The 144,179-nt window shown below is 46.1% G+C and overlaps 3 protein-coding genes across 16 annotated transcripts; 1 reads left to right on the forward strand and 2 right to left on the reverse strand.

Moving 5' to 3' along the window:
* Positions 1-7,356: 7,356 nt before the first annotated feature.
* LOC106835340 (ral guanine nucleotide dissociation stimulator-like) lies at positions 7,357-21,706 on the reverse strand. Of its 12 annotated transcripts, XM_070511532.1 has the most exons (16): positions 21,567-21,706; positions 20,218-20,367; positions 19,054-19,350; positions 16,666-16,776; positions 15,801-15,911; positions 14,592-14,773; positions 13,042-13,235; positions 12,532-12,899; positions 11,557-11,772; positions 11,102-11,205; positions 10,530-10,599; positions 9,398-9,466; positions 8,891-8,965; positions 8,309-8,341; positions 7,819-7,940; positions 7,357-7,646 (listed from the first exon to the last, which is right to left on the reverse strand). In XM_070511532.1, exons 6-16 carry the CDS (start codon positions 14,738-14,740, stop codon positions 7,610-7,612), a joined length of 1,437 nt encoding a protein of 478 aa, XP_070367633.1. In that variant the 5' UTR covers positions 14,741-14,773; positions 15,801-15,911; positions 16,666-16,776; positions 19,054-19,350; positions 20,218-20,367; positions 21,567-21,706; the 3' UTR covers positions 7,357-7,609. The 12 variants fall into 12 exon arrangements, 6 of the variants coding, with proteins under 6 accessions (XP_070367633.1, XP_070367634.1, XP_070367629.1 ...); XR_011503823.1 differs by lacking the exons at positions 19,054-19,350; positions 20,218-20,367 and adding an exon at positions 9,711-9,980; XM_070511533.1 differs by lacking the exon at positions 20,218-20,367.
* A 154-nt stretch (positions 21,707-21,860) lies between these two features.
* On the reverse strand, positions 21,861-67,607 carry LOC139045588 (collagen, type I, alpha 1b-like). Its single transcript, XM_070512777.1, has 6 exons — positions 67,394-67,607; positions 65,837-65,975; positions 53,733-54,276; positions 52,457-53,674; positions 23,700-23,821; positions 21,861-23,293 (listed from the first exon to the last, which is right to left on the reverse strand). The coding sequence occupies exons 1-6, from the start codon at positions 67,605-67,607 to the stop codon at positions 23,194-23,196; spliced, it is 2,337 nt and encodes a 778-aa protein (XP_070368878.1). The 3' UTR covers positions 21,861-23,193.
* A 41,950-nt stretch (positions 67,608-109,557) lies between these two features.
* On the forward strand, positions 109,558-121,533 carry LOC123286238 (ral guanine nucleotide dissociation stimulator-like). 3 transcript variants are annotated; one of them, XM_070511534.1, is made up of 14 exons: positions 109,558-109,692; positions 110,560-110,856; positions 113,114-113,224; positions 114,254-114,435; positions 115,787-115,980; positions 116,123-116,490; positions 117,250-117,465; positions 117,817-117,920; positions 118,423-118,492; positions 119,555-119,623; positions 120,057-120,131; positions 120,683-120,715; positions 121,084-121,205; positions 121,378-121,533. In XM_070511534.1, the coding sequence occupies exons 4-14, from the start codon at positions 114,287-114,289 to the stop codon at positions 121,412-121,414; spliced, it is 1,437 nt and encodes a 478-aa protein (XP_070367635.1). In that variant the 5' UTR covers positions 109,558-109,692; positions 110,560-110,856; positions 113,114-113,224; positions 114,254-114,286; the 3' UTR covers positions 121,415-121,533. The 3 variants fall into 3 exon arrangements, with proteins under 3 accessions (XP_070367635.1, XP_070367636.1, XP_070367637.1); XM_070511535.1 differs by lacking the exons at positions 117,817-117,920; positions 118,423-118,492; XM_070511536.1 differs by lacking the exons at positions 109,558-109,692; positions 110,560-110,856; positions 113,114-113,224; positions 114,254-114,435 and adding an exon at positions 115,341-115,492.
* The last annotated feature ends 22,646 nt before the right edge of the window (positions 121,534-144,179 follow it).

Genomic DNA, 144,179 nt, shown 5'->3' on the forward strand with positions numbered 1-144,179 from the left:
TTCAATCATATGCGGAAGATAAAAAAACCATTACAAAAACATGGATATGGAGAATACATCGGTGGTTACCAGAGGGCAGGGGGGTTGGGGAGTGCAAAAGAGATGAAGGGGGACATTTGTACAGTGACATTTGTAAGGTGACATTTGTGCGGAAACTAGATTTTTGGTGGTGAACATGATGTAGTCAATACAGAAGTTGAAATATGGTGATGTACACATGGAATTCATATAATGCTATAAACTGTTACCTCAATTAAAAAAGGTTAAAACATTTTCAAAAAGGAAATGCAGGTTACAGCTTTTAAAGTGGGGAGATTATTCTTTATTGTCTCTGTGGCCCAATCTAATCACGTAAACCCTTAAAAGTCGAGAACTTTCTCCAACTGGAGCAGAGAGATGCTGCCGAAGGGGAAGTCAGAGAGACACGAAGCGTGAGCAGCACTCCAGGCTTCTGCTGGTTAGAAGATGGGGGAGCCAGGCCACGAGGAAGCCAGGTGGCCTGGTGCTGAGAGCCTCGCGGCCTGAGGCCAGCGAGGAACGGGACCTCAGCTCCACTACTGCAAGGAACCGCACTCTGCCAAGCCTCAGAGTGAGCTTGGAAAAGGATTCTCCCCTGAACCTCTAAATAGGATCGCAGCCGGCTCACTCCTGACTCTGGCCCTCTGAGCCGTGCAGCAGAGGAGGCAGCAAAGCCCGCCTGGGCCCGTGATCCCCAGAACTGTGAGGCAGTGAATGTGTGTTGTTTGAAGCCTCCAGGTCCGTGATAATCTCTTACAGCAGCAACAGGAAGCTGTTACAAGCACCCACCATTTCTGACCCATCATGTACTTCCCAATACGGTGGGCACCTGAAATGAGTTGACAACCATGACTCCACTTTGTACCCTGGACTCCATCTTGCTAAAAATAGGAAACTGTGCTGACATTGCTGACTTACCAAAAGGGAGTTATTTGCTGAGAGACGACTGTCTGAAGAACTGTGCCAAAATATACTCTTTCTGGTCACAAGCAGATGCCCTTGAGCAAGCCCATGAGCCATGACGTGAATGGACCCTCCCTGACAAGCCGTGAGGTGGCTGCTCTGGGCTCTCCTTTGTGATGATAAAAACTCCTGACTTTTATGACTTGGGGGACCCTTTTCTGGCTGCTGCCAGAACCTGTGTTCCCCAAACTTCAATTCGAAGACCCCAAATAAAGCCTCTCCTTTTCTTTTAGGTGCCTCTTTTTCTAAGCACGGTCATCCCCGTCACTCAGGTGAGGAACCTGAGACTGTCGCACAGCAGGTGTCCAGGTCAAAGTTTCACAGGCGGAGCTCAAGACATCACAGGCTCTGTTCCCCAGCACCCCCAATAAAGCCACTGTCGCAATAAAGCGAGTCACACGAATCTTTTGGTTTTCAGTGCATATAAAAGTTACGTTTACACTACACTGTTGTCCATTAAGTTTACAGTGGCACTATATTTTTGAAACATGCACATACCTTGCTAAAAAAATAATTTATTGATAAAAACACTAACCCTCGTCTGAGCCTTCAGTGAGTTGTAATCTTTTTGCTGGTGGAGGGCGTTGGCTCAGCATTGATGGCTGCTCACTGATCAGGGTGGTGGTTGCTGAAGGTTGGGGTGGCTGTGCCAATTTCTTAGAATAAGACAACAATGAAGCTTAGCACATTGATCGACTCTTCCTCTCATGAATGTTTTCTCCGTAGCATGTGACGCTGTTTGATAGCGTTCTACCCACAGTAGAATTTCTTTCAAAATTGGATCAATTCTCTCAAACCCTGCCTCTGCTTTATCAACCAAGTTTATGTAACATTCTAAATCCTTTGCTGCCATCTCAACAGTCCTCATGCATTTTCACCAGGAGTAGTTGCTCTCTCAAGAAACCACTTTCTTTGCTCGTCCATAAGAAGCAACTGCGCATCCGTGAACAGTTTATCAGGAGATTGCAGGACTTCAGTCCCATCTTCAGGGTCCACTTCTAGTTTAGTTCTTCTCCTGTTTCCACCGCATCTGCACTTACTTCCTCCACTGGATTCTGGAAGCCCTGGAAGTCATCCGTGAGGGTTGGAGTCAACTTCTTCCAAACTCCTGTTAATGTTGCTATTTTGACCTCTTCCCATGAATCACGAATGGTCTTAATGGCATGGAGAATGGTGAATCCTCTCCAGAAAGTGTTCCATGCCCTTTGCCCAGATCCATCAGAGGAGTCACTGTGTACGACAGCTGTAGCCTTACAAAATGCAGTTCTTACACAATAAGACTTGGAAGCCAAAATTACTCCCTGATCCCTGGGCTGCAGAATGGATGTCATGTTAGCGGGCGTGAAGACAACATTAATCTCATTGCACCTTTCCATCCGAGCCCTTGATTGACCTGCTGCATCGTCAATGAGCAGTAATATTTTGAAAGGACTCTTTTTTCCTGAGAAGTTGATCTCAACAGCGGGCTTAAAATATTCATTAAACCATGATGTAAACAGATGTGCTGCCATCCAGGCTTTGTTGCGCCATTTATAGAGCACAGGTAGAGCAAATACAGCATAATTTTTAAGGGCCCTGGATTTTCAGAATGGTCCATGAGCATTGGCTCCAACTTAAAGTCACCAGCTGCATTAGCCCTAACAAGAGAGTCGGTCTGTCCTTTGAAGCTTTGAAGCCAGGCATTGCCTTCTCTCTGGCTGTGAAAGTCCCAGATGGCGTCTTCTTCCAGTAGAAGGCTGTTTCATCTACGTTGAAAGTCCGTTGTTGAGTGTAGCCGCCTTCGCTGATGATCGAGCCAGATCTTCTGGATGACGTGCTGCCCCTTCTACAGCAGCGCTTGCTGCTTCCCCCTGCGCTTCCACGTTATGGCGACGGCTTCTGTCCTTAAACCTCATGAGCCCACCTCTGCTGCCTTCACACTTTCTTGGGCAGCTTCCTCCCCTCTCTCGGCCTTCCCAGAACTGAAGAGAGTGAGGGCCTGGCTCTGGATCCGCTGCAGCCTCTTGGAGTGTTGTGGCTGGTTTGCTCTTCTGTCCAGGCCACTGAAACTTCCTCCATATCAGCAACGAGGCTGCTCTGCTTTCTTATCATTCGTGTGTTCACTGGAGCAGCACTTTTAATTTTCATTAAAGGAAAAGGAAAAGAAGTTTTCCTTTGCACTCACAACTTGGCTAATAGTTTGGTGCAAGAGGCCTGGTTTTTGCCTGTCTTGGCTCTTGAAACGCCTTCTGTATGAGCTTGAGCATTTCTAGCTTTTGATTTGAAGTGAGAGATGTACGACTCTTCCTTTCACTGGAACGCTTAGCGGCCACTGTAGGGTTCCTAATCGGCCTAATTTCAACATTGGTGTGTCTCCGGGAATAGGGAGGTCTGAGGGGAGGGAGAGACGGGGGAACAGCCGGTCGGTGGAGCAGTGGGGACACACACAACATTTATTGATTGTTTGCTGTCTTATATGGACGCAGTTCGTGGAGCCCCAGAACAATTACAATAGTAACATCAGCGATCACTGAGCACAGATCACCAAGACAAACAGAATAGTAAGGAAAAAGTTTGAAATACTGTGAGAGTTACCAAGATGTGACCCAGAGACACAAACTGAACACACGCTGTTGTAGAAACGGCACCAGTAGACTTGTTCAACACAAGCTTGCCACAAACCTTCAACTTGTAAAAGACGCAACATCTGGGAAGCACAATCAAATGAAATAGGCCTGTATCACCCTTTAAACCGTGGGGGCGTGTCAGTTACTCAGTTGAAACCCATAGGAGGGAAAATTAGGTGTCCTGGTGAAGAGGAAATTATGCCTCAGGTGGCAGCTTAAAATCTTGCTGAGTTTCTAGTCTGCTGACCTTCCCGTCGTTTCAAACTTGCCAGCTCCCACAGCCACAAGAGTAACTCCGTGAGATAAACCTCTCGCTGTGTGTCCGTGTGCACCTATGCATGCACATGCATGTACAGTCATGCGCTGCATATGACCGTTTGGTCAGTGACGGGCTGCAAATACGATGGTGGTCCCATAAGACTAGTACCACATAGCCTTGGTGTGCGGTAGGTCACACCATCTAGGGTTGTCTAAGTGCACTCTGTGCTGTTTGCACAAGGACGAAATTGCCTAACGATGCATTTCTCAGAACACATCCCCGTCGTTAAGGGAGGCGTGGCTCTATGTATGTTCATACATGTGTAAGTTCATGTTATACATATATGTTCCTGTTCTCTGGAGAGCTCTAATACAGATTGTGGTGCCAAGGATGGTTCTAGAGGAATAGAATATTAAAGATGTGTTTCTAAAATGGTTCTGGGTTTCTGTAATTGGCTAATTTGATGAAACATTCTAGCAGCCCTACTTCCAGTGTTCAGAGGAAACTAATGGTCCATGGCAATTTCTGGCAATAGAGATATACGAAGTATCACCATTGTGTAATCCTAATCAAATATTTATAAAAGGCAAGGTTCTGGGTGGCCGTGAATTTGATACTTTAGATCATTTCGGACTAACTAATGTAATGAAATTAACTAACTGCTCCTAACTGCACTGATTATGTGAGGAAAGAAAGAGATGAGTCCAGAGGTCCAATTCGCAGCTCCAGCACCATGTAATGGACCTGAAGCATCTCCTTCTTCCCTGAAATAAACACTTATTTCCTGTAGCTTCAGAGCTGAGATTTCGGAAAACCTAACCCAGAGTCTGCCTGCAAGTGGCTGAATCACAGCCCAAATGGAATTCCCGTCCACACAGCAGTGAAAGTGATGGCGTAGATTTAGAACGAGTGGGGTCCTGAAAGTGGAACGGGGACAACAGGCCATTTCTGGGTGAGCTGGACTTCAGGCTCCACAGATGTGCAGCGTCTCTTTGTCCATAGAAGCAGCGCCTCCTCCTCCTGTCTGAGGAGATCACTCTGCTCCTCCTGAGGATCCCTGAGGGCACTGCCTGGCAAGACACCGCTCCTCCTCAGGACTACGCCCACCAGCCTCCTTGGCTTGCAGACCAAGACTCCATCCAGGTGAACCTGACTCCCAGCTGGTCCCAAAGGGTGAGGCGCAAACTGGGCCCCCTGAGGAACTGCGCTACACTCCAGAAGAACTGCGCCCATTTCCTGGGGCACACAGACAGGAACCTGGCAACACTGTGAAGAACTGGAATAGGCAGGGTTTGGGAGAATGCTGGAAGGAACGTACAGTAGGATTAAGTGGAACGCAGTGGTAGGGCCCCACTCGGCAGAGGTTCTCTGTTCAGTGTGTGTCTCACGGGGGGACAGAGAGCTTAACAGTCTGCTCAGTTGACCGGCTCCAACGTGGAGCCATGTGGAGGACACACAATGAAAAGCAGCGTCCTGGGAATACTGTAGAAGAAGGGATCAAAAGAATCATTCTGAAGCAGCACAGAGAGCTAAAAGAGAACACAGCCAACCGCTTAGTGAAATGAGGAAAGCAAGAGCAGGACAAAATGAAAAGTTCAGAAACAAGAAACACGAAAAAACACAAAAAAGAACCAAACAGATATTTTGAAGCTGAGAATGAAAAAGAAAACAACAGCATGTTAGGGGTCCCTCACTGCAAACATGGGTCTCTCCGGGGGACTGTCAGCACTTTTGGCCAATGGATGCCCAAGGATGCAATGCGCTGTCCCCCGCTGCCACACGATAGGCATGGAACATGTTAAAGGTCGCTCCATGCAGGCTGGCCTCGCAGGAGCCCCACAGTCCTGCAGGAGAAACCCTTCGGACACCCGTGCCTTCATCCCGGCCCTGGACCAGCCCTGGCACCTGGCACTTCTGCTTCCCTTTGGAGCGGAAGGACAGCCATTCCTCCGTTGGCAACTCTCTTTCCTGGATGGCTGTGCCGTGTCAGGAAGGGTCTGGGCTGCTGGGAAGCAGCGTTTATCCTCAGCGGTTGGCTGTCCCGAGAAGGTGCCCTGGCAGAGTCCAGCCTGCAGGGAGCTGGGTCACACTTGCGGCCATCAGGCAGTGCCAAGCTCTTCCTCTGGCCCTTGTCTTACAAGATTTTTCAGGGCTAACGTTCAAAGCATCAGGTGGTAACCCTTTAGCTCCTGGTCAGCGGGTGGGTTCTTGGGCTGAACTCAGGGCGCTGTCTGTTTACGCCCACATGGGAAGCATTTCAGTATTTTAACTGGTAAGGCATTTTCACATGTCCACGCATGTCCAGAGGTCATCACGTTGGGGGCATCCCCGCTGCACCCCCACCCACGCTCCTCTCATGTCTCAGCTTTCAATGCTCCCAACAGGAAAGGCTCACAACCCCGGGACACAGTCACAGCTCAACTGTGGAAAAGAGCACAGGCGTCCAGGGGCTGCACGCCGTAGGGGCTGGGCCAGCTGCCCCTTAGGATGAGCTGGAAACAACACAGCTGAGTGTGTAAACAGGCACTTGTGTGAGACCATGGACCTCAGAACCATGTGGCCCAGAAGTCACTCTGGACAGCAAGGGAGAGTGTAAGTGCACTCACTAGCCAGGATTATGGCCTCTTAGCCTGCAAATGACAGCTCACCAGGATCCATCAGGCCCAGCCAGGGAGGAGTGGCCTTGAGGCACCTGAGGGATGGGGGGCCTTGAGGGGACTTCTGACTTGACAAGAGTAAAGAAGGAAGCGCAGGGGCTGGGGGTCCTGGGTCCCAGGGAGCAGGAGAGTGTCGGCAACGGGCCCCAGCTGCAGCCTGGCGGGCTGCACCACAAGTGTTCCCCTGGAGAGGAGACGAGCAGGGAGAGGACTCTGGAGCCAGGGACACGGTCCCAGCAGGAGTCCCGTCCAGGGAAAGGGTGAGCACGGACCCCAAGGGACACTGAGGAGGGCAAGTCCTGCCTGCCCGAAGTCCCTGCACAAATGACCTTCCCCTGGCCTTGTCCTCTCCACACGCACAGTTTGATCTCTGCCTGTTTTCCCCACTTAGAGCTGATGCGTTTCCAGAGGCTGAACTAGGAAACTCCAAGTTCCCAAACATGGTGTCCAGAGAGACCTCCACAAGAGACGCAGGAAATGTTTCCTCTCCCTCCGGAGTGTGGATGGGCAGCCCCTCTCCTGGGGCACAGAGTGGGCCTGGCAAGTGGTGGCTCTAGGAACCCCCACATTTCCGTGGTGGATGCTCGGCCTGAGAAAACACCTCGACCTCCCATCTCAGGGGTCTGAGGGGCTGTCTCTGCTCCTGGCCCAGCTTCACGATGCTGACACGGACCTGTCCTCTGAGAAGGGGCCCTTGGGGTCTCCTTCAGCAGCCAGGGAGGGGCTGCACCTTCCCCCCTCTCCCACACACAATAATGGGATGACTGAAATAGGTCTTAATCCAGTGAGGAATCTGAGAGTCTGGACAGCGTTTAAATTAGCACAGAATGTGAAAGAACCACCACTCCCAGGCTGTAAGAGAAACATGACTTTAATACAACAGTGTGCAAATCTGGCATGAACTATTTACAAGAAGTGATTCTCACCCCTACAGAGATGGAAACTGTCCTCGGGGAAGGGGTGGCAGGCGGTGGGGCCCGTGCACCCCGAGTGCCGCAGCTGGGTCCCCGCTGCCAAGGAAGAGTTCATACGGCCATGGGACACTCACTCCCTCCTCAGCTTCATGATGGCCGTGCTCTCTGGGCCTGGAGAGATTTGCTGGCCAACTAGGATCGGGGCTCCAGCTGGCAGGACAGGCTGAAGCTACAGGACAGAGTGGCACCTGTGAGCCTCCCACACTCCACAGCTCAGGTGTCCCTCCCGGCATCTGCCCAGCACCCCAACAGGGCTGACAAGGGAGCCATGGACGCAGGCTCTCCGGACTGGCCAGCAGGGAGAGTCCACCTGGCCCTCCCCATCTCCTGGCCGGCCTCACCTCTCTTCCTCACTGAGCTGCTGCATGTCCCAGAACCAGGCCCTGAATCGCTCCTGGGGCTCTAGGTTGTAATTCTCTGCAGCCTCCTGGAGCTGCACGATCTCCATCATCACTTTGTGCTCCTGGGACCAGAGGGAGGAGACGATGCAGACAGAGCCTGCTGGGGACGCTGCAGGGTCTTCAGGGGGTGAGGAGTGGGGCAGGGGCTGGTCCTGGGTCCTTGCTCACATGGGACCCTCCTTCCCTCCAATTCCATGCAGGTCCTACCTGTACTCAGAGATGGGTATAAGCCCCTCCTGCAGGAAGTTTCGCTTGATGCCCACCACTGCCCCCACCCCGCCCCCACTGGATGGGTCTCCTAATTCTCTGTCATCCAACTCTCTCCATAAATGTAAGATGCAGGGGGTGGAGCCCAGGAGAGTTCTGCCTAGGGGTGTCTCTGGTTTCCACTCCCCTCTCCTCCCTGACATGGAAGGTCACAGCTGCTCACCTTTTTCTTTTTCTCGTGGTTGATCTCATTGCCCTGGAAGGTAGACAGCAAAAGTCCATCAGAACGAGCCCCCTACCTATGACCAGCCCCCGTGCACCTCTTCTCATGGTGCCCTGCTCCAGGTCCAGGAGGGGGCTGGGCATGACACAAAACAGGACTTGGACCCAGGCCAGGCTCTGGGCTCCAGTGAAGGGAGGACATGGGGGCCGACACTCAGGGACCTTGTAGCCCAACCCTCTGATGACGGACAGGGAGGCTGAGTCCTCAGGCAGGAAGGGACAGCTCCCTCAGTGTGCTGCCTGACTTGGAGGCCGAGTTCTCTCTCGCTTCCAACAAAACCCCTGCAGCTCTGCAGGCAGGCAGCTCTGCTGCTTCGCCAGCCTGGGGACCCAGGACGGGCTCCACGTGGAGCCTTCGTTCCCTCATTGCTAAGAGGGGCACACTATCTCAGAACACAGGGAAGCCAGGGAGCCTGTCATGACAGGAAGTTACCACATTCTGACCACTCAGGTCTTGGTACTGGGACGGTGTCTTCCCAAGTCCCAACCTGGTCACCCCCTTCCGGCCCCCGGCCTCACTCACATTTCCGTAATCCTCCATGGCAGTGTCCAGCATGATCAGGTCAGTTAGCATGCTGCCCAGGAAGGGGACGATGCCCTGTGCCATTGGGATTAGATGGCATGAGCACCGGTCTCAGGTGTCCCCATGACCCTCCCCTGAAAACTCCTCCTCCTCAGCCTCCTGGCCCAGCCCAGGGTCCCCACATGGAGTAGCCTCAAACCCTTCATAGCTGGCCCTCAATCCCCACCCCTCACCCTCCAAGAACACCAGACTCCTCCTGGTCACCTCCCAGGGCCTGCTTTTGGCTTGTCACAGGGCCTTTGATCCTGGGCCCCTCCACTCTCCTGACCCATCCTGCTGCAGCTCCCCAGGCCCTCCTCCTGGTCACTTCTAGGGGCGGGTGTCAGGCTCTGTGGCAACAGGAGGAGGGCTGCAGGAGGAAGGCCCCCTCTCTGAGTTGGAGCCCCCAGCTGGGAGGGCAGAGACCCCTCCTCTGACCTTGGAGCCCCTCCCCAAAGGCGCACTCACCTTCTGCTGCTGCCTCTTCCGGCCTCTCTGGAGGGTCCTCAGCAGGGTGGCAAACTTGGAGGGCTGCTTCTGCCAGGATCAGGGACAGGGTCAAGGAGGCCATCCTCCCCTCACCCCACTTCTCTTCAGCCCCTCTGACCTCAGCCCTGGACGTCTGAATCAAGTCAGCTGGTACCAATGCTGCTCCATCCTCCAGCATGCTCTGATTCTAGAACAATCCCAGCTCCAACACTCTTGCTGTATGACCTTGGACCTGAGGCCTGTCCTCCTTGAGTCAGCCTCCTCATCTGGAATGTGTGACAACTCCACCTACCTCGCAGGGTCTCCTGAGGACTCAGCGTCAGTGACGGTCTGCATGGTTCTGGCTCTCACCCCACCCGGCGTGAAAGGGTGGGGTGGGGCTGACAGGACACTTTGGTTTTTCTTTCACGGGAAGACTACGAGGTCCACTCAGGAAAGATCCACTGAGCACCACCAGTTTCCTGGACACTTCTCAAAAGCCACCTGGGCACCAGTTACTGCTGACTAGGACCCAGGTGAGGTTCCTGACAGGGACAGACTAGCAGCGACTGTGGTAGGGCCACTGGGGAGTCAAAACATGCACACACATCTGTCATGCTCCAGTCATTCCGACTCAAGCCTGGACAGCCCATTTGACCACCTGGCCTGGGGGAATGCCTGGCAGTGCCCATCCCGAGGGCAGGCAGGGTGCCCTCCTCATGGAGAAATGGTGAAGACAGAAGGAGCAGTGGGGGCCTGGCTTCCTAAAGACACAGTGAGCTGGTTCAGGGAAGAAACATACCCCCGCCCACCCCATCCACGCAACAGCCTGGAAGAATCTAAGTGCTGAGAGCGTGGACCAAAATGGAAGCCAGCCCCTGCTCAACCAGCCAGCTCAGCATCCCCACCTGGATCAGCCCAGACACCCCCAATTCCTGCCATGACCAGGGCTTCCCAGCCCACAGACACCTCCCCCACCTGCCCATGGACCAAACAGACCCCATCTTCCTGTTCATCCAGGGAAGACTGGAATTGTCCACAGAAACTTCAAGGGAGAAATTACCGTCCACATCCTGCCTGTCCCCGTTTCCCCCACCCCGCCTCTCCCTCCACACTCCAGCCTCCACTCTACCTTGATGAGCAGCTCCCAGCTCAGGGAGTTGTCCTCATCACAGAGCTTTTTAAATTTTCGGCAGCTCTTCCTGAGAGGGGAAAGGAGGAAGGAGAAGCTCAGGAACAATGGGGCAGGGGGCATAAGAGCAAGTCCCTTCTCTATGAGAATCTAGAAAATCCAAACTGCCTGGATGAGGATTTTTGCGTGGTTCCTCTAAGCACTGACGTAGCCATGGGACTGCAGAGGGGGCTCTCATGTTGGTCACCTGGGGCCACCACTCCCTTTTCTATGGAGCAGCTGTATTTTGACCAGTTAGGGTTTCCACTGGGCATAGAGTTCTGTGGCTGTATGGCAAACACTTGAAAATCTCCACCTTGGTTCAACCCACTATGTGACATCTAAGCAACTTGAGTCCTGAAGCAGAACTGGTGGCCTAAGTTGCCAGTGAGGATCAGGGACACTGCACACCCACCCAGGCCCTGTGCCCAGGGCTTACTGCCACCCAGGAAGCCCCAGCCGACGAGAGGGCAATGGCAGACACGTGGGAGCTCCCTCCTCCCCCTGGTCCTCCTGTGGAGAGGCCTCCCCACCTGGACACTTTCCCCCAGGTCTTGTTCAGTCTGTATATGGGCATGCTCTGCAGAGCCGAGACGATGGCGTACAAGGACGAAAAGTTCCTCAAGGCTTGGCACTCCTGAGGAGGGAGAGGAGGAGCTGGGAGGGGAGCAGGAGCCCTGTCTGCTCTGGCTTCAGTCCTCCTCCCTTCCACTCACCCCTCCTGAGTGGGACAGATGCCCAGGGTGCCAGGGAGGGTACAGGTGGACCAGAGTAACACTTCCAGGAGGAGGAATTTTGCTCAAAACAGGAAGGAGCCAGAGAGGAAGTGACCATCCCACCACTGGGACATGCCAGTCAAGGTCAGCGGGCCCTTGGCAGGAAGGACCTAGCAACTGTGCCGGGGCTTAGAGTACAGCCTTCAGTCCTGAGAGCTGATCAAGGAGAAGGGGCAGTTCCATGGCTCTGGAGAGGGTCTCCCCCTGCATACCCTGGCCACCTCGATCCACCGCTCCAGGACCTTGGCCCTGACCTGGGCCGTCATGTTTGGGTCCCCAAGGCAGGACGTCATGACACAATTTGCTACTCTGTTGAACTGCACCACTGTGGCCCGGACGGTGGGTGCCACGTTCTCATGTCCAGGCTGGTTTCTTTTGCCCCAGGTGAAGCCCAGATACTCAGAGGGCACGACGTTCTGGAACAATTCCTGGTGAAGAGGGGGAGAGTCACTCAGCCCTGTCACAGCCCAGCTCAGTGTCCAGGCAGGAGTCACTGGTCTAAGCTGGGGCTCAGGAGGCTGAGCATGTGTTCTCAGCCTGGTGGGAGCCCCTGGCTTTCATTGTTCTTCCACTGAGAGCACCCAGCACAGGAGGACCAGGGACTCGAGACTGTTGGGGAAAAGGCAGGAGCATTTGCACCCAGCCCAGCCCCACGAACTGCAAGCTCCAGAGGGCTGCTCCACTTGGCACCTCCCAAGGGGGCATCTTCCTGCATCCTGAGCATCCGCTGGTCCCAGTCCCCATTCCGCTGCACATTCCCCTGTGCCAGCTACACCCACGGGCTTTGTCAGGTTGTCTCCCTTTTAGTTAAGTACACGTCAGGTGCATCACAAGTGCTGAGGCTGCTGAGCCTCCGGGGCAGATGGCTGGACCGCCCGAGTTCCTGGCTGCACACAGTGCGTTCTCCTCCCCCACCTCTCGGGCCAGGCCCCACCGGGCTTGCTCTGTGTTCTACTTCACTCAATGTGCTCAGCCACTCTGTGCAGCGGGTCCTCTTGGTCCCCATCTCTACAGCGTGAGGGTGGAACATGAAGGCTGGGGAGTTGCCCAGATCCCAAGGTTGGGAAGTGGTGGAGCTGGGATTTGGACCCAGGTCATAGGAGTCCCCAAAGGCAAAAGCAAGTCTGGGGCAGCTGATGGCAGAGGGATGGCCTGCCCCACCCCGACCTGAGAGCCCAGGTGCTCACTGCGTCAATGACCGTCAGCTGTTCTGCCACCTCCCTTGGGGAGAAGGCCATGAGGCTAGGCTTTCCATCGGGCTGCTCCTTCCTGGTCACTTGCCAGGGGTGGGAAGCCTCTGGAACTGGAGCCGATTCTGCGTCTGTTACTGGAGTCTGAGGTGGAAATCCCAGCAGACCCCTAGGTTCCGTTGAGTCCAGTTCAGGACCTGCCACTTGGGCTGGGGCTGCTGATGGCACTCGCTCCGGGTCTGGAGCAGCTGATGGCTCCAGCGCTAGGAGTGATGGCAGAAATAGAACTGGACTTCCGTCCAGCTCCAGAGGTGGCCCCTTTTCTGCCTCTGCCGCTGGCAGAAGTGCTGGAGCTGGGGCAGGAGCTGGAGAAAGACAAAGGGTCAGCTACATAAGTTGCTTTCCATGTGCCTTTCCCCAAACAGCAAAGATCCCACTGTCTTTAAATGAATCCCCAGTCATGACCCACCCACTGGGGTAGTCTTCCAAGCCTACGGTCTCCCTTACCCTCTGTCTCCAACTCAGTGGCCTGGAAAAGATCCACCTGGATGAGAAAAGGGGTGGCCTGGTGCTTCAGGACTGAGCCAGGCAAGAGGTCCTGTAGATACGCCAACGTCAGCTTGATCCTGGAGTGGTGCAGCATCTGCCACATATCCTGGGAGTTCTCCTGATGCCAGGGGCCGCAGGTAGGAGAGAGAGCACTGGGGAGAGCCATGTGTGAAGAGAGTCACAGGCCTGGCCTGCTGTTCCACACTGTGTTCCCACAGCACCTTCTCTGTGCCTGAGCCCCAGAGGATGGACCAGGCACTCCAATCCCTGGGTGGCTGTCCTTGCACTGGAAGGCCTGATCATCAGCCAATCTAACAGAGAGCCTGTGTGCGTCTGGCCTTCCATCTGACACTCTTTTCCCAAAGGGCCTGGACACAGCCTACCCCATCCTGCACACTCGAGCATCAGGACTGAGGTTTGAGGCAGATTTGTGACCAGGCTGCTCACCACCTACTGTTCTGGGCCCCAGTGGCGGTGCTTAGGAGAGGTGCATGTGCAGAGGGCAGGGAGAGGGAGAGGGAACTGTGGAAGCGATGGGTCTCTCAGTGGCCGACTCAGCCCAGCCTCTCCTCTGCTTCCCATGGCGGGACTGGCACCCCATCAACACGTCTCTTTGATTCATTTCCTCCTGTAGGGAAGACCGCAGACCTCAGGCCTCCCACAGAAACCCCAAGAGGTGTGAGATCCAGGGTCTGCCAGTCCATCGCTAGCGACAGTCCCCATGGTCTCCTAGCCCCTTCTGTGGACACAGGAGGCCCTCCCTCTGGACTCAACACCACTCATGGTCTTAGTTGGTCCTTGAAGTCTGTCATCGTGGTCTGACTATAAGAGGATGCGTCCATATCTAGAGGAGGCCAAGAGGGTGTCACATCTAAGGTCCTGTGGGCATGAATACTCATGACGCCCAGAAGTGAGCATCTAGCTCTCAGGCTAGAATTGAGCCCCCGGGATAGTGTCTGCTTCCTTCCTTGGGCATCCTTAGTGTGTAGGAAAGGGTATGAATGTACTAGGAGCTTAACATATAGTATTGAATGAATGAACCCCATCCAGAGCCTTCCCAGAATTCTGAGTGGGCCTGCGTCTCCTCTGCTGCCCCCAGAGACCACTACTCTGGCCGCAACAAAGACAAGGACCAGGATCAGCTAGATGGAATCGCTAAATTGTCTTGCCAATAGGAAAACAGTTTGCTTTCCATGTGCTTTTCCACACTCGGGAAGGCCACAGGCCAGCGAGGGGAGAGGCAGAGAGTCTCCTCACTGGGGACGGAAGCAATAAGCCTGAGGATGCGCAGCATGAGCAGCAGCCCCTTCTGTGGAGTCCGGCACCAGGCAAGTGCCTGCCATGGTTTCTCCCGTGTTTTCCTTCAGTGACCCTGTGAGGTTCATTCTTTTACCACCCCACTATTCAGATGAGCAAGGTGATGCTCAGAGAGGTGTGGGGACGTTCCCAAAGCACAAGTCTATTAGGTGGGAGACTCCCTGCTGTGCTGTGGAGGGGTGGGAACTCACCTCTGGAACAGCTTATCCAGGACCTGTGGGGTGGAGTAGAAGGCCTGGTACACACACGGGAAGGTGGTGACAGAGATGGATCTTCCGTGGAAGGATGGTTGCAGGGAGCCTACCACCTTCTGCACTGCACCTGCCTTGAGGGTCAGCATCGTGCGGGCCTCAGCTACGGACAGGGTGGGTTCCTTGGCATACCACGTGGACAAGGTGGGACACAGTGTTAGTGGCATCACCATGAACCACCAGGAGCATCAGGGTCTGGAGCTCAGACCAGAACCTCCCAGCACCTCAGGAAGTTGTATAAGACGGACGAGAGCCCACCTGGGAAATGGTTTTGGACTTCCAAGTACAATTTGATTTTTAGGGGAATGACACTCAGTACTTTCAAGGTATTCTGTGACCTGAGGAACAATCGCACCTCTGTGCATTAAGAGCCTGTGTTAAGAGCATTATCCCAGGGAGTCATCAATAAACATCCCCACCACAGACATGAGCAAAGAGACGATTAGTGACCTTCCGCCAATCTGCGGTTCTATGTCATGGCAGACCTAGAAAACTCTGAGTCTATTGGGACACATTTAAGATGTGCCCTGCAGCGTGTTGCTCAAATGGCAACAGAATTGGGTCATGTCCAGGTCCAACAGCATTGAAAGACTGAATCACTGAGGAAAATGTCCTCCTATGTGGAATTATGATGAAGTCAAAAAGGCCTCAGCTCCTGACCTGAGTGGCCTATGATGAGTTGATGTGTTTCGTGAGATGCGAAGTTGCAGAGGAATGTATAGGATCCTGTAATCCACCCCCATCCTCTTTGTGTGTAATCAGCCTAGCAAGTGTGATGATTTGTGAGGCCTGGAGAATGTCTGCAAGGACAGTGGCCTGAGTGCTACACAGCTTCCCAGCCGGGCAGCTACATCAATCAAAACAGGAGCAAAATGCTAAGGTCCTCATGGCCTCGTGAAAAGTGATAACAACGTTAAACATTTCCTCTATGATTCCAAGAAACATGTGAAGAGTGTCTTTCCACCTTACCCCACAGCTGGCTGGGGAGGAGAGGAGGCCCAGACTCCTTCAGGAGCAAGGCCGTAGGACACTCCATTCGGAAAGCCCTGTGAGGGCCCCAGGGGTGTGCTCAGATTCAGACCTGGGGTCCAGGCCCACCCTGAACATCTTGGGGTGGTGGGCAGGGAGACCCTGTGCTCCTGCTCTCACCTCAGACCGGCACAGGATGCTGCTGGTGGCCTGCTGCTCCTGCCCCTTGACTAGGGAGGGAGAGAAGTCGAACCCGTCACATAGCTTTTCAAAGATCTCCTGCGTGGAGTTCTGGAAAGACAGAGCCCGGCAGACGGGCCAGGAGGCATCAGGAGCCTGCTGGACATCGCCATAGGGGGACAACCCCATGAGAATTTCTGTTCCCTAGTTCAGGCACACAGGGACATCTGCACAGACATCTGACCAGGGAGGGAACTAGATGAAACTTCTAAGGTTCGGGAGTAACACAAGGGCAGAGGAGCTTGATCTCCAGCACCCACCTGCTCAGGCTGCCAGCCTGAGCTATGAATATCACAGACTCACCAGTTTTACAGCACGTAACAAACTGCTCTGATTTGAAGTGTTTTGTGAGATGACAAGGTGCAGAGAAATGTATAGAATCCTGTAATCCACCCCCATCCTCTTTGTGTGTAATCAGCCTAGCAAGTGTGATGATTTGTGAGGCTTGGAGAAGGTCTGCAAGGACAGTGGCGCTGAGTGCTACACAGCTTCCCAGCCGGGCAGCTACATCAATCAAAACAGGAGCAAAATGCTAAGGTCCTCATGGCCTCGTGAAAAGTGATAACAACGTTAAACATTTCCTCTATGATTCCAAGAAACATGTGAAGAGTGTCTTTCCACCTTACCCCACAGCTGGCTGGGGAGGAGAGGAGGCCCAGACTCCTTCAGGAGCAAGGCCGTAGGACACTCCGTTGGGAAAGCCCTGTGAGGGCAACAGGGGTGTGCTCAGATTTGTACCAGGGTTCCAGGCCCACCCTGAACATCTTGGGGGGTGGGGGTAAAGACCTTCTGCTCCTGCTCTCACCTCAGACCGGCACAGGATGCTGCTGGTGGCCTGCTGCTCCTGCCCCTTGACTAGGGAGGGAGAGAAGTCGAACCCTTCACATAACTCTTCAAAGATCTCCTGCGTGGAGCTCTGGAAAGACAGTGCCCGGCAGACGGGCCAGGAGGCATCAGGGGCCTGCTGGACATCGCCACAGGGGGATACCCCCACGAGAAATTCTATTCCTTAGTTCAGGCACACAGGGACATCTGCACAGACATCTGACCAGGGAGGGAACTAGATGAAACTTCTAAGGCTCGGGATTAACGCGAGGGCAGAGGAGCTTCATCTCCAGCACCCACCTGCTCAGGCTGCAAGCCAGGCCCTGGGGTATGAATATCACAGACTTACCAGGCTGACAGCACATAACACTCTCCTCCTGCCCAGGAGGGACCCACTCCTCACCTGCTGCCTTCCCTGACAGTGCCCATGCGCACACACACACACACACACACACACACACAGAGACACTCACACACAAACACTCACACAGGGGGCAAGGGCTATGGGGCTGCTCAGGTGGGATCAGAGCTGTGTCCTGCCCTACATTGGGCTGCTCTGGGCTGCCCCACATTACCTTTGGGTACCTCCTGCCAAATGGCCTGTGGCTCCGAGGATGAGGGTTAAGCCAACTTCTACAACAACACAACAGTCTCACACTCTGGGCTTTCCTGAGCCTAGAGCCTCTGAAAACTGGGACACAACAAGCAAACATCTTGTTGTCTGAAGTGTGTCCAGTCAAATGAGCTGGCTAGGGGCCTGTGTCTAGAATGTAACTGCCTGGTTACCAGAGTTCTAAGTCTGTTGGGGTCTATCGCCAAGGAAGTGAGGTCACGTTTTCAAGATTCCATTACCTGGGCTGCTTCCTGTAATCAGACCTACCCAAACCACCCTCATGTCATCTTCTTAACTATACATGAGGAGCTTCCACAGCCCTAGCCACAGCTCCCTGGCAATGTCATGAGGGTCCCAGCTTTGAGGAGGCAGAGCAGAATTCAGACCTCCTTTATCTTACCAGTTCTCTGTCCTGGAAACCTCATGGTGCCTCTCAGGGCCTCCCCAGTCTCCAAACCTGCACAAGGGGAATCCGCCTAGAATATACTTGCCAGGGACATCATCAGGTGTATATGAGATAATATCCATACCACCTGTGAGCTGGTGTCCAGTGCAAGTAATGCACAAACAAGGAGATGGAAGAATTACGAGAAGGGATGTAGCATGAACACCACTCAAAACAGGCCTGGGTTCAGCAATGCGATATTGCAACAGGCACCTCCTCTCTTGGCCTCATTTCAATGTCAGCACAAGGAGAGGGTTGATGAATGAAATCCAGACACTGTCATCCTCTGGATTCAAACCACTCCATTGTTTCCTCTTCTATTTAGAAAGAGACCCAAGTGACACATGTTGAACTATGAGGTGGGCAGCCTTCACAATGGCTCCCAGAGATCCCCACCCGTGGCACACACATCCCTCACAGATTCCTGTGTGACCACTGAATGCTTAGTGACTGGCTCTCACCAATAGAACACAGCCAGTCGGGACGGATGTCATGCCTAAATTTTAAACACAAAAAGTCTCTCACTTCCTTCTTATTCCCTCTCTTAAGTTCCACCTCTCTCTTCTCTCTCTCTTTCCCTTCTCTCTCTCTCTTCCCTATCCCTGAGCTGGGGAATCAAGCAGAGATGTTTTGAGCTGCCATATACAGAGACCCACGTGGGAGGGAACCGAGGCAGCACCCAGGCCAACAGAGAGAAAGCAACCCATCCTCTGAGTCCAAACTGTACCCTGAATCCTTTGAGGAAACCTGGGAGGAAATTCTCTGCCAGTCGAGCATCAGCTGAGGTTGCGGCCCTGGCCTTGAGGCATCTTGAGCAGAGGAACCAAGCTCATGTATGTCTGATTCAATCGCAAAAATTGTGAGATATGAGGCATTTGTCGTTTTCAGATTCAAGGCACTGGAACTGTGATTTCAAGCCCCAGGATCTGGCACTGCCCCCTCCTTCTCTGCCCCCCAGGCTTCCTCCAGCCACACTGGCCACCTTTCTCACATCCTCTGGCCAAACCCCCTTCTGCCCATGAGTGTCTGCAGCAGAGGTGCCTTCTCCCTGGCACGCTGCTCCCAGACTTGTGCAGGGCTGGCTCCCTCTTGTCATTCTGGTCCCAGCAAGTGTCACCCCAGTGAGGCCTTTCAGACCCCTACCCGGTGACCCCCAGCCCTCCCTCACAGGCCCCTGAATGTCCCCTCAGCACTGGCTCTTTCCTCTCTCATGTCTTTCCTTTCATGCTTTTGTCCTTGTCCCCTCCAGACTGTGAGCTCCTGACTGGCAGGGACCACTCAGTCATCGTCAGCCCTGCACTCAGACCCACCTGAGCACCTGGCACAGGGTGCGTGCTCGGTGCACAGTCGCTGAGTGAAGAATTGTGAAACTCGTGGCCCCTCCTCCTGCTCTTCACCAAGTCAGACTGTGGAGAGGAGCGCTAGTACCAGGAGGAGTGAGTTCTCTCTGAGGCGGGGGACAGCCGGAAAGGCCTCTGCACGGCTATTCGCTGCTCCAGCAGCTGAAGCAGAGCTGAGTGGGCGCCGTGTAAGTTGAAGAAGTCAGCACAGGGACTCGATGCACACAGACTGCACAATAACACCAGCAGTTCACTTAACATCCATCACTGAAAACAGAAAAATCAGTGTTTCCTTGTGATGAGAAGTTTAGCTTCTTTGTTCTTAGCAACTTTGAAATGTACCACACAGCAGTGTTAACTTAGGCAGTGTTGTGTGTCAATTACATCCCAATAGAAGTGACAACAATGAAAACCTAACCCCAGCGGGCACCACTGACACTGGAGGCTGCCTGCCTCCTGGTGGCCAGCGCCAGCACTGCAGCCCTGGCAGAAGCCAACAAACAGGAAGGAAGTTTCTTTGGGTGTCCTCAAGGCAAAGGCTCCCCACTGTCCCAGGGGTAAAGGAGCAGGACCTGCAGGCTTCCAGGCCATGCGAGGAACCTCAGGAGCCTCTCTCTCCCCATCTTTCTGTCCCTCCACTTGGGTGTCCTCTTCTCTCAGGAGGCATCCTAACCTCAGCCAAGGCAATGATTCCCCTCTCCTGCCAAGTGAGGACCTCAGGACTCCAACAAGGACTGGTCTTGTCCCTGGACTCTGGACTCAGTGTACAGTGCTCTGGCATGTTCTTCCTTATCCCAAGTTCTCATCCACCCAAGCCCCCAAGCCTGTCTCAGTTCTAAAGGATCTCCAGCTGGTGGGAAAGCATTTTCTCAGGTGCTCAGAGCACAGGGCGTCATCGATGGAGAACCAAGGGCCACAGACACTTCGTGAGCATCATACAGAACCCAGGGAGTCACCCACTGGATGCACTCCACTTTACTCAGGAGGACACCAAGGTCTTCTCTCCTCTACCCAATGTCTACACAAGAGGAGAACGGCTCATCAGAGTAGCAGGTGCCCACAGGAGTAGACTCCAGCTCCCCAGTCCTGTGCCCTCCAGGCTGGGCCAGGGATGCCCTTGGAACAGGTACACACCTAGAAACCTGAGGGATTCTTCGGTCCATCTCGGGCCTGCTGGGCATGTAGCCAGGAGGATGGATGCTACTGTTCATGGCAGAGCTGCCTCCGACTGCCTTCTCCTCGGCCTCTTGTCACTTCCCTGGTGCCTGCTCTTTCCTGGGGTCCCTGCATGGTCCACACAGGAGAAATCGGTGTGAGTGTGCCTGTGCATGATTGGATGCGAACAGGAAGACGACCCTACATGGACAGGGGTGGGCAGGGCTCCCCTAGGACCATGAGGTCCCTGTTTCCAAAGAAAACCCGAAGGGAAGAGGTGGAGCCTTGGCCAAGGAAGCCAGAGCCCTGACTGATCCTCTGGATTCTGAACCCCTCCTGAGGTCTGGGTCAGTCCCTCCAACTTTCTGGGCCTCAGATTCCCAAACGGACAAAGAACACGTTTTGTAAGAGCAAAGTCAAAATGGACCCTCCGCAAATGAAACAAGTACCATGCTTTGACCTCCCCCCACTGTTTATCCTCCAAGGAGACTTCGAACCTACACGGTGTCTTCTACTGGGTAAAATCACCCTCAGCACACAAAACTGATAATGGTTGAAATGGCACACGGTCAACTTTATCAGTGACTAAATATTGATGGAAGAAGAAATACATCTGAATATATTTTGATATGACTGATGACATTCAGGAAAGTTAACTTGCTGGAAATAAGAACATCTAAACAAAACTTAAAATGTCAGAACCTGTAGTCAGTACATTATGATGTAGATTAAAACAAATTCAGCCATTTGCATAACAATTAATTGATTCTGAGAAAAAATAGATTCAGTGAATTAATAATAAAACGGATACACTGGAATTGTTTTATGGTGCTTATTTTATAGGAGTCAAGGAATTAATACTACTATATTGCATTTTGAAAGTTGCTAATAGCGTAAATCTTAGAAGTTCTCATCACAAGAAACACATTTGTAACTCTTGATGATAGATGTCAACGAGACTTCTTATAGTGATCATTTCACAATATACACACATATTGAATCATTCTGATGTAGACCTGAAACTGATATAAAACAAACTTAAATTTAATATTAAAAATGTCTTACTATGTTTTCTCTGAAAAATACATGGTCACAAAAATTTTGAAGAGTTTTGTCTAATTCTGATTTCAAGGTTCTCTTAGGCCCAGAATGAAAACATTTGTCTGATCAAAGTTGCCTCAGGTACAAGGGCTGAGACAAACACCAGGGTCAGAATGGAAGAGCACGAATGGAAACACTAAATCATCCTCTGCTCATTTCTTTGTATTTGCACTTTTAACAGAAAATATATTTTTATTGGCTTAAAACGCACATAATGTAAAACTTACCATCTTGACCATTTTTCGGTGTACACGTCATTAAGCACATTAAGTTCCTTAAGCGCATCTTCAGTGTGTTGACCACAGTCGTATGGTGGTGCAGCCATCACCACAATCCATCTTCAGAACTCTTGTCGCCCCACAGAACTGAAGCTCTGTCCCCACTCATCGGTCACTCCCCTTCCCCTGCTCCCACCCCTGGCCAACAGCATCCGCTGTCCGTCTCTCTGAATCTGGCCATTTCAGAAATGTCATATAAGTGGGGTCACACAAGGCCTCTGTTTTTGCGACTGGTTGATGTCATTTAGCATAATTTCCTAAAGGTTCATCCATGTTGTCTCATATCTCAGAATATCCTTAGTTTTTAAGGATGAATAACACGCAATTGTATATATATATGCCCATGTTGCTTCTCCATTCATCCCTGGATGGATCCTTGGGTTGTTCCACGTTTCAGCGATCATGAACAATGATGCCGTGAACATGGGTGTTCAAATATGTCTTTGAGACCAAGTTTTCAGCTCTGCTGTGTATATATCCTGAAGTAGAATTGTTGGGTCATTTAGTGATTCTATTTTTAATTGTTTTAATGAAATGCCATGCTGATTTCCACAGCAACTATACCATTTTACATTCCAGCCACAGTGGACATGGGTCCAATATCTCCACATCTTTGCCAGCATGCCTTTCTTCACTATTTTTTTGGAGTGCCGTCACATGGATGTGAGGTGGTATCTCATTGAGATTTTGACTTACATTTCCCCAGTGATTAATCACATTAAGCATCTGTTTATATGCTTGTTGACCATTTGCGTATCTTCTTGGAGGAAAAGTCTATTCAAGTACTTTGCTCATTTTTGATTTGGGTTGCTTGTTTTGTTGCTGAGTTGAGAAGTTCTATGTCTATTCTGGATATTCAGCCCTTGTCAGATAGATCATTTGCAAATATGGACTCCCATGCTGCATGGGTTGTTTCCACTCTGTTGATATTGTCTTCAGAGGCAGAAAGGTTTTTAATATTCATGAATTTTGGTGTGTGTACTCTGTTTTTTATTGCCCATGCCTTGAGTGTCATATCTATGAAATCATTGCCAAGTCCTATTGTGAAACGTTTTGTCCCATGTTTTCCTAAAAGAGTTTCAGTTCTTACATTTGGGTCTTGATCCATTGAGAATTAAGTTTTATATGTGGTGTGAGGTCAGAATCCAAGTTTATTTTTTGCATGAAGATATCCACTTTTTCAGGAACCACTGGTTGAAAAGACTGTCTTTTCCCCGTTGAACAACCTTGGCCACCTTATTTCTGGGCTCTCTATTCAGTTCCGATGCTCGATGTGTCTGTCTTTATGCCATTACAATGCTGTTTTGATATTGTAGGTTTGTAGCAAGTTTTATATCAGTAAAAAGAGTCCTCCAACTTAGTACTTCCTTTTAAGACTATTTTAGACATCTGGGCATACTTGAGATTCCATATGAATTTTAGGATGGGTGTCTTTCAGCACAAAATGTCATTGGGATTTTCATAAGGACTGCATTTAATTGGCTCATGTCTTTGGAGGAAGCTGACATCTTAACAAGGAGGCTTCCAATCCACGATCACAGGACGCCTCTCATTTCTGGTAGTGCCGGGTGGTTGTTCAGGTGGAGGCGACAGCACTCTTCCAAGTAGTCACGCAGGGTCCCAGAATTCCTCCACACTGTGCCTTCAGCATTTCCTCAGAACTCATCGACATCGGCCTCAAGTCAAGGGAGAGAAAAATGCGTGTCAAATGCATGTGGGAAGTTTTCAAGGACTGGGTGTGGATGTAGCACACGTCTGTGCCACCCTCTCCCCAGGCCAGAACTACGCACGGAACCAGCAGACCCTAACAGTCGGGACTGCGGGCAGAATCAGCGGACCCCACCAAATTTGGGACTGTGGACTAACCAAGGGCTAGAGACTCAGTGTCTCAGGGAACCATATGCCAGCTCCAGCTGCCTGCTAACACTTTGACTGGCACTGTGGACTAACCCAGGGCTGAGAGAGATGCTCTGCTAGAGCATCCTGTCAAGCTAGACTGGCCCGTTAACCTGGACATGGAAAGTCACTTAGATCAGGAGCTCAATGCAAGGAGAGTGGAGCTGAGATGCACGAGACACTTACCCACAGCCCTCAGAGACAGCAAAAAAGACGAAGAATTCAAAGGCTTCATGGGTACCAATCCTTGTGTTTCTCATCCCCGAAGCCATGAGAAGTCTCCTTCCAATCCCGCTGCTGCCACCAAGCTGTTAAGAAAGAAAATACAACTGCGTAAGTCTAAAGAACTTCATTGCTTTATTCACCAATTCCTGCGTCCGGAGGCATCCAATCTAGCAGATAGAAAGGAGCTCCAAGGAGCTGTACAGAATGAAAGACTTTGAAAGGCAAAAGGGAGAAGAAAAAGAAGTCACAGCAGGCGGGAAGATCGCTCGGTTATTGCAAGGTTACTTTCCTCAGGGGACAGCAGCAGTCTATGACGTGGAATACCTACCTAGGGCTGATGGGACAATTCCTGACCCACTGGTTTAAGATTCTGTTTCCGGGAGAGTCGAAAATCTAATGAAGTCAAGACTCAGTTTGGTGACGTGGGGCTCAGCATAAGAGGCTCCTCTTGGGGGCCTGCTGTCTGGTTTTGACACATGACTCTGCTGACCCCTGCTGTCCCCGGGTACACCCGGGTTTCCCTTCCTGACCATTGTTGGTCACACATCCACTGCACCTGCCTCCACTTCTCCCCCTTCCACACCGCAATCCCCGCCATGACTCCCTCTGACACTATCACGACTTCTCCCACCACACTGCCCTGCTTTCCACAAGGCCAGCAAGAGGCTTCGTAAGCACCACTTCCTCAGTCCAGTGGGCTGAGCGGGCTGCCAAGCATCGGGACTCAGAAACTGCTGGGCCTGTCACACGGCCTCCAATCACCGGTACCCCAGCGGAAGTGCCTGCCCTGATGAGATACTCAAATTTAGCCAGCTCCATCGAACAGCATCTTTGCCCCAAGCTTCCCTTCAAAATGCTCCACCCATTTTCTGCCCCAGCTGTTTTTTGAGGAGTCATTTTGGGGGAGCCTTTGAGGCCACCTTGGTGATTCTGTGCCCGGGCACAAGCAGCTCTTGGCCCACACACCCTTTGATTGTATCACCTGGGATAGTAGAGCACAGGGAGCCAGTGGATGGGCACCAATCACTGGTTTGACCACCAAGAGCCCTGTGAATATTTTACAGTGGGAACGTCCACTTTTGGGTCATCACACAGCGCTCCCTGGTACCCCGCTCTCCCCCACATCCTCTGACCAGCTTTCCCCAGGTGATGTTCTGCAGTACATCATTGTCTCCATGGACCTGCCCCTAGAGGTGTACCCCATAGGCCACAAGTCCCTGAGTTTCCTGCCCTGAAAGGCTACCACCGACCCAAAGAGATATGTCTGTTCTACTAGGATGACTGGACTGGCATAGAGGAGTGGCCCTAGCCACAGAAAATCAGGTAATTGAGGCCACCCAGAAGTGTGGACAAATATAACCCAACACGGACAGCAGCTCCATGAGACTCTATTCTACTCCTTGTAGGACAGTCGCCTAAGTCTCTGCCAAATGGTTTCAGGAAACCACCTGGCCTCAGACTATCTATACTGGCCAAGGAAGGAGGGGTCGGGGCCCACCCATGGTCTACCACCTACATGTACATCAACAACTGACAAGTTCAAACCCACCTACACCAGAGGGTCCAAGAGGTGAGAATATTGTCGAGTATCACCGAGATCTCTGAACAGATTCCCAGGGCCCCCAAGACCACTGACCTACTTTCTTGGCTGGTCTTTTCAAGGTGAAGACCATGACTATGGACTGGATCTCAGACTGTTGCTTGTGTGATTAGCGTACTTGCCTCTAGACCCTAATCAGATGTTTACTCTCAGGGCTACAACGTGCCTCACCCCTAATAGCTGCATGAATTACCCTAATTTCAAATTTTCACTGAAGAAAATCTGCTCAACATAAAATACACCATTTTAAGTATTTGAAAGTACACAAGTCAGTGACTTTTAGGACAATGATAATGTTGTGTGGCTATCACTACTATCTAATTCCAGAACATGTTTAATACCTTGAAAAGAAACCACACTCACTCCCTCTGTGCTTTGCCCTAACCCAAGGCCATGGAAGCACCTCATCTGTTTCCTCTCCCTGCGGATTTGGTATTCTGGACATTTCATTCAAATGGAATCAAAGAACCTGTGGCTTTGTGTACCACTTCAATTAAACACTTCTTTTAAGGATCATCCAGGGCCGAGCACGTCGCAGTGCTTTCTTCCTTTTTAGGGCTGTGTTATACCCCATAGTATCAATGTGCCACATTTGCTTTATGTGTTCATAATTTGGTAGAAAGTTGGGTTTCTTTCACTTTTGGACTACTGCGAATACTGCTGCTTGGAATGTCCATGGACAGGTTTCCTGTGAGTGACCATATGTTTTCCATGTTCTTTTGGAGATGCCTCACAATGGACTATCCAGCTCAATGGTTTGATTGCTCGAAGATCTTAAGAAATACAAGGCTATTCTCTACAGCGGCTGCATCATTTTACATTCTCACCAGTGATGTAGGAGGGCTCCCCTTGCTCCTCATCTTTACCAACACTTGTGATTTTCCTTTATGTTGAATACAGCCTACATATTGAGTTCGAAACAGTAGCACATTGTGGTTTGAATTTCCGTTTCCCTAATCATGAATGACATCGAGCATCTCTCTTGTGCTTATTGGCCATCTGGATATCTTCTGGAGAAATGTCTATTTCAACCGTTTGCCTAGTTTAATTGTTTCATTTCTCTTTTATTACTGACTTCTAAGAGATATTTATGTATTCTGAAGACTAGATTATACAAGTTGAAAGTCGGAGAATTCAAGACCCCACTTTCAACAATGGATAGAACATCCAGACAGAAACTAAGGACACGGCAGAAATAAATGACATTAAATACTAAGAACATTTTATTGAAGAGCAGCAGAATACACATTCTTCTCAAGAGCACACAGAATATTTTCCAGAAGAGATCATGTTTGAGGTCACAAAACAAATCTTAACAAAATTAACACGATTGAAATTATACCAAGTATCTGTCCTGAACACAATGGCATGAAACTAGAAATCAATATCGGGAGGAAACCTGCATCATTCCTGAGAGATGGAAGTTAAATAGCAGCCTCTTACACAGACATTAGGTCAAAGAGGAAATCAAGAGGGAAATTTAAATACAGCTCAAGACAAACAAAAAGAATTAAAAACACAACAAAACTACGGGATGCAGCAAAAGTAATACTAAGAGGGAAGTTTACGGTGATTAGCTTGTAACATCTTAAAGAATGATCTCAAATTAACAACCTAACTGACAACACACAGCACTAGAAAAAGGGAAAACTGAACCCAAAGTTAGCAGAGAGATGGAAGTCACAAAGGTGAGAACAGAAAAAAGGAAATAGAGGAGGAAGGCAAAAGATCAAAAGGATGAGCTAATGTTTTGAAAAAATAAAATGGACCAATGCTTAGAAGATAGAGTGCCTCAGAAAAGAGAGAAGAATCAAGTAAAGTAAATGAGAGTTGAAAGAGCAGGTCTTACAACTGATGCTTCAGAAATAAAAAGATCATAGAGATGCTTCTGAGCTCTGGCTCACTAACACAATGGGTGACCCAGCAGACCGAGTAAGTTCCTAGAAGCAACCTACCCAGTCTCACCCATGAGGAAACAGACAACTGAAGAGACCAGTGACCGATAAGGAGGCTGAGTCAGTGATCACAAATCTCCCACAAGGAGGAGAGGGAGTGAGGGCTCGACCTCATCGCAGACGCAGAGCCGGCCTGCCCAGCAGCAGGCTGACTCCTACGCACCTGCTGGCGCCCTGCATGCTCCTGCAGACCCAGGCCCCTGGCTCACCCTGGCGCACGCCAGCTCTAGTGCTCTCAAGCAGAGTCCTTGGCACCGGGGACTCAGAAGGCTCCAGAAACCCAGGCCCCCATCTCAGCCTAGTGCCTGCCATCTTCAGCAGCCCGAGGTGGCTCCTGTGACCCCAAGTTTTGTCCCTGGGACCAGGCTCCTGGTGGGTAGTGGAGGATCCACACTGTGGCTGACACAGTGCCTGCCTTCTCCCGTGGCCTCAGGCACCTTCCATGGCAGGGCTCCCAGTGGGTTCTGACAAACCAGGACCCCAGCTCACTCCAGCATTTACTGACTCCAGCGACCCCAGGCAGATCCCAGGGCACCAGGCTCCCGATGGGCTACTGGGAACTCAGGCCCATGTCTCACCAGGGCACCTTACAGGTCCAGCAGCCCCAGGCAGCTCCCAGGGAAACAGGCTCCTGGCAGGCCCCTCCAAAACCAGGTCCCCAACTAACACATGTACTTGCTGACTCAGGCGGCCCCCGACAGCTCCCACGGCACCAGGCACCAACAGGTTCCCAGGAACCCAGGCTTCCACCTTAAAACAGCACCTGCTGGCTCCTGCGACCCCTGGCTGATCCCATAGCTCCTGGCTCCCAGCTGGCTCCCAGGATCCCAGACTTCTGACCCACTCCAGCACATGCTGTCTCTCATGACACCTGGCTCTGCCAGACTCCCGTGAACAAAGACTCCCAGCTCACCTCAGCACCAACCAACTCCCATGGCCCCGGATGACTCCTGCCGCCCCAGGTTCTCAATCACCACGTGCAAACCCATGCTGCAGGGCTGGTACTCACCAACTCAGGTCCCAGCTGTGCCCAGGACCAGACTGGATGACATGCACCAAGCTTTCCACTCACCCCAGCACCGGGCTGCCCAAGGATTCCAGCAGCAAGCCTGCCCCGGGACCCCACCAGATGGCCCGCATGGAACCCCGAGATGGGCTCACTGTGCCCAAGCCCGTCAGTAAAGCCTGGCAGAGGCACCCACTTCCTCAAATTTGCTGACCTCACAGCAAGGCCACAAAGATCGTGAATAACCAAAGACCCATAACACCACCAAAGAGAATCATAAGCCTCCAATATCTGAAGAAGAAATGGGGATATAAGAACTATCTGACCAACGCTTCAGAATACTGCTCTTGAAAAATTCAGTCAGCTATTGAATTCAGATCCCTACTAACGGAAGTTAGGAAAATCGGGCAAGAACAAATGAGATGATCAATACAGAAATAGAAATCATTAAGGCAAAACAAACAGCAATACTAGAGTTAAAGACACAAAGACTGCACTGAAAAATTCCATAAAGAGCTTCAAAATCAGATTCAACAAGGTAGAAGCAATAAGTAGGGAAGAAGAAAACACGACGTTTGAAATCATCCAGTCAAAGGAGCAAGAAGAAAAAAGCGTGAGTAGGGGTGAGGGAAGCCGATGCAAATTATGGGATGCCATAACCAAAACAGCTGTGCATTATTGGATCACCAGAGGAAAAGAGAGGGAGAACAGAAAACAAAGTTTATTAACAAAAATAATCGCTGGCAAGTTCCCAAATCTGGAGAGAGATTTAGACATCCGCGTTCATGAAGCTGATATGTCACCCCAACATTTCAGACTCAAATTATCTTTTCCAAGGCAGATTATAATAAAACGATCAGAACTCAAAAAAGGATCATACAACATGATCAAGTCCAACATTTGCAAATCAATAAATGTGACACGCCACACTAATCGAATGAAGGTGAAAATCATAAAATTAACTCAACAGATGTAGAAAAAACATTTGACAAGATCCAGCACCCGTTCAAGATAAAAACTATCAATACACTGATTGTTGGAGGAACATACACAAACATAATAGAAGGTTTACACGACAAACACACACGTAAGAGCATACTGAACGGTGAAAGGCTGAAAGCTTTCTTGCAAAGATCGAGAGCAAGCCAAGGGTGCCTGCTCTCAACAAGACTCTGCAACATAGGACAGGAAGGCTTAATCAGAGAAATTTGGCAAGATAGAGGAATAAAACGCATCCGAACCTCAAAGAAAGAAATATAAGTATCGCTGTTTGCAGATGGTATGATCTTATTTAGAGAAAGTCCTAAAGACTTTCCCCTAAACTGTTAGAACTAATAAATGAATTTAGTGAAGCTTCAGGATACAAATACACAAATCAGTGGCATTTCTGCACGCTAGCAATGAGCCATCTAAAAAAGATATGAATAAAACAATCCTGTCTACAAAAGCATCACAAACAATGAAATGCTTAAGAATAAATTTAACCAAGAAGGTGAACCATCTATACACTGACAGCTATAAGACAGTGATGAAACAAATTGAAGACGACACAAAGAAATGGACAGACATCCTACATTCACGGATCAGAAGGAATTAATGGTGTTAAAACTGCTACCCAATGCTATCCAATGCCATCTCAAGATTCAAGGCAATTCCCATCAAAATTCTCAGGGTATTTTTAACAGAAACAGGAAAAACAATCCTAACATTCTTATGGACCCACAAAAGACCTCAAATAACCAAAGCAATGCCAAGAAAGAAAAATCAAAGCTGGAGACATCACAATTCCTGATTTCAAACTTTATTACAAGGATATGGTAATAAAAATGGTAAGGTACAGGTTTAAAAATAAACACATAGACCCACACAACAGAATCAGGAGCCCAGAAGTAAAACCACACACATACACTCGGCAAACAGTTCACAACTGAGGTAAGAAGATTCAAGGCAGAAAGGAAAGTCTCTACAATAATTGGTGTAGGGAAAACTGGGTAAGCGCATGCAGAATGAAATTGGACCCCAATTTCACACCACTCTAAAAAACTATCTCTAAAGGAATTAAAGACCTAAATGTAAAACCCATAACGGTACCACTACTACAAGAAAACACAGGGGAAAAGCCCCTTGAAATTGGTCTTGGCCATGATTATTTGGATGGAACACAGAAAGTGCAAGCAACAAAAGCAGAACTTAGCAAGTGGGATTACATCAATCCATAAAGTTTCCTCACAGCAAAAGAAACAATCAGCCAAAAAACAGGGGGTTAACATCCACAATATATACGGAATTCTTACACGTCAAGAGCAAAGAAGCCAAAAGTACGATTTACAAATGGTCAAAGGACTTGAATACTTTTCCAAAGAAGACATAAAAATGGCCAACAGGTACATGAAAAGATGCTCATAATCACTCATCATTGGGGAAATGCAATCAAAACTGTAATGAGATATTACCTAACACCTACCAAATTGGTTATCAGGAAGACAACAGACAGAAAGCATTGGTGACGCTGCATAGAAAAAGGAACCCTGTGCACTGATGGCATGAATGTAAATGGGTATAGCCACAGTGGAAAATAGTGGGGAATTTTCTCAAAGAAATAAAAACAGAACTACTCTAGGATCAAACAGTTCCATTCATGGGTGTATATCCAAAGGAACTGAAATCAATAAGTTGAGGAAATATCTGCATCCCCATCTTCATTTCAGCATCATTCCCAGAGCCAGGACATGGAAACGATCCAAGTACACATCAATGGATAAATACGTAAAGAAAATGTGATATACAGATATGTAACTAGAAATATAATATAGAATGCAATATTATTCAGCCATAGAAAAGAATGAAATCTGGCCTTTTGCAACAACATGGATGGACCTTGAGGGCATTATGCCAAGTGAAGTAAGTCAGACAAAGAAAAATACTACGTGTTCTCACTTACATGGAATCTAAAAAAACTGAACTCAGTGAAATAGATAGAACAGTGTTTGCTAGGGTCTGCAGGGTGGGGGAACTGGGGACATGTGGGTCAAAGTGTACAAACCTCCAGCTATAAAATGAGTAAGTTCTGGGGATCTAATGTACAGCATGGTGACCATAATTAACAATATTGTATTATATAATTGGAAGCTTATAAGACAGTAAATCTTAAAAGTTACCACTAGAAAAAAAAGTTAATTATGTGATGGAATAGAGGTCCTAACTCACCTTATTGTGGCAATCATTTCTCAACATATACCTGTATCAAATCATCGTCTTTCACACCTTAGACTGACATATGTCTTACGGCACTAACATCTGAATAAATCTGAAAGAATTCTCCGAACAAATGAAAACTTAGGAGTAGGTAACGTACTGGTGAATTCCACCAAACTTATAAGGAAATATTAACAAACCTCCTTACACTCTTCAAAGAAGGGAAAGAAAGAGAATCGTTCCACACTCATTTTCTGAGGCCAGCATTACCCTGATAGCAACACCAGACAGGGACAACTAAAGAAAATAAATTTGCAGACCATTACCTCTGACGACTAGAGTTGCAAAATCCTCCACAAAATATTTCCAAACAAAATTCACCAGCATATTAAGAGTATACGATGTGACCAAGAGAGATTTGTTCCTGGAATGCAAGGATGGTTCAACATACAAAAATCCATCAATGCAACAGGCCAATCACAAAAAGGAAGGGAAGAAAAAACATTATCATCTCCATCGATGCAGAAAAGCATTGGACAAAATACAATACCCTGCCATGATAAAAACATTCTACAAATAGAAATAGAAGAAAATGACCTCCACATATTAAAAGCCATATAGGAAAAAGCCGCAGTGAACATAATACTCAATGCTGAAAGACTGAAAGCTTTTCCTGTTAGATCAGGAATAAGGCAAAGATGTGTGATCTCATCACTTTCATTCAACATAGTACTCGAAGTGCTGACCAGAGCATTTAGGCAAGAAAAAGAAATAAAAGCCATCCAAATTGGAAAGGAAGAAGTAAGACTATCCCTGTTTGCAGATGATATACTCTTAGACAGAGAAAACTCTATAGAGACCACTGAAAATCTATTCAACCTAATGAATGAATTCAGCAAACTAGCAGGATACAAAGATGGCACACAAAACTCAATGGCGTTTCTACACATAAATCATGAAAACTCTCAAAAAGGAAGTTATCAAAAAGACAGTCCCTCAGGCTCCCGCCCATGAATCCATGAGAGAACACGAGGGATGCGAGACACAAGGCAATCAAGCAAGAGCCTCATATTTATTTATGGTAAAAAACAGATCTCTATAAGGAGCTTGAATTAAAAAACATAACAAGGCCATGAACCCCATGTAAAATAGCCTTTACATGGAAAGCAGTTGATGCTCCTTATTTCTTTAAGCCCATTTTCCCTCATGTCAATACCTTCATAAAAAATCTTGGCCTAGGGAGATGTTATTCCAAAGACCACCCGAATACTGCTTTCCTTAAGACTCTTCATACTCTCCTCAAGCCTCATTTCTATGGGCATCTTCAGGACTCAAAAAAGGTGATGGAGAAAAATCTGCCAACCTTCCTTTTCATTCCATGGAGGAGGAAGAGATTGTTTAGATGTACTGATCTCAAGTCAAAGGGCAACAGGTATGGACTACAAGGGGCATCTCAAAAGGTACGGAGAAAAAACGTCCAAGAATGACAGAAAGGAAACCACAGGTGGTACCACTAAAGTTGTGGAGGGCCATAAGCTGCCATTCCTTGAAAACAACGGCAGAGCAGGTCATGACAGCAGTAGGGAGAAGGAAAGATGACATGGGAATGACTGCAGAGGGACAGATAACACCCAAGGCCTTGCTCAGATTGTGCATTTGAATCAAGCTCACACAAGTCACAGGCAAACCCAGGGTTCCAGCCCAGGGCTGCCTTCATGATTGGCTTCCCTAAAAAAGCTGCTTCAAGTCAACGCCCAAACTGGATGCCGGACACAGAAGGTGAGCAACAGAGGAGTGGGTGTGGACAGACACCGGGAGGTCACTGTGGCACCTCCAGGTCCCACGATGAACACAAGCGACTGGGACTGATCACTACACACGGGGCCAGAAAGATGAATCCTGTGATAAAAGCATGGAATTACTATTGTTAGTACTTTTACAAAAAATGCTAAAGCAATGAGACCATTGAATCTTTACAATCTGTAACAGCTGAACGAGTGAGCAGCACCTGAGCGGTTCATCATTTGATGTATGAACAAGCAAAATTCGTGTTGTGTATCTAAAGCTCTATTTTGCAAAAATCACTCAGAACAGCAAAGCCTACACAATATAATTATGGTACTTTCTGTTACACAAGAATGCATACAAGGAACAATTAGCATACAGCAAACCGGGATTCCGATGTACTGATCAGGAACTCTAGAAGAAAAGGGCCAACAGAATTTGGAGATGAGTCTGCAATATAGTGATGATAAGAGCTGTGCTTATTGAGGGGATGTATGTTATCTGCCACACCTTGTTCTATGTGTTTCCAACGGATCACCTTTCTAAAAACTACAATTCTACGCAGGAGGAACTATTGCCACCACACCGTTTCACAGCTGGAGGAGCTGAGGCTCAGAGAAATTCACTTCTTCTAGGTTACGCACCTATTAGGTGTCAGGGACAGGATTGGAACCCAGGCAGGTTGACTCCAGAGCTCATGGTCTGAACTCCTATGGTAAACTGCCTCCTAAGGTGAGTCAAGATAGGAAGGAGCCGTTCTCTAAGAGGCAGGCCCGCAACGACTGGAACATCTCATTCGGGAGAGTGCGGGAGAGCGGGAAGAGCAGAAGTCTTAGAGTTAGGCCGAACTGGGTTCACATCCCGACTCTGCCAACACCTGTGTGACCACTGAGACGTCACTTCACCTCTGTTTCTTCATCCTCAGTTTCTTTATCTGAAAACTGAGATGGTCAAGCCTACCTTACAGGGTTGAAAAATGAGATCCCATGGAAGGCACTGGGCTCACTGGTGAGGCCTCACGGTAGCTGCTATTTGTTGTTAACCGGAACAGAGCATCTCTGAGAACCCTGGCAGAGTGTCTGTCTGGGAGAACAAGAGAAAACCAAGAAGGCACTTCAGGAAGCTGACAGACTGAGGAAGTGGCAGAGCTAATGGAGCATATAACATTGAGAATTTAGTTTCCTCCTGCAATCCATGGAAAGCTATTGGATGATTTAAACAATAGGGTAATATAGTAATATTTGTACTTTTTAGTGATAAAAGTGCTACACGCCTGTTTTGAAACTTGCAAACAAGATAGAGTTGCTTAAAAGGAAGAGCTCCCCTGACCCTCCCATGAGCACTTAGAAACGTCACTGCAGCAGCCACATGGGAGTTGGACTGAGGCAGAGGACAGTGGTTAGGGTACTTCTCCAGTCCAGGCAGGAGACCGAGGAGGACTGAACTCAGAGGGTGGCAGTAGGGCCGGGCAGGAGGGGACAGAGGAGCTCGTGGGGGAGCTGTGAGAAAGAAGTCTGCAGTCAAGTGGAGAGGGAATCAATGCGATGCTAGGAAAGGAGGTCAGATGGAGAGTCACGTGCCAATGAGAGGAAGCCTTGGGCTTCAAAGGGCGCACAAGTGACCAGGAAGAGAGGAAGGTGACAGACCTGCTGGTGTTGAACGGGCTGCGGAGTGGAAGCGATGCAAATGGGTATCCCAGGTCCAGAGCTCCAGTGTCTGGGGGACCCCGGGAACGGTTTATTGCCACCTGCTGATTCAAGGACCATGAGCACACACCTACAGTCAGAAACACTTAAAAGATTACCCACAAATGCAATGTTCTATGAGTTTTAACAGAAAAATTTAGAAACGAGCCATGAGAAACAAGGCTAAGATATCATTTGGCTTTGAACACTGGACTTTGATGAAGAAAGGAGGAAGGAGTAGAAAGACAAAAAGGAACGAGAAGGAGGGAGTGGGGTCAGGGACTCAGCGGCACTTGTTAACTGGGCTTCAGACCTTTAGTCAATTGCTTCAGACTCAGGCCATCTGCTTCCTAACGTGACTGACCTGTGTCCTCAAGCAGTGTCATTCAAATTAAAACTACCATGTGGTCAAGCTATTGTAGAGGCGCCTTCTCACTACACAGGGACCTTATCAGCACTGCCTGGCGCTGCTTCTGAGCAGCTGTCCTGCATCATCGCTGTGTGGCAGGATGTCCCACCAGGTGGAAAGTGCCCATCCCCATTTCTCTAGCACTTTCTTCCTTGTCCTTCCCTCAGGCAGGTCCAGGATGCTCTCTTTTCTGAAAACTGCTCCCACGCTGAGATTCTTCGTCCCATCAGATTGACTACTGTTCCCCCTGTGCTCCATTCTCCTGTTCAAGACAAGCACAAGGGCCCTCCGCACGGTGAGGGTTTTGCTTTGACTCACTCTGGGGAGACAGACAGAAGACAACACAAAGAATCAATCTGGGGAATTGCGAAGGTCATGGAGCTGTATAAATTCCTAAGAGGCACCTCTGATTCACATTACCATCCTCAGTGATATGGCGATTACGACGATCCCCCTGGGCCTTATTCCTGAGTGGGCTCTCATCCAGCTTCCCCACTTCACACAAAGTTCCGAAGCCATAAAATAAAAGCGTGTTCATTCCGTCTACATAAAAAATCTCAAACAGCAAACACTTCCATGAGCAAGGTTTAAAAGAAAGACAACACTTGGGGAACAAGTAACTGAAACTTCCCTACAAAGGACCAATTTCCTTAGTATACAAAGGGCTCCTGCAAAGCAATAACAAAAGACCACTCATTCAGTAGACAAACGGGCAACGGATATAACGAGCCAGTGCAGAGAAACGGGAATACGGATGGCTCTCGAACATGTGAGAAGATGTTTCTACTGAAGAGAAATTTAAAACCCTACCACGAGATGTCCCTCACCCCTTAGACTGGCAAAGCAGGAGTCCGGCCACATTCTGTGTGTGTGCGTGTGAGGAAACACGTGCTCTCTGACACTCCTGCTGGGAGTGTAACCTGGCACCACCTCCACGGACAGCTGTCCAGCAATATCCACCACACTACAAATGCACAAACCTTCCATTCCAGAAATCTGACTTCCAGGAATTCACCCTCCAGATATCCTCACGTGTGCAAAATGACATAGAAACAAGGTGACTGACAGCATTGCTTCTCACACAAAGGGACTGGAAACAACCCACGTGTCTCTCAATAAGATAGTGCTTAAATACTGTTTCTGCGCGACATTGTTCCTACCAGCTATAAGAAAGACCGTGGGGTCAGCCCAGTGGCGCAGTGGTTATGTTCGTGTGCTCCGCTTTGGCAGCCTGGGGTTCGTAGGTTCGGATCCCTGCTCTGGACCTGCTCACTGCTCATCTGGCCATGCTGTGGCACTGTCCCACAGATAAAACAGAGGAAGACTGGCACAGGTGTTAGCTCAGCGACAACCTTCCTCAAGCAAAAAGAGGAAGATTGTCAACAGATGTTAGCTCGGGGCCGATCTTCTCAGTAGAAACAATAAACAAAACAGAACAAAGAACAGGGGCTGGCCCCGTGGCCGAGTGGTTAAGTTCGCGCGCTCCGCTGCAGGCGGCCCAGTGTTTCGTTGGTTCGAATCCTGGGTGCGGACATGGCACTGCTCATCAAACCACGCTGAGGCAGCGTCCCACATGCCACAACTAGAAGGACCCACAACGAAGAATATACAACTATGTACCGGGGGCTTTGGGGAGAAAAAGGAAAAAAATAAAATCTTTAAAAAAAAAAAAAACAGAACAAAGAACAGAAGCTGGGGCCGCGCCGATGCTGTAGTGGTTAAGTTCATGTGTTTGCTTTGGCGGCCTGGGATTTGCAGGTTCGGATCCCAGGCGTGGACCTCCACACCAGTCATCACAGCATCCCACATCAAAATAGAAGAACATTGGCACAGACGTCAGCTCAGGGACAATCTTCTTAAAGATAAAGAGGAAGATTGGCAAGAGATGTTAGCTCAGGGCCAATTTTCCTCATCAAAACAAAAAACAACAAACCAGAAGCTTATCCTAAGAAAGTGTAGACTTTGGGGGAAGTCCTAGGAATCTGGTGCAACTTCAATGCAAGGCAGACGTTGGAGAATCTCTGGAGATGAGAATCGCAAGGTAGACACGGACTATTCAGTGACGCTGTGCTAAGGAGTTTGGATGTGGTTTTGAAGTCATGGGGAAGCTCTAGAGAATCATAAGGAGGTGCTTTAGAAAGATGCGACCACACCAGTGCCCAGGACTGAAAGGACAAGATGCAAGGACAAGATCGATGTTCACTGCACAATGTCATTCCAAGGGAGACAGGCTACCTGTGGACGACTAAGGCAGAGAAGCAAGAGGAAAACACGGGGATGACCAACCACTTACAACCTGCTCTGTGTCCGCGTCACATTACACGATTGTTTCTGAAAGGCATGAAAGGAAATAAATTACACTCTCCTTTCTAAGAAGCATGCCAAACAGCTTTTACATTTGCAGCAGGGCTCATCAAAAAAGTTTGGAATCATTACTCTGGTCATTTTCCTCATTTCATAAACGACTCACAGGGCCAGACCCGTGGCCGAGTGGTTGAAGTTCCACGTGCTCTGCTTCAGCAGCCCAGGTTCAGGGGTTTGGATCCTGGGTGTAGACGCACACCACTCGTCAGCCATGCTGTGGGGGTGACCCACACACGAAATAGAGGAAGACTGGCACAGAAGTTAGCTCAGGGCTAACATTCCTCAAGCCAAAAGAGGAAGATTGGCAACAGATGTCGGATTAGGATGACTCTTCCTTGGCAAAAAAGAAAGAAAAAAAGACCCATTCAGAGTGTATCTATAAGCACAGACGTGAGATGCATCCCTGTCCTCACCCTGACTAGAGTCCTTTGCAAGAAGCTGGCAAGAAACCTGGCTTCCTGCCAAATGTGCCGTGATTAGGATGAAAAAACGAAACAGGACACAGCAGAGCACAGGTAACTGGAAGGCTGACAGTTTTGTTTTCGTTTTTAGGCAAGCAAAACTATTTAAAGATGAAGAAATAGAGCAGAAAAAAATCCACTGACATTCTCCTATGAAAGAAACAGGATGGCCTTCTAAAAGAAAACAATTTCTAGGCCAATGTTGCCTGACACCCTAAGACTATTTTCCCTTAAAAATAATCTTTGGGGTCCATTTCCAGTAACATGGGGGCCAAAATCACCTGAAAGTCCTCCCACAGAGCGACATACTTAGAAATAAGGATTAAAAAACGTCAGCCTGTTTAAGTAGAGCTGAGTTTGCAGGTAATTGAAGGAACTCCTAGGGGTCCATGCCCAGAGCATTTAGCGGACGTGGAGTTCAGCTCTGAGGCTGGGCCACAGCAGCTTGGTCATCTCCCTAGTGAGGTGCTCAGGTTCTGGTGGCCATGTGGAGGCAGGAGACAGAGCCTTGGACCTCAGTACAGCCGGGGTTGGAATCGAGACCCCTGTGGAAAGTTGGAGCCTTCACAGGCCCACAGCTTCAGTGAGGGCCAGCTAGACGAGAACCGGCTCAGGAGCGTGGAGACAGCCTGGGCCTGGGGAGGTGGAGGGAAAGGTCCCCCATGAGGATGGGGAGCCCCAAGCCTGCTTGCATGCGGGCCTGGGCCTCAGGATGTGTCTCTCCTGCAAGGTCCAGTGATCCTCCAGGTCAAAGTCAGCATGAAGGACCCCTCGCTGTTGGTCTCCCTCAAATCCAGGCAGAAGCAACAAAGACGGCTCTAGAGGGTCATCTTTCCCGCAGGATCCCCACAGGCAAAGCCGCCCTGAGCACGATGCACAACAAAAACTCACAGAGCACACGAGAGCGGCACCACGAGCCCCTGTGAGAACCAGGAGCTGCATTCGACACCAGCCCTTCAGACAGTGGAATCATCAGACCCACAGGCTAAAACGGCCGTGTTAACACGACTAAAGGTGTAAGTGAAAACAGGGAGTAAGAACAGACTTCTGTTTTTAGAAAAAGACCAAGTGGTTGTGAAAGAGAATTCCAGAAATTAAAAAAAAAAAAAAACGTTTTAAAGTTAAAAACTCAATGGAGCGGTTAAACCACAGATTGAGCACAGCTAAGGAGAAAAGTGGTAAAATGGAATACGGACACAGAAGACAGCACAGAGAGATAAACAGAAATAGGAAAGAGAGGGAAAGAGACACAGAGAGCTAAGGGAAAAAAGTCACCTTCACAGAAGCAATGGGGAGAGTGTTCCCGGACAGGTGGAGTGCGATGCGAATGCTCAGCTCAGGAAGTGAGTCCTGAGCAGGAAGAACACAGCCGCCTTCACACCCAAGGCACTTAGGTGAGTCACCAGAACACCAGCACAAGGGATCACAGCGAGAACACAGCATCTCCTATGTGCTCAACGCTTTACTCAAAGCTCATCCTTTTAATATGTTGGCCTATTTCCTTCCAGTCTTTCATCTATGCATGTTTAGTACACATACAAAAATTTCAGGGGAAAATCAGATTGATACAATACACATAATTTTGTATGTACTTTTTTTACTCAGCGTTTTCCCATGAGCATTTTCGCAGGTCATTACGCAGCAGCAGCAGACTGCATCAATAAGAGCGAAGACTTGAGTTGTGGTTACCAACGTGGGATGTGAAGTCAAGCGTTCTGTGTCTGAGTCCCAGCTCACGACTCACCAGCTGTGTGACCTTGGGTAAGTGACCTGTCCTCTCTCTGCTCCCATTTTCTCATCTGTAAGTTAGTGTGAGTTGCTATTTACTAAGCTATCTGCCAGGCACTGTGCTAAAAACTTGAAGAATCCCATTTGATTTTCACAAAACCCCTATGGATTACATGTGTTATTGGCATTATTTTACAGACGAGAGACTGGGCCTTAGAAAGAATGTGAAGTGATTTGCCCCAAATCACACGGCCGCTGATGGTGCTTCGACTTGAATTGAGATGTGTCTGCAAAACCTGCGCCCTTGATGCCACACTCTTCTTCCATACGTTTGAAGGGGCTCAGAGTACGCACAGACCGTGAAGGGGACCACAAGAGGCCCCCAGTGCTGCTCATCTCCACTTATTTCCCTATTTCTGTGCTTTGTCCATGTTTCTTTACACATGTTCATTTTTCTAATTTCTATGTTGTATAGTTACATATTACGTTATGTTATACATTACGGTATATTACATGTTATGTGTGTATATATGCATATGTGTTATATATAATATATTGTCTATTATGTTTTATATAGTTATAATGTATAGATATTAGCCAGGTAGTTGAAATTAGGGCAAGGATTTTCTGCACAGGAAATCCACAGGGACAACCTTCACCAAAACCGGCAGAAGAGCCCAGAAAGATGGCTCAAGACCTCCCACTGCTCTGGAGCCAGAGGGACAGATTCCTGTGTGTGTCTCACTAGTTCCTCCCCAGACTGCAGAATCAGTATCCTGTCAAGTCAGATGTTTTGCCTGTTGTTCAGACTAATGCTTCCCGGACATTTCCATGAGATGGCTCTAGTGATGATATTTTTTTCCCAAAGAGGACAAGACAGACTTGGTTCTTCCTTTCACGTAATCAATGCATGCTCATCTCCATTACGGACTAGTCCATCCTCGGGATCGTTAATTCTCTATATTACTATATCTTGAATATCCTTTCTTCTTTGGCTCTTACTTTAGCACTGGTTTTCATTTTTCATTATATCAGCAAGGAAACTTTAGCCCTATTATCCATAAACTGAAGCCACCTCATAGTCCCCTCATGTCAAGCTTTTTAACTAACCTCAAATACAGGAACATGATAACACTCATTATCAATGAGAATTCAGAACACTATTCTGTTCTAGTGAATGAAGTGAGGCAGAAAACAAAAAGTCTAACTATTTAGAAGGGAGGAGACAAAATTATATTATTTGTAGACAACATGAAAGCATATCTTTGAAAAAAAAAAAACAGAAAGACTGAATCGCCAGAAAAGCTACTAAAACTAAATGGGAATTCAGTCAGTGAGCACTGCTATCGTCTGCCAATAATGGGTGAGGAAAACACAATGAAAAGATGCCCTCATTTTCATCCACTTACAGCACCAGCAGCAGGACGAGTACTTCATCCTCACACGCAGAATCTACTCCAAGTGCGTTCACTTGGCCCACAGAAAAGTCCGAAGACTGTAACATCCTCCCCCCCCCACTGTAGCCTAGACCACTGCCAGGCTGTCCCCCTCCAAAACGGGTACAAAAATTCTGAACCTTCCAGGAATCTCTTCTCTTTGGCCTGGAGGAGATTTGAATCTTTTAAAACAAAATAATAAAACTTAAGATACGTAGGGGCCGGCCCTGTGGCCAAGTGCTTAGAGCTCCGTGCACTCCGCTGCAGTGGCTCAGGGTTCGTGGATTCGGATCCCAGGTGTGGACCTGCTCCACTCATCAGCCAAGCAGTGGAGACATCCCACATACAAAGTAGAGGAAGACTGGCACAGATGTCAGCTCAGAGCTAATCTTCCTCGGGCAAAAAATAAAGGAGGAGGATTGGCAACAGATGTGAGGTCAGGATGAATCTTCCTCAAAAGAAAACAAACTTATGATATGTAAAAATTAAGGGATAAAACTCCTTCTAAATTTGACCAGCAAATTCATTGTCTAAAACAAGAAGATAGTAAAATCAAAATGAACAGCCAACAAAAGAACTGCTATGACACTCCCACATTCATCAGTAGCATTAGTTGTGCTGAAAACTGAGTTAGAGAGAGAGAAAAACCAGACGCTGTTGTTCTCAAACACTCAGGCCCCTGCTTGTGCTAGTTTACACAGAACTGAGAAAACCTGAGTGAGAAAACTACCTACTAATAGCTTCTTAAAACTTGTTGGGACCCTAAAAAACCAAATTTACGTCTCAGCTCCTAGGCAAAGTCATCTCTAAGCCAATCCAAAAATAAGATGGTTTACTCTTTTCTACAGCCTTGTTAAGCTAATTTTTCCCCATGTCAGTGGTATATACCTTACAGCAACATTCTTCAATGCACTTGCTAACGTGCAGACAAGAAATGTTCCAGGCCATCTTCTCTGAACTCCCTTCCCACCCGTGTGGCCCACGCAAAAACCATTCTTCTTCCTAGCTAGCACAACTCTAGTCTTCTTCACCCTCCTGGGCTGTCACGACCTCCAGAGAAGGCCAGACTCCTCCCCCAGCCCAGGGTGAATTACGTTGGCTCAGAGTTCATCACAGTGATGGTATTTCCATGGCCAAGCCACTGGTTTAGGCATGGACACAATTCTGGCCTGGGAGATGGGAGGGGTAGTTTCTGGAAAGTTTTCCTCAGGCTTTAAGAACACAGAACGGGTACAGTCTCTTTTTCATGTCTCTGGATGTGTAGTTACATAAAGACTTGAAGTCACTGAGCTGCTGGACCAACCAGCCTTGGAAACTCCCACTTAGAGACCTTTTGTTATGTGAGATAAGAAATGCCCCCCGTGTTCAAGCTGCTTCTGTTGAGTTTTCTGTCACTTACATCCAAAAGCTTCCAAATAAAGCACCATCTAGTCTTCTAGCTAGTATTACTCCACCTGTAGAAGAAGCCTCCGACAGCGGACAGAAAAGACAAAATCAACCAATCTGTAAAACTGGAAGAGGACCTGTCCTTTACGGCCAAACTAGCTCTTCACAAAGAGGAGCTGTTATTGATCATCTGGAAATTATTCTGTCTTTGGTAGCAATTACCCCCTCTCTCCTTTTTTTGAGATGAGTGCTTCTCCCATAAATCGAATGACCTTATTTCATATGGGGGGAGGCAGGGAAGAGATTTTGATTACTATATTCTTACTAATTTACAAACAGTAACAACCTAATCCTAATTTATCTCTATTGACACCAGACTAAGAAATAGACCTAAATCAAACGGACCTAGTTCACACATAAAGATGAATTCCCTGAGAGAAAGGACTATGGAGAAAAAATTCTCCAGGGACAACGTGGAATCTCCTTGATGAAAGCCTGTAGGAATAGAAGATTCATGCAGCTGTGAAGCCTTAGGCACTATACTTGGATCATACGGCAATTCAAGATCCCTGCCACGCTGATCTAAAGAGAACATTTGACTTCTTTCTAAACAGATATGTGGAAAAACATCTAAGTGTTAAAATAAAAGCAAAAACTTCTTAATCTCAAACTCTACGACAATTATATGTACTCATGCAAACCATCTGCTATGGCAAATCCACCTCATTACTCTAGGGAGCAAAAAAGGCAAACAGTATGACCAAAACTCCTACTATGTCTCAATTCTCATCAAATCCTGATGGTGTCAGGAAGTGCCTTATTCAGCCAGAAAATGTCCAGTGACTAATTTAACTGAAAGGTAATTTATTTAATTAAAAAGAGACATGGAAGCACTTACTGGATTAAAAAAGAAATGGTATATATACTTATCAGAATCAAACAGTTTCCGCCCTATGGCAATTCGATAACTAAGTGAATACACCTTTTTAAATGTTTTTAGATTAAAAACTTTACTGTCCAAGAGTAGTGCTGACTATAGACTGTCCTGTCAAAAATAGTTTGAAATATTTAAGATTTATGGCTCCAGGGCACTAAATCCCCACTCACATTTATAATGACCAAAACGTAGAAGATGAACATTGAAAAGCAACTGCAAATAAGTGTTCATTCTCCAGGGAAGTCGTAAGGTTTGCCGACATCATGTGCAATGGATAACTGGTCTTCGGTTCAGCAACTAAGACATAAATTATGTGTGAGCTGCTCACACAGGCGCAGGACAAGGAGGGCAGTGATGGTATGGGAAAGAACGTGAGTCTCAGAAATACAGCCTACTGCTATCGTCCCTTTCCCGCTTGTACACATTACATTAAGGCACCCTTTCCAAGTGATTACAGACCCAGAGATGCCTAGCCTGGGGAGCAGACAGTTCTTCTGCACACGTTAGGAAATGGAGACTCTATCTGGTATCGCTGTACAATGCACATCTTGCACCATCATACGTAGTGGCCCCAAACTCACCTTCCGGAGCCCCGTGCCCGGCAGCAGACGGGAACTCCCAGGTCTTTTAGGAATGGAGGAAAGGAAGTCTCATTCTTAACAAATTCAACCACCAAAACCTTCCCTCATTCTAGAAAAGTTGGAGGCAGCGAAAGTTCCATTAAATTGGGCCCTATTTCTCACTAAACAGAGAAAGAAAGAATTCTCCAGTGAGATCGAGTCAAGATTTATAGGTTTCTTGTTCAGATGGAAAGTAAATCTTCACGTTTTCAGCAAGGCTTTTTACAGCACAGACTTCAACTTTATTGAGAGGATATTAATATATCTGTATTACGATTTTTCTGTTTATGATTATTCACTTAAAATGCTCTGTATTTTTCAAAGGCGGGCCTATAACTATAAAAGAAGCTATAAAAGTTACAATGTGCCATTAACGATTTTTTAAATGATGGCTTTATTTGTTTTTTATTTGTTTAAACTTTGCCTTTGAAGATTTATATGAAAAGCAGATTATAACTGGGGCCAGCCCAGTGGTGTAGTGGTTAAGTTCTTGTGCTCCACTTCGGTGGCCCGTGGTTTGTGGGTTTGGATCCCAGCCACAGCCCTACACACCGCTCAGCAAACCATGTCGTGGTGGCATCCCACATACAAAATAGAGGAAGACTGGCACAGATGTTAGCTCAGGGCCAATCTTCCTCACACACACACAAAAAGATTATAACTAACCATCACCAAAGCTTGAACTTGACTTAGGTTAATTGAGGGAATAACGTAGTAAGTAGTCTTCTGGAATAGAAATACAAGACTAGCATCTACTAAATAGACCAACTCAGTATTACAAACAAATGAGAAAATATTGTGCTGTTTAAAACTGGCAATCATTTATATATTAGGAAATTATTTTGGTCCTCAAAAAAAAACTGCTTCAGCATAAAAGAAATTATACAAATACATACATACCCCTACATACTTACCCTAAAGTCAAGCCTTTGGTACTTAGAAGTAAAATAAAACATAAGTCACTATTGCTTATTGAGAATGGCTATGTTAATACCACTCTAAGTTCTATGCAAGCCTTTCATGAGCCAACAGGCAAAAATGTTAGATTCTCTGAGGCGGGACGGAGATTCTGCCAGCGAACAAGGGGAGTGGGTGAGAACAGCTGTTTGAATGTGACTCACCGTCTGCTCTGACTTCTGACCCCACTATGTTTTTAACTGCAGGACTTTCTTAAGTAATTGCGAGATCCACCGACTAAGGTTTCCAGCACAGAGTTTTCAAGACCACCACCACATGTCGCAGGGACACAACCATCAGAATCAAACAAGAATCTCCCAGCCCTACTGGGACTGCAACAGGAGAAGACCAGGCAGCGTGCACCTAACAAGGCTGTGCACGCTCCATGACTCAGATGATGAGATCTACGAGCTTCAACCAGAAACTGATAGCACACGCTCTGGAGACAGGCGGCTCCAAGTCTGAATCCCAGTTTCAAAGCCTCCTTTCACCACCTGTGAGCTGTGAGAGATCCTGGGTAAATCACTTCACCTCTCAGTGCCTTTATTTCTACATAGATACAATGGGGACAACATAGCACCTACCTCGAAAGCTGTTACGATAATTAAAATTAGGTGATATGTATCAAGTACTTGGAAACACTGCCTGGCATTTTATACACAGTCGATAAATGTCAGCCATTATTATTATTACCAGTAATAGTGGTTTCTTTACTTCTCCTCCAATCCAGAAATCCCACTTCTGGAAATCTACCCTGGAGAAATAATCCAAACTACAGTAGAGGCACAAAGCTACTTAGTACCATGTTATTTACAATGGTGAAAAGTTAGAGAAACCTAAATGTACACTAATAAGGAAGCAATTGAGTCATTTATCCAATATCCATCCAGCAAAATATTAGTCCGTAACTAAGAATACATTAGAAACACAGTAAAGAATTATGGAGCAAAATGGCTATGTGTTTATACAATTACACAAAGCGAAAAGAGCCAAGATTTAAAACTATATGTACATCATTATAACAATGTAAAATTATACTTAAAATGCATATTAAAAAAACTTAAGCAAGTAATACACCAAAATCATCACAGTGGATGTGAAGATAATATTTGGGGTGAATTTTTTTCTTTTCTGTACTATCAAATAGTCATATTACTTTTATAATTTTAAAATTATTTTTAAATGTTTAACTTGCTACAGACTTATTTTAATATTAATTAAATAGGGTTAGGAAAATGGTAACAAAAGTTAAACCACAAATATATTACTGAAGTGGTTAAGAATCAAAGTAGAAATTAAGAATAAAACAAGTGCTTGAAATATTAACACTCAAAATAAAAATATTATTTAAAAAACTGAGTCCCTAATGAGTTATCCAGTACTTAAACTGGACAGAGTCCAGGGACCACTTACATCTGAGACTGAATGATATACATATTTTTTATTGTAAAATGACTGTCAGGGAAACGAAATGATTTCAGAGAAATGAAGACATTGCGCTGTTTTTTAGTCTTGGAAAAGCTATCTCCTGTAACAAAACCTAAATTAGTCTCGGTAACAAAGTAACATAGTAATAAATGCCTTTCCATTGAATAAATCAGACCTTATATATAACATATCTTTTCATTGTTTTAAAATGAGTCCATTTAGATAAGGTATGACAGAAATAACGTTTTACAAATTGGGGAGGAAATGGTCGATGAACATTTTATGAACTCCAGAAAATATCTAAATAGAAGGGAGGAAGGAAACAAATTCTAGCCAAACTCACTATTGTCCAAATCTGTTAGCTCAGGGCTAATCTTCCTCACCAAAAGAAAAAAAGGGGGGGGAGGGCTCATCTCTCCAAGTAGATGGAATGCTCCCTGAGGGCAGAGAATGCACTGATTGATCTTCAGGCATCAGAGAGAGTTTAACACTGTTTTCCACACGTGGCAGACTATATAGAAACTGCTGGTTTAACTGAACTGAACATCTAAATAATCCATTCAGAAGAGGCAGCAAGGTCAGCAGTCAACTCAAAAAGGTTCCTAAACACAGGATGGGGGCAGGGGAAGGGGGCTTATTAAGGGGGAAGTGCTCCTTGCCTTTTGGCAGAAATCTTAATGTGCCACTTTAAACCAAAATAATGTGAATTTTCTCTTAAACCATAAGGCATTTGTCCATACTAAATCCACAGGCCTCTTGTACATCAGTAATGTGGGAACCCAACATTTACTAAGAGCAGCTGTAACATCTGAGAGCAGATCACTCATTGTGCCACTCGTTATTTATTTATTCAGAACTATATCTAATTTCAGAAAGGATCCACTGAAACGTACATAAGTACATATACCACAACAAGATAAAATGACATACCTAAGAGGAGAAAGAGAAAAATGGGACAAAAGAAAGCTGAAGGCAGGAAAGAGAGGCTGTCCTGGGAGTAGGTTCATGCACCAAATTAACGTATTCTATAAAATTCTGCACATTTGCTCGAGGAAGGTCAGAGGTTTGGCTCTAAGAATTCTAGCAGCCAACAAAAACAGGACAATCCAATCAGTTACACGAGTCAGCATCTTAAGATAAAAATAAAAGCTATCAGAGAACTCTCTCCCCCTTGGTCCTCATAAGAGGAAACTACATCGTGTAACAAATGAAATACTCAACGACATCCTTGCAGCTGACTTGTCACGGCTTCGGAAGACCATCCCTCATAATGACCCTCCCAGGCACATGACAGCACACAAGTCAAATCAACGCAAATGATGAAGAGGAGGGCAACCCACCCAAGGAAAGGGTCCACTACACAGCCCCTGCAGGTCTAGCTTTATAAGAAACAGATTTCATTCCACCTAGACTAACCTAAAATCCAGAGGCTTCATGCATCCACTTACCTTGAAATTATAAACAAAACTTGATGCACAAGTCCATTTCTCGGAGGGATACGTTTGTAGTTTCATAACATCCTCAGAGAAGCATGACTCAAGAAAGGATAAGAGCCCCTGATCTACAGCACTAGACTGTGTGCATCCTTCAGGCATCCTTCCACAAGCACTTTCTCTTCGGAGATTTGGAGAAGTGCTGAGCCTCAAGACCGCAGCTCCTGACAAGCATCTGATGGGTGCTCCTCTCTGACGTGAATGTGGAACTCTGAGCTTAACCACTGGCGAGGCTGTGTGTCAACCGTACAAGACAATGATACGTGACCTTTCATACCATAATGCCCACAAGCACATGGAGCACCTAACAATCTGCTCTTCTGGGCAGCTTTCCGCTATAAGCATTCACAAAGTTGCCTCAAAGGACTGGTGATATTTCCTCTAGATAACATAAAAAGTAAAAACAAAAACCCATCTTTTGCTTGCGGATAAAAATTACAGATAAGCACAAAAAAATCATTTTCCTACATAAACATTACTTTTTAATTTTAAAGATAACCTTCCCACATCAGTTGATACAATTTGAGCTATGTTCTTTTTTGCCTTTTTGTTGTCTTCATCTTTTGCTATATCGCAACACAAGCACTGCCATAGCCTTAGACACACACACACACAGTCAACCATCCACCCATAGTATTGTGGTTAGAGGGTCTCAAGGGCCCAAGGCCATCAAGTGAGGAAGCTGGCCTGTGGGGCCACCGAGACAAGGCCCTTTAAGATCTCACCCATCTAGAAGTCACAGGCATCCAGAGTCTCGTCCTCAGCATAACAAGGCCAAAGACACATCTTTATCAAAAATACACACTTGAGCAGACTCAAGAGAACTAACTCATCCTAACCCAACTAGAAGGGACTGAAATGCAAATGAGAATACCAATTTACTAATTAATCAGAGAAAATATCCCTTCTCACTAATCAGAAAATTCACATCTGAAGCCACAACGCTGCTTGCCTAATGCTAGGATACGAGGTATCCTGGATTGATAGTCAATTCACCAGAAGTTAGACCAAAGAGAGACAGAGAGTTTGGGGAATACCCAATGAATTATCCAACCTACACCTTTTTAGGGACCAAAGTTGTCCCTTTCACATGCAGGTCTCCTTCCCTTGGACATCACTGCCCTAACACTGCAGACTTCTTGGTCTGTAAGCTTTCTTCCTCCACATCCTTCTCTCCATTAGGAACTTCTCTAGAGAGGGTACAATACAACTGATGAGGGTGTGCCGTACATGCATCATTAGCCTTGTTTCAGATCAAAAACTCCCAGATAAAGTTGCTCAAGCCACCCACCCGAGGCCAGAGCTGGATAAGGCAGAGCAGAGATTCAAAGCCAGATCTCAAGCTCAAGCCCCCTTTTGAGCTTGCAGTAAATGACTGCTTCCAAGTGTCTTTCCACGGCTTCCACCTCCCAGCCTGATTGAAATGCACCTCCTCAGGGTCCCCTAACACCCTAAGCACCCCATGGCACTAAGTGCTGGTACACAAATCTCTCTCTCACTACACTGAAACGTTCTGAGGATGGGGATCATATCTCACTCATCTCTGTATCCCTCGTGTGCTATCCGTCTATCCAGATAAATATGCAAACTAATTTGTCAGTGGTTTTAATATGAAGGTCACCAAACTGAAGGCCTTGAACGAGCTGTGGAAGCTTAGGAAGGTCACAACTTCTCCAGCCAGCAACAAACATCTCATCTAACACATGGGATGAAATGGATATATGAGGCGGCTTAGGTCCCTTCTGGATCAAAAAAGCACTAGCAGTATAGATGGGCCCTGGTTTTTTATAGCCTACCTTAGTAGTTTGAATTATTAGAAATAAGTTAACCTCGTTGGTCTTCTGTACCACTCAACAGGAAGCATATATATAAATAATAGTTCAGAAAAAGCTTCCTCTTTTCTGAAAGGAGATAACTATCATTTACACCGAAATCAAACAGTGGCACCCTCCTCTAGTGAGTGTTCAAGGAGCTGAACACCACAAAAGGCAAGAATTTGATGGTGGGATTTTCTTTGAATAAAAGAAAAATCAGGAGAGAAATTAGCACCTAATATTCTTTGTTATTATCATATTCCCAATAGCAACTAACTCACTCCTTTTTACAGCACTTTCCTTATTTTGCTCTAAAACAAAGCCAAAATGAATGAACTGGCTCCATACTGCAGGAGGTCAGAAATAGAACAATTACTTTATTTTTAAGGGTACTGATAATATTAATTATTTTGCAAACAACAGGCTTTCTAATGTAAGGCACAACGGAAAGCATTTCATAGTTTGGCTAACAATGATCACCTTCTTGTTTAGCATTTAAGAACTTAATGAAAAGCCCTGTAAATGTAAAATACTCCTGGTTAAATAAGAGCATTTATCATGTCCCTTTTCTGGATGGTATATTTACTGGCGGATAGTACCGGAAATTTTTCAACCTGAAATCTGTTTGGGTCTGTAACTTTCAGGTTTTAAAATATCAACTTAATAGAAAACTTAAAATACCCATTCACTTACACGTGCGGGCTCAAAACATGTCAATATAGCACAGCCAAACAAGTACAACCCAAAGTTCCACAACATTAACAGTATATCCAGACCTTTCAACTAAACACAAAACTGTGCTAAGGCCAGAAGCAGACTATCATCTGCCAACAATTTTAATGTAAAAAGTATATAATAAATCTAAGTGTTGCTGAATGGTTTACGACAGGCCAGGCACATAAAATGAAAATATGCACATGCTAACTCAAACCAAGGAAACAAATCAGTCATTATAGTGGCGACCTCATCATTAAGGTGTGTCTTCCTCAAGTACACAGCATGTCTGTCAATCAAGTTCACATCCTCCTCCTCCTGTGAGGGGAAAGGAGGCCCACACTACACCAGAGGCTGCGAATCACAACCAGCGAGAAACCCTGAGTAGCAAAGCCAGAATACAGAAAGGGCTGGGGCGGGCGGAAACAGGAGAAACTGACTTCAGCTCTACCAAATACACTTTCCAACTAAGTTTGTCACTCCTGGCAAAGCTGGTTCTACAAGGCAGGAAAACACACTGTCCTGGAAAGAGGAGCAGAGCAATGGGTGAAGTCATTTTGCATCGAAGATGCAGATAAGCTAACCAATTGAAAGCTTTCTCAACGTCCACCCAAAACAAAGACTGAAGAACAAGCAAGCCCTTGAAAAGGAGTGACATGCCCTACCGCCCATCCAGACGCCAGAAGGGCCGAGAAGAGAGGTGGGGGAAAAGTTGGATGGGAGCATGGGGGTGTGGGGGAGGGGGAAACGGCGAAGGAGGGCGAGCATGAGTAAGAAATTATGCTGCAGAAAAACAAAAAAAAAGGATTCAGCAATAAACTGTCACAAACGGCCATACTGAGAGAGATGGGGCCGGCCTGGGGCTCTGTGGAGCGCGGCGCTGCGGCCACCTGTGCCACTCACCCCGCCTGAGCCCATGCCGAGGACCAGAGCCAAGCCCCGCCTCGACCTCCAGGAAATCCGAGCCCCGCGCACAACCAGGGCGCCACAGAAATGCGAGAGAGAGCCCTGACTCGGCCTCTACCTTCGCCTCTGGCTCCGACTGAGACAACCCCAAATAAAGGGGTTTAGCAGCAAGGACACCTCTTCGCGCTCACGCCGGCCAGGGCGTGGGGGTGAGATCCGAGCGCCGCCACCCCTGCAAAGGCCGGAGGCAGCTCGGTCCCGCTCCCCGATCCAGCCAACGCGGGCGGCCGGCTGTCACCTGGCCGCACTGCACCCGCCAAGTTAATGGAGCCGGGAAGCAGCGCAGAGACGCCCCTCGGGCGCCTCCTGGGGCGCAGGCAGGGCACGGAGTCCCAGCTCCTTCACCCTCCCTGACTCGCCTCTGAAGATTCTGCCCCTTTCCCCAACGAAGCATCACAGACACTTTCTTCCGTCTTTGTGCCCAGCTCAGCCCAAACCTCAGAACTGAAGCTCTGAGGCCCCGGGCCAAAGGCCACCCCAGAAACCACTCACTCTTCCCGCGAAGCCCGCACGGACACCGCTGGGCTCCGGCCCTGGGGAACCTCACAAGTCACGAGGCACGAACCCGGCTGTGGACGGCCCTCCCTCCCCCAAACGGGATCCAGCCGCGTTTTGGGCAACTTGAGCCGCATTTGAACGAGCTGCCTTGTCCAGCCGGCACCAGGTCATCACCACGCCCCTCGCACCCAGGTCCTACCCCGCGGCGCAGGCAACGTCCTGGTGTGCACACACACTCACACAAGCACACCCTGTCAAACAAAGCCCCGGAGAACTCCTACCTCGCCCCCGTGCCCGTCGAAGATCCCGAAGATGGACGGGTGCGACTTGTTGGCCAGGTCCGTGAGAACTTCGAAGCGGTCCTCCATGTGGTCTCTCCGGCCCTGGATGGAATACACCGCCACGTTGTGGCTCTTGAACTCCCAGGTCTTGGAGAATTCCGCCTCCAGCACGTCGAGCCCCCCGAGCCGCTCGGCCTGCACGATCTCGGCCACCTTGCCCTTGACCATCTTCACGCCGTCCCGGCTGGACTTGACGATGGTCTTCACCTCGTCCGTGTGGAAGAAGTAACTCCACAGCGCCAAGCTGATGCACAGCAGGAAGAGCGTCTCGGGTCTCAGCAAGAAGTAGCGCATGAGGCGACCCAGCAGAGACAGCAAAGTCACTGTATCCTCGCTAGAGCCCGACCACCAGCACGCGCGCGCCCCGAAGGCTCGCCGGTCCGGAGCGCGGGGGGACGGCCCGCGGGAGGGGCAGCAGGAGGCTGCGGAGCCGGGCGGGGGGCGGACGCAGGCGGCTCGGCGCGGCCTGGAGAGCAGAGGCAGCCTCCATTTTGTCTCCCGGCCTCGCGGCCCGAGGCCCGCGCCCTGCGCACCGGCGCCCGCGCCCGCCGCCCGCGCCGCCTCCCCTTCCTGCGCCCCTTTGTGAGGCGGCGGCGGCGGCCCCGGCGCCCGGGCTGGGCGGCGGCAGTCAAGCGAAAGTTGCGCCGGGCGGCTCGGCCGCGGCGGGCGGGAGAGTCCAGGGGCGCCGGCGCGCGCGCGGCCCCTCCGCGGGCCCCTCGCCGCTCGCGGAGCCGTCAGCAGGTGAGGCGGCGCGGGGCGCGAGAGCCGGCGGGGAGCGAGGCGAGTCCCCTCGGCCGCCGCTGTAAGGGAGCGCGGAGCCGAGAGCCCGCCGATGCCTTCAGACGCCGGTCCCCCGAGAAAAAAGTTTTGCGGGAGCCTGGGCAGAGGCGGGGTCCGCGGAGCCCGGCGACGCAGCACGACGGGCGCGGAGCCGCAGGCGGCCGCCGGCTCTGCGTGCCTCTCCCGGCAGCTCGCGCTCCGCTCCACTTGACTCGGCTCGGCGTCGCCCGCGCGCCCGCTCCTCGGCCCGGCTCGCGCTCGCCCCGCCCCACGCTCGCCACGCCCCCCACGCTCGCCACGCTCCCCGCGCTCGCCCCGCCCCCGGAGCCGGGACTCCAGGCCCCGGGGCTCCGGGCGAGCTGTCAGAGGCCAGGGAGCCTAGGCGGCGGCCGGCGCGCACGCAGCCCGGGGCGGCCCAGCGAAGCGAGGGCGAGGCGAGGGGCGCGTCCACGGCCGAGCTCGAGCGGACGCTGGTTCCTCCTCCCGCGCGGGCTCCCGGGACAATACGACACTGACCCTGGTCGTCGTCACGCTCCTTGCCCGGGAGCCGCGGCCGCCGGCTGGAAAGCAGAGGCCCGGCCGTGAGCGCCCCCCTCCGGCAGGCCGCGCGGTAGCGCCGTCCCCGCGTCGCCCGCATAAGACAAGCGAGAAGGGACGCACTTCTGCCGCCTCGCAAAGCGGGGCGGAGCGGGCCGGCCGCTGGGGTTCGGTGGCGGGGGCCTGCCCGGATCCCCCGAGGCGAGGAGGATCGGGGCCTCGCAGCCTCCTCGCGACGGGCCAAGACCCTCTGGAGGAGGACAGCAAGTGAGGACTGGGGCGCCTGGAGGTCGCTCAGATTCTCGCCCCCGGAGGGCGAGGAGGGGCTGCCTCTGCGAGCTGCCGCCCGCGAGCAGGGGACTCTGGCACGGAGGCTCCCCTGGGCGCTGCCCTTCCCCGGAGGGACAGGGAGCCTCCCAGCGTGGCCGGCGCGGCCAGTCTTTCTCAGCAAAAAGAGGAGGATTGGCGGCAGATGTTAGCTCAGGGCTAACCTTCCTCAAAAACAAACAAATAAACTACATGAGATATTAACACTTTATTGTAAAATAGGCTTCGTGTAAGATATTTTGCCCAAGTGTAGGCTAACGTAGGTGTTCTGAGCACATTTAAGGTAGGCTAGGCTAAGCTAAGATGTTCAGTAGGTTAGATGTATTAAATGCATTTTCCACTTAGGATATTTTCAACTTTCAATGGGTTTATCGGGATGTAACCCCACTGTAAGTCAGGGAAGATCTGTAGTTCATTTGTGTGAAAATCAATAAAATGATTTTTCAAGCAGACCCTATAGACATCTTCTTCTTTCTGCTGAGAAATTCATGTACTTTACATAGTAATTTTTAAAAGGCCTAAATATGCTTTTTCTAATATTTTACTCTGACTCTTATTATGTTTGATTAATAAAAAACACCTTCCTCTAGTGACAAACTAATATTTGCATATTCCTTGAGGGTGTAAAGTTTTTTCATGTGTATTGACTTCCAGCCTCATAACAATCCTATGAGGAGGATAAAGGAGCTTTTATCACGTTATTAATATGAAGAAAATGAGGCACAAAGATGTTAAATGAATATCACAATTCAGCAAATAAGAAGTTGGAAACTCAAGCTCAGTTCTGACCACCGATTCAGTACTCTAACATCCACTGATTGCCCGGGGATGCTGAGATGATTAGTCTAATTTTTGTATTTCTCTAATAACATTTCAGTAGATCTCTGTTACAGAAATCTCAGAAAGAATACATGGGGTCCTATTCCACAATTCTGGCATCAGCCTTTGGGACCAGCACTGCTCTATGAATATTGACCGCATCCACTAAAAACTCTTGTGGGGCAGAAGACAAGCGTAGGTAAGCTCCGTCTCTAGGTAAAGCCTAAAAGATCTGTTGCTAGAGTAAAATACTATCTGAATTTCACAGGGAAGAAAGAAGTACCATGGGATGTACGTTATGCACACATTTTACCATTACAAGCGACGTGGTAATGAATAAAGAGCTAATTGTAATCCTAAGTTTTCATGAGATACAATAATAAGGACAAAAGAGTTACCAGGTAATTATCATTTTCAATTACGCAACTTATGTTAGCTTTCCAAATATATAAAGAACATAAAATATAGCTTTTAGAAGTAATATATTCTCAGAAAAACTTTCAGAGTTGTAGCTCTTAGGTTTAAGAAATCTTTAAGACAGAGTTTAATAAAAAATAAATCTATTTTCCAGTATGATGTTGTCCCATGATGTCCTCCTTTCTTTTTGTTTTTGCCACTTATTACAAAGTTATAAAACTCAAATGTAAAGTGCCTTATCGTCTGAGCCTCTGAATGTAATAAAAATCCCCTGAAATAAATTTTAAATGAACCTTTCACACACACAGAAATTCTCTGCACATTTTTCAATCTCCCAATTATCAGTGTGGTTAGTGTTCTTATATTGTTCCTGCTATCTGCACGTAAATATGCGCTGAGTATCGAGTAGGACTCGTACTAATATTCTCTCAGTATACGCTTATGTATGTAAACCTTTGAAACTCTACATACAGAAGAGCACATGGAAGTGTTGTTGGGAAGCGCAGCGACCGTGAGTGCTGCACCCACCAAACACCACCTGACCTAGAAACTGCACTGTGACCAAGATCCTTGTCCCGGCCCAGGAGCTCTTGCCCTATCCCCCCTCCCTGCCTGTCCACCACAGGTACCACTATCCTGAATTTTGTGTTTTATCATCCCCTCCCCTTGTCTTTTTAAAAATAACTTCATCACATATCTCTATATCCCTAACTAGTATGTTTTTTAGTTTTGCTTCGTTTTGAGCTTTATAAAAATGGAGTCTTACTGTAGAAAGTTCTCTGGTCCTTATATTTTCACTCAATGTTATCTTTCTAGATCCTTCCATGTGGTTACACACAGTTCTATCATTTTCTCTCATTTCTATCACTGCTATATAACATTTCACCGTGTGACTGTTCTATAATTTATGTGTTCATCTTCTTTCTGTAGATGTTTGAGTTTGTAGTTTTTTTGCTATTATGGTCAATGATTTCATAAATTAATTTTGTACTCTCTCTTGGTGCATGCCTGCAAGAGTTTCTCTAGCATATACACCTGGGAGTAAAATTACTGGATAGTAGGGCATCAAAATGGTCAACTTTACAATTTAGGGCCCAACTGTTTTGGAAAATACATTGCTCTTGTTTCCACTCCCACCAGCGTGATCAAAGCACCTTAACGTGAGGGACCATTACTACAAAATCTATCTTAAAAGTGATTTCAATGTCCTTTTGGTAAGTTGGTAGCCATGATCATTATATTGAACTGTGTTAAATCTGCAGTGCTTCTCATAAAACCCTTCTAGATGCTAAATTTAATAATAAATCTTCATTTTAAATGTCCTTCAAGTGAAAATGAATCTGTTTTAGTAGTACAGCTAAGAAAATAAATTCATCGTTTTAAATAAGTATAATAAGTATATGAATCTGGACTTAATTTTAATATCTCAGGTGTTCTGTCAAATGGAGAACTAATGTAACAGCCCCCAATCATGCTGGGGTGCAATGTGATTATATTCCACTGTACTCAAGAAGCACAAGGGGCTATTCTACGACCCAAGTTTTTAAAAATAATTCAGAGATGGAGCCAGCCTGGTGGTGCGGTGGTTAAGTTCACACATTCCGCTTCGGCAGCCGAGGGTTCACCGTTTCCGATCCTGGGTGGGGACCTACGCACCGCTTGGCAAGCCATGCTGTGGCAGGCGTCCCAGATATAAAGTAGAGGAAGATGGGCATGGGCCTGTCTTCCTCAGCAAAAAGAGGAGGATTGGCGGCAGATGTTAGCTTAGGGCTAATCTTCCTCAAAATAAATAAATAAATAATTACAGAGATAGATCAAGGATAGTTGTTTTCCGAATAAAATTTTTATACCATTGCACCAAGTGTTTACATAAACCCAACTTATCCTAAGAATCTTTCATCTGATTGGCCTAGGCTTCTCTAGGAGAATCTTCAAACAAGCTTCCTAAATTATAATCTTAATCTAAATCATCACCTAAATTTTTTTATCCTAATTAACACACATCAACATTCTAGCTAATTTATAATATGAAACATTGTGAATAGTTGAATAATCCTGCTTAAAACCCTTAGATGACTTGTCATTGCTCTTAGAATAAAGACAAAAGTCTTAGCTATGGCCTTCCTCTCCTTCTCAGCCTTATTCCATGCCCCCTGCTCCCTCAGCCCACCCACTTCAGCCACATTTGCCTCCTCACACTTCCTGTAAAGCATCAAGCTCCCGCTTGCCTCGGGCCTTTCTTCCTGCAGTTCCGTTTAGCTGGAACGCTGGCCTTCCCAGGCCCACTCTCCCACCCACACTCCTAACTGCCGTGCCTCAGGCCTCAGCTCACACATCCTTTCCTAGAGCCTTTCCGACTCTGCAACCTGAGTCAGCTGCCTCTTGCCCCGCCTCATGGCAACTTGTACTTTTACTTCAGAGTGCTCATCAAAGTTGTAAACACATATTTTTTGTGAGTTTTTAAAAATTAACATCTGTTTCCCCCCACTCTCACTATGATTTATATGCTCCATGACGGCAGGAATGTGTCTGTTTTGTCCTCCATGGTAACTCCACCACCTAACACACTGCCTTGCACACAGTAGGCATACTGTAAATGTCTGTTCATGAATGAATGAAGTTATTCTCAAATCATTATTTCAGCCCAACTCCAATTTTCTCTACTATTGCTGGTAATAAATGAAACACATTAATGTGCCTTTGAATCCCAGATAGCAATGAAAATAAAGAAGTCAAAGAATAGCTCACCCATTGGTTAGTTGAAAATTGATTTTACTAACAGATGGAAAACATCAAAGGCCATTCAGATGTTTTTACTGTTTTTTTGTTTTTACATCTTTGCTCATCTTCTCTTAAGATTATATTTTCATTACAAAGGGAAATTCTTTGCAAGAGCAAACATCTTTTCAAAATGAGTGTCCTGTGTCCATTTTTCTACTAGGATATTTGTCTTTACTTCTACAGTGTAAAGGGTTTTTTATATATTAAGGCTATCATTCCAGTTGTAAAGATATTTCCCATCTTGTCATTTACCTTTCTATTGTTTACAATGCTTTGAAATATAAGGAGCTTTATTTGATTTCATTTTTGTTGTTTATATTTTATTTTTATAAGGCAAATTCTATCTTTTCCTTCAAAATTTGTGCTGTTTATGTCGTGCTTAGAATGGGCAAGTAAGCTTTTTATTCCTCCATGCACAGCAGAATCTGCAATGCACCCAGGGTACTTTTCTCCAGCTATTTTTCCCAGCACCCCCAAGACAATGTAGAGCATAACTCATTCATTTACTCATTCCTCTATTTATAACTTTGTCATTTATTCGGCACCAGGAACCAGGAAAACTGACACAATGCCTATCTTCATGGAGCCTGTAGTGAGAAGAACCAATCATAAATATACTACAAATAGACAAATGTCATTAACAAAAGCATACGCGTACAGTATTAATTCCTGTGGTGAACTTGCTGATTGTAAAGTCACGCTTAAGGGGCCGATGGCCCTTCTATAATGGAAGGAATTGCCATTCTCGGGTTGGCCCTCCCTCTTCCAGAGTTCACTACTTCCACCATGTTGATCTCTTGTCACGTCCACCCAAAATCACAAGCCCATCTCCACCACTCAAGTTACTTAACCTTTTTGTACCTCGATTTTCTCATCAGTAAAATACATATAATTATCACACCTAATCTATAGGTCATTTTAAGGATTACAGGAGCTAATATACATGAAGCGCTTAGAAGAGTGCCTGGCACATAGTAAGGACCCAATAGAAGTGAATTATTATTAGTTGAAGGGCGTGAATAGATACAATAAGTTTATAGGCAACTCATAAATACAGAGCAGGGTATGATAAGACCCTGCCTGACAGAAGACCTTATGAGGATTCTGAGGAGGAGGCAATCGTACCTGGTTAGAGGGATCAGGAAGGCCTCGTGAAGGTGGGATGGGGCATTTGGGATGGCAGGGTTTGGACGTGCAGAAAAAGGGGGGTAGGACTGGGGGTATAGACTTCCAGAAGGAAGGAATGGCATGCATTCTGTTTGCTCACTGTGTTTCAAAAGAGGAAAGCTTAGAGGACTAGCATGAGGGAAAGCAGGATTGGTCCCATGACACTGTATTTTGAAGAGCTTTGAATAATAAGTTTATATTACTTCATTGGCCATACAGATAGGCTGGCAGTTTTCAAAAGGGGAACAGTAGCAAGATCGGAATGTGGTTACTAGAATGTGATTAAATCTACTCAAATCCATCATGGTAATAGGAAAAGGTTCCTCCGAACTTACACATTGTATTTGCACACCCATGTTCACAGGAGCACTATTGACAACAGCCAAGAGGTGGAAGCAACCTGCATGTCCATTGACGAATGAAGGGACAAATAAAATGTGGTATATACATAACACGATGGAATATTATTCAGCTTCAAAAAGAAAGGAAATACTGTCACATGCTGCGACATGGATGAACCTGGAGGATGTTACACTAAGTGGAATAAGCCAGTCACAGAAAGACAAACTGTATGATTCCACTTACACTATGCCGTATCTCGAGTAGTCAAATTCCTAGAAACATGAAGTAGAATGGTGATTGCCAGGGCTGTGGGAGGGGTTAATGGGGGGTTGTTCTTTAATGGGTATAGTGTGTCAACTTTGCAAGGTGGAAAAGTTCTGCAGATTCGTTGCACAACAATGTAAACATTCTCAACCTAATGAACTGTACGTTTAAAAATAGTTAAGCTGGTAAATTTTATGTTTTTTACCAGAATAATAAAAATAAAACGTAGATTTGCTGCTGGTGACTTGAGTTTTTGCCACTAATAAGCTGATTTGGAGTCCTTTTTGAAAGAAGAGTCAGCCTTATCAACGTTCATTTAGGAATCAATAGTGTCAGGTGCCTCTTTTCCCCAGTCGTCCTTTGAAACGGGCTCATCACAGCTGGACTTGGCGGCCCCACAGTCACAGTCCTAGGGAAGGTGAGTGCAAACCAATGCGACTCTAGTGCCAGAGTATCTAGAATGACATTAAGAAACAGTAGATCTCAGAGGTTGGGACAGCCACACGTGAAGTGACTGCATTTAGGACACATGCTGAAATCCTGGGTACACTTCTGGGCGGAGAAGTTGTGAGCAGACATAAAGTAAGTGTAAAATGTCACTTGTTGTGATTGTCAGCATTTTATTCAGTGAAAATGTTTTTCCATAAGAATCCAGGCTTGCTGGGTGAGACCCAGTTGGAAGTTGAAGAAAAGACCTGATTGCAGTGATTATGTGTCTGAATCTAATTTTAAAATATCCTGAACCTTACAACAGAAAAATCCTGTGGTTTGGTAGCTTAAGAGGGGAGTACATTTTTATTTGAGATTCATCCTGTTGACCTTAAGAATAAAACAGCCAATTATTTTACCTTCAAAACAAGTTTACTTGGGAAGAGCCAAAGAATAGCAATTCAGGTTATGCATGCTGTGGGAATCACGGCAAATCCAACAAACAAGGGAGAGGGACGTTATTTTATAAAGAAAAAGGAGAAATTTGGGAGGGGTTGTTTTGCAGGAAAGTCCATTGGAGAAAAGCAAGCATTCAAGGATGGTTTCTCATGCTGAGTGTTGTTGGGGTAGCCAATTTCTGTTTGGGATACAGGCACATTTCTTCCTGTAATTAACGAGTCTTTCCTGTTAACGACTTCTGTTGGGGTCTGTAATTGACTATCTTTCCTGTAATTTAGGTCCAGTGGTGTTCCTGGGGGCTCACCCTTCTGGCCTCCTGACTCCATTTTCAATGAGGTTTCCCCTATCAATCTTCACAGTCCCAAAGATTAACAGTTACTGAACAATAAAGCCTCGTCATTCACACAGATGATTCTCACCGGGGATGAGGGCGAGGAGGAGAGATAAGAACATTTCTGAGAATTAGATCCGAGGAAGAGGGAGACGTAGTCTGACAAAGCATATTGTCCAAGCTCCCTTTTTAAATGAAATGTGAATGTAACAGGTTGAGTTAAAAAGAAGTAGATCCTTTTAAAAAGAATTGTTTTTTATGTTTTGCTCTTGTAGCCTTGAGAACAAAACAACAAAGTGAAAAGGTAACTTCCCTCCTCCTCTCTTGGGGAGGAAGAGCCTCCAGACCTCGGGCTCTGGGCCTCTGGGTCCCTCACACAGGAGGGCACTGACAGCTCTTCAGTGCTGGGAGCTTGTTCCGCAGACCACCCCGGCGGTTTTCAGAGAGGTGCAGCACCAAGCGGTAGGACCCTAGCACCCTGGGGTGGGGGGTGCTGTGTGAATTCCTGAGGATGGAGCACCAGGTTCATGACCTTGGGAGCCCAGGCCAGGCTCAGAGGTCCAAGCTGGGGACAGAGGGAGTGGATGCCACGTCAGGATCGTCTGCTGCCTCAGGGTGCAGCCAAGAGTGAGCTGACCTGGGCCTAAAGCCGGGTGAGCAAGCCCTGCTTCTCTTGCATTCGGGGTTCCTTAAGACCCCGGTTGACAGCGCTGCTCTACAACAGTCATAATCCCCAAGCACGCACTTTCAGAGACCCCATCTTACATCATATAAAAGGTACTGAAATGCACCTGTGTCCCACATTAAATAAAATTTCTTTGGCCAAAACATTTTTTTGAGTTTTCATAATTTTGCTTCTGAGATTTTTCTATGCCTAACTCATTTAATTTATGTTTGGCTCTAATTTCTGAGGAAAATATTGTGTGTATTGTAAAAATTTGTTTTTTTAAGTCTTTTTATTTTCTCTTTTTCTCCCCGAAGCCCCCCGGTACATAGTTGTGTATATTTAGTTGTGGGTCCTTCTAGTTGTGGCATGTGGGATGCCGCCTCAGCATGGCCTGATGAGTGGTGCCATGTCCACGCCCAGGATTCGAACCGGTGAAACCCTGGGCCACCAAAGCGGACTGTGTGAACTTCACCACTTGGCCACGGGGCTGGCCCCTAAAAATTTTTTTGAACTGTTTTCGAATTTGACAGTTTTTTTTTTTTTTGAGAAAGATTGGCCCTGAGCTGACATCTGTGTCAATCCCCCTCTATTTTACATGTGGGACGCCTGCCGCAGCGTGGCTTGACATCGCTGCTAGGTCTGCGCCCGGGATGTGAACCTCGAGCCTCCAAGGCGGAGCACACAAACCCAATGGCTCTGGCACCGGGCCAGTCCCTGTGGCAGTTTTTTAATACTAAATTTAATTACTAATAAATAGGCAACAATAGAACATTTCGTAAAGTTTAATTAAGCATCCATTAATTGCGACTTGGCTAGTTTTTTTGAAATGAGTGGCCTTTTTTCATCTTCAGGTCTACGAGATTCTCATAGGCCCTGAAAAGCTCGTGGGTCCTGGCACTCTGACTCTAGGGTCTACTGGATAAAGTATTCCTGGATGTGTCGCAGGAAAAGGGAAGGGGCTAGAAGGATGACCAACATTCCATCTATTACCAGCCTTGTTGAGTGGAAAGCTGAAATCACATTTAATTTAGGATGTTCAAGAAATGCAGTATTTCTTGTCTCCAGTGTCGTGGAAGGATCCATGCCTGAGACACACACTGAAGAGAGTAGTTACAGGGGGCACAGCTGTAAAAGTTTGGGAAGCCCTGACCTGGTCAATCTTATTCCAAGGGTCTTCAGGCAGTACCTAAAAAAGGTGCTAACTGGGAGGGGCTGGCTGTCCTGATGGCCCATGTGAGGTGCCCATACATCAAACTCACCCACTAGTTCCCAAAGTGTTTTGAATAGTTGCACGAATTTTGAAGTTATTAGCCTCCAAGAGTAAATATCTCTCTCTATTTTGGTGAGAAAGATTAGCCCTGAGCTAACACCTGCTGCCAATCCTCCTCTTTTTGCTGAGGAAGAGTGGCCCTGAGCTAACATCTGTGCCCATCTCCCTCTATTTTCTATGTGGGATGCCTGCCGCAGCATGGCTTGACAAGCTGTGTGTAGATCAGCTCCCCGGATTCGAACCGGCAAATGCCAGGCTGCCAAAGGGGAGCACACGAACTTAAACCCTGCACCACCGGGCCGGGCCCCAAGAGTAAATATTTTTAAGGACAAAACTCACTTAGCTGGATGTTTGCTAGTGTGTTTAATTTAATTTTATGTTATGCTTATTGCTTGTGTGCTTGTGGTACATAGGTTAAAATGCTGATTTACAAGAGGATATTTTAATTTAGCAAGCTGGCTGTGGTATAAAGTTTTAATTTTCTTTAAAAAATGTAAATTTGCATACCACAGAAAATCAAGTGGTGGTTCTGTCTAGCAGCAAGGAAGTAAACTCGAGAGTCTTGTTTGTCCAGATTGATGTATTGTGTCTTGATGGCCTGCTCTACTGGGCACCAACACTTTCCCCCAGTGTGTGTTAGTCTCTGCTCTCAGCATGTGATGCTTCTTTGTAAGAGAAAATGATATACTGTCTTACCCCAGGTCCTCTAGAAAACAGAGCCTGAGGCAAAACTAATGTGCAAACGCTTTATGTGAGGGGTGCGATACCAGGAAGCAAGAGCAAGGGGAAGGCGTGCTCAGTCACGCCATTCGGCTCTCAAGCAGCTGTATGGGAACCTTACTTCTCAGAACAGTTCGTGGGAGGGAGTGCAGGGAGAAAGGAGAAGTATTCATTTTTCTGCTTCTTCACATTTACTCTCTCTCAGTGGTCAAAGTTAGCCCCAAGGGGCGCTCACTCCTGCATTCTTCCCAATTGTTACCTGGCCCTAGGGGGAGCTGTTGGACACGCCAAAGCCTTTGTCAGCAGAAGGGCCTTCCTCTGAGTGAGCTATAGGTCGAGGGAGAGCCAGCAAGATGAGGGCAAGACCCAGGGACACTCCTGCCTGCCTACCTGCAGCCTCAGGACTTGCCTGGTCAAACCAGCACATGTCAGGAATGCTAGGCAGGTCCTGCGGTGTGTCATGCCTCAGTCGTGACCGTGAGGCCCCAGGGGAGCAGATGAGAGGGATAAGGGGTGAGGCCTGAGGTGAGGTGCTAATGAGTTGTTCTGTGAGCACAAAGGACCGGGAGCAACTGCTGCAGAGAGCCCAGCTGGCACCCTGGCGGAGTGCCGTAAGCCCTACTTCCGAGGTGAGCTTGTTGAGAGCCTCCCTCCAAAAATGATCCAGACCTTCTCTCTAAGCCGTAAGAACAAGGTCCATGGCAAGCAATCTTCCCAGAGGGCCATCGGTAGCACTGAGCAGAAAGGCATCTTAGAGGAAAAGCGGGAAGGTTCATAACTAAGTCTAGCACTTACTCCACTAGAAAATAAGTAGAGACCCTTGCAAGGCAGGACAGGTATGTCCCACAAAACATCTTCCCTGGGAGGATGCCTCTTGATTTCAGTGGTTTTTAATATATTTACAAGGTTGTGCAATCATTACCACTATCTATTTCCAGAACATTTTTGTCATCCCAAGAGAAACCCCATACACGTTAGCAGTCAGCCTCATTTGCCCTTCCTCCAGCCCTGTGAACCACTAATCTAATCTATTTCTGTCTCTTTGTTTGCCTATTCTGGACATTCCATATAAATGGAGTCATACAATGTGTAGCCTTTTGCATGTGGCTTCTTTCACTTCTCATATTTTCAAGGACTATCTGTGTTGTAACACGTATCAGTATTTCATTCCTTTTCATGGCTGTATAACATTCCACTGTTCATATATAGCACATTTTGTTTATCCATTGATCAACTGATAGACATTTTGTTTGTTTCCAATTTTTGATACTTCTTGATTTTTAATGCTCAATTCCATACAATGTCATATCTCTTGAAATAATGTTTTCAGTAATATTTATATAGAACGATTTATATTTCTATCCTGAAAACTTAATACATTTTAAACAAAGGGAAGTAGGAGAAAAGTAATGATTTACATTCTAAATAAAATTGGTAGAATCACACATAGATATTTTGAAAAGTGTGCTGAGTGTCAATGAAGGGGATGTGCATCTGGGACGTTGCTGGAGCTAAGAAAGAGATCAAAACATCATAGTCATCCACAGTGCATAAAGTTTGTGGTTAAATATTTGGTTTAGTTTCCTCAAAAGCAGAAAATAGAGACAAGGATCCGAGTTTAAATATCTTATTTGGTTAAGGATCTGGGAAACACCGGTAAGGTAGTCAGTGTTGGACACATGCCTCAGAGTTACTCCATCAGGAGTGAGGGAGCAGCGGTCTTTATCCACCCACTCTGTCAGTCATTGGGTGAGAACTGCTCCCAGGGGGCGTTATTGGAGACATTTCGACCCTGTGACAAAGTCCTAGTCCGGGGACTGTGAGCTCAGTGGACTGTGAAGCCCTCAGGCGGAGTCTCAGGTGCTGGCAGCCGGAACTCAGCAGCTGCAGGAAAGGCCAGGGCCTCAGACAGGGTCCGCTGCTGCGTGAGTCAGGCTCTCCAGAGAAGCGGAACCGGAAGAACCAACACGTGAAGGGAGTAGAGGAGATCTCCTGCAGGAGCTGGCTCACGCTCTTCCGGAGGCTGAGTCGTCCCACCATCTGCCATCTGCAAGCTGGAGAGCCAGAGAGCCAGCAGAGCCGGTGGTGTCCTTCAGCCTGAGGCCTGAGGCCTGGGACCAGCCCAGTCGGCCAGTGTCATGCCCGGAGTCTGAAGGCCGAGAACCAGGAGCTCTGAGCTGAGGGCAGAAGATGGACATCCTCGCTCAAGAAGGGGGGCGGGGACGGCCCAGTGGCTGCTGCAGGGGTCAAGTTCGCGCGCTCGGCTTTGGCGCCTGGGGTTCTCTGGGTCAGATCCCAGGCTCGGACCTACGCACTGCTCATCGCGCCATGCTGTGACAGGCGTCCTACATATAAAATAGAGGAAGATGGGCACAGGTCTTAGCTCAGGGCCAGTCTTCCTCAGCAAAAAGAGGAGGATTGGCGGCAGATGTTAGCTCAGGGCTAATATTCCTCAAAGAAAAAAAACGAAGAGAGAGAGGGCATTCATCCTTCCTCCACCGTTTTGTGCCTTTGGGGCTCTCAGTGGATTGGATGGTGCCCGCACACATTCGTGAGGGCCATCGCTTTACGTAGTCTACTCAAGCAAAAGCTAATTTCTTCAGAAACACCCTTGCAGACACACCCAGAAACAATGTTTTACCTGCTGTCTGGGCATTCCTTGGGCCAGTCAAGTTGACACATAAAATGAACCATCACAGCAACATAGGACATGCAAACTGTTCACAGTGCTGCATACGAAGCAATCATTAATACAAGAATAATCCTGTTAATTTTTTGGTGATCCGAAAGTCACAATTTGAGACATTTACATTTTAACATGAACATTGTTTATTACATTTGGGCTTTTCACTGTGTAGTGTTGCGTTTTAGGAAAAGCTTAAGCATTGACTGGTAGCCGTTACAGGTTTTCCCTTTGAAAACAATGGCAAACAGGACCGGTTGTGGTTGTGGCATTTAACACTGGATTTTCAGGACTGGAGTACTCATGTTCAGAGCGAGACGCCTATTTATAAGCAAATGCTATATTCTAGGTCAGATCTCATTCTGGAAAAAGACACCGTCCGTGTGCACCTTAGTAGGTGGGAAGTGCTTCACTGAAGAGCCTGCGAGGAGCTGTCAGTGAGGAGCAGAGCTGAGGGCTGAGGGGGCGTGGCTGGGGGCGTGGCGTGGCTGGGTGGGGCTTGGCTGGGGGCGGGGCGTGGGTGTGCTTCCCACGTTCCTGGCAGTGTAGCCACAGCACCGTCTTTATTGAGCTACGCTTCACTAGCGGACATCTAAACCTGTCTTTTACTGAAACGTCCCTGGAACCACGCTCACATGACCACGGGAACTGTTTACCAAACAACTTTGTCCATGAACTTTTACAACAAATCAGAGATGAAGACACAGCAATTTATCAGCTACTGAGTAACGTTGTAACAAATCCTTAGTAAGCCATTTATGAAAGATCTTTCCCAACAATGCATTCATAAAATAAACATCAAAACAGGAGATATTTTTCTTTTTCCCATGGTCTCAAACCCTTGTACCAACTCGGAACACGTGAAAGGCGTGTCCCACCCTCACTAGCTGTCGGCTGCTGGGCAGCGCTTCTCCCCGAGGCCGCAGGGCCCACGGCGTGAGGACATCTCGAGTTGGCGGAGGGGCTGGGCTTGGCGGTGGTGGGAGACGCAGAGACAGCTCCGCGGGTGATCCAGTTACCTCCTCTGTGGCCACGAGACCGCGCCTCTCCGCCGTCACCCGCGGCGCAGCTGACGGAGGGCCCCGCGCTGAGCTCCATCGCCGGGCTTGCGGGGAGGCTGGTCCCAGCCAACGAGCGAGGGCTGCAGGGACGCCGGGCACCACGACGGGCCGGGCCTGGAGACAGGCCTGCTCCAGCGCGGGACGCGGCTCCGGGACTCTGGCGGCCGCGCTGAAGCTCCCTCAGGCTGTGGGCGCCCTGGGACGGCTGCCCAGCCTTCCTCCTGGCTCCTTCCCTCAGTCAGACCCGCAGCAGTTGGACGGGCCCCCAGCTCGTCTGCCTTTCTCCCCGTTTTCTCTCGCACAGATGTTTCCCCTAATAAAATCCTTTGCCTTCTAATCCCATCTTGGAGGCTGATTCTCAGCAGACCCAGAATAACACACTTTCTTAGTTTAGAACCACTGATTCAGATTCTCTTTACCCAGAATTTCTGGCTCTGCCTCCGAAATAGAAAGCTTATAATACTCAGTTGTGCGTGTTCCTCCAAATCTTGCTCTAGCCAGGTGGCTGCTTTTCTGTGAAGTCACCTGCTACTGTTTACAAGTTGCCCTCAAAATAAGCTCTTCCAGACTTACCTCCTCAGCTTTAATTCCGCTGATTAGTAATTTTCTAAATGGTGCCCTATCCACAAAACCTTAAAAATGAATAAATAAAAGCAATTGTTTTCCTTTATATTTCAATTTTCAAATTAAGATTATCAAAAACTTGTCTACTTTTCTGTTACATTTTTGTTCCTTTGTGATTTTTTTTTGAAAACAAAAATATTTCAGATTTCTGAAACACTGTTCACTGACGTGGTTATTCTCAAGTTTTACTGGGTTCAGGGACCCAGCACTTGCCCCAGAAAAAGACTTAGACATGCAAAATTTTCACAAAAACCCTACACCAAGGGTCTTTCTAGGCTAAGGAACATTTCAGAATGTCCTCGTTGCTGCTCTTAATATATTTTGCTTCCTACTCTGAGCTACTTTTGAAAAGGAAAAGTTAAATTCATTGTTCATGCTGATTCTTTGGAATTCATGTATAAGTCAATGTAACACATAAATGTAAGATTATATAACTTATATTTAAGTCAGATGACCATTTTTTCACATAATCTTCCTGTCTGAAGCAGAGAGTTTATGGAGGAAAGTGCAGAAGATAATGTGGGACTATGGAATTCAGGTTCTGGAGACAGACTTCCTAGGTTTGCATTCCACATTGCCATTCCTTACATATAACAAGCACTCTCCCACCTCAGGGCCTTTGCACTTGCTGTACCTTCTTCCTGGAAACCCCTTCTCTCAAATATTTACATGGCTCATTCACTCACTTCTTCAGGTCATTTCTCAAGTGTGACCTTATCAGAGAGACCTTCCTTATGGGCGCCACTCTCCATCAGTCTCTACCCTGACTCTGCTTTATATTTCTTCATAGAACTTGTCACTACCTGACATATCATCTATTTGTTTCTTTACTGTCCATGTCCTCTTGAAAGGATACAAAGCTCCATGTAAGGAAGGATTTTGCACAAACATGCACACACATACCCATCAACCCCCTTCTAGAACAATGCCTTACACAGGGTAGGAGCTCAATAAATATTTGTTAAGTAAATTGTAGAACCTTAAAATAATGTACATTTTGGGATGTTTGCACAGAACAAAGACTACTTCTAATATAATAGTCTAAATTACTTTTAACTATAGTTCTATTCATCTTTTAATGAGATAGATAAATGACCTTTTAAAGCAGATACTTTGGTCTGCAAAAACATAGTATGGAAGTACACATTGATTTAGTCATCTCGAGATTCCAATAAAACTTCCTTCAGTAGATGTATGTGAAAGCTCACAAATAATTCTAACTAATGCGTAAATGGTGCTTACTGCTTTAAATGGTCTACTTATGTTAGTTCAGTAAGTCTTTTAACAGCCCTGTGATACAGACAGTGATCCCCAGGTTACACATAAAGAAGCCAGGCATGGAAAGCTTGTAATCTACCCAAGATCACCCAGTTAACCAGTGGCAGAGCTGGGATTCAGGCAGTCAAGTCTTGACGCAAGCTCTTAACCACTGCCTTATACGGTCTTTCTAGAACATGAAAGAGAAAACTGGAATTAATGGTCAGGGAAATGTCTATGTTTCCATTGTTTGTACTTCCTACTTACAGTGTGAACATAGCACTGCCGTGGTTATTTAAAGTGCCCAAATTGTCTTTTCTAAAACTCGAAGAAAAAAACCCAAAAGGTTAATTGCTTGAACAACCATCCCACACCACTAGTAAAGCACAATCCTCGGCCGCCTCTTTCCTGCCCCTCCTGAGCAGCTTGTTTCTACACACATCGCACCGCACTGAGTTTTCAACATCACCCTTGCAGTTCAGCCCGGGAATACGTTTCCATACCAAAGGTAGTTAGCTTGTAGAATGGTTTTCTGAGAGACAGTAGCAAAGTTGTTATAGTTTGGGGCTTGGAGAGCATTACCTGTCTAGGAATGTTCCTGAGGGGAGACGGCCCCGGGCCGGCCAATCCTGGGAGCACAGCTTCTCCTTCCTAGTCTGTGCTGCCCTGGTCCTCTGAGGGCATCAGGGTCCTTTCTGAAGGAGACATCACATTTTTTACTGATTCCAGATGTCCAATGAATTTGAGAACTGGATTTAGTCTGATCTATAATTTCGTACAATATGCTGGAATTTTTGCCAAATCCATCTGGGAAAATAAGTTGGCAGTATTTCCAGTTTCAAAAGCAGGTGTGAAATGAATTTAAGCTTTGCAGGATGGTGAGGACCTAGGCCAGGCTCTTGATGACCACGGCTTACCACAGAGGACCGTGTGCCGGGAAGCTGTGCAGACACAGGCTGTGGATTGCAGGTGCCTCTGCAAAGACCTAGTTGTGCATCCGGCCAGTTCTGCTTCATTTTCTGGTGCAAATGGCAGCTGTGCCAGTAAGCGTCTACAGATGTGACTGAGTTGCAGTGTGTTCTTTTTTTATACTCGTAATTTTGGATTTCAGAAAAGTGAAGGTGTTGAAAAGAGTTCACAGATTTTAAAACTTTACATTAACATTTTTAAAGAGCATAGAGTTTGACATTTCTCCTGAAGCAGCTGCTTCGTCACTATTGATTGCCTTGGCTTCTAGTTCTAGAAATAAACAGAAGTTCTATCTCACAAATGTTCAAACTAGGACTTAGCAGAGGCTCACAGACAACTAAGTCTATTCTTAGTTCCCCAAGAGCTCACCAAATCTCGTGCTTTATTCGTAATCCATGGGCCTAGCATTATTGGCTCTCTCTATCTCACATTCTTTTGAGAATAAGTAGAATATAAATAAATTCCAAACACATTTTTTAAAAGTCCCTTTGTATTATAACCCTCATCCATGCAGTGGACGCTTCAGGATTGGGTCCCAGTATTTCATTTCTCCTTTCTAACCTCCACTTTCCTTTTAGGGACCCATGAGGTTCTCGGAATACTGTTTCTATCCTCAGCCCCTAAGATAGAGCAGGTGACACAGGCTAAGTCAATGACTCAGTCAGAGTCTGAGGGGTGGGATGTGGAAATGGGAGGCTTGAAACAAGAGCAAATGTTTTGCTACCATGAAGAAAGGCAACCTGAAGAAGAAGCCAGTGCACGGGGCAGACAGAGTTGAGAACATGAGGCGGGGAAAAAAGCCAGAGTACTGATGACATGAGGAAATTCTAGCTCAAACCCCCTGAAGCCTGCCTCCCTCTGGACTTCTCATTTACATGAGCCAATGAATTGGTTTTATTGTTTAGATCTGAACTGTGGCTTCTGTTACTTGCAATTTAAAGCTTTCTAATAATAGTCTTTTGCAAGGTATAAACTGGTACACAGAGGCAGTTTCTTAATACTGGAACTCTATCTGCCCCACTTTATGGACTAGGATGCTTTTGGCTGCAACCGTAGTGGCTTAACCAATGAGATCCAGGACCGCCATGCTGTGCGACGTGGAGAGTTCTCCCCGGAGTTATGCAACACAGTGGCTCTGATGAGGCTGTTTATAACACCACTCAACAAGAAGTTCAGAAGCAGGCCTGCTGCAGGCTTGGTTAATTTGCAGCTCGAGAAGTCTTGAAAGACCTGGATCCTTCAGCTTTCCACTCTGCATCCTCAGTGGGTTGGCTTGGTTCCTCATAGTCCCAAGACAGCTGACAAGGAGGGGATATTTTCCTCAGAAGTGCCCCAAAGACTTTGATTCCTATCTCATTGACCAGGACTGCGTCACCTACCTACACAAAAGCAAAAATAGATGGGGTTGGGCAAATCATAATCTATATTTTGGGGCTCAGGATGGATCCCACTTCCCTGTGTACACTGCCGTTGGATAATCTGAAAAAAATTAGGGATCTTAACATGGCTGCATTGGCGACTAACAGTGTTTGCCACATCCACCAAGGATATCATCAAAAATATCTATTACAAACCATTTTATGTTCTACCGTGAGAGAAATATTTTTATCAAAATGTTCAAAGCACAATCATACAGTGGAAATAAAAAAGTGACTTTCAAATCCAATTTTTTATGTCTGTTTTATTGTATGTCAATTTTACCTCAATAAAGCTATTAAACTATTTGATATTAGTAGTGGTATCACAACTGTCTTGCCTGACCCATATTTTAATATTAAAACACAAAGTCCCTGGACCCGGGTGAATTCAACATCAAAGATATTAAAAGAAGAGGACGCTCAATTAATCTGTTGTGTAGCAAGATCTATCAGATGTAGAAGCTACTATCCTCTCAATACCCTCTCTTGAGGAAAATAAGTTGAGAGCCACACAGGAGTTAAAATATTTGTTTCGTATGCCTGTGATTCAAGATATATTATTGCAAAACCTAGTTATATTTTTGAGACTAGAAGCAAAGTTTAAACAACAACAACTTAAGAAATGACAAAATGAAGAAACAGAAAAAACTAGATAGGTAAGGAAAAGGAAATTGAACTAAAGAAAAAGGAAAATAGACAAGGGGAGTAATACAAATATTTTTCAAAAATTATATATGCCTGGCTATCATTAAAAAACCACCCAAATATGAGTGATATCTATGTTTTCAGAGATATTGCTATTCGTATAATACTCATTTCTTTTGAGTTTTCCAGTATCATCAGTCTCTCACTATAGAATTACATTTGCTATGCCATATTATTTATTCTGTATTAAGTTGCTCTGGCAATAATCACAGACATGCTGTGGGTTTCTGTGACGTCCTGACCTATGGTTCTCCTTCAGTCCTCTTACTTTGATTAGTATGGTAGTTCTCCTGCTACCCTAGAATGGATTCCAGAAATGGAGAAATTGGCTTTGGCTTAATATTTATTACTTCCACTTTTCTTATAATAAGCTCTTAGGTCCCACTTATTTCAACATACATCTCCTGCCTTTTCATTGTTTTGTTGTTTATAATGTCATTGGCAAACACTGCGGGGGGGAAAAACAGGTCTAATATAGAGAAATTCTGTCTGTAATTATCATGGTAGATAGTGGTAACAATGGTATTATGGCTTCTCTTTGTTTAATATAATTCAGCTTATATTTGTTAATCAAACGTTTAGTGACAATATGTTGTAAATTGCTGCTTCTGAGATGCATCATTTTCTAGTGTCACATCCTCTACATCTTTCTCTCCTTGACTGGGGTTAAATTGACACACATTTCTTTGTGTCCACATGTACTGGATGGATTCCAAAGCTGCAGCTGCAGAAGTCTCAGGTGAATTTTCAATGACGTTTTGAATTGGTGCTTCAACTGGAAAAATCTCAGATGGTGGTTGTGATAGGCAGCCTCTAAAACAGCTCCCAGCAATCCCCTCCTTCTGGTGTTCATGAGCTTGTGCAGGCCCACCCCTTGAGCCTGGGCTGGACCAGTGCTCCCTTCTAATAGATAGTGTACGGCAAAAGTAAGTGATGGGATGTCGCCCCTGAGATAAGGTTACAAAATGACGGTGGCTTCCATCTTGGGCTTTCCCTCTGAGGGAAGCCAGCTGCTGTGTTGTGAGTCCCCAGTGGAGAGGCCCATGTGGCAAAGAGCTGAGGGAGGCCCCCAGCCCACAGCCAGCAGGTAGCTGCAGCACCTCAGTCCAACAACCCCTGAGGAACCGAATCCTGCTGACAACCACGTGACTGAGCCTGGGGGTGAATCCTCACCCAGTCAAGGCTTCAGAGATCACCCTGACTGCAACTGGAGCCCCAGGCACCCTGCTAGGCTGCACCCAGACCTCTGACCCAAAGGAACAGTGACGTAACAAATGTTCCATGTTTTCAGTCTCTAAATTCTGAAGTAACTTGTTAAGCAAGAATTGATAACTAATATAGTGGCCAATTTAGTCCTTTTTTCCCCCAAAGACTGAATTGAGAATATTGTAAAATGGACTGTTAGCTCTGAAAAAACAAGAGTGGTCCAAGATTACCAGCTCACTTCTTGAAGTAGCCGCACTCCCTCTGTTTTAATGGCGAGGTGGGAAGTGGGGGGCAGGACCTCCTCTACCACCATATAGTCTGTCCATAATTAGTATTGTTAAATATATTAGGGTCCGTTTTTCATTGCCTCTTTTTCAAAATAGGTTTGAGGCAGTTTATATTAAAGAGCATAAACACAATACAATTAACATTGCAATAGGAAATCAAGGCCAGGAGAAGGAGACTGCATTGCATCTACTGAGGGCGATGGTGGGAGGCAGAACGATGGCCCCCAAAGATGCCCACATCCCTAATCCCTAGATCCTGTGAGCGTGTTATGTTAGATGGCAATGGGGAGTCAAGTTTGCAGATGGAATTAGATGTGCTGAAAGCTGACCTTAAAATAAGGAGATTATCCTGGATCATCTGGGTGGGCCGGGAGTAATCCCAAGAGCCCTTAAATGGGGAACGGGAAGAACCAGAGACTTGGCGTCAGGAGAAAGAATTGACCGACCACTGCTGGCTTTGAAGATGGAAGGGGCCCAAGCAAGGGAGTGATCTTTTTCTAAGTTTTCAGACCCTTGTCATTTTATCTGGTCATCAGACGAAAAGATTTCAGGGGCAAGTAGGCACCAAGGCAGGCTAATAATTTCAAGCGACTTCAAGCCTCTGCTCTTTCAGTGTTGACTCACCGTTTACGTAGAGAGGCTGAGAGTAGTGTGCAGGAAGGGCCCTGCTCTGAGAAGTTCAGCTTAGGCTGCAAATCTGCAAGTCCCACACACCTGGGGAAACAGAAGCCCCGTCACAAACACACTGCACAGACCTACACATCTTAGAAGGAGTTTAGCCATGATTTGCTGCTTCTTGAGCAAGCCGCCTTGGAGACTGGTATCCCCCACCCATCACTGTAGAAAAGTGTTCTGACCCATCCCCTTCCCCTGTCTTTCTCCACTGCAGCCACACTGGCCTCGTTCCTGTTCCTAAATGCCCCTGCAAGCTCCTGCCTCCTGGCCTTTGCGTTTCTGTTTCCTCTTTCTGGTATGTTCTTCCCCATTGCTCCCTCACCCTTTTCAGATCTTGGCTGCAAGTCACCTTGACAGAAAAGCCTTCCCTCTCCATCCTGTGTAGAGTGCTCCTCCCCTGTCACTGTCCCCTTAATCCGCTTTCCTCTCCTTCGTAGCCCCGTCACTGCCTGACATTTTCTATAGTGATTCTGCACCGTCTCCATCCCCCACTAGAATGTGGTCTCCACAAGGGCAGGGTTCTGGCTTTCTGATCACTCTTCATCCCCAGCATCCAGGACAATGCTAGGTGTACAGAAAGCACACAGTGAGTATTTAATGAACAAGTGAATGGATGCTTTCTAACCACCTATAGTCATCTTCCCCAGAGAAGTTTCCATAAATGGACTTTTCTCCATCTTGCTTCATTTTCACTGCTGTCTATACCATCCAGTGATGTGGGGAGTTCTCTGGCACCTGGGACGCTCCTTGTTGGCCCCGTCCTTGACTGGACTCTGCGAATCCACAAATTTGACCTGTATATGCTCATTAGAGGGTCAGTAACATCTGTTCTATTCACCTAGAACTTACTTATCCCAAGTCGAATCTAGATCTCTAATAAATAACAGATCTTAGTGCATTGTTTTCAAACTTATTTTAGCCCCAATCCCTTTGTTCAAAGGAGGAGCAGAAGTCTAACACGTAAAACTAAATAAAGCAGCTATGCTCATTCCTGCTCCAAACTCACCCCTCCACACCTAAAACTCCCCAGGGGGCTCCACACCTCCCTGCTCTTCTGAGACCACACAGCGGAAGACTTCCGTCTCCAGGCATATGTTATGCCTGGGGATCCCTCAGTTCAGGGGTCAATAACAACAAGGTCTCCTGAGCACTGTATACTCTGAGCATTCTTTTACCACTTTACTAACATCGGAGTCATGGGAATATGTCTAAAGAGTAAGAATTTAGGGAGTTCCACCATCTCTTTCTTTCGGCAGACATGTCCCTTTGGTCTGTGTAATCCAGGGTCTGCTAGTCCTTTCTCAGATTCCACAACACCTGCCCAAAGGTTTAAGATGTTTAAATCCAGGCAACGTTAATGAGACAATATCGTTACTGAAATGGAGGGAAAGCCCTACATAGTCTACTTTTTTCTGTTACAAAAGTCATATACGGTCATTGTAAAAGTTTTCTCAAATACAGAAATGAATGAGATAGACGTGACCCCCGGCGTCGGGCTGCAGCACAGCTATAGTAACGTCTCCCCTCTCTTCCCTTCCATCACCTTTGCCCCGTGTGCTCCTGTGTGCAGGAAGTCCAGGGCCTCCTTCCTGAGGCTCCCTCTCCTTCTTCCCTCTATCTGGCCAAGAACCCCGGGCTCACTCAGGCAGAAGTCCCAGGCCTGCTGCTTCCAAACAGGACAGTGTCACCAGTGAATAGCTGATCCCTTTCTTGGCTGAGTTTCTTGTGTTGCTTCCACTCAGGATTGCTGTGAAAGTGGTGGTCTGCTGCCCTTGCTGAGCCACACTTGACAACATGACCAGGGTCCCTGTATCCCTCCTCAGCACTGTGAACATTCACCATACACACACGGCTGAATGTGGCCACTCAGACAGGGAGGAAGACTCAGGCAGGAGCTGCTCCACAGAGGAGTCCTCCTCTGGGGCCCACAGACCCCGGAATTTCACTATAATTTGCTTCTGTGAAATGATATGTATTCAATTTTGTGCTTTTAAAAATTTTATTCTGAGAACGTGTTCATAGGTTTCACCAGACTATCTAAAGAGTGCATGGCACAAAAATGGTTAAGAACCCGTTGGAGAATGACAATTCTCATGCTCAAAGTTCTGTATTCTCAGACGCCCATCACATATAATACATAAAAAGTAAAAGTCTCTTGCAATCCTGGTCTTCGTTGTCTCCCCTAAGCCTGGTTCTCCTCTTGAATTTCCTAATAAATTTGAGATTCTTCCTTGAGCCCTCAAATGCCAACCGCTGTGGATTTTCCCTCCTAAGTATTTCTTGAATCCATCTACTCCTCACCTTTCATGGCTACCGTGCTAGGCCACCATTCTTCTCTTCCCAGGAGCATTGCCATGGCCTCCCCGCAAGTCCACTGCTCCCCTACTAGTGCCCATTCCTGCTCCTGAACTCCTGACATTTGAGCAGACACCTGAAGAAGGTGAGGGAGCAAGTTAAACACATGGTGGGAAATCTGGTAGGAGGATCGCGTCCAGGCAAAATGAATGGCAGGTGCACGGACTCTGAGAAGGGAGTTTGCACAGGGATCGGAAGCCAGTATGGAAGGAAAGGAATGAGTGTGTCAGGGTGAATGGTAAGAAGGTGGGGGACAGTGCACAGATCAACTAGGGCATTCTAAGTCACTGTAAAGACTTTGGCATTTACTCAGAATAAGACAGAAGCCATTGGAAGGCTCTCGGCAAGGAAATAACATGACTTGACTTCCGGTTTTTGTGTTGACAATGGACTGCAGATGAGCTAGGGTGAAATCAAGGAGACCAGTCTGGATTGCAGTAATCCAGGGACCCACGGTGGGAACAGAAGTGGTCAGATTCTGTATATATTTTGGAGATAGAGCCCACAGGATGTGCTGATGGGTTAAGTGTGGGTGAGAGAGAGAGAGAAGAGTCAAATATGATTCCTAGGTTTTTTCCCTGTGCACCTGGTAAAATGGAGTTGCCATTTACTGAGATATTAACCTATCAATAATGATGCCTATCTTTCTAGATTCATTTTTTCAATGCACAGAGAAAAATAGGATCAACTTGCTTTAAAAAGTCACACTTATAAGAGTAACACATCCTCTGGGTAGAAATTCAAACAGGAGAGATGGGACTACATTGAAAAGTGAAGTACTCCCCAATCTCACATTTCCACACACTAGACACAATCACTTTTAAGATTTCTTTTTGTATCATTTCAGAAAAAATCTTTTGCATATACAAATATTTATGTATGTTCTTTTTCATATTAATAAGATGATACTATTCGCAACATTTTTTATACTTGATTATTTTTATATCATTTATAGATCTACCTCTTCATTCTTAATGTTCGCACAATATGCCACTGCATGCATGTACAATTATCCCTTACCTAGATAGATATTTTAGATTAACTCTAGTGTTTTACGACTTTCTTTTTTAAATGCCTCTACTGTCTCAGCGAGGTGATCAAGAACAACATCAACAGTGATAAATCATGTTAATAGCATGCACACTTGATATGATATGTTCAAAGTGACATTCTACCTCTGTGGTCTTCCTCCCCAAACTTATAACTGCAGTCTAACCGTGAGAAAAATGTCATACAAATTCCAATAGAGGGGTATCCTACAAATTGCTTAACCAGTACTCCTCCAAACTGTCAAGATCAGCAAAAACAGGGTAAGTCTGAGAAACTGTCATAGCCAAGAAGAGTCTAAGGAGATATGGCAAGTAAATATAACATAATATCCTGGATGAGACCCTAGAACAAACAAAGACATTAGGTAAAAACCAAGAAAAAAATCTATGTGAGATGATGGACATTAGCTGAACCTCTTGTGGTAATCATTTTACAGTATTTGTAAGTCAAACCATCATGCCATATACCTTAAATGTACGTGGGGTTGTATGTCAATTATTCTCAATAAAAAAATAATACTTTTTTCTCTGGAAAAAATAACTAAGGAAATCTGAATACATTACAGACTTTAGTTACTAATAATGTATCAAATTGGTTCATTAATTGTAACAAATGTACTGATGTAAGATGTTCATAATAGGGGAACCTGAGTGCAGGGGTTTATGGGAACTCTCTGTACCATCTTCTCAACTTCTCTGCAAGTCTAAAACTGTTCTGAAAAATAAAGTCTGACAGAAAAAGGCAAATTTCATAGAGAGAACTTGTATGTATCCTTACGTATATTTAGAAAAGTGGAATGCTGAGTTAAAGCATTTCTGCAGTTAAATTTTTGATAGTGACAAACTGCCCTACTGTTTACTCTCCTGCCAGCAAGATATGAGTGCAACTTGTTCTCTTCCTCTTAGTAATGTTTAGTAGCCTATGTTGTTATTTCTAATGGTTACGTACTCTCTTCTATGGATATATCTTAATTCATTTAACCAATCCCCTGTCATAAAATGTAAGCTGTTTCTGATGCTGCAGTATACATCTTTGTCCATCTTTACACATGATGCTTACTTAGGATTAACTCCTCTAAGTGGAATTGCTGAATTCAAGGCCTCACACATTGAAAAATCTCCACACATATTGCCTAACTAACCTCTAGAAAAGCTGTGCCGATTTTCATTGCTACCAACAAAGTCTGTTCCCTCACATGCTCACCAACGTGACTTTTCATCTTTGCCAATCTAACAGGAAAAAGAAAAAGGCGTCTCACTCTAATTTATGCTCCTTTGATTGTCCCTGAGTCTGGGGTCTTTTCAAACGCTTATCGGTCATTTGCATTTCTTCTTTGAGTTGCCTTTTCTTGTCCTTTGCTCATTTGTCTATCAAGTTGGTTATCCTTTTCATAACTTATTTGCAAAGGCTCTTTGTGCGGTAGGAATATTAACTTTATTTCCTGTCATATATGCTTAGGTATTTTCCTCAATTTTTCATTTTAGCTGTTTTTGGTGTCTTTTGATGCACTCGCTGTCAATCTTTTTTTACAATTTCTGGTTTTGGTACATGCTAACAAAACTTCTTCCCTTCAAAGACTATATTTTCTCCTATTCCTTCAATGTTTTCCCTTTTACATATAAACATTTCACACTCCTCGTAATTATTTTAATGTATGGTATGAAGTAGGAATATGCACATATTCCTGTATTATATTATATATATTTCAAATGGCTATTCAATTAACATATATTGAACGAGCTGTGTATTCTCCCCTTGACTGGAAATATGGAAATACACTACCTTCATCATATCATTAATCAATTAGTATGCATAAAATCTCTACATTTCACTTTATTTATTGATTCCTGGATGAGTACCACACTATTTAATAACCGTAATTTATGATATGACCACATGTTTTGATATTGTGTAGGGCAAGTCTCCTATGATTAATCTTCATCTTCAAAATATTCATGGTGATTTTAACTAATTTATTCTCCCAGAGGAACTTTAGAATGCATTTTTCATCTCTTCTCCACACCCACCCAGACTCTTTTTGAGGTTTGGATTAGGAGTGCATTGAATTTATTAGGGAGAATTGTTATGTTTAAAATATTGAAACTCCTCATTCAGGAATATGACATTTCTCAAATTATTCAAGTCTTCTTTTAAATTCAATATATTAGTGTCAGATATTCCTTGGTAAGTTTATTCTACTTATTTTATAGGTTATTATTGTAAGTAGAGTTTCCTTCCAGTATACTTTCTTACCAATTATAGCTAAAGAAAAGCTATTGCATAAATGAGATTGGTCTGTGTGTGTGTGTGTGTTTGTCTGAGTGTGCATGTGGTGGTGGTGGCGTTGTGATTCTAACCTTCATCAAGTTTCATATTAATGTTATTCCAGTCTTGAATGTTATGTGAGTTTATCACTGTTGGCTTGCCTATAATCTCTGCTTAGTCCATATGACCATGATGTATATGCTAATATTTTAAAAATATTCATCTTATATCTGGATATCTGATCTTTCCATCGGTCTGATATATTTTTAAGTTGACTATCCTGGGATTCCTAGGTATATATCTAGAATATATCATTGCAAAAATAGCTTTGCTTTTCCTTTCTGATACTATGCTTTTTATTTTTCTTGTAGCATTGACTAGAACATTCAACAGAATGTTAAAAAATAGCAAAAATGATAGTGTAAAAGATGATATGAATCGAGCTATGTTAAAATAGAGCTAAGGGCAGGTCCCATGGCCGAGTGGTTAAGTTCGCACGCTCCGCTTCCGTGGCCCAGGGTTTTGCTGGTTCGGATCCTGGGCGTGGACATGACATCACTCATCAAGCCATGCTGAGGCAGCATCCCAAATGCCACAACTAGAAGGACCCACAACTAAAAATACACAACTATGTACCGGGGGGCTTTTGGGAGAAAAAGGAAAAATAAAATCTTTAAAACAGAGCCAGAGCAGCCATTTCAGAGGAATTGCCTTGCATGTCTTGTTTTCTTTATCTTCCAAACTAGACCAAACCATCAACATGCCAAGAAGTCACTAACAAAAAGAATATCTTGTTTGTTAGGACTCATGAAATTGGACTTTGCTGATGACTGAATCACTAAACAATCAACGAAGTACGAGTCTAGCCTTTTTGCCTGATGGCCGAACCTCAAGCCAATCTATGAAGGACATCCCAGCCTCACCTCATCTAGCATCAGTTAACCCTCTTGATACAACTCACCTCAGCTTCCTCCATTTTTCCTATGAAAATCCTAAGCCCCTCTCCTGTAATTGGGACACTATTTGGGTTTCTACCTGAATCTGTGCTCCCCAATTGCAATTCCTTGATCCCAAATAAACACTTTGCCTCTTAAACTGGTTTTTGTTTTTGTAAGTTGAAATAGAAACCCGTGCTTAATTTCTAATCTTAACGGAAATAGGTCTAGTCTGGTATTTCACTCTTAAGTACAATGTGTGCTATTGATTTCTGGAACATAATTTTGATATTATTAAGGTAGTTGTCTTTTTCTCCTAGTTTACCGTCAGGAATTAATATTTAATTTTATGGAATTCACTTTTTCATCTATAGTGATGATGATTTCATATTCCCCCTTTAATTTGTTAATGTATAGTAACTGATTCTGTAATATTGAAGCAATCTTGCTTTCCCTTGAGCATCCTCACTTTTGCTTCTGGGCTCCTGGCTGACCAGTACTCACTCTGCCCCTCATCTAGTGGAGTATATTGTTACCTCCCCACCAACAGTGTCTGCTTGGACCAATAAAAATACCCGATCAATGCACTTCAGTCCACAGGCATTATATTACCTGACTGAAAAAGATGAGTTCTTGGTGCTGGCCCTGAGGCGAGTGGTTAAGTTCGCGTCATCCGCTTCCACGGCCCAGGGTTTTGCCCGTTAGAATCCTGGGCGTGGACACAGCACCGCTTACCGGGCCATGCTGTGGCAGCGTCCCACATGCCGCAACTAGAAGGACCCACAACTAAAATAAATAAATAAATAAACTGCTAGGTACCGGGGGGCTTTGGGGAGAAAAAGGGAAAAATAAAATGTTAAAAAAAAAAGATGAGTTCTTAATTCCAATTACCGTATTTTTCAGTTCTAGAATATTGTCGTCTTCTTTGTACGTGTGTGTGTCCCCGCATGCACTTTACAGTTCTCTGCTGGAATTTCCAGTCTTCTTGTACTTTCTTGAACATACTGACATAGCTAAAGTCCACAAGTGATGAGTCCGCTATCTAGATCATCAGTGGATCCCTTTCTGTTGTGTGCTTTTTCTTTGGTTTGGAACTGGTTGTCTTGTATCCTTAAGACCTCATTACTAATACCAGATAGGGTATACAAAAAGTTGTAGAGAGAATTTACTTATTTCTGGTTGGCAGCTGGAGACACTGGCAGTTCCAGACTCCTTTAATTCTGATTGAGATGATTTAAAGTTGGACTTCAGTCCCTAGGGCTCCAGTCTATTTCTAGTTTACTTGTAGGGTGTAGCCCTTCCAGATCACAGCCCAAAGACTGGGGGGATCACCAAGGCCTGCTGGCTGAGTGGGCCTTGAACTCCAATTTCATCCTCCTAACCTTAGGTGTCTCTTAGAAGCTTTGCTCAGTTTTTTGTCCTTTGACTGCCTCTTCTAGAATTGGCAGATGTCACTAGGAAAAGGCAGCCCCAAATGGTCTCATATTTCTCTCTCTGCTTCCATCTTCTTCAAAGAAATATACAGAAAGGCAGAGAGAGAGTGAGGGAGGGAGAGAGAGAGGGAGAGGAGGGGATATATATATTCTCTTGAGATTTTCTGCTGGTTCTCAGCAGGAAGTTTGTACCAAGTTTGCTAGCTAGTTCATCATTACTGTTGACTCCCTGGTTTAAACATGTACTCGCATTCTCTCCCTCCTTCCCTGGCTTCCTTTTAGAGTATTTTTCCTTCTACTGGTTACTGTTATTGTGAAACAAATCTTCATGATAAAGCCATAATCTTTATCTGTACCATTCATTTTTGCCCTTCACTATAAGGATGAAGCTTTATATTCCATTTTTATCCTGATTGTATTAACCTTTAAATGTTAAAAAAAAAAAAAGTCCAGAGTTAAAGTTTCTGTGTCTTTCTCCCAAGAAGATAAAAATCTTGCAATGCTTTTACTTGCCCCTTTTCTACTACACTTCTCCCCACTTCTCTAATAAGCCATTTACTGGGTTTTCTTTTTTAAAATCTGGATCTAAAATTACAGACCCTTCTAAAATTTTTAAATTATTCTTCTCCTATTTCAAGAAAAAATTTTTGATGACTACATTAACCTCTACAACCCAATTCAATTGCTTAGATTTAGTTATAATTCTTACTGGTTTCATTGCTCACTGCTATTTCCTGTAGACCACAGTTCTTTCTCTTTTTTTTCCTTGAATTATTTTTTCTGACTCACATTAATTTGACTGAAATAACTTCCTCAAGTACAGTTTTCTTACAAGAGATGCAAGTTCTTATGTTTTTAAAGTTGCCTTTTCTTCTCCCAGGATGCGACTGATGGTTTAGGTAGGTATAGAATTCTCGGTATACACCATTCCTCTCAGAATCTTACAGCATTGATCCATTGTTTCTAGTACATAATGTTACAGATTAGAAATCCAGTCCAGTAAAATTCACTTCCCCAGCGTGTAACTCCCCCAGATATTAATGTAGCTCCTGCTCTCTCCTCCTTGGCATCTTTCTTCAAATGTGACTGGTTCAGTGAGGACTTCTCTGACCAATTCTTTAAATTGCAGTCTTCACATCACCGCCTACCCACTTCCTTATTTTATCTTCTTCTATAACACTTAACCTACCAACATCCTATATAACTTATTTATTTTGTTTAGCGTCTGTATCCCTCCACCAGAATATTAGCTTCCAGAGAGTGGAGAGCATTTTCTTCCTTGTCCTTTTATGCCCCTGGGAGAAATGAAGCCTGGCTCTAAGCCTTAGCATCAGGAGGCTGGGTTTTTGAATTGTTAGGGATGCCTCTGATTAATGACCCAGTCATAAAACTTTCCAAGAGGTGTGTATGCAGGGAAAACATATAAAGAGTCAATTTCCAGATCCCCCACCTACAGAGGCGTTCTTTCCCAAAACTGATGTGCCAGAGGACGTGCCTGTGCTCTCATCAGCCCTTCTCCCACTTTTTAAAAAAAGCCCAAGGCCCACCTCTCCCCAGAGAAGCAGTCTTACGGGGCACACTTCTTTGTGTGTAAAAACCTCAAGGGCACTAAACAAAGGAATAGACTCCTTGGAGCTGACCCCTTGGCCTCATGGTTAAGCTCGCGCGCTCTGCTGCAGGCGGCCCAGTGTTTCGTTGGTTCGAATCCTGGGTGCAGACATGGCACTGCTCATCAAACCATGCTGAGGTGGCGTCTCACATGCCACAACTAGAAGGAACCACAATGAAGAATATACAACGATGTACCGGGGGGCTTTGGGGAGAAAAAGGAAAAAGATAAAATCTTAAAAAAAAAAAAGGAATAGACTCCTTCAGTGATTAATTAGGACATAATAAATCCTTAGAGGGTCTTTTCTTTCCCAGGCTTATATGCATTTCTGTTCAGAGTAAAGCATTGTGTTATAAACAGAGTATTTCAGCCTATGGGTTCTGCCATGTAGTGGTAGGGTAGTGGGAATAATGGGAATTCTCACGTAAAGACTTTGCCTCTTCCATTTTGGGTCTACTGATGAAACAAATAAAAATCAAACAGCCAGTATTCAGGAAGCGTTCCATGAAAACAAGGCAAGGAAAGAGTCAATGAGCTACATGGAATGCTTAAAAAAAAAAGGCTCTCTCATTCACATATTTAAACATAAACAATTCTTGTCAGATATTCTAATATTCTTTTCTAGCATTTGTAATTATTTATAAAGAAAAGCACATAAAAAATGCCAACGCTGAAAAGATTAGTATATTAGTTATCTGTTTCTGCACAACTTACCACAAAATTAGGGCTTAAAACCACACACATTTACTACTTCACAGTTTTGGTGGGTCAGGAGTCTGGTCACAGTCTAGCTGAGTCTTCTGCTGGGTGCCTCACAAGGTTGCAATCAAAGTGTTCGTTGGGCTGCATTCTCATCTGGAGATTTGACTGGAGAAGGATCCACTTCCAGTCTCACTCAGGTTACTGGCAGAATTCATTTCCTGTGCTTATAGGACTGAGCGCCTTGGTTTCTTGCTGGTTGTCTGCTGTCTTCAGCTTCTTGAGACCACAAGTAACTCCTGGAGGCCGCCCACAGTTCCCTGCCACATGAGCTTCCTCAATATGGCCAATTATTTCATCAAACCAGTAAGGAGAGCCTTCTTGTTTCCTAGCAAGACAGGGTCTTATATAACATTGCATAGTCACAGAATCACTTTCCGTCACTTGTGCCATTTTCTGTTCGTTAGAACTGCAGGGAAAAGATAACACAAAGGCATGAACTCCAGGTGGTGAGGATCATGGGGGAGTCAGCTCAGACACTGTCTACCACAGTCAGTAACTGGCTCTTCATGTAACTAAAATATTTTCTTGAACTACCAAGATTTATTTATGTTTCTTTAAGATTGACCCTGAGCTAACTTCCACTGCCAATCTTCTTCTTTTTTTTCCTTCTTCTCCCCAAAGACCCCCAGTACATAGTTGTATGTTCTAGTTTTAGGTCTTTCCGGCTCTGCTATGGGGGATGCTGCCTCAGCATAGCTTGATGAGTGGTGCTAGCTTTGCACCCAGGACCTGAACTGGCAAAACTCCGGGCCACAGAAGCAGAGCATGTGAACTTAACCACTTGGCCAGAGGGCTGACCCTGAACTACCAAGATTTTAAAGACCAAGAGGATAAAAATTACACATCAAACTTTACAAAGTTCTTTTAGAACTGGTGCATATTATTCAGTGTGGAGTTATAATCTATTTTTATCAAATCATACGATAAAATATTTGCTTTAATTACAATCAACCCTGATCTTATTTCATCTTAAAATGTTGAGTATCTTCTAAGTTTTTAAAATAGTTGCTAGCTGCTGGACTGATTTTCTTTTGCTGAGGAGGATTTGCTCTGAGCTAACATCTGCTGCCAATCTTCCTCTTTTTCTATGTGAGCCACCACCACAGCACGGCCACTGATAGATGAGTGGTGTAGGTCTGTGCCTGGGAACCAAACCCAGGCTGCTGAAGCGGAAAGCACCAAACTTAACTGCTAGGCCATCAGAGCTGGCCCTGGACTCATTTTTCACTAGTACTATTTACATTTCTTTTTCTTTAAATATGTAGGAAAGTTTAATCAGGATGTCTAACAAAATCAGTGGAGTTAATTCTAATTTTACTTATGACTCATTTAGTTAATCCCAAAAGCTGAACATCAGCATCTGAGTGCACTTTTTTATCATACTCTCTATCTCATAAATAAGTAATAATTTAAGCTACAAATTACAGTGCATCATTACAAATTAAGTAATGAGAAATAACATTTTGATTTCTTACCTTTTTATAACTTGTTATAACATTGATGATTTAACTATGTTAGATCTACGTCATTTAAATCTTGACTGCTCTTAGTAATCTATCTTACAAAATGTGTTCCATAACCTTTTTCTGGCAGCCTTTACCTATTTTTTGAAATGCACAGCATGTATATTTAAGTGAAAAATGTGGTCAGATGTTTTCTGATAGAGAGTAAGTCGGATTGGGGCTGATGGGGCTAACAAAGATGACTGGTTTGCCAGTGAGACCCTTCCACTCCTTCCACCGTCCAAATGAAGAAAATCTTCAGCTGCAAGATTTAGATGAAAATGTGTTTAAATGATACAAGACAAAGGCATTTTATAAAACATGGTTTATTAGCAACTGTATAGAAAATAAACAAGAGTCCAATTTCCCCAGCACTCTCTGGGTATATTGAGTTAGTAAGTATCTCAGAGAGGAAGAGTAGTAAGTATAATTCATGACCATTTGTTGAGTCTCAGTGAAGCTGCTTTGACACATCTGCCGGGAGTCTGGGAAACCAACGCCTCGGTTGATGGGGCAGCAAAGCGTTTTGCAAGTTTTGTTGTTTCAACTCATTCCTCCTGCCCATTTGAAAGATGTACTAATTAAACTGTCAGGTAAGAGGGGAGTGAAAGTAATTATTTATTATTATTATTTTTGGCATCTGATTCAGAAGGAGCACAGAGGATTGAATGGCTTTGCTATTACACAACTCCTTCCATTTTTGTTACTTATTTACATGAATAACATTTCCTAGCACATTTGTCTGTAAAAAATTTTAAAAAGTAATAGAATTAAAACAAAACTCTGTCTCATTCCAGCCACAAGTAAGAATCATTCATGGATTCATGGACTAATTGGAGGGAAAAGACTCCAATTATTTCCTTGGGAATTGGATTTCCAGTAAAATTTTACATTTTATATTTACTGATCACTTATCAAAATTTATCATCTTTATGTTGCTTTGATCATATACTGATAATGGTTATAATAACTCAACCCAAAAGCAAAATTAGTTAACTCTCAGAACCTTATCTTTATTGTCAAGAAGACAATTTTAAATTATGATTTTTTTTTTTGGCAGAGAAATAGGACAGAGTAAACAATAAAAGACTTTCATGCTTAAAAATGTGTCCCATCAGGGTTAAATTCTATGGAAAAATTAAAATGGAGATGAGAGTTTAAGAAGGAAAAAAGAAATATGCACAAATTCCAACCATTTTAGAAGAACTTGCTCATGAACATGTAAAGACATGGTCGTGGATATCAAATCATTATAGTATTTAGATTCCACTGGACACTTTTTAAAAGGCGGATGGAACAGTTTTATTTTTAAATGTTAACATATTACAAAATGTCAAAAATTACATCTTTTACAATTACTTTAACAAAGAAAAATTTTAGATGATAACTTAAAAATGTATGAGGGGTTCATAGTTTTTCAACATTAATTTGGCAGGTTTCTTCAGCTAAAACCTTGCAGACTACTACTGTCTACAGCCACCAAATGCTGAGAAGCGCTGCTGTTCCCAGACCCCAGAAGGCCTCTCTGGCACAGTGACCTGGACGGGACGCCATGACACCCACCCAGATGAGAAACCTCTCGACCACCCCTCTGAGTGCCAGGCCAACTGCAAAAAGGAACAGGCCACCTCTGGCCACTTTTCTCTTTGCTGGTCAGAATGGAGTGCCTGCCCCCTCTCTGTTCTCTGGTAACTGACGCTGCTCAACTGCCACTGATGGCACCTGGGTACCCTGGCAAGAGTCGGCATGGACTAGGTCCTGGAAGGACTGGTCTGCGGGGCAGGTACCAAAAGCTCAGACACGGCAGGGTCAGGATAAGGACGCCCTTCCTAGAACCTGGGTAAAGGCAAGGACTGTATTTCGGAGAACAGGAAAGGGATTTGTTACTAGAACTAGACATCCGAGATCACGGTGACACGATGGAAACAGTCATGACAATTGCTTGGGGCTCCTGAGCTCCCCCTGGCTAAGAACAGGATTTTCCCCAGCACCTGGGGAGGCAGAAAGCCCGCAGACACCACTGACAGATCCTCCCCTGAGTAAACGACCTAAAGGAATTTGAACCCAAGGCCTCCTGACTCCAAAGCCTGCTGTAAATTGTGAATTGTGTCTCTCACCTACATGTTCAAGCTCTCAGCCCTGGTACTGTGAGTGTGATCTTATCTGAAAATAGAGTCTTTGTAGATCTGAGAAAGATATAAATGAAGACGAGGTCAGACTGGACAAGGGCGGCCCTAATCCAATGGTGTCCTTATAAGAGGAGACACAGACACACGCAGGAGGAGGACAGCCATGTGAAGACAGACAGAAAGTGGAGTGATGCAGCTCAAAGCCAAGGACGCCAAGGACTGCTGGCCCACACCAGACGCCAGCAAGGGGCAAGGAAGCGTTCTTCTCCAGAGCCTTCAGAGGATCACGGCTCTGCCAAGCCTTGACCTCAGACTTCCAGCCTGCAGACTTGGGAGGGAGTACATTCTGCTGTTTGACGGGACGCAATTTGTGATAATTCGTTACAACAGCCCTCGGAAACGAACACCCGTCCCTCCTGAGAGGTGACAAGAAATCTCAGGGAATCCACCACTCAGCCACTATTTGGTTTCAGTGCAAGTTACTAACCTTTCTAAACCTCAGTTCAATTCAGCTGGACAAGCCTTTAGCGACTGCATGCTTAGTGCCTGACACGGCACGTTACGTGTTTGCAGGCTTTTCACAAAGGTGGAGAAAACAGCCCAGCCAGCTCCTGACCCGTAGAGCTTTCAGTCTAGAGAGAAAAAGGCTGGAGGTTAAAGAAGAAGTTATCAGAGATAGAATGACTCTACACCCTTCCAGTGTTCATGCTGGGTCATTGTGTATCAGGCCGGCCCAAGGATTGTTTGATTCCTTAAAGAAGGTATCTTTCTTTGTCTTTCCTGTTTGCTATGTGATTATAGCTCCCAAATCATGAAGTTAAATATTAATATGTAGATTTCTATCCAGTAGAAAAAAATCAAACCAAAGGTTATAATTTTATTGTCTGTAGGACATTAGCAGTCATTTTTTCTAATAATAAAATTTCTTAAAAATTGAGATATAGTTGACATATAACATGTAAGTTTAGGGTGTACAACATAGTGATTTGATAAACTTCTATTGCAATATGATTGCCAGTGTAGCATTAGCTAACGCCTGTGTCACGTCACGTAACTATCATTTCTTCTAGCGGTGGGAACAATTCAGATCTAGTCTCTCATCAAGTTTAATGTTGATAATACAGTTTTGTTGTCTGTAATTTTTGTTCTATGTATTAGACTTCAGGACTTATCTACTACTTGCAAGTATGTTCCCTTAAACAATATCTCCCCCATTGCACCGCCCCCCACCCAGCCCCTGAGAGCCACCATTCCACTCTTTGTTTTTTGAGTCAGTTCCTCTTAGTTTCTACATATAAGAGGTGTCATATGATATTTGTCTTTCTCTGACTCATCCCACTTGGTTCTTGATTCCTTTCCTCCATGCTACGTAAACCCCTCTTCCTCAAATGCTCTTGGAAACCAGCTTTGCCATCTTACCAGTCCCTTCATTCATTAACAAGTTGAATACACTTTTTTTTTTTTTTAAATTTTATTTTTTCCTTTTTCTCCCCAAAGCCCCCCCGGTACATAGTTGTGTATTCTTCGTTGTGGGTTCTTCTAGCTGTGGCATGTGGGATGCCGCCTCAGCGTGGTCCGATGAGCAGTGCCATGTCCGCACCCAGGATTCGAACCAACGAAACACTGGGCCGCCTGCAGCGGAGCGCGCGAACTTAACCACTCGGCCACGGGGCCAGCCCCAAGTTGAATACACTTTTGACACATGTTCATTCTACTTTTATGTGAGAGTCGTGTTTTTAACTTTTAAAAAATTGTACTTTGACATAGAAGTGTTGTAAAGCTTAAATGGTATAGTATAAAAAAGATGAATATGGTTCCTGGGACACGGTAGGTGTTGAATGAGGGTGAGCTCTCCCTCAGCCACTGAGAAAGCCTGGGAGATGAGGGAAGGCAGTGTGTCAGGGAGTCTCTCCTCTGCGAAGGGCCCAGTGTCACCACAGCAGTAGTGGCGTGCGTTGCTTCTTGCCTTTATTGTCTTCCTACGCCCTCATCCTTCTTATTCTCATCTGTCCCCAAGGCAGACATCTTAACCGAGAATTTTTAAATTTCTTAAATTTGCCTCTGTTGAGGAGTTGAAACCTTTAAACACACCACCCCTTCCTCCCACTTAGAGCTCCAGCTTCTCTGGCCTCCTCTTCCCACCTCAGGAATTTGCTCATGGTCCAGCCAACCACTCCCATGGCTTCTTCTTGGTCTTCTGTGGTGACTCCTTGATTATAAAAAGTCTCATTTTATTTAGCATTCTTTTTCTTAATCTCTTGGACATAGCTTTGTTTAGAGTTACAGGGCAAAATTTATGCTAAATTCAGAATTGTTGGTAAATTTGGAGACAAGTCTTGACAATCTTTGCTGCAATGCAAAAGTAGTAAAATCCAAGCCAGATTTCTGCAAATTAGAAAAACTAATAATTCAGAGGCTATGCTCTTGATTTCCAAGACACATAGGAATTGTAAGTTCAGATCTTCCTTCACTGACGATGGGGTTACAACCCAATAGACCCATGGTGAGTTAAAAATATCGTAAGTAAAAAATGCGCTTAATACGCCTAACCTGCCGAACATCACAGCTGAGCCCAGCCTCCCTTCAGCGTGCTGAGACGTTGCATTAGTCTACAGGTGGACAACGTCATCTAACACAAAGCCTGTTTTATAATAAAGTGTTGACTATCTCACGTAATTTATTGAACACTGGACTGAAACAGGATGGTCGTCTGGGTACAGAATGGCTGGAAGCACATCCATTGGTTACCCTCGCGACCGCGGGGCTGACTGGCAGCTGCAGCTCGCTGCCACTCCCAGCGTCACGAGAATCGTATCACAGCAGCACCCAGGTGATGATCGAGATTTACAATTTGAAGTTTGGTTTCCACTGTATGGGTATCACTTTCACACCACGATAAAGTCAAAAAAATCTTTAGTCGAACCATCAGAATTCGGGGACGTTTGTACTTTCAAGAAAACTGAGTAAGTTCTCCTTGACCTCACTGGCGGACCATCGTCCCTGAGCTTGTGAACAACACTTTAGCAGCAATATTCTAAACGTGGCGCACTTTGCCAGAAGTTAGTATGACCTGAGGCAGAGAGGAAGCAAGCACTCACAGGCCAGTCTAAGAAGCACAACGCGTGGTTTCTGCACAGGTTAGAGAGGTTGGAGAGAAGGGGGGAAAAGACTCAAGTCACCGAGAACTAGACCCTCTGGGAGTTGTTAACTTTGAGAGTAAGAAACAGGCCCAGGTGGTGGGAAGAGCTGGCAGAGGGATTTGGGTAAACTAACGACCGTGAGGCCGGCGCGGTACAGAGGTTATTCATTGTTCGTACCCATATTTGCACAGATGGCACATTTTATTTCTTTCAGAGATTTAGTAGCACATGTTTTCCAAATGTCTTTTAATGTAAAATTTACAGTATCATATCTAATAATATTAGTGATAGTAAATATTTAGTTTCTTTTTTTTCTCTTCCTTGTCAACAGTGTATTATTCCGGCCTTGATATAATGACTTTAAAAATAGATTTATTCCATTCATAATTCACTCCAGAAGAGATGTGCCTGAGTTCCACGAATGTGAAAATTGGACCATGGTATTGCTGCCACCTTGTGGGAGAGTGAAAGAACTTCAAGAGACTGTTCTCTCCTCAGACTCCTTAGCACCCTCTGATTCCAGCATTCGTGCATTTGTGCATCCTTTCATCCAGCATTTACTCTGTGCTAGGCCCTGGCTAGACCCTGGGGACATAAGAAAGTAAGACACAATTTGTATCCTCAAGGTATGCAGAATGCAGATGTCCAGACACAATGTGTTGTTACAATATTGTCCCGGGGAGAGCGCCCTTCTTGGGGGTGGGATAATGGAGGTACCCAAAAGACTTTCCCAAAGAGGCATAATCCAAAGATTCATAGAGAGTCAGACTGACTCCATTCTGTGGTTTTCTGTTGTGAAAATAATTTCCTAGGTGGGATTTTTCTGCCCATTGCTGCTCATTTCTTCCCAACAGTGCAAAAGGAGATGAGGGAAGATACAATGCCGACCAGTAGCAGAATCTCAGAGACCACATGGAATATCTTTTTGCCTCTCTAGATACATTCTCCAACCACCTTCATTCTCTGTTCCCCAGAGGGCTGCCCAGTGTGGGCTGCCTCTGTTCTTCTCTTGCACACTGACTTCCAGCTCTGTTCAGAGAATATAGGTGGTGAGAAGGCATCAGCAAGAGATATGCAAGAGGAAAGAGAATTGGATTGTGGTATTTATGTCCAGACTCCCTCCCATCCAGGCAGGGATCACGCAATGAAGGGTCCCAGTTTATCCCTCAGCCTTGTCCTTTCAGACCCAGAGGTGGTAGTGGTGCCCAGCTGTTGCTAGGCTCAGTGTGCTGCACTAAGCCTTGTGGTTTTCCTAGACTCTGCCCACACCTCTGTAAATAATCCCTTCTAATCACTCTAATTTGAATGTGCCATCGGTTTCTTGCTTGCCTGACTGATGCGGAAGAAATTAATAAATACACGAGTGACTATGTGAATTCTCTGTAAATGAATGATAGAATTCAATAACTGAATGAATGAAGGCATGAATGAATGAATGAGTGCTGGGATGAATGTATTAGAACTGAATGCAGCCATGAAGAATATATTAGTATTTCATGCATGAATAAGGGCATAATGAATAAGCAAAGGAAGGATAGCCACGTGAAAGAATGAATGGAAGCATGAATGAAGAATGAATTCATAAAAACAGGAATTGAGGCCATTTTTAATCAATCTGAATGCCTGACTTCACCCCCTCCTCAGGCTCCTGTCTATTAGAACACACACTAGGAAAAGGAATGCCGAGCTTCTCCCTAAAACAGGGCTGTGATATGGAAACATGGTTCAGAGAGAAGCACACAGAGCTTAGTTAGGAAAAAAGACTCAAAAGAAGAGTAAGTTAACTTTTAAGGAAGAGGGCAAAGAGTAAATGTGGAGATTTCCTTGGAGGGACGGAAAACAAAGAGGGAATGGAGTGGAAGAATTAAGCTCCCTTTCTCTAGAGGGAAATTGACAGTGGTTCACAGAGTCAGAGACAAGGAGCCGTGGGATGGGAACGCAGCCAGCAAATATTCCCATGAGGATCGGTTAAGCCATGGATGGAAGACTGGGAAACATCTATATGCCATAGCTGGAAGATGAATGCAATTTTTCTCAAGACCCATCTATCACTCACTATACTGCTAGATCATGTTGCAAAAACTTTTCCAAAGGATCATGGCCGTCAGTATAAGGTTACCGATCTAACTCACTTGTTCTGAACATGGGACCCTGGTGAAGATTCGGTGCTGCTGTATTCATGCTACAACATGCAAGCGATGGAATTAGAAGCAATTTAAAAGTCACAAAACACCCAATGGTAGTCTGAGCCCATGATTCTAATTTCTCTCTCCCCCAAGTTCAAATTCCTATTTAATGGTAAAAAAGATATAACAGGACACATCTATATTTAAAAGTTTAGTTCAGGTGGAACTCGACTCTCATGTTAGAAACTTTAAGTAAATTCTGAAAAATATAAAAAGTATTATTCAGGAAATGGGTCATGACTGTTGCTCTGGAAATCTTGTTTCTATGAATTTTCTGTTCTTCTTCTTTTTTTTTTTTAAGATTGGCACCTGAGCTAACCACTGTTGCCAATCCTCTTTTTTTTTTCCTGCTTTTTCTCCCCAAATCCCCCCAGTACATAGTTGCATATTTTTAGTTGTGGGTCCTTCTAGTTGTGGCATGTGGGACACTGCCTCAGCATGGCCTGATGAGTGGTGCCACGTCTGCACCCAGGATCTGAACCGACGAAACCCTGGGCCACCGAAGCGGACCGTGTGAACTTAACCACTCAGCCACGGGGCTGGCCTCCTCTATGAATTTTCTTAAGAAAATAATCACACAAATAGAAGATGTAGGGACAAGGATTTTTATCACAGCACTGTTTATATGTTAAGTAAACACCAGCAACTTTAATGTCTATTATTAGGAGATTGTAAAGCAATAGGCAATAGTGGGTAGCCTCTACCAAGCATGATCTAAGTCTATATTAACTCATTTAATCCTCACAATGATCTTAGGATCATTTAGAAATGAGGCAACCGAGGTGCAGAGAGTTCAATTTCCTTTCACAGCTAAGAGTTGGTGGAACTAGGATTTGAACTCAGGCAGTCTGGTCCAGCGTCTAGGCTCATAAAACAAGGTCATACTGCCTTTATAGATTCAAAATTCTCATGTATATTTATCTTCATTGATAAAGAAAGATGCCTACAGAACATTGATGTAAAAAAGTAGGTTACAGAACAGCACATACAGCCAGATCTCGTGCAGGTAAGATTGTAAACACAAACACAGAGAGATATCTGGATGAGTGGCCAGCAGAGTTGTAATTTTTCACTATTACTATGTGTCATTTTAACAAACATGATAAAGCTAATATCACAAAATTAAGCAACACTTTAGTTGGATCCTCATCCGTCTCACACCGTGATCTTACAACCATTGCCGTAAACATTGCACGTCAAGGCCCTTGATTGCCTTGGTCGATGGCCTTGTTGCAGTAGCTACACCATTTTGCCTGCAATGCTTAAGTGCTGTCTTCTGGCCTCTGCCATTCTAGAATCCCAACACCCCCCTGACAACACGGAGTCCTGTTTCATGAGAGAGACTATCCAGCCTGTTGAGAACAGCGATTAGCAAGCTTTTCAAATAAATGCCAGTGGCTTCTCTCCAGTGCATTTCCTATTATCTTAGTAGAGGGAGTGTCTGGTCCTCCTGGGGAGCAGAGTTAGGTTATGAGTTCTTAGACTTTACATAATAAATCCATTCTAATATTCCTTATGCCAAGAACCAACTCAACACCATACCAAGGAAGTTCTGGAAACTCTGCTTCATTTACTGTAGGCTTTCATCACGTCCAGGGTTCAAAAAGCCATAGCAAAAAACTCTCAGAACCAATTCCAGTGTCTCTGCCAGACACTAAGTCCCGAGTCACAGGTGAGTACTCCTTTGTCAGTGAACTCCCTTCTCTAGCCTATTGTTGACTCTTCTCACTGCAAATTGAGTGTGTCTTCGAGATCCACTCACATTATCTTTTCCCCCATTCCTTCCTGATGATAGTAGCAAGCTTCTGCAATTCCTTTGGTGTATATGTTATTTATTCCTAGAATACGGCTCAGATCTCCCTTCTAAGGCTGGGCTCAGAGCTGACTCTAGCTATAAGCCTGTAGGTAATGAGGGATAGTGGAGGCAGGTTTGGAGGAGAACCAGCATCATCTTGTGAGGTATGTGCTTTGTATAAGGTCATTGCACACCTTTCAGGCAAGACGAGACTGTTCTTGAGGGGACAGAGCTGTTTCTGACTGGTAGTAGGGCTCAGGGAAATCAGAGGTTGAAGATTCCCAGACTCATTCACCAAAGCATCCCTCTCCCAGGTCGCGGCGTCCCTTTCCTTCCCTATCATGGCCCTGACTTTGATGCAGGAGACCTGTTGAAGCTGTGCGTCGAGTCTCCTTTGCAGCTCTTCCCTCGAGCAATCAGACCTGAGCTTGATTTTCAGGACAGTCCACAGGAGATAAGCCTACTTTTGACCTGCCATGGAGGCCTTCTGGCTTTCGAAGTATCCTTTAGGTTGGTAATTAACAGATATAAGCCTATCATTTTCTTTTCCCGTGGCCTCCCATGCAGTTATAAGGGACTATCCCACTCCACAATCCTAAAAATGATCAATGACCCCACACTGACTTAAAGAGGCAAGGGCTTGGTCTCCCAACATCTTGTCCTCCAAGTGTGCCCAATCCCAATTAATCGTAGATGAAAGCCTTAGAGACATGCTAGTGCCTGCCAAAGGTGCTTACCACCCCACTTCCCACCAGTGATGGGGGTCCATCTTACTTTGAGAGACAGTAATACAACTCTTAGATCCCAACCTTTAGGTACTTTCTCTTCTCCAGCTTGGATTTGTCGATTTAAGCCCACTCTTGGCAGTCATGTGGAGTATTCCCAAGCCAAACCTCCCAGCTTTTGGAGGCAAGGTTAGGTGGGCATCAGGCAAATGATCCTGAAAAATTTACACATGCTCTCATCCAAACTCTCGGCCCCATTGGCTACAGGAAGATGAGGATAGCTATCTCCTGAGGACAGGCATAGATCACTCATTTATGAAGAAAGGTGAATGGCCAGGAAGCTTTATAAAGGAGGTCCACCCTCAGGAATAGTTATAAAAAATAAAAAACAAAACTATGACAAGAAGTAAACTTTTCATCCTTAAAACTTGGAAAAATTAATCGTATTGTCAATATTGAGCATTGGTAAGAATATCGGTAAGGTGCCATCAAATACAGTTGATGGGCAGCTATATCTGCATCAATCATAGATCATGTATTATCAATTATGACATATGATTTTTGGAGATTCAACATATTTGGAAAACAATTTGGTAGTGTCTGTCAAAATTTTATCTGCGCGGGGCCGGCCCCATGGCCGAGTGGTTAAATTTGCGTGCTCCGTTTCAGCAGCCCAGGGTTTCATAGTTAGAATCCTGGGTGCGGACATGGCACCGCTCATCAAGCCACGCTGAGGTGGTGTCCCACATGCCACAAATAGAGGGACCCCCAACTAAAAATACACAACTATGTACCTGGGGGCTTTGGGGAGAAAAAGGAATAATAAAAAATCTGAAAAAAACAATTTATATGCCCATATCCTTTGACCCGGTGATGTCACTTCTAGAGATCCATCCTACAGAAATATAAGGAAATAGGAGCTATGCACACACATTCACAAAAGGATGCTAGTTGCAGCCTTGTTTTAAGAACAAAACATCAGAAGCACTCTGACCCTCCATCAATAAAGGAATAATTACATAATTTATGGAAAATTCACCACCATGAAACCAGCAAACAGAGTTCAATATACTGAATTGGAAAGATGATCAATGAAACAGCAAACAATGAACCATATGTAGATCATAATCTTACCTATGTTAAATCACTCTGCATATTTATAAAAGCATAAGAAAAGGTTTGAAGTTTACACATTGCATCGTTAACAATACTTATCTCTGGGGAGACAAATAGGTTTGAAGCAGGTGGCGTTGAAGTAGACTCTTACTTTTGCTGGATATGTTTCTGTATTGTCTGAATTTTTATGATGATCATATATTATTATATAATTATATAACCTGTGCTCACTTTCCTTGCGAGATTTTACGATTGCACTAAGGAATTTCTCTATGTATCTGCATTTGTGCAGGAATTAGGGAATTCATTATACTGGCCAATAATAGCAGTGTGCTGTTGAATTAATTTTTGACTTGTTCCAATACTTATCAATTGGAACAAGTTGTGTAATTATCCAACAACCCAATTCTTATTAATGCTAAAAGAGAATTACATGCTTTTATTTCCTAACGGGAAGCAAAAAAAGATGGTGTGATGTGTTCATTTCCTCTAACCAATGTTTCCTGGAGGCCTTCCATGTGCCAAGCTCTTTGCTAGGGTTTGGGTGTACGTGGTCCCTGCTCCAAACTAGTGAGAATATAGATTGTAGTGAAGAAACAAGCAAATAAATAAATAATAGTAAAACAAAGTACGTTTTGATATGTGGCAAGTGCTAGAAAAGAAAACATGAATATTGTAAAGCATGAATTCTAGGGGGCAGGATGGAGGCTGGGTTAGAGAGAGTGAATGACACCAAAGCCTGTGCTCTCTCCCTTTGCAGGGGAAGAAAATATTTTCCTTCTACCCCTTTAGGTTCTTGGCTGAGACACCTTGTAATAAAAAGCAGATTAACAGGAGAGAAAAAATAATTTTAGTTACCTACATCCATATGTATGGGAGCACCACAAAGATATGGGGCTCAAAAGGCAACCAAATGATGGGGACTTATTTACCATTCTGAGCTGAGGAAAGAGAAGTGTGGGGCTTCAAAGTGGGCAGGCAATTCACGGGAAGGTGAGGCAAGGAGATGTTTGTAAACAAAGACTGCCCTGCAGAGAAGTCCCTCAGGTGGAAAACTGTTCTGTGGTACTAGCCTCTTCCTGGTACAGGCCTTCTCTCCAACATCAACTTCATTTACCAAACAATAGCTGCTACTCTGTTTTCAGAGCTTCTCCTTGTCTGCACTTTCTCAGAATAATCAGCTCAAAATAATCCTTATGCCAAAGAAGCATACTGGAGTGGCATATTCTGCTACCCTTCACAGCATACCTCCCTGCTTCTACTAAATGGCAGATAACTGGAGACATCCCCCAGAGAGAAGTGATGATGGCAGCTGCAGCCCTGTGGATGTTCCCGATGCTGCTGTGGCTCACAGGTGAGTGGCCTGGAAGCAGGGCTGGGCCAGAGCAGGAGGCCTGTGCAGCCCTGAGGATCATTGCAGAGGTAGGACAAGCAGACAGAGGCTCGACCATGTGCCATGGACTCTGAGTTAAAAGGCCCCTGCATGTTTTGGGTTCCACATGGACCACCATCAGTCTGGGTGGAGGAGTACACATGGAAGGAAATTAAGAGACAAATAATTAGTCTCTCCTGAAGACTTTCTTTCAGACAAAGTGAGAAATTCTTGGAAAGAGGCCTCGTATCCTCCACAGGTCTGCGTGCTTTGTCCACAGCCAGAAATTGGGGTGCTGCAGGCCATGCAGCATCCTCCTCTGAGAAAACAGGCCTGGCTGTGCCATTTCTGCTCAGAGAATCTACTTCTCTCTTTGACAGGAGATGGGAATGCTGACTGGATGTCACTTTGCCTTCCCTCATGGATCTTCAGCATCACAGTTTCCCTCCAAAGGATTCATCCTGGGCCAGATACCTCATTTTTTTTGCTAACACAGCCCTGCATATGCTGCACTTCTTGCCACACAACCTGGTTCTCGATGTGCACAAAGTTGGGGCCGTGAGCTGAGACCCATGGACTTTGGGGATATGGATTTTGAGGACTGGATAGTGGATATCCAGGGCAAGTCTTGGAATGCAAATGGTAGGGGTGGGAGGGTTACAAAGAACCCTCCTCCACCATCCCTTTTTCACAGCTCAGGGCAAAATTCAGAGAGTCCCCATCAAGTGGGAGAGATAAACCATGTAATAATAAAAATGATGGTGGTGATGATAGGAAATATTTATTAGTTCAGGCCATTGATATTAAAATATAATATGTAATAATATTGTTTAATAGATAATACAATAACAGTGTAGGCACTGTTCTAAGTAGTATTCAAGGAGGATGGACACAGGTGATACGTGGAGAGGGCTTCATGAGAAGAGCTGACCCCATGCTCTCCGCAGGGGCTGGGCGGGGAGAGCACTTCAGGCTGCAGCATCGGTGGAGGTTCCATACAGTCGCTGGGATGCCGTTTAAAGGATGGGCAGCATTTGGAAGCTGCCTGGACCAGGAGCCTCTCTTTCCAGCTGCAGCAGAAGCTCTCTAAGGACAAGGTCTGCATCTTGTCCCTCCCTCTTCGCTGCCACTCTGCACTTTGAACACATACTTCTTGAATGCAGGCAGTCACCCTTCCTTCGTGCCTCACCCAGTGCCCAGCAAACACGTGTTGGACTAAACCGGCTGCATCTAGGGGCCTCTGCACTGGGTTATGTGAGCACGCCTGGTTCAGCTTAAAACCAGACCGGCTGTGGCCACATTCATCAGGACTGTGGCTTCACTTTCCCTGGCACGAGTCTGGGCCTTTGCCTTCTCCCAGCCAGGACTCAGGAAGGACATTTCCATGTGGAAGGTGAAGGCAGTTTCTCTTCCTGTCCAAGCCTCTGCTGGAGGCCAGAGCAGGGCACATTCGGAAGGTGCACAGAGGGCGGGGGACACTGGGGTGACCCAGGGCTTGCAGCAGACACTGCCGTGGCTCCTTTTGTTCTGGAGGGTCCAGCCTTCCTCACATTGTGGCTAGGCTTGTAATTAGCTGCTTACACTGTTCAAGCCCAATTTTTAATAATAGTTGCCCTGTAGGGTTGTTTGGAAAACTGGAGATTACAGATATAGATATATTACAGTATAGTATAATAAAGTGTTAATAAGTAAAAGTTGCTACAGTTATTTTTGTCTGGAAAAGAAACAGCAGCCATGACTAGCGGAAGGGCAACGCTCTGGTCAGCAATTAACACAACAGCAAAAAAAAAAAAAAATCATTTATGGCCAGAGGTACATCTGGTACCCACAACTTTCCTTAGGGGGTGGGGGGGGGCAGTAGCCAAGGTCTTTCAGGGCTCCAGGGGCTATGAGAGCTGCCCAGGAGCTGGGGAATGCCTCTGTCCTGCTGGTGCCGCCAGATCACAGGTCTGTACCCACTCCACTCCCCACTCGCCCCTTGACACCCGGTCCAAACTGGTGCTCAGGACCTTTGCAAACCCTTTGCTTTCTACCCCTCACAGGCTCTTAGAAGGCTCCTGATGGGGCAGCGGGAGGGCTGGGGTGTGGAGAGGAGGGAGAGAGCATTGCTGCGGGGCCTTAAAGGGCCTTCACGTGGCGGAGGAGTCTGCCTAGTTGTTCTGAGTGCTCAGAGGTTCACACATCTAGCCTGTCAGATGCCCCCGTGGCTGTTCCTGTTCTTCCAGCTACTCGCTTCCTACAGGATCCAGCCCAGAACCACCCACCATCCAAACCACTGCTTCCCGCCTGGGCTCTCCTTGAAATATTGAGTCCTCATGCTCCCTCTCTCTATGGGCCCTACACACAATTCAGGCATCGCTGGGTGTCTGGACACAGTGCCCCCAGATATGGTACCTTGGCATCTTAACTATCTTGAGTTTTAAAAGACACAAAGGCAGGAAGGTCACTCCAACCTCTCCTCTCCCCCTTCTTCCCTGAAACAGCTCATAAAACTCCCTGTGAAAGGTCCCCACCCTGGACCAGGAGGAGGCAAGATCTTATTGCCAGGGATGGGGAATTTGGGGCCAAGAAATCTGTGCAAACACACCTTGTTAGACTGACCCTTTGCCTCCTAGTTACTTCTTCCCCATTTACTGCCTCTCGCCCAAACCCCTTTGTCTTGTCAAGTCTTCACAAATTTATTGCTTCTTTGTCTAAGAGATATAAAAGCTTCCTGCTCTGGTCACTTCTTCTGGTCTTCATTTTCTTGAGAAGGCTCCCATGTACACGTAAAAATCCAGTAAAATTCACGTGCTTTTCTCCTGTTCACCTGTTGTGTCAGTTTAGTTTTCAGACCTGTCCAAGGACCCTAGGAGGGACGAGGAGAACTTCTTTCTTTCCTATGTCCTCAAAGGGACAGCGTCACCGGGGCGGGCTGTTTTGAACTGGAGATATCTGGAAGGGGTGAAACAGCACAGAAATGCTGTGTTGGTGTCTCAGGGAAGGTGTTGAAGGCTTTTCTTCCCCATTCCTTCCTTCCTTCCTCCTTCCCCCAGGACTGGTCTTCAAACTGGGTAAGAATTGCTTCAGATGACAGCTGCTGGTTGAGTCCACGGTGCTAGAGCCAGGTCCATCTTCTCCAAGGGGTTTGGCTTAAGGGTTATTTTTCATTTTACTGAAGAAAATATTCATTATCATTCTCTTGCCCTTCCCTCATCCTTTCATCCAGTTACTTTGCTAAGTTTTCCTATGACAAACAATGTCTCACATTTTATCTTGTCGGTCACTACAGTTATTTCCCTTTACCATGAAATATTACCAAAATATTTGTAAACAAATAACTTGTTTTGGAATTGCTAAACAAAACAAAACCCCTCCTGAGATGACTGAGAATATATCCTAGCACTAAATGATCAAACATCAGTGAACTGATTTATCTTTCAAAATGTATTGCTGGGGGCTGGGCCAGTGGCATAGTGGTTAAGTTTGCATGTTCCGCTTCCACGGCTCGGGATTTGTGGGTTCGGACCCCGGGCGCAGACATGGCACTGCTTGTCAAGTCACATTGTGGTGGCATCCCACATAAAGCAGAGGAAGATGGGCACGGATGTTAGCACGGCAACAACTTTCCTCAAGCAAAAAGAGGAAGATTGGCAACAGACATTAGTTCAGGGCCAATCTTCCTCATAAAAGAGTATTGCTAAAGGATACATATTTTTTAAAGGTAAAAATCATGATTCTCATACACATCTAAAATGAATATGTGTAGGAGGTTTTATTTAATTATTTAATTCATTAATTAATGAGGGAATCAGTAAGATATTGTAACTGGTTCAAAGGAGAATTCAAAGTGATAGCTAGTCAGCTAGCTAGCTAGAGGAGAAATGTGGAAATGACTAGAAAATCGATGCCAAACTGGCTTTTCCCACAAGGTTCGGGAGAAAAACCATTGTTCCTTCACTGGATGGAACTCATTTGCACATTTCTAGACAAGAGTTGTTTGCATTGCTCTCAGTTATCTACCATTGATAGAGTTGTAAATAGCTCAAAAAAACAGCAAAGGAGGAGATAATCCAGAAGAATGCACAAGACAGAACACTCAGTAATCATTTTTCACTATTTCAAAGTCTTCCACAAATTTTAATGAATGTTAAGTCAGGGTACTTAACTCTTTGTCCATGTACACAGTTATATTTGTTAAAAAATAATCTGATACTTCTGGCATGGCTTTTTATGACTTATTATTCAAAATTATGAGGAGAGGAGTCCTAGTTTTGTCTTGATGTGTGCAATTCATTACCTCTAAAGTTCACGTTTGAGAGAGAAGTAATTATCACTGTAAAAACTTATTTTCCTGCTAATCTGAATATGTTTATGTAAGCGTACGCTCCTGAGGAATAGGACTGTCGGACACATCAATGTTAGGGCTGTCAAACAAAACACAGGATTCTCAGTGAAATTGGAGTTTCAGACAAACAACAAATAATTTCTAGAAGACGTGTGTGTCAGATATTCTAAGACAAAGGAAAAGCGATGGCTGGGCGGGCAGGTGCCACTTCTCCCTCACCAGGCGAGGTTCACTTTGCTTTTCCAACTGCAGAGAGATGGCAGTATCAGGACGCAGAATAAGAGGAAAGTTGTTGTTTTTTTTTTAACTTTATTTTTATTACCTATTATAGGCAAGGAAAAGATTTTCTTGACCCTCTTAGGGTCCCTGGCTGGATCTGAAAATTAAACTGACAAAAACACATGAACAGGAAAAAAGCATACAAGGGTATTTAACTTAACTTTTACTGTGGTTATAACCTAACACCCGAGGACTGTGTCACAGCCCCGCGTGAGATCTCTGCAGGCTTCCCAGGTGGAGTAAGATCAAACGCCTCCACTTTGTGCCCTGATGATATGGCCCCTGCCTCCCTTTCCAGGAAGAAAGTTCTGCTATGTGTTAGGCCCTGGATGAACCTTAAAAAATGTGCACTACTTGAAAACATACGCAAAGGCCACAGGTTCTGTGATTCCATTTGAATGAAATGTCCAGAATAACAAATCCACAGGGAAAGAAAACAGATGAGGTGTTTCCGTGGACTTGGGTTAGGGCAAAGCAGAGAGCGAATGAATATAGGTTTCCTTTGGGGGTGTTGAAAATGCTCTGGAAAATTAGATAGTCGTGACAGCCACACAAACTTATCATTGTCCTAAAAGTCACTGAATTGTATACTTTAAAATACTTAAAATGGTGTATTTTACATTAAGTAGATTTTCTTTAGTAAAAATTTAAAGTTAGGATAATTCATGCAGCTATTAGGGTAAGGCATGGGGTAGTCTAGAGAGTAAACATCTGATTAGGGTCTAGAGGCAAGTACGCTAATCACACAAGCAACAGTCTGAGATCCAGTCCATAGTCATGGTCCCCAGCTTGAATATACCAGCCAAGAAAATAGCTCAGTGGTCTTGGGGGCCCTGGGAATCTGTTCAGAGATCTCGGTGATACTCGACAATATTCTCACCTCTTGGACCCTCTGGTGTAGGTGGGTTTGAACTTGTCAGTTGTTGATGTACATGTAGGTGATAGACCATGGGTGGGCCCCGACCCCGCCTTCCTTGGCCAGTATAGATAGTCTGAGGCCAGGTGGTTTCCTGAAACCATTTGGCAGAGACTTAGGCGACTGTCCTACAAGGAGTAGAATAGAGTCTCATGGAGCTGCGGTCCGTGTTGGGTTATGTTTGTCCACACTTCTGGGTGGCCTCAATTACCTGATTTTCTGTGGCTAGGGCCACTCCTCTATGCCAGTCCAGTCATCCTAGTAGAACAGACATATCTCTTTGGGTCGGTGGTAGCCTTTCAGGGCAGGAAACTCAGGGAATTGTGGCCTGTGGGGTACACCTCTAGGGGCAGGTCCATGGAGACAATGATGTACTGCAGAGCATCTACTGGGGAAAGCTGGTCAGAGGACTGTGGAGGAGAGCGGGGTACCAGGGAGCGCTGTGTGAAGTGTGCCCACGGGAAACCTGAAAGTGGACGATCCTGCTGTGAAATATTCACAAGCTCTTGGTGGTCAAACCAGTGATTGGTGCCCATCCACTGGCTCCCTGTGCTCTACGATTCCAGGTGATACAATCAAAGGGCGTATGTGTCAAGAGCTGCTTGTGCCCGGGCACAGAATCACCAAGGTGGCCTCAAAGGCTCCCCAAAATGACTCCTCAAAAAACAGCTGGGGCAGAAAATGGGTGGAGCATTTTGAAGGGAAGCTTGGGGCAAAGACGCTGTTCGATGGAGCTGGCTAAATTTGAGTATCTCATCAGGGCAGGCACTTCCGCTGGGGTACCGGTGACTGGAGGCCATGTGACAGGCCCAGCAGTTTCTGAGTCCCGATGCTGGGCAGCCCGCTCAGCCCACTGGACTGAGGAAGTGGTGCTTACGAAGCCTCTTGCTGGCCTTGTGGAAAGCAGGGGCAGTGTGGTGGGAGAAGTCGTGATAGTGTCAGAGGGAGTCATGGCGGGGATTGCGGTGTGGAAGGGGGAGAAGTGGAGGCAGGTGCAGTGGATGTGTGACCAACAATGGTCAGGAAGGGAAACCCGGGTGTACCCGGGGACAGCAGGGGTCAGCAGAGTCATGTGCCAAAACCAGACAGCAGGCCCCAAGAGGAGCCTCTTATGCTGAGCCCCACGTCACCAAACTGAGTCTTGACTTCATTAGATTTTCGACTCTCCCGGAAACAGAATCTTAAACCAGTGGATCAGGAATTGTCCCATCAGCCCTAGGTAGGTATTCCACGTCATAGACTGCTGCTGTCCCCTGAGGAAAGTAACCTTGCAATAACCGAGCGATCTTCCCGCCTGCTGTGACTTCTTTTTCTTCTCCCTTTTGCCTTTCAAAGTCTTTCATTCTGTACAGCTCCTTGGAGCTCCTTTCTATCTGCTAGATTGGATGCCTCCGGACGCAGGAATTGGTGAATAAAGCAATGAAGTTCTTTAGACTTACGCAGTTGTATTTTCTTTCTTAACAGCTTGGTGGCAGCAGCGGGATTGGAAGGAGACTTCTCATGGCTTCGGGGATGAGAAACACAAGGATTGGTACCCATGAAGCCTTTGAATTCTTCGTCTTTTTTGCTGTCTCTGAGGGCTGTGGGTAAGTGTCTCGTGCATCTCAGCTCCACTCTCCTTGCATTGAGCTCCTGATCTAAGTGACTTTCCATGTCCAGGTTAACGGGCCAGTCTACTTTGGCAGGATGCTCTAGCAGAGCATCTCTCTCAGCCCTGGGTTAGTCCACAGTGCCAGTCAAAGTGTTAGCAGGCAGCTTGAGCTGGCATATGGTTCCCTGAGACACTGAGTCTCTAGCCCTTGGTTAGTCCACAGTCCCAAATTTGGTGGGGTCCGCTGATTCTGCCCGCAGTCCCGACTGTTAGGGTCTGCTGGTTCCGTGCGTAGTTCTGGCCTGGGGAGAGGGTGGCACAGACGTGTGCTACATCCACACCCAGTCCTTGAAAACTTCCCACATGCATTTGACACGCATTTTTCTCTCCCTTGACTTGAGGCCAATGTCAATGAGTTCTGAGGAAATGCTGAAGGCACAGTGTGGAGGAATTCTGGGACCCTGCGTGACTACTTGGAAGAGTGCTGTCCACTCCACCTGAACAACCAGCCGGCACTACCAGAAATGAGAGGCGTCCTGTGATTGTGGATTGGAAGCCTCCTTGTTGTTAAGATGTCAGCTTCCTCCAAAGACATGAGCCAATTAAATGCAGTCCTTATCAAAATCCCAATGACATCTTGTGCTGAAAGACACCCATCCTAAAATTCATATGGAATCTCAAGTATGCCCAGATGTCTAAAATAGTCTTGAAAGGAAGTACTAAGTTGGAGGACTCTCTTTTTACTGATGTAAAACTTGCTACAAACCTACAATATCAAAACAGCATTGTAATGGCATAAAGACAGACACATCGAGCATCGGAACTGAATAGAGAGCCCAGAAATAAGGTGGCCAAGGTTGTTCAACGGGGAAAAGACAGTCTTTTCAACCAGTGGTTCCTGAAAAAGTGGATATCTTCATGCAAAAAATAAACTTGGATTCTGACCTCACACCACATATAAAACTTAATTCTCAATGGATCAAGACCCAAATGTAAGAACTGAAACTCTTTTAGGAAAACATGGGACAAAACGTTTCACAATAGGACTTGGCAATGATTTCATAGATATGACACTCAAGGCATGGGCAATAAAAAACAGAGTACACACACCAAAATTCATGAATATTAAAAACCTTTCTGCCTCTGAAGACAATATCAACAGAGTGAAAACACAACCCATGCAGCCTGGGAAACCATATTTGCAAATGATCTATCAGACAAGGGCTGAATATCCAGAATAGACATAGAACTTCTAAACTCAGCAACAACAAAACAACCCAAATAAACCAGCAAAGTACTTGAATAGACTTTTCCTCCAAGAAGATACGCAAATGGTCAACAAGCATACAAAAAGATGCTTAACGTGACTAATCACTGAGGAAATGTAAGTCAAAATCTCAATGAGATACCACCTCATATCCATGTGACAGCACTCCAAAAAAATAGACAGTGAAGAAAGGACTCGAACAAATGTTGGCAAAGATGTGGAGAAATTGGACCCATGTACACTGTGGCTGGAATGTAAGATGGTATAGTTGCTGTGGAAATCAGCATAGCAGTTTCTTAAAAAAAGTAAAAATAGACTCATTAAATGACCCAACAATTGTACTTCGGGATATACACACAGCAGCGTTGAAAGCTTGGTCTCAAAGGTATATTTGAACACCCATGTTCATGGCATCATTGTTCATGATCGCTGAAACGTGGAACAACCCAAAGATCCATCCAGGGATGAATGGAGAAGCAACATGGGGGTATATATATACAATTGCATGTTATTCATCCTTAAAAACTAAGGATATTCTGAGATATGATACAACATGGATGAAACTTTAGGACATTATGCTAAATGAAATCAACCAGTCCCAAAAATACTGGCCTTGTGTGACTCCACTTATATGGCATTCCTGAAATGGTCAGATTCAGAGAGACGGACAGCGGATGCTGTTGGCCAGGGGTGGGAGCAGGGGAAGGGGAGTGACCGATGAGTGGGGACAGAGCTTCAGTTCTGTGGGGCGACAAGAGTTCTGAAGATGGATTGTGGTGATGGCTGCACCACCATACGACTGTGGTCAACACACTGAAGATGCGCTTAAGGAACTTAATGTGCTTAATGATGTGTTCACCGAAAAATGGTCAACATGGTAAGTTTTACATTATGTGCATTTTAAGCCAATAAAAATATATTTTATGTTAAAAGTGTAAATATAAAGAAATGAGCAGAGGATGATTTAGTCTTGCCATTCGTGCTCTTCCATTCTGACCCTGGTGTTTGTCTCAGCCCTTGTACCTGAGACAACTTTGATCAGACAAATGTTTTCATTCTGGGCCTAAGAGAACCTTGAAATCAGAATTAGACAAAACTCTTCAAAATTTTTGTTACAATGTATTTTTCAGAGACAGCATAATAAGACATTTTTAATATTAAATTGAAGTTTGTTTTATATCAGTTTCAGGTGTACAACAGAATGATTCAATATGTGTGTATATTGTGAAATGATCACTATAAGAAGTCTGGTTAACATCTATCATCAAGAGTTACAAATGTTTTTCTTGTGATGAGAACTTCTAAGGTTTACGCTATTAGCAACTTTCAAATATGCAATATAGTATTATTACTTCCTTGACAGCTGTAAAATAAGCACCATAAAACAATTCTAGTGTATCCATTTTATTATTAATTCACTGAAACTATTTTTTCTCAGAATCAATTAATTTCTATGCAAATGATTGAATTTGTTTTAATCTACATCATAATGTACTGACTACAGGTTCCGACATTTTAAGTTTTGTTTAGGTGTTATTATTTCCAGCAAGTTAACTTTCCTGAATGTCATCAGTCATATCAAAATATATTCAGATGTATTTCTTCTTCCTTCAATATCTAGTCAATGATAAAGTTGACCGTGTGCCATTTCAACCATTATCAGTTTTGTGTGCTGAGGGTGATTTTACCCAGTAGAAGACACCATGTGGGTTCTAAGTCTCCTTGGAGGATAAACAGTGGGGGGAGGTCAAAGCATAGTACTTGTTTCATTTGCAGAGGGTCCATTTTGACTTTGCTCTTACAAAACATTTTCTTTGTACGTTTGGGAATCTGAGGCCCAGAAAGTTGGAGGGAATGACCCAGACCTCAGGAGGGGGTCAGAATCCAGAAGCTCAGGCAGGGCTCTGGCTTCCTTGGCCAAGGCTCAGCCCCTATCCTTCAGGTTTTCTTTGGAAACAGGAACCCTAAGGTCCTAGGGGAGCCCTACCCACCACTGTCCATGTGGGGCCATCTTCCTGTTTGCATCCTCTCATGCACAGGCACACTCACACCGATTTCTCCTGTGTGGACCATGCAGGGACCCCAGGAAAGAGCAGGCACCAGGGAAGTGACAAGAGGCCGAGGAGAAGGCAGTCGGAGGCAGCTCTGCCATGAACAGTAGCATCTATCCTCCTGGCTACATGACCAGAAGGCCTGAGATGGACCGAAGAATCCCTCAGGTTTCTAGGTGTGTACCTGTTCCAAGGACATCCCTGGCACAGCCTGGAGGGCACAGGACTGGGGAGCTGGAGTCCACTCCTGTGGGCACCTGCTACTTTGATGAGCCATTCTCCTCTTGTGTAGACATTGGGTAGAGGGGAGAAGACCTTGGTGTCCTCCTGTGTAAAGTGGAGTGCGTCCAGTGGGTGACACCCTGGGTTCCCTATGATGCTCACGAAGTGTCTGTGGCCCTTGGTTCTCCATCGATGACGCCCTGTGCTCTGAGCACCTGAGAAAATGCTTTCCCACCTGCTGGAGATCCTTTAGAACTGAGACAGGCTTGGGGGTTTGGGTGGATGAGAACTTGGGATAAGGAAGAACATGCCAGAGCACTGTACACTGAGTCCAGAGTCCAGGGACAAGACCAGTCCTTGTTGGAGTCCTGAGGTCCTCACTTGGCAGGAGAGGGGAATCATTGCCTTGGCTGAGGTTAGGATGCCTCCTGAGAGAAGAGGACACCCAAGTGGAGGGACAGAAAGATGGGGAGAGAGAGGCTCCTGAGGTTCCTCGCATGGCCTGGAAGCCTGCAGGTCCTGCTCCTTTACCCCTGGGACAGTGGGGAGCCTTTGCCTTGAGGACACCCAAAGAAACTTCCTTCCTGTTTGTTGGCTTCTGCCAGGGCTGCAGTGCTGGTGCTGGCCACCAGGAGGCAGGCAGCCTCCAGTGTCAGTGGTGCCCGCTGGGGTTAGGTTTTCATTGTTGTCACTTGTATTGGGATGTAATTGACACACAACACTGCCTAAGTTAACACTGCTGTGTGGTACATTTCAAAGTTGCTAAGAACAAAGAAGCTAAACTTCTCATCACAAGGAAACACTTATTTTTCTGTTTTCAGTGATGGATGTTAAGTGAACTGCTGGTGTTACTGTGCAGTCTGTGTGCATCGAGTCCCTGTGCTGACTTCTTAAACTTACACGGCGCCCACTCAGCTCTGCTTCAGCTGCTGGAGCAGCGAATAGCCGTGCAGAGGCCTTCCCGGCTGTCCCCCGCCTCAGAGAGAACTCACTCCTCCTGGTACTAGCGCTCCTCTCCACAGTCTGACTTGGTGAAGAGCAGGAGGAGGGGCCACGAGTTTCACAATTCTTCACTCAGCGACTGTGCACCGAGCACGCACCCTGTGCCAGGTGCTCAGGTGGGTGTGAGTGCAGGGCTGACAGTTACTGAGTGGTCCCTGCCAGTCAGGAGCTCACACTCTGGAGGGGACAAGGACAAAAGCATGAAAGCAAAGACATGAGAGAGGAAAGAGCCAGTGCTGAGGGGACATTCAGGGGCCTGTGAGGGAGGGCTGGGGGTCACCGGGTAGGGGTCTGAAAGGCCTCACTGGGGTGACATTTGCTGGGACCAGAATGACAAGACGGAGCCAGCCCTGCACAAGTCTGGGAGCAGCGTGCCAGGGAGAAGGCACCTCTGCTGCAGACACTCATGGGCAGAAGGGGGTTTGGCCAGAGGATGTGAGAAAGGTGGCCAGTGTGGCTGGAGGAAGCCTGGGGGGCAGAGAAGGAGGGGGCAGTGCCAGATCCTGGGGCCTGAAATCACAGTTCCAATGCCTTGAATCTGAAAACGACAAATGCCTCATATCTCACAATTTTTGCGGTTGAGGAATCAGACATACATTAGCTTGGTTCCTCTGCTGAAGATGCCTCAGGGCCGGGGCCGCAACCTCAGCTGATGCTCGACTGGCAGAGAATTTCCTCCCAGGTTTCCTCAAAGGATTCAGGGTACAGTTTGGACTCAGAGGATGGGTTACTTTCTCTCTGTTGGCCTGGGTGCTGCCTCGGTTCCCTCCCACGTGGGCCTCTGTATATGGCAGCTCAAAACATCTCTGCTTGATTCCCCAGCTCAGGGATAGGGAAGAGAGAGAGAGAAGGGAAAGAGAGAGAGAAGAGAGAGGTGGAACTTAAGAGAGGGAATAAGAAGAAAGTGAGAGACTTTTTGTGTTTAAAATTTAGGCATGACATCCGTCCCGACTGGCTGTGTTCTATTGGTGAGAGCCAGTCACTAAGCATTCAGTGGTCACACAGGAATCTGTGAGGGATGTGTGTGCCACGGGTGGGGATCTCTGGGAGCCATTGTGAAGGCTGCCCACCTCATAGTTCAACATGTGGCACTTGGGTCTCTTTCTAAATAGAAAAGGAAACAATGGAGAGGTTTGAATCCAGAGGATGACAGTGTCTGCATTTCATTCATCAATCCTCTCCTTGTGCTGACATTGAAATGAGGCCAAGAGAAGAGGTGCCTGTTGCAATATCGCATTGCTGAACCCAGGCCTGTTTTGGGTGGTGTTCATGCTACATCCCTTCTCGTAATTCTTCCATCTCTTTGTTTGTGCATTACTTGCACTTGACACGACCTCACAGGTGGTATGGATATTATCTCATATACACCTGATGATGTCCCTGGCAAGTATATTCTAGGCGGATTCCCCTTGTGCAGGTTTGGAGACTGGGGAGGCCCTGAGAGGCACAATGAGGTTTCCAGGACAGAGAACTGGTAAGATAAAGGAGGTCTGAATTCTGCTCTGCCTCCTCAAAGCTGGGACCCTCATGACATTGCCAGGGAGCTGTGGCTAGGGCTGTGGAAGCTCCTCATGTATAGTTAAGAAGATGACATGAGGGTGGTTTGGGTAGGTCTGATTACAGGAAGCAGCCCAGGTAATGGAATCTTGAAAACGTGACCTCACTTCCTTGGCGATAGACCCCAACAGACTTAGAACTCTGGTAACCAGGCAGTTACATTCTAGACACAGGCCCCTAGCCAGCTCATTTGACTGGACACACTTCAGACAACAAGATGTTTGCTTGTTGTGTCCCAGTTTTCAGAGGCTCTAGGCTCAGGAAAGCCCAGAGTGTGAGACTGTTGTGTTGTTGTAGAAGTTGGCTTAACCCTCATCCTCGGAGCCACAGGCCATTTGGCAGGAGGTACCCAAAGGTAATGTGGGGCAGCCCAGAGCAGCCCAATGTAGGGCAGGACACAACTCTGATCCCACCTGAGCAGCCCCATAGCCCTTGCCCCCTGTGTGAGTGTTTGTGTGTGAGTGTCTGTGTGTGTGTGTGTGTGCGCGCGCATGGGCACTGTCAGGGAAGGCAGCAGGTGAGGAGTGGGTCCCTCCTGGGCAGGAGGACAGTGTTATGTGCTGTCAGCCTGGTAAGTCTGTGATATTCATACCCAGGGCCTGAGCAGGTGGGTGCTGGGGATCAAGCTCCTCTGCCCTTGCGTTAATCCCGAGCCTTAGAAGTTTCATCTAGTTCCCTCCCTGGTCAGATGTCTGTGCAGATGTCCCTGTGTGCCTGAACTAAGGAATAGAATTTCTCGTGGGGGTATCCCCCTGTGGCGATGTCCAGCAGGCCCCTGATGCCTCCTGGCCCGTCTGCCGGGCACTGTCTTTCCAGAGCTCCACGCAGGAGATCTTTGAAGAGTTATGTGAAGGGTTCGACTTCTCTCCCTCCCTAGTCAAGGGGCAGGAGCAGCAGGCCACCAGCAGCATCCTGTGCCGGCCTGAGGTGAGAGCAGGAGCAGAAGGTCTTTACCCCCAACCCCCAAGATGTTCAGGGTGGGCCTGGAACCCTGGTACAAATCTGAGCACACCCCTGGTGCCCTCACAGGGCTTTCCCAACGGAGTGTCCTACGGCCTTGCTCCTGAAGGAGTCTGGGCCTCCTCTCCTCCCCAGCCAGCTGTGGGGTAAGGTGGAAAGACACTCTTCACATGTTTCTTGGAATCATAGAGGAAATGTTTAACGTTGTTATCACTTTTCACGAGGCCATGAGGACCTTAGCATTTTGCTCCTGTTTTGATTGATGTAGCTGCCCGGCTGGGAAGCTGTGTAGCACTCAGGCCACTGTCCTTGCAGACCTTCTCCAAGCCTCACAAATCATCACACTTGCTAGGCTGATTACACACAAAGAGGATGGGGGTGGATTACAGGATCCTATACATTCCTCTGCAACTTCGCATCTCACGAAACACATCAACTCATCATAGGCCACTCAGGTCAGGAGCTGAGGCCTTTTTGACTTCATCATAATTCCACATAGGAGGACATTTTCCTCAGTGATTCAGTCTTTCAATGCTGTTGGACCTGGACATGACCAAATTCTGTTGCCATTTGAGCAACACGCTGCAGGGCACATCTTAAATGTGTCCCAATAGACTCAGAGTTTTCTAGGTCTGCCATGACATAGAACCGCAGATGGCGGAAGGTCACTAATCGTCTCTTTGCTCATGTCTGTGGTGGGGATGTTTATTGATGACTCCCTGGGATAATGCTCTTAACACAGGCTCTTAATGCACAGAGGTGTGATTGTTCCTCAGGTCACAGAATGCCTTGAAGGTACTGAGTGTTTGTCATTCCCCTAAAAATCAAATTGTACTTGGAAGTCCAAAACCATTTCCCAGGTGGGCTCTCGTCCCTCTTATACAACTTTCTGAGGTGCTGGGAGGTTCTGGTCTGAGCTCCAGACCCTGATGCTCCTGGTGGTTCATGGTGATGCCACTAACACTGTGTCCCACCTTGTCCATGTGGTATGCCAAGGAACCCACCCTGTCCGTGGCTGAGGCCCGCACGATGCTGACCCTCAAGGCAGGTGCAGTGCAGAAGGTGGTAGGCTCCCTGCAACCATCCTTCCACGGAAGATCCATCTCTGTCACCACCTTCCCGTGTGTGTACCAGGCCTTCTACTCCACCCCACAGGTCCTGGATAATCTGTTCCAGAGGTGAGTGCCCACCCCTCCACAGCACAGCAGGGAGTCTCCCACCTAATAGACTTGTGCTTTGGGAACGTCCCCACACCTCTCTGAGCATCACCTTGCTCATCTGAATAGTGGGGTGGTAAAAGAATGAACCTCACAGGGTCACTGAAGGAAAACACGGGAGAAACCATGGCAGGCACTTGCCTGGTGCCGGACTCCACAGAAGGGGCTGCTGCTCATGCTGCGCATCCTCAGGCTTATTGCTTCCGTCCCCAGTGAGGAGACTCTCTGCCTCTCCCCTCGCTGGCCTGTGGCCTTCCCGAGTGTGGAAAAGCACATGGAAAGCAAACTGTTTTCCTATTGGCAAGACAATTTAGCGATTCCATCTAGCTGATCCTGGTCCTTGTCTTTGGTGCGGCCAGAGTAGTGGTCTCTGTGGGCTGCAGAGGAGACGCAGGCCCACTCAGAATTCTGGGAAGGCTCTGGATGGGGTTCATTCATTCAATACTATATGTTAAGCTCCTAGTACATTCATACCCTTTCCTACACACTAAGGATGTCCAAGGAAGGAAGCAGACACTATCCCGGGGGCTCAATTCTAGCCTGAGAGCTAGATGCTCACTTCTGGGCGTCATGAGTATTCATGCCCACAGGACGTTAGATGTGACACCCTCTTGGCCTCCTCTAGATATGGACGCATCCTCTCATAGACCACGATGACAGACTTCAAGGACCAACTAAGACCATGAGTGGTGTTGAGTCCAGAGGGAGGGCCTCCTGTGTCCACAGAAGGGGCTAGGAGACCATGGGGACTGTCGCTAGCGATGGACTGGCAGACCCTGGATCTCACACCTCTTGGGGTTTCTGTGGGAGGCCTGAGGTCTGCGGTCTTCCCTACAGGAGGAAATGAATCAAAGAGACGTGTTGATGGGGTGCCAGTCCCGCCATGGGAAGCAGAGGAGAGGCTGGGCTGAGTCGGCCACTGAGAGACCCATCGCTTCCACAGTTCCCTCTCCTTCTCCCTGCCCTCTGCACATGCACCTCTCCTAAGCACCGCCACTGGGGCCCAGAACAGTAGGTGGTGAGCAGCCTGGTCACAAATCTGCCTCAAACCTCAGTCCTGATGCTCGAGTGTGCAGGATGGGGTAGGCTGTGTCCAGGCCCTTTGGGAAAAGAGTGTCAGATGGAAGGCCAGACTCACACAGGCTCTCTGTTAGATTGGCTGATGACCAGGCCTTCCAGTGCAAGGACAGCCACCCAGGGATTGGAGTGCCTGGTCCATCCTCTGGGGCTCAGGCACAGAGAAGGTGCTGTGGGAACACAGTGTGGAACAGCAGGCCAGGCCTGTGACTCTCTTCACAATGGCTCTCCCCAGTGCTCTGTCTCCTACCTGGGGCCCCTGGCGTCAGGAGAACTCCCAGGATATGTGGCAGATGCTGCACCACTCCAGGATCAAGCTGACGTTGGCGTATCTACAGGACCTCTTGCCTGACTCAGTCCTGAAGCACCAGGCCACCCCTTTTCTCATCCAGGTGGATCTTTTCCAGGCCACTGAGTTGGAGACAGAGGGTAAGGGAGACCGTAGGCTTGGAAGACTACCCCAGTGGGTGGGTCATGACTGGGGATTCATTTAAAGACAGTGGGATCTTTGCTGTTTGGGGAAAGGCACATGGAAAGCAACTTATGTAGCTGACCCTTTGTCTTTCTCCAGCTCCTGCCCCAGCTCCAGCACTTCTGCCAGCGGCAGAGGCAGAAAAGGGGCCACCTCTGGAGCTGGACGGAAGTCCAGTTCTATTTCTGCCATCACTCCTAGCGCTGGAGCCATCAGCTGCTCCAGACCCGGAGCGAGTGCCATCAGCAGCCCCAGCCCAAGTGGCAGGTCCTGAACTGGACTCAACGGGACCTAGGGGTATGCTGGGATTTCCACCTCAGACTCCAGTAACAGACGCAGAATCGGCTCCAGTTCCAGAGGCTTCCCACCCCTGGCGAGTGACCAGGAAGGAGCAGCCCGATGGAAAGCCTAGCCTCATGGCCTTCTCCCCAAGGGAGGTGGCAGAACAGCTGACGGTCATTGACGCGGTGAGCACCTGGGCTCTCAGGTCGGGGTGGGGCAGGCCATCCCTCTGCCATCAGCTGCCCCAGACTTGCTTTTGCCTTTGGGGACTCCTATGACCTGGGTCCAAATCCCAGCTCCACCACTTCCCAACCTTGGGATCTGGGCAACTCCCCAGCCTTCATGTTCCACCCTCACGCTGTAGAGATGGGGACCAAGAGGACCCGCTGCACAGAGTGGCTGAGCACATTGAGTGAAGTAGAACACAGAGCAAGCCCGGTGGGGCCTGGCCCGAGAGGTGGGGGAGGAGAACGCACTGTGTGCAGCCAGGAACTCGGGCGGTCCAGCCATCTGCCCCGGAGGCTCAGCAGCCTCAGCACTTGTGATGCACCTGACGTGTACTTAACTAAAAGGGAGACAACCTGACAAAGCCCGTGGGGGTAGCTGGCACAGGGGAATGTGCAGCGGAATGGGGACTGGGACCAGCGGATGCTCAGGATGCAGGAAGATGCCCCCTTGGGAGGTGCCAAGTGGAGCAGCCCTCTGGAGCTTGCAGTTCGTGGGGCTGGGCTGGGTGCAAATGCTCCTGCCTTTTCCCCAACAGTCTCGAGTCCCTGGTCCTCCTGTGCTGGGTGCTCTCAGTGGAAGAACAATGAAAGCCAGGGGCTCCCACCAGGCTGAGAACACATGCTCAGCCTCCTGAGCCCCAGCTTAGACCAGTGACTCCTGCCTGGACACTGAGCTGGGCTGTGACAGGGCTGAGTGACTCTCCCCCTCTTCACCAGGAATTGTTCCAGAACGTCGTGCCCTCTGAGTATCTGGGCTCCACCTGGGGCAAAAGAAACCAGCCTGGACATGAGAACGTGGCACCCACCGTCCGGGCCACAGTGGTGCAGTTCAACAGAGTAGCAAATTGTGTCATGACGTCCTGCCTTGGGGACCCAAACATGACGGCCCAGGGCAGGGCCAAGGTCCTGGAGCGGTGGATCGAGGTGGCCAGGGTATGCAGTGGGAGACCCTCTCCAGAGCCATGGAACTGCCCCTTCTCCTTGATCAGCTCTCAGGACTGAAGGCTGCACTCTAAGCCCCGGCACGGTCCCTAGGTCCTTCCTGCCAAGGGCCCGCTGACCTTGACTGGCATGTCCCAGTGGTGGGATGGTCACTTCCTCTCTGGCTCCTTCCTGTTTTGAGCAAAATTCCTCCTCCTGGAAGTGTTACTCTGGTCCACCTGTACCCTCCCTGGCACCCTGGGCATCTGTCCCACTCAGGAGGGGTGAGTGGAAGGGAGGAGGACTGAAGCCAGAGCAGACAGGGCTCCTGCTCCCCTCCCAGCTCCTCCTCTCCCTCCTCAGGAGTGCCAAGCCTTGAGGAACTTTTCCTCCTTGTACGCCATCGTCTCGGCTCTGCAGAGCATGCCCATATACAGACTGAACAAGACCTGGGGGAAAGTGTCCAGGTGGGGAGGCCTCTCCACAGGAGGACCAGGGGGAGGAGGGGGCTCCCACGTGTCTGCCATTGCCCTCTCGTCGGCTGGGGCTTCCTGGGTGGCAGTAAGCCCTGGGCACAGGACCTGGGTGGGTGTGCAGTGTCCCTGATCCTCACTGGCAACTTAGGCCACCAGTTCTGCTTCAGGACTCAAGTTGCCTAGATGTCACATAGTGGGTTGAACCAAAGTGGAGATTTTCAAGTGTTTGCCATACAGCCACAGAACTCTGTGCCCAGTGGAAACCCTAACTGATCAAAATACAGCTGCTCCATAGAAAAGGGAGTGGCGGCCCCAGGTGACCAACATGAGAGCCCCCTCTGCAGTCCCATGGTGACCTCAGTGCTCAGAGGAACCACGCAAAAGTCCTCATCCAGGCAGTTTGGATTTTCTAGATTCTCATAGAGAAGGGACTTGCTCTTATGCCCCCTGCCCCATTGTTCCTGAGCTTCTCCTTCCTCCTTTCCCCTCTCAGGAAGAGCTGCCGAAAATTTAAAAAGCTCTGTGATGAGGACAACTCCCTGAGCTGGGAGCTGCTCATCAAGGTAGAGTGGAGGCTGGAGTGTGGAGGGAGAGGCGGGGTGGGGGAAACGGGGACAGGCAGGATGTGGACGGTAATTTCTCCCTTGAAGTTTCTGTGGACAATTCCAGTCTTCCCTGGATGAACAGGAAGATGGGGTCTGTTTGGTCCATGGGCAGGTGGGGGAGGCGTCTGTGGGCTTGGAAGCCCTGGTCATGGCAGGAATTGGGGGTGTCTGGGCTGATCCAGGTGGGGATGCTGAGCTGGCTGGTTGAGCAGGGGCTGGCTTCCATTTTGGTCCACGCTCTCAGCACTTAGATTCTTCCAGGCTGTTGCGTGGATGGGGTGGGCGGGGGTATGTTTCTTCCCTGAACCAGCTCACTGTGTCTTTAGGAAGCCAGGCCCCCACTGCTCCTTCTGTCTTCACCATTTCTCCATGAGGAGGGCACCCTGCCTGCCCTCGGGATGGGCACTGCCAGGCATTCCCCCAGGCCAGGTGGTCAAATGGGCTGCCCAGCCTTGAGTCGGAATGACTGGAGCATGACAGATGTGTGTGCATGTTTGACTCCCCAGTGGCCCTACCACAGTCGCTGCTAGTCTGTCCCTGTCAGGAACCTCACCTGGGTCCTAGTCAGCAGTAACTGGTGCCCAGGTGGCTTTTGAGAAGTGTCCAGGAAACTGGTGGTGCTCAGTGGATCTTTCCTGAGTGGACCTCGTAGTCTTCACATGAAAGAGAAACCAAAGTGTCCTGTCAGCCCCACCCCACCCTTTCACGCCGGGTGGGGTGAGAGCCAGAACCATGCAGACCGTCACTGACGCTGAGTCCTCAGGAGACCCTGCGAGGTAGGTGGAGTTGTCACACATTCCAGATGAGGAGGCTGACTCAAGGAGGACAGGCCTCAGGTCCAAGGTCATACAGCAAGAGTGTTGGAGCTGGGATTGTCCTAGAATCAGAGCATGCTAGAGGATGGAGTAGCATTGGTACCAGCTGACTTGATTCAGACGTCCAGGGCTGAGGTCAGAGGGGCTGAAGAGAAGTGGGGTGAGGGGAGGATGGCCTCCTTGACCCTGTCCCTGATCCTGGCAGAAGCAGCCGTCCAAGTTTGCCACCCTGCTGAGGACCCTCCAGAGAGGCCAGAAGAGGCAGCAGCAGAAGGTCAGTGCGCCTGTAGTGGAGGGGCTCCAAGGTCAGAGGAGGGGTCTCTGCCCTCCCAGCTGGGGGCTCCAATTCAGAGAGGGGGCCTTCCTCCTGCAGCCCTCCTCCTGTCGCCACAGAGCCTGACACCCGCCCCTAGAAGTGACCAGGAGAAGGGCCTGGGGAGCTGCAGCAGGATGGGTCAGGAGAGTGGAGGAGCCCAGGATCAAAGGCCCTGTGACAAGCCAAAAGCAGGCCCTGGGAGGTGACCAGGAGGAGTCTGGTGTTCTTGGAGGGTTAGGGGTGGGGATTGAGGGCCAGCTATGAAGGGTTTGAGGCTACTCCATGTGGGGACCCTGGGCTGGGCCAGGAGGCTGAGGAGGAGGAGTTTTCAGGGGAGGGCCATGGGGACACCTGAGACCAGGGCTCATGCCATCTAATCCCAATGGCACAGGGCATCGTCCCCTTCCTGGGCAGCATGCTAACTGACCTGATCATGCTGGACACTGCCATGGAGGATTACGGAAATGTGAGTGAGGCCGGGGGCCGGAAGGGGGTGACCAGGTTGGGACTTGGGAAGACACCGTCCCAGTACCAAGACCTGAGTGGTCAGAATGTGGTAACTTCCTGTCATGACAGCCTCCCTGGCTTCCCTGTGTTCTGAGATAGTGTGCCCCTCTTAGCAATGAGGGAACGAAGGCTCCACGTGGAGCCCGTCCTGGGTCCCCAGGCTGGCGAAGCAGCAGAGCTGCCTGCCTGCAGAGCTGCAGGGGTTTTGTTGGAAGCGAGAGAGAACTCGGCCTCCAAGTCAGGCAGCACACTGAGGGAGCTGTCCCTTCCTGCCTGAGGACTCAGCCTCCCTGTCCGTCATCAGAGGGTTGGGCTACAAGGTCCCTGAGTGTCGGCCCCCATGTCCTCCCTTCACTGGAGCCCAGAGCCTGGCCTGGGTCCAAGGCCTGTTTTGTGTCATGCCCAGCCCCCTCCTGGACCTGGAGCAGGGCACCATGAGAAGAGGTGCCCACGGGGGCTGGTCATAGGTAGGGGGCTCGTTCTGATGGACTTTTGCTGTCTACCTTCCAGGGCAATGAGATCAACCACGAGAAAAAGAAAAAGGTGAGCAGCTGTGGCCTTCCATGTCAGGGAGGAGAGGGGAGTGGAAACCAGAGACACCCCTAGGCAGAACTCTCCTGGGCTCCACCCCCTGCATCGTACATTTATGGAGAGAGTTGGATGACAGAGAATTAGCAGACCCATCCAGTGGGGGCGGGGTGGGGGCAGTGGTGGGCATCAAGCGAAACTTCCTGCAGGAGGGGCTTATACCCATCTCTGAGTACAGGTAGGACCTGCATGGAATTGGAGGGAAGGAGGGTCCCATGTGAGCAAGGACCCAGGACCAGCCCCTGCCTCACTCCTCACCCCCTGAAGACCCTGCAGCGTCCCCAGCAGGCTCTGTCTGCATCCTCTCCTCCCTCTGGTCCCAGGAGCACAAAGTGATGATGGAGATCGTGCAGCTCCAGGAGGCTGCAGAGAATTACAACCTAGAGCCCCAGGAGCGATTCAGGGCCTGGTTCTGGGACATGCAGCAGCTCAGTGAGGAAGAGAGGTGAGGCCGGCCAGGAGATGGGGAGGGCCAGGTGGACTCTCCCTGCTGGCCAGTCCGGAGAGCCTGCGTCCATGGCTCCCTTGTCAGCCCTGTTGGGGTGCTGGGCAGATGCCGGGAGGGACACCTGAGCTGTGGAGTGTGGGAGGCTCACAGGTGCCACTCTGTCCTGTAGCTTCAGCCTGTCCTGCCAGCTGGAGCCCCGATCCTAGTTGGCCAGCAAATCTCTCCAGGCCCAGAGAGCACGGCCATCATGAAGCTGAGGAGGGAGTGAGTATCCCATGGCCGTATGAACTCTTCCTTGGCAGCGGGGACCCAGCTGCGGCACTCGGGGTGCACGGGCCCCACCACCTGCCACCCCTTCCCCGAGGCCAATTTCCATCTCTGTAGGGGTGAGAATCACTGCTTGTAAATAGTTCATGCCAGATTTGCACACTGTTGTATTAAAGTCCTGTTTCTCTTACAGCCTGGGAGTGGTGGTTCTTTCACATTCTGTGCTAATTTAAACGCTGTCCAGACTCTCAGATTCCTCACTGGATTAAGACCTATTGCAGTCATCCGATTATTGTGTGTGGGAGAGGGGGGAAGGTGCAGCCCCTCCCTGGCTGCTGAAGGAGACCCCAAGGGCCCCTCCTCAGAGGACAGGTCTATGTCAGCATTGTGAAGCTGGGCCAGGAGCAGAGACAGCCCCTCAGACCCCTGAGATGGGAGGTCGAGGTGTTTTCTCAGGCCGAGCATCCACCATGGAAATGTGGGGGTCCCTAAAGCCACCACTTGCCAGGCCCACTCTGTGCCCCAGGAGAGGGGCTGCCCATCCACACTCCGGAGGGAGAGGAAACATTTCCTGCGTCTCTTGTGGAGGTCTCTCTGGACCCCATGTTGGGAACTTGTAGTTTCCTAGTTCAGCCTCTGGAAAGGCATCAGCTCTAAGTGGGGAAAACACATAGAGATCAAACCGTGCATGTGGACAGGACAAGGCCAGGGGAAGGTCATTTGTGCAGGGACTTCGGGCAGGCAGGACTTCCCCTCCTCAGTGTCCCCCTGGGGCCCGTGCTCACCCTTTCCCTGGACGGGACTCCTGCTGGGACCATGTCCCTGGCTCCGAATTCCTCTCCCTGCTTGCCTCCTCTCCAGGGGACGATTTGTGGTGCAGCCCGCGAGGTTCCAGCTGGGCCCCGTTCCAGACACTCTGCTGCTCCCTGTGACACAGGACCCCCAGCCCCTGCGCTTCCTTCTTCACTCTTGTCAAGTCAGAAGTCCCCTCAAGGCCCCACCATCCCTCAGGTGCCTCAAGGCCACTCCTCCCTGGCTGGGCCTGATGGATCCTGGTGAGCTGTGATTTGCAGGCTAACAGGCCATAATCCTGGCTAGTGAGTGCACTTACACTCTCCCTTGCTGTCCAGAGTGACTTCTGGGCCACATGGTTCTGAGGTCCATGGTCTCAGACAAGCGCCCGTTTACAGACTCAGCTGTGTTGTTTCCAGCTCATCCTAAGGGGCAGCTGGCCCCGCCCCTACGGTGTGCAGCACCTGGACGGCTGTTTTCCACAGTTGAGCTGTGACTGTGTCCTGGAGGTGTGAGCCTTTCCTGTTGGGAGCATTGAAAGCTGAGACATGAGAGGAGCGTGGGTGGGGGTGCAGCGGGGATGCCCCCAAAATGATGACCTCTGGACATGCATGGACACATGAAGATGCCTTACCAGTTAAAATACTGAAACCCTTCCCATCTGGGCGTAAACAGACAGCGCCCTGAGTTTAGCCCAAGAACCACAAGCTAAAGGGTTAACCACAAGCTAAAATTGGAAAGCCCAGGGCAGCTGTTGTTGTCTGATGTTTGCATCCTCTCAGAGCTCATATGAGAGGGAAATGGCCAAAGACTCTGATTTAAACCTAAGAGCTGAAATTGAGCTAAATGCATCTAATAGAGGGTGCCTCCTGGGGGCCTCCAGGGCCTCTGCTCTTACACAGCTTTTTTGATGGAAACAACTTCCATGGGAGAGAAGCCTGAAGAAATATTGAAATTCACAGTCCACTCTGTTACACAGCCCTTTGCTCTCCATCCACGTGACTTCATCCCTATCCAAGCTGCTCCTCAGCCTCCCCCCTTCCTTTGCTACACATGCGCAGGGCAAAACTCAAGGACCTCAAAGGGGGAGGGGAAGCTGTGACTCCCTCATCCCACATGAAGGAACTTTATACTGTGATGGAAAGTGAAAGGAGAAATTACTGAAGTGACATCAGTAGCTATCAATAATCAAACTAGGAGAGAGTGTTCTGAGGGATTAAGAGGTGACAGCTGCCTCCCAACCACCCAACTTCAAGTACTGGTTCTGTCACTTACTTGAGTCTGAACTTGGGCAGAGCCTTCTCTAAGCCTCAGCTTCTTCCCGTAAAATGGAGATAATAAAAATAGCCACCTCATGCATTATCAGAAAGGATTAAACTGAATAATCTAGGGAAAATGCTGGTCTATACTAAGTATTCAATAAGCAGTTGTTGATATTCTGGAAAGAAGACAAATGTCCCAGTCTTTGTCAACACACTCAGGAAACCCTGTCCAGGATCTGGGAAAGAAGAATGGCTGCACTGACCCCATGTTTACCAGAAAAGCAGATTAGAGGTCACCATGCTCTCAAGCCATTTCCTAGACTGAATTAGAGCCAATGTCTTAGGAGAGAAGGCAATAGAAATAACCCAAGAGCAAATATACAGACGGTGGCTTAGAACACACTGAGTGTTGTCATATATATTCTTGTATCTAATCTTTAAAATCCTGGAAGATAGATAAGACAGATGTTTTATTTCCACCATCTAAATGGAGAATTGAAGTTTGGGGAGGGGACACGATTTGCTGAAATTCGCACAGCCCGCCAGCCATTTTAAACCCAGGCCTCACTAGTCCAGGACTGGATCCATCCCCTGCACCCGGAGGGCGGACGCCGACAGACGGTTGACCCTCATTAAGCAGAAAGGATTTTAAATGAGGGTGTAAATGAAAATCTTAGAAGAACGGGGTTTTAAGTGAAGCAAGGAGGAAGCAGCATGTCAAGACCGCTCTCTGAGGGTTGGGAGCTTCCCAGGCTCGGGAGCTCGAGGAGGGAACCCAGCAAAAGGACGGTGTGGAGGCCAAACACGGAGGAAGGCTGCCAGCTCTCCAAAGGGGAGGGTAATGGCGGCATTTGTCGAAGGGCCCTGTCTGTGCCTTCGCCGCTGTGCTAAAACTTCTAGATATGACCTCGTTTAATCCTCCCGACCCTGTGAAAGTGCAATGCTGTGATTCCGCTTTTCCAGGTGAGGAGCCTCAGGTCGAGGTCACAGATAGTGTGTGGTGGGATCAGGATGCAGACCTAGCTTGGCCTGGCATCAGAGCTCCTGTGAGTCCCACCCAGGTTTACGTAGTCCCTGAGGCTTACAGAGAAGGCAAGATGCACCCCGTCTCTCATTGGCTAATACCAGAAGCACACAATAAGCCACAGGGAAATATAAAAAATTAATAAACTAAGCTGTATAAAATACTATTAATCCACATAAAATGAAACTAAGCTGCATAACTATGGCTAAATTTTAAAATCACAGCATGATGTTACCCCACCAAAGGAGAAGCAGAATATCCAGTACGCAGAGATGGAACAGAAAGGCTGAACTTGGACAGGGAGTAAAACAGCAATGGCTCAAACAGGTCAGCTGGAATATACTTGAGCGTATTCAGCAGAGAGGCAGCCCAGGGAGTGTTTTATCCTCTTAATGGGAAAAGGAGAAAGAAATAGTCAACAATAGACAGGAAGTGAATAAGCAGACAGTGGGACATGGGGAGGACTTTGATCCAATGGGCCTTGCCGGGTTCCTCCCTGTCTACCACACCTAGTTCATATTACACTCTAGTTATCTATGGCGAGAGCTCCTTCCTGGAACAGGCTTTCTATCTTAAATTCCTTTAGGCAGTTAGGGGGAAGGTCAAAGCTTCTTCCTGAGTCTTTCATTCTTAAAAATAATCAAGGCAAAGGGATACACTTTGGGGTGCCAATTCTGATCCTCCACATACAGATTAAAAACTACTTTTAAAAAACAAACAAAACATTTAAAACCTCTGGAATTGTCTTAAGGGCATATAGCTGTGGGGGACTTATTTATGCAAGAAAAATCTACTAAAACTTGGATAATATAGTGAGTCTGTGAGTCTCCTCTCAAGTGACAGCACTTGAACCACAAACTGCCATCTCTCTCCTGCTGCACAGCTTGGCAGGTGCTCCATCTCACAAGTCTGGCAAAGGAGACAGGGATCCTTGTCTCCTCAGCTCCCAGGCAAGAGCTGCAGCATCTCCCCAGGAGGGGCAGGCTGCCAATGTTTCTCATCCCCACCAACTCAAGTTGCAGAAGGTAAATTCCTAGTGAGTGTGACCAAGAAGTTAAAATTTGTACTCTAAAATCTATAAAACATTGTTGAAAGAAATTATTTATAGATCTAAATAAATGAAAAATCATCCCATGTTCATGGATCAGAAGACTTAACATTGTTAAGATGACAATTACTCTCCAAATTGAGCTATAGATTCAATGCAATCTCTACCAAAATGCGAGGTGAATTTTTCTTTTTATAAATTAACAAGGTGATATTAAAATTCATGTGGAACTTCAAGGGACCCAGAATATTGAAAAAAATCTTGAAAAACAAAAACAAAACAAGGGACTCACACTTCACAATTTCAGAACTTACAAGAAAACAACAGTAATCAAGTATATAAATTTATATATGCATATTTCACATGGCATCATGCATATCAGTAGAGGAAAAATCTTGCTATTTTCATGGAAAATTGGAGATGATCTACAAGAGAGAAACAGGAGTGGAGTTTTGTGCAGTTCTGGCTTAATGGACACATAGAACAATGGAACAGAATTAAGAGTATAGAAACAAATTCATACATCTATAGTCAACTAATTTTTGACAAGGGTGCCAAGACCAATCAATGGGAAAGAATAGTTTTTTCAAAAAATGTTTCTGAGTCAGGGGCGGGACCAAGATGGCGGAGTGAGTGGTCTTCTTTGTCTCTCCCCTGTCGAATCTACAACTAATTGGACATTCACCAATTAACAAAGGATATCCAGATAGCATCTCAAGATGCCTAAGAGACTCGTGCTGCTATACATCGGAAGGCAGACGGACTTCCCCCCAGGAGGAGGTGGAAATAGGTGAAAACTCTCCGACCCCCGACCCCTGACGCCCGGACAGTCTAGTTCCTGCAAGAGGCTCTCTTCCAGCGGACTCCCCCATAGCATCGCCACACACCAAGGGTGGGAGTGTGCACTCACCAGCAGAGCGACAGTGGAAACAGGTGACAACAGCCCTACCCAAGCCCCCCGAGATTACACCTAAGCCCAGGGGGAATCCCCAGTGTCCCACACCCACCAGAAGGGAAGGCTTTCAGTCGCCATTAGCAGGGAGGCCCCGCCCAGAAACCATAACAAAAGAAAGCTCCCAGTGAGTGGATTCCCCGGCACGGCACCAGACCACCAGCAGCTGCTGGGTCCACGGTCTCCGGCACATGGGTCAGTGCAGGGGGCGCCCGGACCTCCCGTGGACGTGCTTGGGGACATGGTTGGAGCTCCAGCACCCAGCTCTGTGGCCCGGGGGGAGGCTCCGGGGTCCTGCACCTCCCGGGCAGGGAAAGCCTCTGCACGCCATTAGCAGGGAGGCCCACCCAGAATCCAGAACAAAGGGAAGCTCCCAGCGGGCGGATTCTCCGGCATGGCACCAGACAGCAAGCTGCTGCTGGGTACACAGTCTCCGACCCTGCACAGGTCGGTGCACAGGGTGCTCGGACTTCCTGTGGACGTGCCTGGGGACTGGGTGGAGTGCCAATGCCCAGTTCTGCGGCCCAGGAGGAAGCTCCAGGGTCCCGCACCCCCCGACATAGGGAAAGCCTCTGCTCGCCATTAGCAGGGAGGCCCCGCCCAGAAACCAGTACAAAGAGAAGCTCCTGGTGGGCAGATTCCCTGGCACTGCACCACCCGCCAGCTGCTGCTGGGCCCATGGTCTTCGGCACACGGCTGGGTGCAGGGGGTGCCCGGACTTCCCGTAGACAGGCTTGGGGACTGGGTGGAGCTCCAACACCCAGCTCTGTGGCCCCGGGGGGATGCTCCAGGGCCCCGCACACTCTCAGCAGGGAGGGTCTCTGCTCACCATTGGCAAGGAGGCCCCTCCCAGCATTCGGAACACCAGGAAGATCCCTAGAGCAGAATTCCCCACAAGGCAGCAGCTTACCAGCCACCACCAGGCCCACAGACTCTGGTCATGTCCCAGACGAGGCAAGGGGCTCCCAGAGATCCCGTGAGAGTGGAGTGGGGCAGAGTGGAGCTCTGGTGAAACGGCTATGTAGCCCAGGGGGGAGCTCCAGGTTCCTACAGCAGCCTCAGTGAAAGCCTCTGCACAGCACTAGTGGAGAGGTCCCAACTGGCAATCGCAAGGCGGGAAGACCCTGGGGCAAAAGTAGCACAGTTAGGTGAGCTAACGACAGACTGCAGAAGATACCCATAGGTCTGCTGGGACCTATAGTGGACAAGTGTGATCTTGTGGGCTGTGTCAGGGACAAAGCTGTGATTATAGGTGATCCTGCTCCCAGCTGCTGGGAAAGCCCACAACACCGCTGCAGACCACAAGGAGGGAGTGCATCTAAGTGGGCTGCAACAGTAGGCACCAGCAACCTGAGGCCCCCTTGCGATTGCCCCCACAACTGATGAGGGACCCCACAGGACCACTGTGACTACAAGGAGGGGTCCAGGTCCAGTCAGTAATAGCTGACAGGGTTCCTGGTTGGTGCAGTCTAAACAGCTGCCCCTCCTCACACCAGTCGCAACAAGTGGAAGCAGCGACTAAACTCTATCTCTATGCGGAGGCACAAATCCACGCCATAAAGCAGTATGAAAAAATATATTAAATCTCCAGAACAGAAGGAAAATGATAAGCACCCAGAAAACAATCCCAAAGACAATGAAATCTATAACCTAAATGACAATGATTTCAAAACTTCCATTATTTAAAAACTCAACGAGTTAAAAGAGAATTCAGAGAGACAACTCAATGAGTTCAGGAGCTATGTCACAAAAGAGCTTGATGCTATAAAGAAGAACCAATTTGAAATACTGGAGATGAAGAACACAATGGAGGAGATTAAGAAAAACCTGGACTCTCTGAACAGTAGAGTCAATAATATGGAGGACAGAATTAGCAATGTGGAGGATAGGAATATAGAAATGCTGCAGACAGAGGAGGAGAGAGAACTAAGACTAAAAAGAAATGAAGAAACTCTCCAAGAACTATCCGACTCAATTAGAGATACAACATAAGGATTATAGGTATACCAGAGGGAGAAGAGAAGGAGAAGGGGGCAGAAGGCCTGTTCAAAGAAATAATAGCTGAGAACTTTCCAAACTTGGGAAGAGAGATCAAACTTCATGTGACAGAAGCCAATAGATCTCCAAACTTCATTAATGCAAGAAGACCAACCCCAAGGCATATAGTAGTGAAACTAGCAAAAGTCAACGACAAAGTGAAAATACTAAGGGCAGCCAGGCAAAAGAAAATAACTTACAATGGAAACCCCATAAGGCTATCAGCAGATTTCTCAGGAGAGACCTTACCGACTAGAAGAGATTGGAATGAAATATTCAAAACTCTGAAGGACAAAAACATGCAGCCAAGAATACTCTACCCAGTGAAAATGTCCTTCAAATATGATGGAGAAATAAAAACTTTCCCAGATAAACAAAAGTTAAGGAAGCTCATCACCACAAAACCTCCTCTTCAAGAAATGCTGAGGAAGAACCTCATTCCTGAAAAATAAAAAAAAGGAAAGGGGTTACAAAATCCAGAACAAAGAAGATAAGCAGAAGGACAATAACACAAAGTAACAGCTCTCCATCAGGACAAAATGCAAAAGAACTGGAAAACAAGTGATAAAATGGCAACTGTAGGCCCCCACGTTTCAATAATCACTCTAAACGTGAATGGATTGAACTCTCCCATCAAAGGGAACAGAGTGGCAGGATGGATCAAAGAACAAGATCCAACAATATGCTGCCTTCGGGAAACACACCTCAGCCCCAAAGACAAACACAGACTCAAAGTGAAGGGATGGAAGACAATACTCCAAGCTAATAATGAACAAAAGAAAGCAGGTGTTGCCATACTTATATCAGACAAAGTAGACTTCAAAGCAAAACAGATAAAGAAAGACAAAGAGGGGCAGTATATAATGATAACAGGGACACTCCACCAAGATGACATAACACTTATAAATATACATGCACCCAACACAGGAGCACGAAAATTCATAAAGAAACTGTTAACAAAACTAAAAGGAGACATCAACAGCAATACAATAATAGTAGGGGACCTCAACACCCCATTAACACCAATGGACAGATCATCCAGACAGAAAATCAACAAGGAAATTATAGAATTAAATGAAAAATTAGATCAGATGGACCTAATAGATATATATAGGACACTTCATCCAAAAACAGCAGGTTACACATTCTTCTCAAGCATGCATGGAACATTCTCAAGGATAGACCATATCGTGGGAAACAAAGCAAGCATCAATAAGTTCAAGAGGGTTGAAATAATATCAAGCATCTTTTCTGATCATAGTGCTATGAAACTAGAAATCAACTACAAGAATAAAGCAGAGAAAGGTGCAAAAATGTGGAGACTAAACAACATGCTACTGAACAAACAATGGATTATTGAAGAAATTAAAGAAGAAATCAAATATTATCTGGAGACAAATGAAAATGAAAACACACCATACCAAATTATTTGGGATGCAGCAAAGGCAGTCCTAAGAGGGAAATTCATTGCAATACAGGCTCACCTCAATAAGCAAGAAAAATCTTACATAAACAACTTCAAACGACACCTAAAGGAATTAGAAAAAGAAGAAGAAACAAAGCCCAAAGTCAGTAGAAGGAGGGAAATAATAAAAATTAGAGCAGAAATAAATGATATTGAAACAAAAAAGACAGTAGAAAGGATCAATGAAACAAAGAGTTGGTTCTTCGAAAAAATTAACAAAATTGACAAACCCTTAGCCAGACTCACTAAAAAAAAAGAGAGAAGTCTCAAATAAATAAAATTAGAAATGAGAGAGGAGAAATCACAACAGATACCACAGAAATACAAAGGATCATAAGAGAATACTATGAAAAACTATATGCCAACAAATTGAACAACCTAGAAGAAATGGATAAATTCCTAGACTCATACAACCTACCCAAACTGAATCAGGAAGAAATAGAGAATCTGAATAGACCAATCACAAGTAAAGAAATAGAAACAGTAATCAAAAACCTCCCCAAAAATAAGAGTCCAGGACCAGACGGCTTTGTTGGAGAATTCTACCAAACATTCAAAGGAGATTTAATACCTATCCTTCTCAAACTATTCCAGAAAATAGAGGAAGATGAAGCACTCCCTAATACATTCTATGAAGCCAACATCACCCTGATCCCCAAACCTGACAAGGACAACACAAAGAAGGAGACCTACAGGCCGATATCACTGATGAACATAGATGCAAAAAACCTCAACAAAATTTTGGCAAACCAAATACAGCAATACATCAAAAAGAGTATACACCATGATCAAGTGGGGTTTATACCAGGGACACAGGGACGGTTCAACATCCGCAAGTCAATCAACGTGATTCACTACATTAACAAAATGAGAAAAAAACTCCACATGATCCTCTCAATAGATGCAGAGAAAGCATTCGACAAGATCCAACATCCATTTATGATAAGAACCCTCAATAAAATAGGTATAGAAGGAAAGTATCTCAACGTAATAAAGGCCATATATGACAAACCCACAGCCAACATCATACTCAACGGACAAAAACTGAAACCCATCCCTCTCAGAACAGGAACAAGACAAGGGTGCCCACTTTCACCACTCTTATTCAACATAGTACTGGAGGTGTTGGCCAGAGCAATTCGGCAGGAAAAAGAAATAAAAGGAATCCAAATAGGCAATGAAGAAGTAAAACTCTCGCTGTTTGCAGATGACATGATCTTATATATAGAAAACCGCAAAGAATCCATAGAAAAACTATTAGAAACAATTAACAACTACAGCAAAGTTTCAGGGTGTAAAATCAACATACATAAATCAGTAGCATTTCTATATGCCAGCAATGAACTAACAGAAAAAGATCTCAAGAACTCAATCCCATTCACGATCACAACAAAAAGAATAAAATACCTTGGGATAAATTTAACCAAGGAAGTGAAAGATCTATACAACGAAAACTACAAGACCTTCTTGAAAGAAATCGATGACGACATAAAGAGATGGAAAGACATTCCATGCACATTGATTGGAAGAATAAACATAGTCAAAATGTCCATACCACCTAAAGCAATCTACAGATTCAACGCTATCCCAATCAGAATTCCGATGTCATTCTTTACAGAAATTGAACAAAGAATCCTAAAATTCATATGGGGCAACAAAAGACCGCGAATTGCTAAAGCAATCCTGAGAAAGAAGAACAAAGCTGGAGGCATCACAATCCCTGACTTCAAAACATACTACAAAGCCACAGTAATCAAAACAGCATGGTACTGGTACAAAAATAGATGCACAGATCAATGGAACAGAATTGAAAGCCCAGAAATAAAACCACACATCTATGGACAGCTAATCTTTGACAAAGGAGCTGAGGTCCTACAATGGAGGAAAGAAAGTCTCTTCAACAAATGGTGCTGGGAAAACTGGACAGCCACATGGAAAAGAATGAAAATCAACCATTCTTTTTCAACATTTACTAAAATAAACTCAAAATGGATCAAAGACCTAAAGATTAGGCCTGAAACAATAAGTCTTCTAGAAGAGAATATCAGCAGTACACTCTTTGACATCAGTTTCAAAAGAATCTTTTCAGACACCATAACCCCTCACGTGAGGGAAACAATAGAAAGAATAAACAAATGGGACTTCATCAGACTAAAGAGCTTCTTCAAGGCAAGGGAAAATAGGATTGAAACAAAAAAACAGCCCACTAATTGGGAAAAAATATTTACAAGTTATCTATCCGACAAAGGGTTAATCTCCATAATATACAAAGAACTCACACAGCTCAACAATAAAAAATCAAACAACCCAATTACAAAATGGGCAGGGGACATGAACAGACATTTCTCCAAAGAAGATATACGGATGGCCAATAGACACATGAAAAGATGCTCATCATTAATCATCAGGGAAATGCAAATCAAAACTACACAAAAATATCACCTTACACCTGTTAAAATGGCAAAAATATCCAAAACCAAGAGTGACAAATGTTGGAGAGGCTGTGGAGAAAAAGGAACCCTCATACACTGTTGGTGGGAATGCAAACTGGTGCAACCACTATGGAAAGCAGTATGGAGATTCCTCAAAAAGTTAAGAATAGAAATACCTTATGACCCAGCCATCCCACTACTGGGTATCTATCCTAGGAACCTGAAATCAGCAATTCCAAAGGTCCCATGCACCCCTATGTTCATCACAGCATTATTCACAATAACCAAGATGTGGAACCAACCTAAGTGCCCAGCAACTGATGATTGGATAAAGAAGATATGGTGTATATATATATATATATATACAATGGGATGCTACACAGCCATAAAAAAGGACAAAGTAGTCCCATTCACAACAACATGGATAGACCTTGAGGGTATTATGTTGAGTGAAATAAGCCAGACAGAGAAAGACGAACTCTGTCTGACTCCACTCACAGGTGGTAGTTAACATATGGACAAAGAGAACTGATCGGTGGTTACCAGCGGAAAGGGGGTGGGGGTAGGGCATTAGGGGTGAAGTGGTGTAACTACAACATGACTAATAATGATGTACAACTGTAATTTCATAAGGTTGTTAACTATCATAACCGTAATTAAAAAATAGTTTCTGAGTCAACTGGATAGCTGCATGCAAAAGATCTAATTTGGAAATTTACTGCACACCATGCATAAAAAAATAACTCAAAATGGATCAAAGATCTAAGTGTAAGAGCTGAACTTTTAAAGTTCTTGGAAGAAAATATTGATGGAAAGCCCCATGAAATTAGATTTGGCAGTGATTTCTTGGATATGACACCAAAAGCACAGGAAACAAAAGAAAAAATAGAAAAATTGCACTTCATCATAATTAAAGACTTTTTGCTTCAAAAGATAACATCAAGAAAGTCAAAATACAAATTACAAGATGGGATAAAATGTTTACAAATCATGTATCTGAGAAGGGACTTGTATCTGGAGTATGTAAAGAATACTGACAACAATAGAAAAAACATTTAACCAAATTTGAAAATAGGCAAAAGACCTAAACAGACATTTCTCCAGGGAAGATATACAAATGACCCCTACGCACATAAAAACATGCTCAACATTATCAGACACCTGAGAAATGTAAATCAGAATCACAATAAGATACCACTTCATACCCATTGCAATGGCTACAGTCAGAAAGTCAGATGATAACAAGTGTTGACAAGGATGTGGAGAAATTGGAACCTTTATATACTGCTAATGGAATGTAAAATGGTGAAGTTGCTTTGGAAAACAGTCTGGCGGTTCCTCAAATGATTAAACACAGAGTTACCATACAGCCCAGCAATTCCACTCCTAGGCATATGCCCAAAGAACTGAAAACATATGTCCAAACCAAAGCTTGTGCATGAACATTTATAGTAACATTATTCATAATAGCCGAAAGATGGAAACAATTCTTTCAATGTCCTTCAACTGATGAATGGATAAACAAAATTTCGTCTATTCATACAACAGAATATTATCTGGTCATAAAAAGGAATGAAATATTGATACATGCTACAATATGGATGAACCTGGAAAATGCTATGCTAAGTGAAAGAAGCCAGTCACAAAAAACCACATACCATATGATTCTATTTATATAAAAGTCCCAATTAGGGAAATGTATAAAGGCAAAACATGGAGTAGCGGTTGCTTAGGGCTAGGTTGGCCTAAGAAAATAGGGTGATGATAGCTAAAGGGGAATTTCTTTTGGAGGTGATGAAATGTTCGAAAATTGTCTGTAGTGAGGGTTGCACATATCTGCAAATATACCAAAAAGCATTGACTTTTATCCTTTAAATGGCTGAATTGTATACTAAGCAAATTTTATCTCAATTAAGCTGTTAAAAAATAACGAAAAGAATATATTATGAAAGCCTTATGTCAATAAATTTGACAAATTCTTGAAAGATAAAAACTACCAAATCTCACCCAAAAAGAAAGAAATAACCTTAGTAACCCTGTATCTTTTAAAGAAATCGACTTTGCAGTTAACAACCTTCCAACAAAGAAAAATCCTGGTTCATTGGTCAAGGCTTCATTAGTGATTTACCAAATTTTTAAGACAGAAATAAGAGCAATTCTACATAAATTTTCTGGAAAATATTAGAAGATGGGACTTCCCTACTCATTTTATGAGACCAAGATTACTTTGATACCAAACTATACAAAGACATTACCAGGAAAAAAATAGAGAGAGACCAATATCCCTCATGAACATAGACACGAAAACCGTAAGCAAAATTTTAGGAAATCAAATCTAGGAATAGATACACTATAATACTTTATCATCAGTGGTTTCTTCCATGGAATGCAAGTTTGGTTTAATGCTCAAAAATCAGTTTACCATTTACCAATTAACCAACTAAAAAAAGAAAACACGTTAATCTTGTGGATGCAGAGAAAAGCATTTGACAAAATTCAATATCCATTCATGATAAAAGTCTTAGAAAACTACCAGTAGAAGGGAACTGTCTCAACCTGATAAAAGGTAGCTTTAACAACTTACAACTAACATCAAACTTATTGTTAATTAACGATTTCCCCCTAAGATTAGGAGCAAAATAAGATGTTTGCCTTCACCCTTTTATTAAAAATTGTTTTAGAAATCCTAACCAGTGTGATAAGACACAGAGAGGCAGAGAGAGAGACACACAGAAGAAAGAAAGGAGGGAAGGAGGGAAGGAAGGGAGAGGTAGGAAGGAAGGAAGGAAAAAAGAAAGAAAGAAGAAAAAGAAAAAGGTTCACAGATTGGAAAGGGAGAAGGAAAATTTCTTGTTTCTTCATGATTGTTTATGCAGAACAGACTAAATAATCTAAAGGAAAATTGGCAGATCTAATAAGTAAGTTTAACAAGATCATAGAATACAAAGTCAGTAAACAGAAACCAATTATGTTTCTATGTACTAGCAATAAACAGTTGGAAATTAAAATTTAAAAGACAATAAAATATCCAATAGCATAAAATATGAAATAGGAATAAATTTAACAAAATATGTGTGAGACATTTACACTGAAAAGTATAAAACATTGATAAAAAATTAAAGAAGGCTTAAATAAATGGAGAGAGATGCCACGTTCATGGATCAGGAGACTCAATATTGCTCAGCTGCCAGTTTTCCCCGGATTGATCTATGGCTTTAATGCAATTCCAATCCAAACCTATTATGTAGAAATTGACAAATTGCTTAAAATTTATGTGGAAATACAAAGGAATTAGAATATCCAAAGCAGTCTTGAAAAAAATAAATAAATCTGAGACATCCGATGTTAAAAACTTAACACATCACACCCGGCAAAAGCAAAGCTTCGGTGGGATCCAACAACACATATTCTTATGTGCATACACACACACACATATGCTCAATACACACATGTGCATACACACATATTACATGCACATGCTTTATTACATGCATGTGTGCAAACATGCATGCACACTTATATGCATATGTCACAAATATGTGTTTGCGTTACATACATGCACACATATGCACTTACATTGCATACATGCACAATGCACACATGCATATTTACATCACATAATATATCCATTACACACTTGCATTGCATGCATGCTCACATGCACAATTACATCACATATGTATGCGCTACATTATATACATACAGATTCACATTACATTGCATTACATATGCACTTACACACATGCATGCATGTACTTACATATGCTTACATTACATACATGCGTGCATACATACATACATAACACCCAGTAGCCTATCCTTTAACCCATTCCCACAGTGCCCTCCTCTCTCTGGCTACCAATAACTCTGTTAAAAGCAGTGGTTCATGTGCTATATTAAATTACATTCTCCAGGGTATTTAATTTTAACTCAAAAACCAAATGATAAATTAAAAATCCAGACGATAAATATGCAATGGCAAAATGACAAGTAAATGCTCTTATGTTATGTTGCAGTATCATGTCCTTCCTTTTTCATCTTCATTGTAAACACAATCTGCTCCTAAGCCTGGCCAAATAGCAAAGAAGTACGGAAATAAAGTAATTATGTTAGAACCTAAAACGCCTCTAGCAATTGCAGTGGACAAACCTCAGCTTATTAACTTAGCTCTCATTTTATTTCTTGGAGTTTAATTTACTAGACTTAAAAACCTTTAGTTATAGAAAAGAGGAAACTTCACAGGTAGCTGGAGCTTTAAAGCATGCATGTGATGTTTTGAGGAGATATCCTCGAAGAGAAAATTAGGTTGTAAAATAGAAGCAGTTAACCGATGCACCAACAGCTCTTTTTCCTCAGCTCAAAGCTGGCCTTGAGACAACACAGCAGAGGGCTAAGGATATGAGAAAGCCACTTCACAAAAGGATAAATCATTCTTCTACTGAGAAATTAATGGTTTTGCTTTGTAGCAAGGACTGGAGGTAGTGGGCAAGAATATTTGAAATAAGCACGTTTATTTACCACCAGGAACACTGTTTCCTAAAAGATTCTTTAGTTTATGGCCAGATGGTTTCAGTCTCTGTGATTGTATAAGATCCATCCTATTTTGAGGCATTGACAAATGCAATCATAATCATTTCAATAGATATTTGCTTCCCAGACTTTATAATAAGTGTGTTATTGTACCAGAATCATAATTTGACCAAGATCACAATTCATGCCTCTCTTTTAAAAGCCAGGAATTTATGCTTGTCACCAACCACTAAGAATGATTTCATCCTTGAGCAAAGATAAAACTGTTGCTCCTGGGCTGGCCAGTGGTGCAGTGGGTAAGTTGGCATGCTCCGCTTCAGTGGCCCAGAGCCCACAAGTTCGCATCCTGGGGGTGGACCTACATACCACTCATCAAGCCACACTGAGGCGGCATCCCACATATGAAATAGAGAAAGACTGGCACAGATGTTAGCTCAGGGACAGTCTTCCTCAAGCAAAAAGAGGAAGATTGGAAACAGATGTTGGCTTCGGGACAGTTTTCCTTATCAAAAAAAGAAAAAGCCAACAAAAAACTGCTGCTCCTGTGTTCTGAAAAGTCACTTCCGCCTCGTTATGTGCTGACAGTGCCATGCCTTGTCCCAGCCGAACACAGAGTAAAGGGTTATTCATGACGATCATTGTAGAAACCAATAGGGCATTCACAAATATTTGCTTCTCTCTTTTAGAACATAGGGTAGGATTTCACCTCTGGCCCCACTGAATGAATGGTCATGTTACTTGTTTTGGTTAAAAATGTGAACAGGATTGACACTTGTTACTTCCAGGATGCGGTAAGGGCCAGTCTGCTCTTTTCCTGCTACCTTGGTGTCTAGCAGTGTTCCAGAGAGCAGCTGGTCCAACAACCTGGGACCAAGGGCATGAATAATAAGAGGGCAGAGCAGAGTCCAACTGCCCTGTGATGGACAGGTACTGCAAGTGGGAAATAGATCTTTGTTGTTATAAACTACTCTGATTCAGAAGTTGTTAGTGGCTGCAGAATAACCTAGTGTACCTGACCGATACACTCATTATCAGATGCAACCAGGAGAGCATCATGCATTTATTTATATTAAGTTAATCCATTCTGCTATACAAATATTTACCAAGCCTGTACTTAGCACTAGATATTATCCATATAATGGTAAGAATAGCTATGCATCAAGCCTTTTATATGCATTAACTGCCTTGATTTTTAATGCACCTCTACCAAGTAAATACTCTTAGTATCATCCCAATTTTTCAAACTATCAAGAGAAATTAGGTATCCTTCCTAAGATCATACCCTCTGTCTCGAACTCACAATAATATGAATAAAATATAGAAAAAGTTAATCCAAAGAGTACAGTTGCACTGGAAACCAAGAAATTTGTGGACCAACTGAGAAAAGAAATGCAAAGTAGCAAGAGAAGCAGAAACTGTGGGCCTCCTGGCTTCCAGAGTGAGAAGAGGCAGAGGACGGGAGCTTGGCTCCTGGGGAGGAACAAGCAATAAAGCTCTCTTGGGCAGAGGGCATTGTGGAGCCAGCTCACGAATGGAAACTGAAAAGTCTAACTAACCACCTACTATCTGGGATTTCCAAGGATTCAAATTCCGGATGCTGAGACATTAAACCAAGTCATCTCTAATTTTTTCTATAGTATTTCTAGCATCATAATAGGACAGAAGCCCTAGAAATCCATTATAAGATTTCCCTCTGGACTGGGGCCTTGAGGAACTGAATGGAGGCAACAGCAAAACTAGAAAATTACCAGATAAGAAGAGAGACAGGGGGAAAACCAAAGAAGAGATCAAAATAAAAATAAGGAACTCTCCAACTCAAAAGGAGCCGTCATTCAAAAATCCCAAAATGCTTGAAGAAATCTAATGCTAAGAAAGACAGCCAAAACGTTTTTAAAAAATTGGACTGTGGATTTACTCCAGATGAAATTAATGATATTGAGTACTATGTTCAATAAGTACGACTATGATGCTTAAAATGATAAAGGCATGGCTTCCATTAATAAAAGAAATTACTAAATAAAGATGAAAAAATAAAATAGATAAATATTAAAAAAATTATGTGTGTAAAATAAAAAACCTAATCAATAAAATAAATAAATTCAATAGATGGGATAAACTCTAACTAGACACAGTGGGGGAAAGTTAGTTAATTGGAACATGGTCCCAAGGAATTCACCCAGAATGCATCACATAGAGACAAAGAGAACAAGGATGTGAAGAGCAGTTAGAAGGCATGGAGGGCAGAACGGATGTCTAAGAAACATCTCGGAAGTAACTGAAGAGATAATAGTGAGGCTGTGGTTTGGCCAGCCTCTAGCTGACACTTCTGGCCACAGAGCCATCCCCTGCCCCACGAATAATGCACTGCCTGAAGGAGAGGGTTTCCCTTGAGGCATTCTGTGGGCTTCCTGGTAAAGAAGAATGGGGGAAAGTGGAGGAAATGAGCAATGGCTCCATCACGACCTTGGACCTTGGACCTTTCGGTTGACATCACAAGATCTCAAAGGCAAGCCCTTTGAGTTAGCCATCTGCTTCCAGAGACAACTTCATTCCTATAAAGTGTAAGACAAATGGTAAGAAAACATCAGGCAAGCAGAAGTCTGGAGCAGAGCAGAGGAGCAGCAGTGGGAGCAGTTCTGAAAGGCCCGGCTCTGCGGACACGGGCACCCCCTCTAAAGAACAGCGGGCACAGCTGGAGGAGCTCACGAGCGTCGGTGCCCGAGGCTCACCAGTAAAACAACCAAACTGGAAAAGGAACGAATTTCAGATTCTCAGTGAGCAGAGTGATTTTTTAATCAAGAATCCAATAGCTGACTCAGCAACAGACAAGCCTGTACGATTCCATCAAAGATGCGGAAGGTGGGCTGAGAGCCCAGTCTGTCAACTGACGGTGACCTGTGGAACCGACGAGAAACAGTGAAGAGGGTGGGAATGGCTCATACTTTTCTCCAAGGATGCTTCTCGCCAGCAGGATGTGCTACCAAGGAGAGGGCTCATGTTTTTTGAAATCAATTCTAACATGAAAAATGCTCTGCGTTGGGTTCAAACTTCTTATCTCTTTTAGAGACTGAGGGGGGAAATCATTAAAAGCCACACTTTTTGTTTTAGATTACAGGAAACCAAGTCCAAATCTGAAGACAAATCCCAGAAGCGGCAAACTAGGTTGCTTCAGACCACCCTTCCCACTGAGCTTCATTTAAATATTTACTTTTTATTTTAAATGTTTCTAAAGGTAACATACAGTATGATTCTATTTACATAACCTTCTTGAAATAAACTTATGGAGATGGAAAACAGATAAGAGTTTTCCAGTCCTTAGAAATTGGGCGTATACAAGGATGGCACGAGGGATCCTTGTGACAGAGCTGTTCTGTGTGCTGACTTGGATGGTCACACGAATCTACATGTGTGATAAGGTTGCACAGAACCACTCATACACACACAAGTGAGTGCATGTAAAACCGGCGAACTCTGAGTAAGATCGGAGGATAGTATCACCACCAATTTCCTGGCTGTGATATTGCACTATTGTTATGTGACATGTTACCATTGGGGGAAGCTGGGTGAAGGGAATGTGGGATTTCTGTGTAGCATTTCTTAAAACTGCATGTCTACAGTTATTTCAAAAAAATGTTTTTAATTCAGTCACTTCCATATATTTAGAAAGAAAATTAAGGTAAAGCCACAGCTGGACACTTTATGGTGAAACCGCAGAACATCAGGGATGAGAAGAAAACCTAAACGCCCACCAGAAACAAAAGACACAGTCTCTACACAAAAGTGACAACCAGTAGGAGACTTCCTGTCAGCAACACTGGTGGCCAGGGGTTTTCAGGTATAAAGTCTGACGCTCGGTCAAAAATAATCAGACAAGCAGGTGGTCCAGCTTCTGGTAATGGCAAGTAGCCTGATCAGACCAACCCTCCTTTAGAAAACAACTATAGAATCTGGAAGAAAAAAACCCCACCAACTGCTGACGCTGAAGACTAAGCAAAGGCGAGCAGAGACTAAAGGGATGGGGCCTGCAAGGTGAAATTTGTGAGTTTGTGGCTGTTTGCCTGCAGGCACTCCCCATCCAGGCACAGCTTTGGATGTCAGAAAATCGTAGCTGCTCTGGCAAGAGGCGTCAGAAAACAGTTAGGGTCTAGTTGAACAGCTGGAAAGGTACAAGGAAAATCCTGGAAAGGAGGGAGTGAACCCCAAAATTTGCATGTAATTTTCCCCTAAATCTTTGGCTGACTTCTAGACTTCATATGTATGGGTGAGACCCCCAAGGGGCGCAGAGAAAAAGCAGCAGCTGGAAGCTGAAAGAATTGAGTGAAGACTTTGGCTGCTGCCCACCACGCACATTCAACAGCTGTAACTTCCAGAGAGAAGCTAATGATACAATGTTGAAATTAATTAGTAAGTGATGAATTTTGAGGATTTCATTATCTTTGTTTTTAACTTTATTTTAACTGTAAGTTTATATAAATTGATGTTAATAATGGCTATGCTTAACAAGTGGCTTCTAAAATTCCTGAAAATTTAACAACTAGTTCCTATGAGCTGGTTCAGTCTGGCTCCAGCATATCACTGGTCACCCCATTATTGGATGGGGTGGTTTTGTACTCTGTCTGCTTATCTAAGTTGGGTCTCTATGTCCCAGAATTACCTTCCACGTATGGAACCAGGTTGGGGTTCACTGCTGAGAAATTTGTGCAAGACTTGGAAATCAAAGTGAAGCAGCAGGCAAGCTCCAGTTTGTCCTCTTGCGTCCCATTTGTTCCCACGAGTTCCAGTCTGGTCTGTCTTTGTTCTTCCCCGCTTTGTGTCCAGTCTTTCACGACCACCCCAAGTAGCATATGTAGCTCGGCAAACACGAGGAAACACCCTCTTCTCATTGGAAAGCGGCTCCCTGAGAGCCAGGGCGAAAGGTCCTCCACTGGAGCAGATTCCCAGACACATGGTCTCACTGAGGCACGAGGACGACAGAGGGCAGCGCTGGCGAGGCTTGGACAATGAGAGATTCTGGGAGTGAGCAGAGGCTTGACAAGTGCGGCACAGAGCTCCGGACTGCGCTTAAGATCCAGGATTGTGCCCAAGAACACTGTCTTTTTACTATTAAAAGTATTCTAAGTCCTCCTAAATTACTTCTGCCCGTCATACCTTCAGTCTAGTCCCTGTCCTGCAGCCAGAGACGTCCTGGTGACCGTTTAGCTGGATGATGCCCTCCTCTCTAAGACGCCGTACTCCCGTCTCTTTCATTCTGAAAGGCAAAGTCCTCACCAACGGTCTCCAAGACCCTGCGAGATCCAGCTCCAGCTGCTTCCCTGCCTTCATTTCCCACAACATCCCTCCCACACGCACACTCTGCACCATCCCCACTGACCCCCTGTTGCTCCCAGAACTCAACAGGAACATACCCATCTCTGGGCCTCTGCCTGGCATGCTTTCCCCCCAGAAACCTGTATGGCCCACTTTTGCACCTCTTTCAGGTTTTTACCCAAATAACATCTTCTCCATCAGACCTTCTGTGTCCCCTTATTTAAAGTCACAGCCTCACACGCACAATCCCCTTCCTCCTTTCCTGTTCAGCTTCTCCCAGAGCCCCCAACGCCACCTCACCGTTGGCATATTTTACTCATTCGTTTTGTTCATTGTCTGTTTCCGCTTGCTAGAACTTGAAGGCAGGGATTCTCATCTGCCTTGTTCATAGCCATATTCCCAAAGCCTAGAAGGGGGCCTGGAGGAAAATCCTTACTCAATAAATACTTGTGGAATGAATTATATTTTCTAGCTAGTTTTTCCTGTGTGTTCATAATACACACACATGCATATGTGCTTAATTAACTCTATCTTCAGTTTTAATGGCTACCACGTTAATTCTCTCAGGTTTTTTGTATGTAGATGTTTATACAATAACATCAAATCATTCCTGCCAGAGGCAGTGAGCCCCAGACCAACCTAGCTGCTTCATAAATGGTAGGAATATTCAAGACTAGCAAGGGGTTGAAAGAGAAATCAGATTTTCAAATAATACTTCTAAAATATCATCCATCCATGACAGAAAACGGCTCATACCAGAACCAATGTGCTGACTGCACTATTGGTTGTGCTGATTAGTTTTAAGTAAAATGACTTCACAAAATGGCAAAGTGGCTTAAAAAGATTCCTGCATATTTACTCTATATTGAAGCCCAGGTGAACCTCAAATGAAACCCCAAACTGGCACTTTTACTCCTAGCACAAGATCTTCTTCAGCCACGTTACAAGATAGAAGCAATGACGGTATCAACTGGACCAGAAAAGACGTTGGACAAAGACTGTCGAGAAGGAATCAGGGGCCAGCTCCCTGGCCAAGTGCTTAAGTTCACGTGCTGCGCTCCGGCAGCCCAGGGTTTTGCTGGTTCAGATCGTGGGCGCAGACACGGCACTGCTCATCAAGCCATGCTGGGGTGGCGTTCCACATGCCCCAACTAGAAGGACCTACAACTAGAATATACAACTATGTACTGGAGGGTTTTGGGGAGAAGAAGGAAAAAAAAGAAGAAGACTGGCAACATGTTAGCTCAGGTGCCAATCTTAAAGAAAAAAGAAGGAATGAGGTTATACTTCCTCTCTTGGTGGCAAACCGCTCCCTGTGTGACTTCAGATGCAAGCCACTGATATGATGAACCCATCAGCATTAGAAAGGCATCCAAAACTCTTTACCTTATCTTCAGTTCATCATTTAGCACATATATAATTGATCAGTAAATAAATAAGCACACACTGTGGGTGCAGAGTCACTGCTCCAGAGCGATGGATATCCATCTTCAGGGAATGTGAACCTTTTGCAGAAGCTGATGAAAACCCAAGGCACTCTCCCCAGAAACTGCACATAACTATACACACACACTATATGCAACGTATACATATAACACACACACATTTATACCTATGATGAGAATCACAAGGGTTGGCCAACTCCGAGGCCCATACATATATACCTTTTATCCAGCCATTGTGACAACATAGATGGACCTTGAGGGTATTGTGGTAAGTGAAATAAGTCAGAGGGAGAAAGCCAAATACCATATGATCTCATTCATAAGCAGAAGATAAAAACAACAGCAAATAGTCACGTAGAGACAGAGAGTGGATTGGTGGTTACCAGAGCGGAAGGGAGAGGGGGCAGGGT

This window comes from Equus asinus, chromosome 6 (assembly GCF_041296235.1).
Source record: "Equus asinus isolate D_3611 breed Donkey chromosome 6, EquAss-T2T_v2, whole genome shotgun sequence".
NCBI lineage: Eukaryota > Metazoa > Chordata > Mammalia > Perissodactyla > Equidae > Equus > Equus asinus.

What these genes read in the sequence shown, in the direction of transcription:
- LOC106835340 (XM_070511527.1), bottom strand. An exon ending in GGTGGATCGAGGTGGCCAGG is followed by an intron (nt 11,206 to 11,556) that starts GTATGCAGGGGG and finishes CTCCCTCCTCAG; the next exon opens with GAGTGCCAAGCCTTGAGGAA. An exon ending in CCATGGAGGATTACGGAAAT is followed by an intron (nt 8,342 to 8,890) that starts GTGAGTGAGGCC and finishes TCTACCTTCCAG; the next exon opens with GGCAATGAGATCAACCACGA.
- LOC139045588 (XM_070512777.1), bottom strand. Translation starts at nt 67,607, where the DNA reads ATGGAGCTCAGCGCGGGGCCCTCCGTCAGCTGCGCCGCGGGTGACGGC. An exon ending in GACTCAGCCTCCGGAAGAGC is followed by an intron (nt 54,277 to 65,836) that starts GTGAGCCAGCTC and finishes CTTTTTGCTGAG; the next exon opens with AAAGACTGGCCGCGCCGGCC. An exon ending in TCGACGGGCACGGGGGCGAG is followed by an intron (nt 23,822 to 52,456) that starts GTAGGAGTTCTC and finishes CTTTCTTAACAG; the next exon opens with CTTGGTGGCAGCAGCGGGAT.
- LOC123286238 (XM_070511534.1), top strand. Translation starts at nt 114,287, where the DNA reads ATGCTGACCCTCAAGGCAGGTGCAGTGCAGAAGGTGGTAGGCTCCCTG. An exon ending in CTGGATAATCTGTTCCAGAG is followed by an intron (nt 114,436 to 115,786) that starts GTGAGTGCCCAC and finishes GGCTCTCCCCAG; the next exon opens with TGCTCTGTCTCCTACCTGGG. An exon ending in CCATGGAGGATTACGGAAAT is followed by an intron (nt 120,132 to 120,682) that starts GTGAGTGAGGCC and finishes TCTACCTTCCAG; the next exon opens with GGCAATGAGATCAACCACGA.